Consider the following 141,123-nt stretch of genomic DNA (forward strand, 5'->3'; position numbering starts at 1 on the left):
AGCAAAAGTCATGCAACTTCAGGCGGGGGAGGGAGGTTAAGATCGAGGTTTAGATTCATCAATGTCTTCTCTGAACCGTGCTGATGATCGTAATCGGCAACGCCGGATGATGAATCTGAGTCAAAATGGGCGGAGCGGAGTGTACGGTCGAACCTGCACGAGTCGCGTGAGAACACGTCGAAGACCAAAACCGGACGTCCAACCGCGACGGGGTTGCACGGCACGCCGACACTCATTCGGTTGAATTCTACCGCCTGCGTCGACATTTGAGAAGGCAGAGGGGGAGAGGACGACTTCACGGCGCTGCTCTGGCTAGGGCTGCGCGTGAAGGCGGTCTCGATTGTGTGGGGAAAATTGGTTTTGGCCTTGGCGCCACGGAACTCACGCGCGGCCGCGTCGTAGGCACGCGCTGCCTCCACAGCAGTGTCGAATGTGCCGAGCCAGACGCGGGTTTTCTTCCCTGGATCGCGGATTTCGGCGGCGTAACGACCCCATGGACGCTTTCTCACACCTCTGTATCGAATCTCCATGGAGTTCGATCTCAAATTCGAATTAGTATTCTTGCCAAACCTTTCTCTCGGTGCTACAACCGTCATTCTTGGAAGGAAGAACAATACCAGAGAAGTTAACTCTTGGAGAAGAGACATAGGCTGTGGCTGCTTTTATAGAGAACGAGATAGAGAGATTAACCGACGTCGTTTTGAAGGAGTCAAAACAAGGGACGTAGCTTCTCTTGCGCGAACTGAGTTCAATTGAATCATGTTGATTAATAAGATTATGCCACGTTTCAGTTTTAATGATGTTATTTTTTTAATTCAAATGATTGGTCAAACTTTCATAATTAAAATAAAATTAACTTCTCCTTGATTTACCGTAGATTTAGTAGATATATTTTTATATACATATATATATATATATATATGTGTGTGTGTGTGTGTGTGTGTGTGTGTGTGTGTGTGTGTGTGTGTGTGTGTGTGTGTGAGAGAGAAAGAGGGGGCCCCATAAAGGCAGCTGCTGGCACGCCTCTCACGTGCCGTACATAGCGCCTAACCTAAAACGGGGCTCAGTCAACGAGGAGTTTGACTCAATTGTTAACGTAATTATTATAATAGGCTCTAGACGCCCAGCCGCAGCAGCCGCCGTGGCCCCCAGTAGAAAGATAACCATGAACGCGCTGTACGTGGTCCTTTTAAAAACGTGGCGTCAATCGGCGGCGCTGGATAACGGCGGTTATGACGGCAATTGTTTGTTCATTGGTACGTATAAACGGAAATAACGGCTGTTTTATTTGTGACACCTCCTTTTTTTTTTTTTTTTTTTTAATGTTTTGCTTTTGTAACTAGTTGAAGATTTGTCTGCATTCTCCGCCCTCTGGCCCGCGTTAACAGGACGCGGGCAATGCTGGCCCGCTTTGATGTTAAGTGGTTGAATCGTGATGGTGTGTCTTCGGATGTTGACACGTAACACTCGACATTTTTGACAATAAAGGCATGCGGAATCGTCCGCTAATAAATGAAAAGATTTTGTTAAATTTTATATATTAAATTATTTTTAAAAATTTTAAATTAATATAAGTATGCCTTTTTCACGTAATAAATATTTTATTATTTTTTAATAAGAATGAAAAGAAAAAATTTGAGAAATTTTTTTCACAAGAAAATAAAAGGAAAATTTATCACGTGGGTAGAAGAGGGGGATTTCTCATTATTATTGTATTAACATCAAATCTCTCATCTTCGTCTTTCTTGATAAAGATGAGATTTCTAACCTTTATTTTTTCTAATAAAAAATGAGATCTTTTTTTTTTTGTTAAGAAAGACAAACAGTTTAGAAGTTTTTTCTTACGTCAATAAATATTATCTAAACATTCAAATGAGAGAAGTTTGGTCGTCGGAGAGAGAGAAGGTATCGGGAGATATTCATCTCTAGTGATAGCATTAAATTCGATGTCAGAGATCTGAAAACTAAAACTTTAAGGTTTAGAGAGAAACAAGATTAAATTTTAATTTATTTTTAATATTATAGATAAAATATTGATTTTATCCATAAAATCATAAACTTTCATCGTCTATAGGTGGGTGTTTGAGGTTTTAAAAAATAATATACGAAAACTTATGAAAATAAGATACTTTTGGTGGGAATAAGTTGTGTGGCCTTGATTGTAGTATGGAAAGTATAAACAATAGAAAACCATTTAAAAAAAAAAAACATTGAAGCATAATCCCGCATGTTGTGGAAGGGGTACCATGACCAAATCTTCAATGGCTGACCTACCCTTTCCATGATAAACCCTTTGGCCATATCAATCACAAAGTAACTTTATTGTTATAAATGGTTAAAGACAATGTTTTTTTTTTTTCCCTTATGAGGAACTCTACCTAAGTTACATCGTTACATTAAATCGAAATCAATTACAACGAATAAAATATATTTTAGATCCAGTGGTTAACTCCATAATGACCAAACTAGGTAAATAAAAGTTTAATCTTAATACATCATCAGAAAAAACTTAAATTGATATTATTTTACAATAAAACTATGTGTACCTAATTTTAGTACATAATTTATATACACAAATGAGGTGTTACTATGTGATTGGATGTTTTTTAATCATATGATGACATATGTTTTAAAATCACCTAATTATATGATGACACATCACTGTGTACATGAATTATGTACCAAAATTAGGTACGCATAACATTGCTCATTATTTTATACATGAAACCTCCTATTTTGTCATTCAAATTACTTTGATGGGCTTCATTAAGACAATGTTGGTTATTTAGGTTATGAACTTTAATTATATTGAGAAAATAGTTGTTGTCTCACAGCCGACACCTTATTCCTTTGGGTAGTTTGTAGGAAATGGAACAATAATTGAAAAGAGAAATTTCTGGATTCTAGGTGAAATTTCTTATGTACACATTTTAGCATATTTATCAATCAACATCTCAACATGGTTAGGGAATCTTTCACCATCGGTCACCAACCAAGTCTTCTTTTATAATTGGTTTTTTTTTTTTAAACTAAAAACCCGGTTAGGATTAATTAGATAGATAAATTCCGATGTATAACGCTCTGTAACCACAGTATTATGTAAGTAAAGATCTTGTAAATGTAGTAAAAATTTGAATTCAAATTTTATTTTTAAAAATTTAGTGGTCTATTAGTTTTGTTAGTTTCCGTGTCTAACTTTTATAATTGTTGTGATTGGTTGATATAAGAAATTTTAAGTGAATTACTTGGATGGATTGGTAAAAAATTGTGAAACAAGTTAGGATTTTTTCCTTTATATGTAAAAAATGTATGTTTTCACCATCTTGTAAATAAATAAAGCATAATAGTTTAAGAAAATTTTTTGAGCTGTAATATCATTGCATTATTCAAAAGGCCAAAAGACTTATTCTCGCCGAACCTTTGGTGTATTTTCAAATTCCTACCTATAAGATTTTGAAAAGTTATATATTCATTTGTCATCTAATTTTTGTTCAAACTTGTTATTAACTATAAGGGTGTAAATGTCATTTAACTAATAATATTTAAAAAATAAAATTTATCTTGTTTTCCACTCTCAATTTAAAAAACTAGTAATTTTTTCTATCTAAAAATTTGAAAAATTACATTTTCCTCTCTAGAGTTTCATTTCTTTTTCTTCCTTTGATATTTGTTCTCTAACTAACCTCTCATCTGTCGGGGACCCCTCCTGCCTCCCAAAGGAAAATGTAGCCACAAAACAATCAACAGATCTCAACCTGGGTGAAGCGCAATGGATCTCAGCCTAGATGAAGTCAATGATGGTCTAGACAAACGCAACAAATCTCAGCCTGAACGAAGTGCAATGGATCTTGGCTTAGATGAACGCAACAGATCTCAGCCTGGACGAAGCGTGATGATTCGTCGCTTCGTCAGATGAAGAAGATTCATTGCCTTTGTCTGACGAAAATGACTGTCGGGTGTCAACGTCTGGTAGGAGAAAAAGTTGGTGAAGGCCAGAATAGAGACGGTCACCAAAAAAGGAGAAAAAAAAACCCGGGGGAAAAAGTTAACTTTTAAAACTTTAAGTATAAAAAAATTATTAGTTTTTTAAATTAAGAAAGGGAATGAGATAAAATTTTAGTTTAAAATTGTTTTTTTTTTGTTAAATTATGATTTTACCTTAACTCCAATGAAAAATTTTAATAAAACAGTAGATATTTAAGTTTTTAAAACTTTACAGGTGAGACAACCATAGATAGGAATAAGCCTTTTGGCCTATTTAAATCGTAGTGTGGCAGTATGACATGCACAAACAATTGGAAGCCGCATTGCTGAGAATTTACCATAGTCTCACATGTTTCTAAAAGAGTAACATATCTTTTAATAAAATTGTATCAACACTCTTTTAATATATAATTGATATATCATGATTTTGAATTAAAAATAAAATAATATTTAATCATATGATAATACATTAACAATGTATTTAATTTTGTACTAAAAAAATAGATACATATAGCTTTATTTTTTTTAATGAGAAAATCTTACTTGGCCAAAGAGGGTTTACCATTAACAAGCAATCAACATCTTCACACTGTTGGGTTGACATGGCAATGCTTCGGCGCAGCCCATTATGTCTAAGGGTCAAACTATGCCAAGGTCTAGCGGGCTACACCGGGCTAACCAACATGTTAAGGTCCACTGCATGATCGAAAGTCTTTTAGGTTCTTTCTTTGCGAGTCTTTAGTAGGCCAACGCACAAATGTATATATATTTTTATTATTTTTTGTTGGGCCAACCTGCAGGCCTTGTCCCCAGGCCCTTGGCACAATTTTGCAGGCCCTGCCACAATTGGATGACTTGGGCAGGGCCGCCCGCGAGCCAGCTTGGTCTACCTTCATATTGTTTCTGCTTCATGACATGTAAACTTTCATATTATATTACCGTCAGCCTGTGTTTACACCGAGTTTAATGCATTGTAACAGCCTTATTCATGGAGCTGCAAGTCATTCACACAACGCAACTTTTATTATTTCACTGTATAAAGATCCAGTGGCCCTCAACGTGGGCCTGTAATCAGCCATGGCCATTTTCCCAAGTTAACGAAAGCTACACTTCTACATGCCTTTACAAAAGAGAGCACTGGGAAGAGACTGAACACTTTTTACATAACAAAAATGGCGAGCAGATCACAACTTGTTTCTTTAAAAAAATAAAAAGGGAGACTGAAAAAAAATGACTAATGTTATGTGTATAATTTTTATAAATAAATGTATACATAAACAATAATATATTATCACGTAATTAAATAGATAAAAATTAAGATAAAACAACACTCAGTCATATAGTGATATATCATTATTTATACATAAAAAATATATATATAGAGAGAGAGAGAGTATTATTGAAAAAATTTTACAACTATGTATGACAGATTCCTTTGCTCATCCTTGGTCTCTACTATTTCCTTCAACAATAATGAACATTCATCATCAACCTTATGTTTTTCTTACCATTATCATCCTCTATCACCTTTGATAACACTATCACCACTCTTTACAATTGTCGAAAACACCATTTTTTAATCAGCAACACTAGAATTCTTGACATTAGCAATAACCTTAATCAAATATTTAATCAAACAAACAAACATATCTATAATTATTTTCTTTTATTTTCATAAAATTACAATTTATATTTAAAATAAAATTAAATACGTTTTTGTAATTAGATTTGATAGAAAATTTTAGAGGAATATAAGAATTTATCATTTATTGACTTTAAGAATGACAACTTATTTCTCTAAGATAATTCCCTTGAAAAATAATTATTCTTCTTTAATTTATTTGTACAATCTCATACAACAATTAGATGAAATAAATATTTTTTTTTTGGAGCCAAAAGACTTATTCCTACCCAAGTTTAGTGTATTCCTAGAGTCTCATCTGCAAAGTTTTAAAATTTTAAATATCTATCTGTCATCCAACTTCAATTAGATATTCTTGAAGAGACGAAATCTTCATATCCTTGTTTTGTCGAAGGAGAGAGATGAGGATGATTTGTCTCTTTTCATTGACAAAGAGAGATAAGGACGATTCATCTCTCTTCGTCAACAGATGAAAAGACAAAGACGAAATCATCTTTGTCTCTTCGTCGACGAAGATGAAATTGTCTTCATCTCTTTGTCGACAAAAACAATTTGTTTTTGTTTTCATTTGTCGATAGAGACAGAGAGAGCCAACAAAGCTTTAGGGTGGAAGAAGAGGTCATCAAAGATAGATATAGTGGCCTGAGAGATGAAAAAAAAAAACTCTAGGTTAGGGGGAGGGGGGAATGTCATTTTTCAAAAGTGAAAAAGTTTAGACAGAGTTGTATCTAATATAAAATTTTAATAAAAGTTGGATGACAGATAAAAATGTGAGTTTTTAAAAGGACAAAGGACTAATTCCCACCCAAGTTTTGACATGTTTTCAAAGTTACACCCATGGGGTTAGAAAAACCCAAAGTCTCACCTATAAGCCGATTATTGTTAAAATTTTGGGAGAAGGACTATTTCCCACCTAACTTTTAAAGTGTTTTCAAAATGCCACCGATGACAGATGAAAATCCACTTTTCCCACCCATGAGCTGTTAATTTGGATGATATCTGTTTGCATAAGGATAAAATATCCATTTTACCCTTGTTAGATGAAATGACAAAAATATCCCTCAATTTAATCTCTCAAAATTGATGTAAGGGTTTTACCATTCACCCCCCTTAGGTTTTAAAAACTAACATTTTCACCCCCAAACCTAGGGTTTCCATATTTTTCAAAATATAGTCCCCCCCCATAACTTTCAAAACTAGCATTTCACCCTCATTCTTTAACTTCATCTCCCGACTTCCTCTCCGGCGTCGTCACCGGCCTCCTCCTTTTTCTGGTGCGACAGCGGTGGTTCGACAAAGAGATCTTCATCTCCTCGTCGCATGGTGCGACAAAGAGATGAAGATGTCTTCGTCGCACGATGCGACGAAGAGACCTTTCTTCGTCGCTCGTCGTTTAGATCTGGGAGATTGGTTTCAAACTTGGCTCGTCGTCCAGATTTGGGAGATTGGTTTCAAACTTGGCTCGTCGTCCAGATCTGGGAGATCGGTTTCAAACTTGGCTCGTCGTCCAGATCTGGGAGATTGCTCGACAAAGGTCTCTCTTCTTCTCTCTTCGTCGCTCGTCATGTCTGGACGACGCGACGATGAAGCATTGTCCTTCATCTATTCTTCCAGATCTAGACGACACTTTGTCGTCCAGATCTGGGCGACAAATGGTCGTCCATCGTCGTCCTTTGTAGTCGGAGATGGGAGATCGGTCGAATGCATCGGCCGTCGGTGGTGGCCAGAGAAGGAAGCAAACCCCAGAGGTGACATTTAAACTTTTTAAACTTTGAGGATGGGTTAGTTATTAGTTTTTAAAACCTATTAGGGGGGAAATGGTAAAATTGTAAAGTTTTAAGGTTTTAATAGTAAATAACGATTTTACCCCTGTCCTTAATTGAAAAATTGGACGGCAGTTTGCTCATAGGTGAGAAAATTAAATTTTCATCTGCCGTGGGTGGCAGTTTGAGAACGCATCAAAAGTTGGGGGTGAAATAGTCCTTCTCCCTAAAATTTTTTGTTAAAGATAGAGATAAAATCATCATTTTACAAATAAATTCTAAAAATTTATATTATTTTCCTCCCTTAATTTGAAAAATTAATAATTTCTTTTTCAAAATTAAGTTTTCAAAAAATCACTTTTCCCCCCAGGGTTTCAAAATCCCCTTCCATTTTCCTGTGATCGACTCTGATTCTTCCTCTATTGTTGACAATAGATGATAGCACCCTACCTTCATTGACAACGAGCAACCGAGACGATGAAAGCTTCGTCATCGACAGAGGTAGGATGTTGAAGTGTCATCATCGGTGGTTAGAGATGGTCACCAGAGAGGAGAAAAAATAAACACTAGGTTTTGAGGTGAAAAATATTGCTTTTAAAAGTTAAAAAACTTTCAATAGGATTAAAGTAGTTAATTCTTAAAACTTAGAGAAAAAATATAATAAATTTTATTTTATTTTAATATTATTAATAAAATAATAATTTTATTATTATTTCAAACAAAAATTTTAATGACAGTTAGCTTAAGTTAAAATTTCGAGATTTTCAAATCCTACAAATGTAACTTTTGGAATTAGGTGAGAATAAATTCTGTGGCCTTTTTAAAACTCTTATGGGTAAAAGTGTAGATGTACCCTAAACGTTGGGCGGAAACAAGTCTTTTGGCCATTTTGTTTTGTTTTGTTTTGTTTTTTTGTATTGTTAGGCATTTTTACCAAATGTCAAGAGTTTAGGTCAAATCACCGAATGTTGGACAAATTATTAGAAGCCTATACGTTAGCCAGTCCTTGTAAAACTGGCATAACCATTAAATGAAAACACAACCAATTAATGATGGTAGCCCCTCAAGGGTAATTTGAATAGTCAGAGTCAAGAATTTCATAGCACAAAATTTGAGTTTAAAATTTGTCCAAGTCATATCAAAATCAAATCTTTAATTGTGAAATCAGTCAAAACTGGAATAAAGTTCTTTGTTATAAAAAAATATTTGATGAATAAATAAATAAAGAATATATTCATTCCATTTTTTTAAAAAATAGATAGCATATCTAACAAAGAACAAACCAGTAAAGGATGTAGCCCAAGAAAGAAGATGCTTTTTGTTGAAGCAAATGCAGGAGGACAAACAAGAAACAGAAGATAGCCTACAATCTGCTTTATTAGCCAATCTTTACTTTGGAACTTCATGTTTAAATCCTACCATATCTACCATAAAAAGAAACAGAAAATGTCTAATCATCCATGGCCATGTCTCCTCCAAAATTTGCCTCAAATGGTTGTTTGAATGATAATAGATCGAGCAGTTTATGTATAAAAGCGTATATGTTTAAATCTTCTCTGATAATATTTCATGATTAAACTTTTGGATTATACGATAAAACAGTTATGGGATAGTTACTAAACTCAATGTTTTATCTACTATGTATAGTTAGTTTAATCCAAAAAAAAAAAAATCTAATTCAAGTGGGTTTTCTTATTATAAAAAAAAAAAAACCAAACACCGCAACAGAAAATGTTAGAGAAATAATCAAATCAAAGAGTCTTAAGCCATTAAAAAAAAAAAACTCAAATAACTGTAATTCTCTTTCCCTTTACATAAAATCCAAACTCCAGCTTTTGGTGTTTGGATATTTTATATATTTCAAGAGCAAACATTTCTCCATCTGAAAACTTGCAGGGGGGATTAAAGGCCAAAACTTTCATGAAAATGGTACTTGGCGTGCCATATATGTAGTTTCTATACAGAAGCTAGCTGCATGCAAATGAAGGCACTGGTCCCGGTTCCAGCCAGTCCCAGAAGACCCAAAATGTTACTGTACTGATTGCCTTGCCAATCATCTTCATATCACATGCCAATTTTCCACCTTCATTTGTATTGTATGTGCTGTTAGCAACCTGATCACCCCACCTCATCGTCATCATTTCACTGGGAAGCCATCAGCATTCTGCAGGCAGATACCGCAGTTGTGCAATCTTTGGCACTATGTACAATATAATTTGTTTAAGATTTTGAGCTGAACTCTTGAAGAAATGAAGTGAAATTTAAACGTCAACAAAATGAGTTTGTTGCCCCTGCAAGGTCGCATTACTGAGAAAAACTGTGAAATCCCCCTTAAGTTTTAAGAGGGTATAAATTTGAAACTCGTTGACGTCTAAACAAGATCAAACTTTTGATTTATCCAATTTAATGATTATAAATTTAGTTGTTGAATCTGAGTTTTACCTTCCCAGTATAATCAGTTAGACCCCAATAAAGATTATAGGTAAAAAAACTATTAATGAATATAAATAATTACTATATTTGATAAATGTTAATAAGTATAAATAATTATTATATTTGATTGTAATAAAAAATATTAGTATATTATTTTACTTAAATATCTATGGTATAATTATTTTAAAATATTATTCATATTATTTGTTATATTAATTAAAAATGAGAGTATTTTTGTCTTAAAAATTTAATAAATAAGGATATAATTGTAATAAATTCAATATTATTTTGATAATATTTTAATATTAAAGTGAAATTAATAATCAGATTATTTATTATATTATATCATACATCACCATTGATAATTAAAAAATTATCGTAATTTTTTATTATTTACAAATCAAACAAAATACTTTCAATAATAAAAAGATAATATATTGTTACCTTTAACAAAACAACCTCTAAGGGGGTGTTTGGTTAAAGTTTATAAATATTAATGTAACAAATAATATAAAAACTAATCTGATTATCACCTCTACCTTAAATAATCTTAATTTTATTATAACTATATATTTATTTATTGTTATTTTTGGGTAAAAATAATCTTATTTTTAATTAATATAATAAATAACATAAAAAAATATTTTCAAATAATTAAACTTAAAGGTATTTAAGTAAAATAATATATTAATATATTTTTATTATCTATAACTAAACAAAATAATTATTTATACGTATCAATTTTTATAAAATTTTATCAAATATAATAATAATTTATATTTAATAATTTCTAAAATTATTTATTTTTAAAATTATTTTTCTATTTTAATAATAAAATATATCTCTAACCGGGTCTCCTAAATTTGTGTTAAAAAGCAAAAATGAATTGCTGCATTGTGCACAAAGCTCTGCTGTTATCATGAAGTCTGGATAATTATGGACAACACTGTGGAGAAGAATCTGTACTAATCAGTAAACTGGTATACACATCTCCTACTTCCACAGTACTAAAAACAATAGGTGTGTCAGTTGGGCAAATATTAATTTACATAGCTAACAGCCATAGCCATTGCTTGCCTATACACTAGATTCATTATTATTGCTTCATGGGTGAAAAATAATGCCTCTGGTTGGGTGAAATTTAGATCTGTCTCTTCTGCAAGTGGCAAATGAAGTCCTTATCTTGAAGCTCCAACTTGTTGCAAACCAAACCCCACATGATAATTTCACAAGTTCTTGTGCCTGATGTAGATTTTTAGGCCTATCAGCTATATCTCATAAATGTACCAAATGGGTTCATCCCAACTACCAATTTAATGTTTCATTTGAAGAAGAAATAGTTGCTTAGTATGAAAAGAAAATTGGAAAACCAATTTAATTTTCATCAAATCATAATAATTTTAATAATAAATTAATTCAAATAAGAGTAAACATAATATATTAATCTTTTTTTATTATTTTTAGTCATCGAAAAACATAAAAAAGTCAATAAAAATCTAAAGAAGAAGAATGAATGCTGTGCCATAGGAGACTTATGAATTTTTTTTATTTTCAATAGTATACCAGGGGAAATTTTGGTAGAAATGCTGTAAATTTTTGGTTCATATGAGGGGCATTTTGGTCATTAGAGCTAAATACGGTATTTTTGAACTTTCTAAGTAATTTCACTTGAACCTTTATTATTTTGGCCAATTACTTTAATTTCCCAAAAAGAAACAAGATGAATCCCTTTTAAAAACATTTAAAGATTATTTAAAGATTAAATTTTCATTTTATCTGGTACAACAAATATAAAGTCGATCATTATACTTAAATGGTGTTTGATTGAGAGAGTATTATTACTTTATTTGATTTATAAATAATAAAATATTTTAATAATCTTATATTATTAATAATAATATGATAAATAATATAAGAGATATTATATTTACTATATTCAACTTAAATATTAAAAATTATTAAAATAATCTTAATTTTATTATAATTATATTTTTATTTTTTAATTTTTTAAGATTCAAATAATCTAAATGACAGAAAAAATATCTTGAAATAATTAAACTCAAAATGTTTAAACAAAATAATATAATATTTTTTTATTATTTTTAATCAAACATAATAATTATTTTATATTTTTTAATTTTTATAAATTTTTATTAAATATAATAATAATAATTTATATCTAATAATCTCGACAATAATATATCTCCAAAGTAATCTTTTAATTTGAATAACAAAACATTCTTCAAACTAAATATCTTTTTAAAGTTTTACTTTCAAGATGGTTAATTCAATCCACAAAGTTTTACATGTTTAGTATGATTGAGAAAAAACTGTCCGGCTCCGGCGAGGTAACAACATTAAAAAAAAAAAGAAATTGCACGGGATTGAACAATCAAAAGGGATTTGTTTTTTAACATAACATAAAATCATCAAACATTAATGCATTAAAGTGCCTGATCTTCTGATACAACTGCTGGTACAAACAAGACTAGAACTTTGGTGACAATAATGAAAAATCACATGGAAGGACAGAGATTATCAAAAGTTCAAATCACACCCACTAAAGGAAATCCCTCGATTGCTGGCGACGATTTACTTAGAAAGTCCACATGCAATCAAGTTCAGTAGGCCCCACAGCCATCCTGGTACCGCCACCGCCTCCTCCAGCAGCCATCATGTCTTGCATCGTCGGCCAGTTTGAGACAGCACCACCCTGGAACGGCGGGGGAGGAGGCGGAGGAGGGTAAATGAAATTAGTGAAATGAAGATTCTCTTGCAAAGACCTCAAGCTGGGAAGTTAGAGACGCCAAGGTTCCTTGAGAAACGACCGGCTGGGTCAATTCCATTGAGCGGCGGGGGGGCCAGGTCGAAAGTGGGGTTGAATGTGGAAGCGGCAGCCGAAGCGGCGGCAGCTGCAATGGTGGAGAAACAGGACACGTGCTCAGTGGGAGCGTGACTGCCAAAGGAACAATTTTCAGTAACGGCGGCCGTTGTAGCGGTGTTAGGGTGGTCCAGGAGCGGAGGCAGGGAGACGGAGGAGGGAGAACTGGGCTCTGGGTACGATAGGTTTAGCGTTGAAGTTGTAGTTGAGCAGTTCATTCGAGTTTTCTTGGCATTGTTCGCAGTGGAACCAATGCTCTTCTGAAACACCCTGGAAATCACCCATTCATCCTGGAAAGTACACAAATTAAACAAAAAGTCTTATGGCTTTGCCTAATTATTCTTATCATGAAATAGAGACTTTGGTCGGTAAATGGTATAAAAATTATGTTATCTCGCGATAACGAGGCAATGTGACCATAAAAGACAAGAATAAGAGTACTTCAAATAGCCCTTAAAAGACTTTTTAAGTATAAGAGCATAGTTTAAATCTTCTGACAATCTCCTCTTGCACTTAATTTACCTGATTCATTGGATCCGAAATTTAACCTGTTTGGTGTAAAATCCCTAATTGGTGTGAGCATATTCTCATCTCAACTTGGGAAATGAGAAAGGGGGAACCATTAAAATGGGTGTAAAAACTTGAATATTCTGAGAAGGAAGATGTTTAAAGAGTACTGATAAAGTTTTATTAATGGGGTTTAAGTCTCAATAAAAACAAGAAGTTAATCCATATTCTGCAATGTGCTATTATTTCCCCAATCTTTCCTTTATGAGCCCCTTAAAGAAAGCAACTTTGCACTATCAACTAAGCTAAATGAGTCTTTAGAGGGAAATTGTAAGTGGGAATTTATATACCTTGGAGCTCCTGGAGAGATACTGGTAAGAAAATTTGCCTTCAAGGCGATATTCATGCATAACCCAGTTGCTCTTCTCGCCTTTAGGAGCTCTCCCTTTGTAAAACACAAGAGTCTTCTTCATGCCCACAAGAGCACAAGTTCTTGAGCTGTAAATCTCCCTGTCTTTTCCAGTGGCCTTCCAGTAACCAGCTTCAGTAGCTCTGTTAGTTCTCAGCCCAGTTGGGTACTTCCTATCGCGTAGGCTGAAGAAGTACCACTCTTTCTCCCCCATCTTCGCCTTCTCTGCCAAACGAAATTAACAAAGAAAGGTCAAAACATTGCATCAACTAATAATAACTCAAATTCAGTGATGAAAATCTGATGTCACCTGGAAGCTCCCAGGGCTCACACTTGTTGAGATCAACTTCAGCAATGGCTCGCCCTGTAAAGTTACTGTCAAGCACCTTCTTGAGAAGATAAAACTTGATGAGTTCTTCATCAGTAGGGTGAAACCGAAAGCCAGGAGGCAAATGGGTATCAGAGTTGTCAAAGTGATTATGGAAAGCATCCATGAAGAAGAAACAAAAGCTATAAAGTAAACTCGATACTCAACTAGAACACAAAAAGAAACAAAGAACCAAACTTGATGAAACTTAAAATAAGAACAAAGAGAGAACTTTTCTTATGTTGCTTGTGGAACTTGGTTTGCGTAGTTGAGTTATGTTATATTGGGTTGTTTCGATGGGGATTTGATAAATCGAGTGGCAGGAGAAGAAGGTGAAAACAACAATAAAAATAAAAAGACAAAATACTTTGCCCACCCAAGGTTAGGTGTAAATTCAAACTCACACCATCAAATTTCAAAAACTCAAACTCCCACCTATATGCAAAATTATGTTAAAATTCTCAGTTAAAATTATGAGCAAAACTAATATTTAACAAAAAAATTAAAATTTTATTATATTTTCCTCTCTTAGGTGAAAAATCTAATAATTTTTTTCTATCTAGAGTTTAAAAGTGACAAATTTTCTCTTGTTAGTATTAACTAAAAAACCACTTTTTTTTAGTGATGAAATTCACTTCAACAACCTTCTCCAAGATCAACAACCTTTCTTCAGCATGCCTTGTCACTCGCAGGATGAAGACGAATATCAATTGAATGTATGAGAATCTCGTTCATCTTCAACCACAATCAAGTGACTTCTTAGTTAGACCTCATTCTTCGTCAATTGCCAAAATGAAATGAGTGATGAAGAGGGTTCGTTGTTGAATGACAAAGAGGGACAACATATCAAATCAACGATGAACCCATCTTCAATTTTTTTCAATCTGGTAAGAATCAAATGATAGAGATAAGGATGTCAATGACCGTTGAAGAGAGCACCTAGAGGGAGAGACGGAATCGATCTTCACTAGAGTGACAAAGAATTTGATAGATTTTGATCATCGACAGAGATAAAGATAAAAGAAAAACCCTATAGAGAAATAGATCATTTTTCAAAATTTAAGTTTTTGAAAAAAAATTATTATTTTTTAAAACTAAAGAGGTGAAAAGGAACTGGATTTTATTTTTAATATTATTTATTAAATAACATTTTAACCTATAGAAATATTATCAGAATTTAAATAATAGATTAGTGTTTAAATTTTTGAAACTTATAAGCAATAATAGATGGCCACAAGAACTTGGGTGGCAGAAATTTTCGGCCTTAAAAAAATACGGAAACAAAAAATATTAATAAATAACAGCAATTATAAGGTATGATATCTAGGGTTTGAAAATCTCTCTTTTCTCTTCACTCTTCAGTGTCCTATTGGGTCTTCTCTCTCTTTTTTCAGGGGCTGAGCTTATCGTAACACCATAGATGGATAGGAAGAGAGAGAGAAATGGTGATGTATGTTTCTGCAAAGTGGGTCTGGGGGTACTGTTTTGAGTATGCGTGCGTGCGTGAGGAAGTGTACAGGTTTTCTCTGTTAGTGAGGAAAATAATAATATAAGAGGGAACAGAAAGTAGTTTTTCATGAAATATAAAAACAAAAGAGAAATATATATATATATATATATGTGTGTGTATATATTTCCGAAAGAGAAAGAGAGAGATATCTTGAGACTTCACCATGGATCGATAAAGCTGTTTCATATCTCTCCTGTCAGCACAGTACAAGATTAAATTATCGATTTCACAGAGCCCCCACTCGTTACACGCCACCTTAATATTATTATATTTCTTTCTCTCAAGACTCGGATGTCAAACCAATCTTCTAAAGTGTAATATAGGGTTCACAATTATTAATCCATAAGTTAAAAGATTTGATATATAAATATTATCTTAGCAGACTTAAATTTTTATTTTTTTAATTATTAAATATAATAAATTAAATAATAAAATATAAATAATAAAAAAATAAATTATTAAAATAATATTCTTTTAATACGATCCAGATGATCTTTCAGGGTTCTTTGTCTGGTCTCTCTTTCTACCTTCAAAATTTTCTTCTGCTCAAATTACACCATGCAAATATTCATTTATGCATGGTGTTCTTGTTCATTTGATAGGGTTTTGGTGACACCAAGGAGAAGAGGGTAAGTATATATTCTGCAAGTTTTTGACACAAGAGACAAAGAAATTTCCAACAGATTGAGGCCAAAAGCAAGGTGGCAAAATAGCTTTACCATATTGCAAAGATTTTATGATTTTGTTTTGTTTGTTTGCTGCGTTATTTGTGAAGCTTTTAATAGCTGTTTTTATTTATCTATCTCTTCCATGGTGGATACTGCTTATTAAAGGTTTAACAGCAGTCACTCCATGGCCCCTTGCCCAGCTCTGTATTTATCTCTCATGGGCATTTAGGTGGGAATGAGTTATAATGTTACAAAAAGTAATTGAATTCAGTTTTTTTATTATAAAAAATAAAAATTACAAAAATAGATTATTTACAAAAATAATATGTATAAATTATTATTATTATAATTTATAAAAATCAGTAAATATAGATAAGTATTATATTAGGTTAGATATAATATAAAGATATTAAAATATTATTTTAGTCAAATTTTCTTAGATATAATTATTATAAAATATTTTTTATATTACTCGTTATATTAATTAAAAATAATACTATTTTGTCTAAAAAATTAATAAATATCTAAGGTAAATGTGATAATAAGATTATTTTATATATTACCTCTTACATCACTATTGGTTATAACAGATTATCAAAATATTTTATTACTTATAAACCAAACAAAATAATATAAGTAATAAAAAATAAAGTATTAGTGTAATTTTTATATACTCCCAACTAAATACTTCTTAAAAGGTAGTTTAAGTGATAAATGATAAGGATTCTAAACATGAAAGCAAGTGTTTAAATTTCCTCCTACAATATTTGTTGAGTTGATCTCTAAACGCAGAGTTTCATTTGTTTAATATGATCGATAAGATTTAACCTGTTTAATATGATTTGTTCAACCTTGAAGAGATAATCGACTTAAGTAAAATTTTCTTGCCAAAGAAAATTTGATTTGGCCCATAACAACAAAACTTAGAATAGTTAAGTTAATGTGGTGTGTGACTTTGACAACTTCAAATAAGTATAGGGGTGTATTTTTACTTTTTGATTATTAAGAATCTATAAACTTATTATATAGCTCCAATCAAATGCTCTATAAAAGATAGTTTAAGCGACAAATAATAAAAATTTCAAACATAAAACAAGTGCTTAAATTTCCTCCAGTAATATTTGTTGGGCAAGTCATTAAACTCAGAGCTGGTATGATCGATAAAGTTTAATCTATTTAATATGATTAGTTTAGTCTCGAGAGATGATGCAATGTGTTTTTTTAACTATTTTGATTATTAAGAATCTATAATATTATTAGATAGGGGGACCATCAATTCATCATCTATTGTTTAAATTGATGTTTGAGCAGAGTGAAGATATTGCATGCAAAATGAAGAAAGATTCCAGTATGATTGTTGATTGAGACTGAGCCTGATGAAGTTAAATACCCTTCTGTACTCATCAAAAACCCCTTCCTTATATTACAAACAAAGCATAATTCTCATTACCCATCTCTTTCATATATCATGTCCAAAATAGCAAAATCACTCTGATGACCATCATCATCATCATCATCATCTAGCTTCAACTATTAGTGTTTCATCATATTCTCAGGTAAAAAGTTCTGATAGTAACCTTCCTTCTGTTTTGTTGCCATATTTGCACTGAAAACTTCATTTTCTGAAGCTGGGGACTATTTTTCTGAAGTGGGTATTTGATAAAATAAGGGTTTTAACTGGTTTCAAAATGGGACAAAGACATTAATTAATAAACACTCCTATGTACATAATATATAAAATGATACATATTTATGAATATTATTTTATCGTTAATTTAAAATTATCTAATCATATAATGATATTAGCATTTTTAAAGCCAGACTAGCGCAGTCAATTTAATCCGTTAAACCATAATCAATCTATAATCTGGTTTGATTTTACAATTTGGTTCGATCTATATATAAACCAGTAATATTATGTGTATAACTTTATACACAAATAATAATATATTATCATGTGATTAGATAGTCAAAAAATTAAAAATAAAATAATATTCAATTATATAGTGATATATTGTTTTTTATGCACAAAAATTGCAAGCATAATTTTATTGCATATAAATATTAACTTATTTGAAATTTGGTCAAATTCAATAAACTTATTGAATAAAAAAAACTATTTAAAATCAATAAAACTGGGTTTGCGTATTATTTATTTAAAATTAAATTTTATTTGTTTATATTTGAAAAATGATAAATATTTAATATTATTTAAAAAATACATAAAGATTTAATAATAAAATGAATTAGTTAATACTTTAATTAAACTAATCAAATTATAAACTAATAAAATAATATATTTAATTATCTATTCGATTTTTTAAATATTAAAACACATTTATAATTATATTTTTATTTGTATATCTAAAATAAATATATATAATTTTATATACATAATTTTTATATATAAATTATAATATATTTATATTTAATATTTAATTATATAATAATATATAATTATTTATATATAAAATTATAAATAAAAATTTTATCGGTAATTTTATTGCCAATTAATAATATAATCTAGGGATTGTAAAATCTGAGAAACTGCTATTCGTATGCATTAGTCAAGTGAATCAATCACATCTGTCAATCAATCAAATTGACGCAATGGGATTTTGACGCGTCATGCTCAGATTTTGATATACAACCCATTAACCCTGCACCGCTGACATAGCTGCTATCTTATTTTTCTTCCTCTTTCTTCTATTCCCTTGTTACCCTTTTAACATTCGGGTAAAAAAATTGAGAAAGAAAAATTGATATAAAAGTATTAAATTAAGATTAAATTTTTTAATATATAATTTATTTTAAATCAATTTAATAAAATTTAAAATTAAATTAGATAGTATTAAATTTTATATAAAAATAAACTGATATGATATAAATTGATTCGAATAATTTAAAAAAATATTATTTTAATAAAATTTGCTTCAGCTAAATTATTAAAGTATTAAAACAATATTAATAATCGTTAAAATTTTATAAATTACATATAATTATATTTTTATATAATTAAATTTACTCGCGTTATTATTTATTTTTATTTAAATATTTTATTTATTATTAAGTAGTAAGAATTTAATTCAATTAGTTAGATTATACACATATTTTAAAGGTTTTACTCATATTATAATTACATATTATATCTTTATAGTAAAAATTCAAATAAAGTATTCGAATTCTCTAGGTTGTCATGGGTGATCTCCATCATTTGATGGTACTGTTAAAATATTGTCAGCTCCATCTCCTACCCTTATTTTAGATTTTTGGAAGGGTAATTTTATGTACATAAAAAAATTATACGTACTTATTTATATAACTTAATATGATATTATTTGATTAAGTAATTTTAAAATGATAAAAGGTAAACAATCACAAACTATCACCTTATTTTATATGAATAAATTTATATAATTTATTTATAGATACAATTTATAGTTTTCGGAAACATAGATGGTGCAGGTATCACTAAGATCCAAAAATTCTTAGATTTTTTATTTTTTAATTGAAGTTTAATTATTAATATATAAAATATATTTTAAATAAAAATATGGGTAATTAATTAAAATAAGCAAAATTTTAAGCGTTTATACGTTTTTAGGCCACCATAGAAAAGTTTTACCAAAATAAGCAAACCGTATTTTTTTTACCATTATGTTAAAAAACCAAGTAAAATTTTTTTTTTTGAGAATGTGCATCGGTTTATGGTGGTTACGATGGTGGCTAGGGATTTTACAGTGAAACCCTAAATATGTCGAATTATGTATATGAATGTTTTTGAATATTTTGAATGGTATAAAATGATGTAGTTTCGATGTTAATGGATATCTGGAAGTGTAGCCGTTGAGAGACAAAAGTGCGTAAATTTACAGTGTCGCGCAAACACTGTTCACATCGCGTAAAAGTAGATATCATAGTCTGTAAACAAGATTTTGCAAGCAGTTTGAACAGTATTTGTGCAGTGTAAACAGTGTTGCACAGTGTAAACAGTGTTTATGTGATGTGAACAGTGTTTGCGCAGTTTGCGCAACACTGTAAATTTGCGCGCTTTTGTCTCTCAACGGCTACACTTCCAGACATCCATTAATATCGAAACTACATCATTTTAAGCGTTCAAAACATTCAAAAACATCCATATATATAATTCAACATATTTAGGATTTCACTGTAAAATCCCTAGCCACCATTGTAACCACCATAAACTGACTCATATTCTGAGAAAAAATATTTTTACTTGGTTTTTTAATATAAGGGTAAAAAAAATACGGTTTACTTATTTTAATAAAACTTTTCTAGGATAGTTTAAAAACGTATAAACACTTAAAATTTTACTTATTTTAATTAATTTCCCTAAAAATATTACTATTTTCCATAAGGTTCGACGAAAGGACAAATCCTCACTAATTGAATATTTAAACTACAAAATTTAACAAAAACTTAACTATGCCAACAGAAAAAGAGATTTGACCCAATGTCAATAAGGTAAACGCTCATATTATCAATTCGACAAGAACCAATTAATCGAACAGGTTTGCTACTTTTTTGAATTACACTAAATTTTCTATTTAAAGAAAATCATAAATTTAAATTGAGACTAAATCAAAAACACTAATTAACCAAACTAAACTTCTAATTAACTGATTTTTAACCGAATTAAATAAAATTATTCTATTTTACTTTTTCCCAATTTTTAAAAATATGTTCAATAATTTATTATTTGTTATTTAATTTTTTTAAAATCAATTTGATTCAATCAATCAATTTTAAAAATTAGACAAACTCATAACCAAACAGAAAAATTAATTTTTTTATATTTTAAAACTGATATTCAAATTAATTTTTCAAATAATTAATTTTTTATTTAATTTTTAATTAAAAATTAGTTTGATTCGATTATTAAATAATTTTAAATACTCCTTATCACAATTTTATATTTGCCTCTTTGACATAATAACGCTAGGAAAAGTTTAATCTCACTTATTTGCACCTGTGCGGTGTAATTCCAATTGGGTTACACCTTTCTTTTCTATTTTCTGTAAAATTTTTGAAGTTAAAATGACATTTTTAACATTTGAACTTTAGGTTTTTTTCAGTAGCAATTTTATTTATTTATTTAAAGAGTATTTGATTTAAGTAATATTTTATTATTAAAATTAAAATATTATTTAAAAAAATATTATTTAAAAAGTCATTAAATATAAATGATTATTATACTTAATAAAATTTGATAAATATAAATAATTATTGTGTTTGATTAAAAATAATAAAAGAATATTAATAACTTATTTTACTTAAATATCTTTAAATATAATTATTTTAAAATATTTTTTATACTATTTATTATATTAATTAGAAATAAAATTATTTTTATCATAAAAAATTAATAAATAAAAATATAATTATAATAAAATTAAGATTCTCTTAATAATTTTTTAATTCTTAAGATAAATATAATAATTAAATTATTATCTATATTATTTATCGTATTATTATTAATAATATAAAATTATCATAATTTTATATTAATAATAAATTAAATAAAATAATAAAAAAATAAATTATTAAAATAAACTGCTTCTTAGATTTTAAGTAAAATATTATAAGGATTAAATGTAATGGATAGAAGAGTAATTTCACTCATCCTCACCTGAAAAATAATAAATTACTCTTTATTTTGTTGGATGGTACTATAACTAGTTCAGATTCTACAGGCTTCAACCTTTCTTCCCCCGGGCCCCCTTCCTCGATTCTAGGGATATAGTTTTCTGTATCCCAGCTTTTAAATTTAATGACCATTCACCCCCACTCTCACCTAGCTTTTGTCTTTTTTAATGCCTCGGTCGAACGGCCAATTCTCGAGGATTTTTTTTTTTTTTAACCGAGAAATTCTGTCCGAGATTAATTAAATAAATAAAATTTAAAATATAAAAATTAAAATTAAAATTATTATATTAAGTAAATTAAAATTTTATAAACATAATAAAAATTTAAATTTATATATTTTTTCAAAAAATTTGAATGTTTCATTAATTTTACTAATTTTTAAAAGTTTTTTATATATTCTCTTGTTCAAAATTACTTCTTCATTTTTTATAAATTCAAGAAATAAAATTTTAATTTCCTTAATTGGGTATACCCACTTTTAAAAATAATAAAATTAAAGAATTAATATAATAAATAATCAATAAAAATACATGTATTATTAAAATAATACATATAATCATATAAATAAATATTATCTTATTTTTAATTTAATATTATTTAACCGTATAAAGTTATATATTTAATTATGTATTTAAAAATATAAAAAATATTATTTTAATATAATTTATGAGTAATATTATATACATAAATATAAAATAATATTTAATTATATAATAATATATTATTTATATATTTATATTATATATTAAAAATATATATGTATAATATTATTCTTTCCTAAAATACAAAAAAGGTAGTTTGCTTTAAATAGATTACATAAGTGCGAAGCCATTTCGAGACAACTGATATATTAAATGTAACCAGACATGTTGATGTAAGTTAGGTTATTAAATTCAAGTCCATTTTTTAATTTTCAACGATAATCCTACGTCAAAATTAATAAAGACTGAAAGTTTCTGCCCATCTAAATCATTGGTCGTTACGTATAGTTGTGAAGATGGTTGGTATAAAAATAAAATTCAATATTATTGTATTTACAAATATATTAATTACGGGAAAATTATTTATTTATTAAAAAAATGAGGAATTTGTATTGTTCTTAATATAACTAGTAGTATCTAAAGGATAAGATTCGTTCGTATTGACTGGATTGGTAAATTTGGACATAACAGTTTGATTCATAATTATTATATTTAATAAATCAATATTTTATAAGCATAACAAAAAGTTGAATCTAACTTTTTTCTCTTAAAATTTTAATATTCTATCAATTTTACTAATATTCACAATCAAATATATAAAAATAACTAACAAAATAACTATACTTTTAGAGATAACACCCCTAGCACGTGCGTATGTATGTCTCTCTCTCTCTCTCTCTCTCTCTCTCTCTCTATATATATATATATATATATATATATATATAAAATTTTTAATCAATTGTTCATCGTTTTCAAAATTTAAACTCACTTTTAATTGACTTTACAACCACAAAATTGATCAGTTGTTTTTCTCCACCATTGCACGTGGTCATTGTTACCCTTTGGCATGGTTGTTAAACTTGTTTTCAAAGGGTTAATTTTCACATTTTATTACAATCATTTTACATATTTCTAAAATTATGTTATGCTAATGTCGATTATTTCGGGTTTATCTTTGAAAGTTTGTGTTTTAGGATGAAAGTTATAGTTTTGTGGTTATTTAGATGATTAAGATGTAAATTTGTTTAGGATTCAAGAAATTTTGACTATGTTTTGCGCAGATTGATTTGAATGGATTTTTGGTGGATTAAGTCAAATTTTGGTCTACATATCAAAGTTTAGCTTATACAATAAACTTTGAAAACGAGAGGGTTAGTGATCTAAATATGAGCTAGAGGGTTTTATAGTGATCTTTCACCTAATATATAATGTACAACTTGGGGTGTATGTGAATGTATTATAAGCTAATTGAGATGTCAAACTGAAATTTTAATACTAATATTTAACCCAAAAAACCCAATGATTTAACACTGAACTTAAAAAAACAAAAAGGTTTGGTGTGATCCAGTCTAAAGCTTGAAATTCATGGTTGGCTTGATATTGTAGCATGTCGAGTCTAACTCATAGGTCTTTTGAGTTAGATTGTGAGTTTTAATATTATGCCTATGAGTCGGTCTGATCCGATACTATTTAAAAATTAAAAAGTGAAAATAAAATAAAATAGCAAAAACTTCAGTTGCTTTTGCCACAAGTAAAAGCAAAAGCCTTCAATGAGTATTGCAGCTGTTTTATTTGTTTTATATTTTTTTATATAAATCAATCCAAATCTTTTATGTTTTTAATTTTATTTATAAATTTCTTAATCTCAATTATTTCGTTATATTCTCAATTCTCTCATCAACTTTCTTTCGAAAACTATTTGAATTTATAAATAATAATTTTTTTATTAATAATTTTATTTTCATTTCAATTTTATCATTACAAAATATTACAAATGAATATAATATCAAATGAATTCAGAAATTTAGACATTAAGAATGAGTAGATAAATGATATGATATATATTTTTTATGTTTATAATTATATAATATGTAAATTAATTTATTTATACTATGTTATAAACTTATAATATTTTTCATCATGTGATCACGGTATTCCTCCGTTACAAGTGAAGAATTATAAATAAAATATTTGAGATACTGTAATTGGTTTTAATAGTTGAAAAATAAATTGCGTTTAAAATTTTTAATTAAAAATAAAAAATTTATTTAAATGAGTCGGCTCGTGAGTCGACCCAACCCTATATATAGAACTAGACCTTGGACCTTAAAAATTATATGGTTGACCTATCCGAAGGCCTATCACTGTATAGGTCTAAGGCTTAGCCTGACCTATGAGTCTGATGCGTCGAGTTGAAGTTAACCCACTCTAACCCAACCCATAGACATATTTGGTTCGATGTATACACCAAACTTTGAGAAAAGGGGAAAGGAACTGATTAATATATAAGCTAGGGGATTCTATTAGAATTTCCCTTGACAGGCACAAATACTTAATCGATAAATTTGTTATATTAATGTATAAACCCTAAACCTAAGGTTTGATGTTAAACTTTGAGAAAAGGGGGCATCAAGACAATGGTTTATATGTTAAGGGGGTTTATAATAATTTTCCCTCGTAGCACTAGAAAGTATAATTTGAGGGTGTATGTAAAATTATACGAATTAAAAGAGTCAAAACAAAAATTTCACTGTAAGATACATAAAAACCTCAAGATTTTAAATATGAGATATTATGTGGGTATGAAATCTCAAGTTTTTTGAGAAGTTTATCATAAGGGAGTATATGAAAGATTCTAAGGGTGTACAAATATTTTAAACATTTGGAGGGTTATTGATATTTTATACATATTAGTATAAATTTTTTTATAATAGTGTGATATTGAGGAAAAAACTTTAGTTTTCTTACTTTTTAATAATTACCTAAAAGTTTTAGATAGAATTTAAATTTGTTTATTTTTGAATATTCTAATCAATTTTTTGGAATTTGTTCAAAGAGCGATGCATCCAATTAATTAGAAAATCTAAAGTTTGCCTTCACAACTAAGAAATTCATAAACTATTTGTGTGGCTAGGTTCAGATTTGGTTTGTAATTGTATTAGAATTATGTTAAGTAATTATTAAATAATATTATTTTATTAATAAATCATAAATTCAAATTATAAATTTGAATAACATATTTAAGCTATATATTTAAATTATAAATTCAAATCGAATTATTTTTATTCAAATTAAATTTGAATTATTTTTAATATTGATTTGATAAATTCAAATTAAACTTAAATCAAATTATTTTTTATTCAAATTAAACTTAAATTAAGAGATATCCAAACTTAAATCAATTTGTATCTACTCTTACTTTAAAAACGATGAGGGTGTCTTTAACAGAAAACAAACTATAGGGTTTTAAAACAGACAAAGTTCAAAATAAAGTAACGTTAAAATCTAAAAATGGAAAACTCGGGTAGCGAGGGAGAGAAAGACAGAGATCAGGTGATGACGAAAGATGAAGTAAACGGCGCCGCCCTCCCCCTTCGTCTCTCCGTCCTCTTTGTTTGCTTAGTTGTGCGAGTCCGCTTTTTCAGTATTTAACTTTAACCTCTGCTCAGGTTAGCCACTCCCTCACTTTTACTCACTTTTTTACTTTGTCATTGTCCTTCTCTCTGATCTCCACCCATTATCTGGTCCCGCCGCTCCTCTGTGCTCTTCTGTCAGAAACATATTTTACCGGTGAGAAGTGCCGGATCTGAACAGCACTGATTCTCGTTCAAAAATTGATTCAATTTGAATTTATTTATTTTGAATACAAACTGATTTTAAATTAAAATATTTGATTTGTTTTAAAACCGATTGAACTTAAGCTATAGAGTTTCGCTCGGTTTAACTCGTGAAATAGACAAATAACTTAATTTGGTTCGAATTTAACTCGTTACTTGATTCGAATTATATTAAATAATTGTTAAACGATGTCATTTTGTTAATAAGTTATGAATTCAAACCACGAGTTTGAGCCATAAATTTGTGCTAAACTTGAATCAAACCGAACTATTTTCATTTGAATTGAACTCGAATCACCTTTAATGTTAACTAGACAAATTTAAGTCAAACTCTATCTAAAGGGTGTTTGCGCTTGGCTCGGTTTGTATCCATCCCTACTGGTGAGATTTATGAATATTAGCGTATTTAATTCAATAAAATTTTATTTACAATAAAACTTTATATACAAATAATAATTTGTAATTATATGATTTAATATTGATTTATCTTTAATTTTCAAATATTCAATTACAAAGTGATACAACATTATTTGTACTTAAAATTATATATAAAAGTTATATATATAATATTACTCATTTGTTTAATAATGAATATTATATAGTCAAAACTCGTGTTCGGATTAACCCTTGAAATTTATTTTAAATAACAATAATTCAGTATCTAATGGCTTAAAAGAAACGATTTTAATTTAAAAAAACTAAAATAACATAAAAGATTTGTCGAAACAGATAAGACAACCACTCCAACGATAACTCAATGTAACATATCAGTTTCTTATGATTATGAATTCATTTTCTTAGAATTCAGCAATAAATCGACAAAAGTGTATTTACTCGCCTAATAGAACTTCACCAAGTTTTTGATCATGTTGGATGTTGATGCTTAGCGGTCACACTTGTAGGAGGGGCAAAAAGATGGTTAGAAAAATTACCACACGACTCAATCAGTTTCATGGAAGCAGTTGACTGTTCTATTTTTATTACAGTTCCAAGCGACAAAGCGCTTTGCAGTCCCAATAAGTCATCTAGGAAATATTCCACAAGAGAAGGATCAAACCTTGAAGGTTTATTTAGAACGGTTCAATACCAAACTCTCTAAGGTAGGAATTGCATTAGGAGAGTCTGTTTTAGCATTAATTGCGGAAGTTGTGTGTTCTTACACAAAATTTTGGAAAGAATTACTAGCTAAAGGATGCTTATCCTTAGCCCAAGATCGAGAGAGGAGCCAGAAGGGAGTGAGAATACAGTCGGAGATAGCGAAGTTTATCAGAAAGTGGTGACGGAAAAAATCAAACTTTAAAGAGAAAAGAATAACTTTTTAAAACTATCAATAAAAAAAAAAATTGTTAGCTTTTTGAATTAAAAAAAATAAATGAGATAATTTTTGAAATTTTATGGATAAAAAATTGGGATTGAACCAAACCTAGGGTGGGAATAAGTCTTTTGGCCCAAGAAAATAGCATATTTGATCAGAATGGGCCATTCCGCCCCCATTGACAGTTTCCTCCATAGAGGTTAATATTATGGAGTGAGATAGAATCTTCACAGTGCTTTTGTCATTCTAGTTCATTTCTTTTAACAAGTGGATTTTTTCGAGAACAATAAAACTATTCGTATATTTTGGAGAATACAATTGAAAATGATTTTGAATTAAAGATAAAATAATACATAATCATCTGATTATACTTTATATATATATACTTAATTGTATATTAAAAAATGTGTATAACATTCCGAGAATGGCATTGTTTGATAACTTTCTTGCTGCTTATTGCTTTATATGAATCGGTTGCTTGAAAAGCTCCACGAGAAGTAGGAGTCAGTGGACAAGAAGCTATACCCAGCTATCTATTTATATTCCAGCGTATTTGGTGGAATAATTCTTCATCCTGCTATGATGGTAATCCCCATTGACGATCACATGGTTCATCGAGGACGTGGGGTGTTTTGACACTGCAATAATTCTAGATGGGTAGGCATAATTCTGTTCTATTTAGATTGAACAGCAAATGTTTGCAAGGTCTGTTTGATTGTGATAATGTTTGCTTCTGATCACTGTAGATATCTGTACGAGCTCGGTGGCCATCTACATCGTTTTCTGATATCAGCTGAAAATGCAAGGTTTTTTTTTCTCCCTCCCTTTTCTCCACCAACACTTCGAAGCATTCTTGTGCAATTGGCAGCTGTTTCACAGTGCAAGAAGGGAACTTTTAGGATGTTGGCTGAGTGCTGACCCTGGGGACTTCTTGCTTTCGCCTGCAGGCTGTCCAATGTCGGCATTCTACACTGTAGTCATTGCCGATGACTTTTTACAGTGCAAAGAAGGCGTTAAAGTGATTACATCCACCATCCCCATGAAGCCACAGCTTTTTGCCACAACGAAGAATTTGAATTATCTTCCAAATGTCCTCGCAAAGATGGAGGCCGAAGATGAGGGGGCATTTGCTTCTGTTTGGGTTGATGAAGAGGGTTACATTGCAGAGCGTTCAAATATGAATGTGGGTTTTATCAGCCATGAAAAGGAGCTCGTCTTGCCGAATTTTTATAAGATCCTCATAGGTTGCACTGCAGAAAGACTTTTGGATATGGCGCTCAAGTTGGTCGAGCAAGGGCGGTTGAAATGCATCATGACGGCCAATCTCACCGTCGAAGAAGGTAAAAAAGCAGCTGAAGTGATGTACATTGGAAGCACACTTCCTGTATTGCCGATCATCAAGTGGGATGAACAAGTCGTCGGAGATGGTAACAACAATCCTCAATCACTCTATTCCTTTTAGACAAATTCTACAAGATTTTATTCATATGAACTAATATATAATCATGCAATCATAATACCACAAATCTATATATAAAATATAAAATATAAAATTGAATATTTTATAATTTATAAAAATACTTAAAACATCATATATATTAAATCTAAATTCGTAGACCTATTAAAATTATCTATATTGGAGGACTAGACTTTCGCTTCTGAAACATCTCTTAATGAAAACTTTTAATAAGTAAAATTATATTATATTAGTTTCAGAATAGGGATTTAACCAATACATAGTTGGTTATTAGATCCCAAGAAAGTTGCATATGATGAATATTCTTGCAAAACGAATTTTCTGTGCTGAACTGGTCTGTAGTAAGCTTTTCAATATTATGTTGCCATTTGCAAAAGCATATTTCTGTTTTCAGTTTGTGATTGTATTCGATAAAGTATCAGAAGAGGCAAACGAGAACGCGATTGTTCAACAATGTGGTTGAACTCAAAGAAGAACACCCTTGAACATCGAGCAAACTCTGTTTATGATGGGAAGTCAAATGTTTGAGACAATCATCGGCATCTCGAGTTCAATTGTTTGGAGGGACACTTTTGACTTTTCCTTTATATGTTAATCTATCAAATCAGAGTATCTTTGCAATAATATATAAGAATGAACAACTTTATTTCACTTTTATTTATTCTGTGTTTACATTAAACCGATTTCTTTTTATTTAAGTCTTCGAAAGTAAATTCGTTTCAATCATTTGAATATTTTTTTTGTTTAAAATATTTTCAATATTTTCATTATCAAAGCATTATATAAAAAAAAATATATATAAATAAAATAAAAACTAAGTTGTTAGATATTAATTAAAAGGTGAAATAATATATAAAACAAAAGTAAAAAGTGATACTATCTAATAACCATATGCATGAGTTTCTTGATGTTTACCGAACCTGTTCGAGTTCGAACAAGTGCGAAACGAGCTAATTCTATAAAAGCTTGCTCGAACTTGAGCTACTTGTCAATTTTATCAATTCAAAATTTTGATATAAAATGATATCGTTTAAATTAATATGTATTAAAACGATATTGTTTTAATAATGAAATAGTTAAAAACTTAAATTCGAAAAAAGTCAAATTGAATTCGAACTGAGTTTGAGCTTAACTTCTACGAGTTCGAACTTTAGTATATGTAAACCAAGTTGAGCTCATGCTCGGTTTGACTCAAATCCAACCTTGATGAGTAGAGTGTAATTGTCTTAAATCAACCAACGGGTAAACCAAAAAGACAATTAAATAAAACAAGTTAGAAACATGTTGTCACCAATAAAAATAAATAGTTTAATTATAATATTAATAGAAGTAATAGAAATACATAGATGATTTTATATAATTTAAAAATAAATAAAAAATTATAATTCGAAGGGTCAACCCGCTATTTATGGAGTATTGTCTTCAGTTGTATTAATTCGAAAGTGAATATAAATTAATAAAATTTAATAATTAATTTAAAAAAATTAATTTATTATTAAAAACCGGGCCGACTAACTAAACCCATGTGCTAATCCGATAAAGGGCCTATATGATACGATCCATTACATTACAAGCTGTGCTGAGGGCCCTCATGGGCTGATCGGATAGTTTGATCCGCAAGACTTACTACACTACTGGCCTTGGCCTAGCACAGCCTACAGGCATGGTGGGCTGTGCCAGAGGTGGCCGGCCCACCCACTCTAGCCCAAGCTTTCCCTCTTTACCACACCTAGCTTCATTCCCTCCAAAAAGCCAGACGCTCGCCAATCGGTCTCTCCTTCTCTAATGGCATCTACCTCCGGTTCTCGGCACGACGGTCTAACCGAAAGAATCCGAAACGCCACCACAACTTTATACAGTGAGAACAACTCCCTCCTTGGTGTAGGTTTTCTGTTCTCACAAATTTCAAGTCGTTTCTCTTGCTGCCGATAATTCCTTTTTTTTTTTTTTTACTTTTCGTTTTCAAAACGCCAAAAAATATTGTGATGTACTCAGAATAAAAAACTGAAGCGAATTTAGGGCTCAGTTGCTAGTATTCAGAACCTAAAGGCTGCTATTGGTAAGCGATCAAATTTACAATAGAGGTGTGATATCTATGCCGAAAACTCATATGGTAGCACTTGTACTAAAGTGATTTGAGAATGCATTGCTAATAAGTTTATTGGAAGTGCTCTTTGGTAAAAAATGCATTCTTTTTTTAAAGAAAGAACCATTAAGTGTTTTTTCTAACTCAAAAAAAAAAAAAGCTCTCACATGGAATACTTTTGGCAAAAGACTTTGTTAGAACTTTTATACAAGTGATTGGTTTTGTTAGGAAGAGTTTTTACTGCTGTTTGCCAAAAAAATTTCTCTCTATGATAAAAAAATACCTAAGTGAAGATATATTCATCCAAATTTATAGAAGGGCACGTGGATTGAAAATTCTTGGCAAAGAAGGTGTAGTGTAATGCAGTAGTAATTAAGTTAATGTGATATTGATATTTAGTTGAGTTATGGGAAGTGCTTGTTATTTTTTATTTCTTTTAAAGTTAAATTCCAGTTGGTTATTATTTGTATAAAATTAAGTACAATATGTAGTTTGTGAAAGAAAGATGAAACTGATGCTGAGAAGCTTGCCAAAGAAGCTCATTTCATATGTGTGTTGTTTTATATCTGATGCTATTATAATTTATTTTCAATGTTTATCGCAGGAAATTCGAAAAGCAATGAGTTTGATGAAGGAGGTTGCAGTTGATTTAGAAAGAGATAATCAATCTCAAATGGTATTTTTAATGATTTGTTATGTTTGTTTATTTGTTTATGTACTTGCACGTGCATTCTGTTGTCAGAGAATGTGGAAAATTGAAAGAAACAAAGTACATTAAATTTGGATTTCTGAGTTTTTTTTTGCAATTATGGAAAGAATTATCTCTTCGTTTGCATTAATGTTAAAATATTCTTTTATTTACATATTTTTAGAGCTAATGGGCCATGATTAGTATTATGCTATCTACCAAACCCTGACAACTTTGATGAAGCCAGGATCTGATTTTACTGTTTTAGTAGCCTTTTACAACTTATTGAGAGCTTTAAGTATTTGGCTACTTGTTGCCTGATAAAGAACACATCTATATGCTCTATTTGTTTTCTAAGATATGTGAATGAAGGAGGAAAAGGCACCCTCAGATGAGAAAAATTTAGGGTATTATGTGGTTGTTTAGGTTCTTTCCTTGCTTCCAATACCTCCATTTTAAATTAATTTCTGTGTGTGTGTGTTGTTTTAATTTCTTGACAACAAATCTTTTTTTGGCTTTTGGTCATGGCTCTGTTTTTAATTTTTTGTTCCTATAATTTAGCTTTTACTTGAATCTGAAAACTGGTGTCTTTGTTTCAGTTGCTAAACAACAGTTGAAAATTTGATAGGAACTCTGTGCATCTTTCTGTATATTACTGGAATTGGTAATTGTAAATAATTTCAGGTGAAGAAACTAGAGGATGCTGCTATGCAGCTGTCAGAAGCTTATGGAGACTGTACACATTATTCATCATCCATTGAATCAATTGGAAATTTATATGAGCCTGGGACAGAGGTGACTGGATTATCTTATTATGCATAGGCTTTCTTTGTTCAATGACTGTGTTGGTTTAATTGTACAGACACTTCTTTTAATAAACTTTGTTGGTACAATTTTGAATTGTAGTTAACAGATTTTAAGAAGTTGCTTGAGGGTGAGCTTGTGAAGTCCAAGACTGCTTCATCATCTTTTCCACAAAAGGAATCACTGATGCGTCAATTCAGAGAAGCTGTCTGGGTATTTTTCTAGACATTTAGTACAAAATGTGGAACATTTTTTCTTGAATGTCAGTCAATTGTAAAAGAGACGCCTTTCATTTTCTGGAAAGAAAGCATTTTGGATGGAGCATTTGTGTCTGTTTGAGGGAGAGAAAGTACAATTTAGACACCTCTCAAGCAACCAACAGATACTTTAAATTATATTTGAGCGGTAAAAACTGAAGAAGTTATACAGCAATGTTTAATACTTAAAAATGGGCTGATAATCAAACACTGTAATATAATACCTTCAAGGTAGGAATTGAGTAGTATATATTGCGACAAATTAATACTTCAAAATTAATGTGAAGCATAGCTAATTTAAACCTTTATTCCTTGCCTGACTTACTTTAACACCCTGTGGCAATCAATATAAATGTCTGCATATTTGAAGAGAGTTACAATCACCAAGTTTTTTATCTCCATATTTATTGTTTTGAAATTCTATCAGTTGTTGTGGCTACTTTATCTTTTAATTATCTATTTGGTGGTGTTTTGCTATTTCCCTGCAGAATGTTCATCATGCAGGAGAACCAATGCCAGGGGAAGAGCAGGAGGACGTTATAATGACCAGTACCCAGTGCAACCTTTTGAATTTCACTTGTCCTTTGAGTGGAAAACCCGTTACTGAGTTAGCAGACCCAGTCCGAAGGTACTGTAGGCTCACTTCAAACATATCTTGGTGTTTCTTTAGTCAGTTGGATCTTTTGTATGTTATTTTTCTCTTCTTAGAAACTCGTAAGCTTTTTTTTTTTTTTTTTCTTACCATAACTGGAAATACTATATGCAAAAATTTGCTTAACAGGAACATGCTTTTCCCTTAACATTTCCAAGATAACACTAGGGGGTTTTAAGCAATCATGTCTCAGCCTTTTTTGACTGGCTAATGGCTGTACTTGTTCTTGATTGCTGATCTAATGTCATGTTCGTTTGTCTGTATGGTGGGGGCTTCACTGTTCCTCTTATATCAGTAAAATGACTGAATTTATGTTGGTGGGCACTACCATTAAGGGAAAGGTAATTTTAAGATATTGTTTAAGCACAAAACGGGGTGAACTATTGTTACGATCTTAAGTGCAAGGTATGAGACCTGAATCTCACATTGGAAAGTATAGACAACTAGTGTGAAATTTATATGGTCTTGGATTCTCCTATTTCAATAGCTAATTTTTGAGGTGTGGTTCTTCTAAGGTTTATATAATTTGATATCAAAGTCAACACGAAATCTCCCAGTTGCAATCGTATTGCGTTGATGGTGACGTTGGTATTGCAGTGTTTACTCGAGGTTAACAGGGAGCTAGTGCATAGTTAACCCTATGGGCGTTAGGGCTGCAGAGTGTAGTGGTATGTTAGGATCTCAAGTTCAAGGTATAAGAGTTGGACCCTATAGTAGAAAATATGAACAACTAGTATGAGGTTTAGATGATTTTGGGCTCTTTTATTTCAATAGTTAGCTTTTGAAATGTGATTATCCTGAAGTTCATATCAACTATAAATGAGCAAGCTTCTCTAAACTGGAGTGTTGGAAGCTACCTATCAAACTTGTATTTGGTCTGGCAAGAGCCTACTTGGTAAATATATATGAAAAAAACTAAATTTGTGAAAAAGAATCTCATTCATGGTCAAATAAAACCGTCTTATGTCATTGTGACCTATTATTAGTTATTTTTCAAGTTTTTCTTTGGTTTATGCGAGTCTGCAATTGTTTGGAAAATAGCAAATGAAAGTTATCTTTGACACAAGAACTGATGAATCATTGGTTCCTGGTTTTAATGTTTATGGGAGTCATTGTTTCGGTGCATATGAAAGTAATTGCCTATTCTACGTTTTAAGGTGTTCCTAGCTTGAGGTGAACGATGGTTGGTTTCTTAGTTTTGCCATGGCTGTATTGTAGGATAAGTAATTTTATATATACAAACAAATTGTATAAACTTATCTATACCAATTGATGTGATAACATCTGATTAGGTAATTTTGAAGTAAGAAAAAAAGTTAATAATCATATCATCTAATCACAAAGTTGTCACCTCAGTTTATATGCATAGTTTTATTCATGTAGAATTTAGCCTAGATAAACTTGTTCCATTGTTGGCCAGGCGTTTGAGTTCATCAGCATATTAGTTTAAGAACAGAGTCTGACTTGTTTCCATGTCTGTGGCTTATCATGATGCAGTGTGGAGTGCAAGCATATATATGAAAGGGATGCAATCTTGGCCTATATTAAATCCAAGAATAAAAATGGCCGATGCCCGGTAGCAGGTATATTGTTTGTTTTTAATTGAGCTTTTAATACCCGATGCAAGCTTTTATCACTGAAAATTTCTTCTCCTGTCAGGGTGCCCCAAGATTCTGAAGGCAGCAAAAGTTGTGTGTGACCCTCTGTTACAGGTTGAAATAGAAGAAATGCGGTCAATGAACAATAGAAATGCCAGGCCTAATGTGATTGAAGATTGCACAGGGCTTGATGAAGAAGAAAATGCGTAAGGAAAGTGGTTAATGTGCAAGTGTAATCTTACATTCTGTTTTGGATTCAGAAATTGTATTATGTATTAATCTTTGGTATTTTATAATTTTTTAATTCCTAATGGGATTGGATTTGAGTAAGATTGAATTGAGTTTAAGTTTGTCTTGACTTAAGTGTAGCTCAAGATTGAGTTTGTCGAGTCTGTATCAAAAGTGTTGGAGTTCAGTTTGTTTGAGAAAAATCGAGTTTGAGTTCAAACTCAAATTTGAGTTTTGAGTTTGATTCGGTACTACAGTTGAATAAAAATGATTAAAATAATATCATTTTAATATATATTAATTGAAATAATATCATTTTAATTGATATATATCAACATTTTTCAAATACACAAGCTGCAAATCCAATATACCTAAATCTTGATTGAAAGGGAGGGAAATAAAAAAGGGGAGAGAAAAAGAAAGAAATACAATTGAAATTCCCTGCTTATGAAAAAACCCTCAACCCCAAAAGACGAAGCCGTTTACTTCAAATCTAGAAACGACAATGTCGTTTCTTAAGGTTCTCCACTCTACCGGACTTTCTCCTCTTCGTTTGGCTAGCTTTCTCCCTCTGCCTATAGCCGGTGTCCGTACTCTCAGTTGCGCCAATTACATGTGCTCTTCGGTCCCAACATCATCGTCTCTTCATCTTGTAACTGAGAAGAAGAAAGCAGGCGCCCGATGGAAACCGCTGTGTTTGTACTTCACTCAGGGGAAGTGTACCATGGTAACATCTTCACATTCACACATTTAATAATAACGAAGATAAGGCTAAATTTGGTGGCTTGCTGGTTGCTTTTGTACTGTTCTGGGAATTTTTATTGTGCATGATACGTGTTCGATCAATTGTTTCAATGAAATTTGGGACCTTGTTCCTGCTTTTGTTTCAACTTAGATTCACACTCTTGGATACATGAATTTACAAAAATGTTTTACAGTGAATTTCATATATAGTGAGAGACAGGGCTCCAATCCCTTCGTTCACGTGCTTGGTTTGCTATATTTCCCATAAGTTTTCTGGCTATGAAGGGTATAGTGTCTGGAAGTAACCCCAGTTTAGAACTATAAGCAACCATGTAGGGGAGGATGAGGGATTTTTGGGTATTGAAAAAAAAAATTTAATTTAAATTCTTCATTAGTTTTTTTTTCCCATTAAATTTTTAATTTAATCAAACTAGCCATTTTGTATATGATACAGACTGAACTATGTGGTGGCGAGAAGGATTGATATTTTTAAAAGAAGAAGAAGATGAGCAGTGCAGCTGTGTCATTTAATCCAAAGAACTGCAGAGTTGTGTTGTTCCAATTGAATTATATAAGTAATAAGTTGAATGATGTCATTTTTAATTTCTTTTAATTGTAAAAGATGAGTTGATATGGTGTTGTTTTTTTGGAATAGAATTGTGAAAGTTGAGTGACCGTTATACAGTGTCTAGGTGGCTTAAAAGCAGGGAAGAAGAAATGAAAAGTAGTCTTTGTTGCCTAGTGTATGAATCTCTCTGTGTCTCTCTAATTTGAATTGTTAAAGCAAATCTTTCTCTTTCTTTACTTCAACCTCAGCTCAACTCTTCAACTTCATCAAACCAGACTGTTTTGGCAACCTTCAACGATCACTGGCATCAAGATACTTGACATGCGTAGTGTTCTAATACAATGGGTTATAGAAGTGAAGGATAGTAACTTGCCTTAGTAACTTACAATCATCTGTTTTTCTTTCTATAGTAGTTTTTCAGCTTTGTTTTCCTCTTATTTGATGCTAAATTGTAAAATGTGGTTTATAACTGGAGTTACTTTGCATTTTAGATGGATGATACTACGCACCTTGAGAAGTTTAATCATGATATCTCTAGGGAACTTAAAGTAAAAGCTGCTGCCTCTCAATGCAAGTGCTCTCAGGATTTAGATTATTTCTTGGTGCTTGATTTGGAGGGGAAAATTGAAATTCTTGAATTTCCTGTCCTGATGATAGACGCAAAAACCATGGGCTTTGTAGATTTCTTCCACAGGTTTTTCTCTTTTTCCTCTTGACATGTTTTTGTGGGATGTTGTTATCTTCTGCACTCTCTTGTTGGTTAATTGTGTCAACGCATGTTTCTCTGGCATCTTTTACTTGTATCATTCTGTCTTTCCATTGTTCATTGTCAATGGCCTTAGAGTTATATGGAATTTTCATTTGTGAGAGGATGCATATTCAGGTGCTTCTACCAGGTGAGAATCTATAATAACTTTTTTCAGCTAGGGGATGAGACCAGTTTGGACTATCTATAATCGTAGAACATAAAAATATATCATGACTAGCATAAAGCTTATCTAGCAATCATTGTTTTGATTTTAGAAAGAAATTGACTTGTTTGGACGTCTAGATGTTTATTTTTTCCTTATGTTGCCTGTGTTTTATTATTTGAGATAATCACTTTGATTTGAGTAGGGCTTAAAAATTATTAGAGTTATCTTCCTTAATATTTCTGTCCAAGGAGCATGATCATACGGGCTTGCCATTTTCTGTATGTTCTACCTTTCCCTTTATTCTTTTATTGGCTTTAGATGATTTATGACATTTCATACTTGGAAAATAAATAAATATAAGTTTTGATCAACAGGTTTGTGAGGCCCTCAAAAATGAGTGAGCAACATATAAACAAATACATCGAAGGGAAATATGGAAAATTTGGAGTTGATCGGTATGCATCTAGTTCTTTGTTCTCGATAGGATTTGGATAAATTGAATTTTATAATGCTATATTTAGTATCTCTTGTTCCTGTTATCATGGTTTGTCCTCTATTATCTCAATTTTGGAATACTAAATGGAGTCTAGGCAATGCTGCATTGTCTCTGAATTTTCTGTTGGTATACTCTTCTACCTAAAATTTTTAGGGAAATTGAAATTTTTAGCCTTATTTTAATCCGTGTATATATATATACCACTCATTTCAAAACTTAAGCAAATATACCACAACAGTAATTGACTTTCCCAAAATACTCCTCTTGAAATGATCCATACAGAGATTCTCTCTTTTTCTCTGTAATTTTTTCTCTCTTCTTTCTCACCTTTCAAGTGATAAAGAAATCATGCAGAGAAATTCTCTCTCTTTTTCTCTGCAACTTTGGAACTATACTGTAAAAAATATAATAAATACTTCAGAATAGAGTCAATGCTTCAAAAACAAAAGAAAGAAGGAAGGAAGGAAAAAAACTGAAAAGTGAAACGGATTTCAGATTAAGAATTCTTCGAAGTAAGGATATAAAAAAAAAGAGCAACGCACCAAAATTTAACTACATCCACTTTATACCCGAAAGAAATGACGATTGAAGAAAATCATTTAGTAGGATTTAACTGAAAAAAATAAAGGATTGGTATTTAACTGGAAAAAAAATAATACTGGCGTTATGCCAACCCTTCAATTGAAAAGGTTGGGCTCGACGAACCTTTTAAAAAAAAAAGGTTGGCGTGGGTTGGCCACACGCCAAACCAGTTAAAATTACGCCAACCCGTACTTGCTAAAAAAAGGGTTGGCTAGCGTTGCGTCAACCTTTGGTGTTAATACTAAGCCAACCCTTTTTTTACTATTATGAATAATTTTTTGGACATGAAATATATTATATTATATTTTTATCAGTCTTAAAATTCTCACAAATAACCATAAAATATATTATATTATATCAACATGGAGTACAACATTTTCATAATTCAAAGAGATTCAATACCATAACATATTAATAAATGAACAAATACGCACAAAAATAAATTTGAACATGAAATTCAATGACTATGACCAACTTCTGAACTATCTTTAACTTGAGATTTGTACGATTTAAAACAGGGCATCTTGATAATCAAACGCTCTCCATATTTATAGGGATTCGATCTCCACCAATCAGATTGAGAAAAAATATTTTCTCTATCTCTAACAATATTAGAGAAAAAAGTTATTATAATGCTTGCGATAGCCTACATGCCTCGCAGTTCGTTGATTTGGGAAAATAGAGAGAGATGTTGATTTTTTTTATATTCATTACAATTTTGAGTTCTTCAGCGAGTTGTAATTCATTCACACATTGCTAATAATTCTTGAATTTTTTATCCCGGACAAGATTAGAAATTATTTAAGTCTAATAATCTGGTAATGACCTTAGTAATCAAGATATTCTCTCATTTTTAGTTAATTTTATGCCCTTGTTTTTTAAATAATAATCTCTCATGTATGACACCAAGGTGAATGAAAAGATTGTGCATTAGATTCATCTTATAGTTCAGATAGTAGTCCTTAGTTAACATGTGCACCTTATATATGACCAACAAATAGACAATAATAAATTATACATGTATAACAATAAAAATATTTACTTTAAACAAAATATATATTTATTTAAATATAAATAAATAAAGCCAAAATAAAAAATTTTGGGTTAATGAAAAATAAAGGGGTTGCCGCCAACCCTTTTTTATAAAAGTTAAGGGGTTGGCGTCAACCCTAAATTTTTTAAAAAAAGGGTTGGCTTTTTTTTCTAAACAACCAATCCCCTATATTTTAAAAAACGCTAACCCCTTCAATTTACATTTAGGGATCGAAACCTCCTTTTCAAAATAATTTTTCCAACCAAAATCAGTTTTCTAACATTTTTTTCATTTTTATAATTACAACAATTGGCTAATTAATAATATTATTAAAATTGTAATATTTGACAATATTTTGATTTACTTAATTGAATTTTGATATAATTAAATTAATTTAATTTAAGTAGAATTTAAATTGAATTAATTTTGATACGATACAATACATTTGTGTTTATGTTTTATAAAAAACTCACATGTTGTCTTGCCATTATTTCGCCTCTGCAAACCCAACAAGTTTCGTCCGTCGAGTGTTCACTGAATTTTTTTTCACGCAAAGTATATATCTCTCTCTCTTTTATGGTATGTTTAAGATAGATGTACTATATATATATATATGCGAAAGATGAATCACGTGAATACTATTACACTAATAATTCTCTGCAAGATTTTGTAATAAAAATTATTTCCTCATGCTTTCGTAAATTTTTCCTTGCAAGATTCTGTAATTCATTTTTGTTTTGATTCTTCAATGTATATGTATATATATATTGATGTATTCTTTGCATATTCAACACCAAGTATTTCAGTGTATGCTTTTCATAGGTGATTTTTTGGATTACTTTTTCATGTGCTGTTTTAAAAATTTTTGTATACATTTAATCTAAAAAATTTAAACTCAACAATTTTAAATTCACTTGATCTTATCTAACACATAAATATAAATCTTGTTTTAAATATTGATACTAAATATCTATACATTTTTTCTCTCTACAATGTATTAAAAGTAAGTAATATTGAAAACTTAGTTTTAGTTTCTCAAGGTTGAAGATAAACGCAATTTAGGGATCTTATCCTATAAAGTGGTAAAAATGTTTAGAGTTCACATTTTTTACACTTTAAACATTTTTACCACTTTATAGGATAGGATGCGTAAATTGTCCTTATCTTCAACCTTGAGAAACCAAAACTAAGTTTTCAGTATTACTTACTTTTAATGTACTGTAGAAAGAAAAAATGTATAGATATTTAGTATCAATATTTGAAACAAGATTTATGTGTTAAATAAGATCAAGTGAATTTAAAATTGTTGAGTTTAAATTTTTTAGATTAAATATATAAAAATTGTAAACTCAATTGATCTTACCAGTCGAAATTTTTAAAGCAACACATGAAAAGGTAATCCAAGAAACCACCCATAAAAAGCATGTACTGAAGTACTTGGTGTTGAATATGCAAAATATATATATATATATCAAAACAAAAATGAATTGCAGAATCTTGCAGGGAAAAATTTGTACGAGCATGAGAGAATAATTTTTATTGCAGAATTTTGCAAGGAATAACTTGACTTGCAGGGAATTATTAGTGTAATAGTATTCCCTTGATTCATCTTTAGCATATATATATATATATATATATATATATATATAACACATTTATCTTAAACATACCATAAAAAAGAGAGAGATCTATACTTTGCACGAAAAAAATTCAATGAGCAATCGACGGACGAAACTTGTTGAATTTGTAGAGGCGAAATAATGGCAGAACAACATGTGAGTTTTTTATAAAACAGAAACATAAATGTATTGTATCGTATCAATTTAAATTATGGTTAAATTAATTTAATTTAATTCTATCAGAATTCAATTAAGTAATTCAAAATATTCTCAAATATTACAATTTTAACAATATTGTTAATTAGACAATTGTTGTAATTTTAAAAATGAAAAAAATGTTAAGAAACTGATTTTCGCTGGAAAAATTACTTTGAGAGGGGGGTTTCAATCCCTTAATGTAAATTGAAGGGTTTGGCCTTTCTTAAAAATAAAGGGTTGGCGTCGCCAACCCCTGTTTAAAAAAAAAACGGGTTGACGCCAATCCCATAACTTTTATGAAAATGGGTTGGTGGCAACCCCTTTATTTTTCATTAAGCCAAAATATTTTATTTTGGTTTAATTTATTTATATTTAAATAAATATATATTTTGTTTAGAGTAAATATCTATATTATTATGCATGTATAATTTATTATTTTCTATTTGTTGGTTATATATAAGGTGAATATATTGATTAAAGATTACTATTTGAACTATAAGATAAATCCAATGCACAACCTTTTCACTCACATTGGTGTCATGCATGAGGGATATTATGATTTCAAAGACAAGGGCATAAAATTAACTGAAAATGAGAGGATATCTGGATTACTAAGGGCATTGTCAAATTATTGGAGTTCAATAATTTTTAATCTTGCCTAGGATAAGAAATTCAAGAATTATTGACAATGTGTGAATGAATTACAGCTCGTTGAAGAACGCATAATTGTAATGAATATAAAAAAAATAATATCTCTCTATTTTCCCAAATCAACAAAGTGCGAGACATGTAAGGTATCGCAAACATTATAACAACTTTATTTTGGATAATGTTACTCCTAATATTGTTAGAGATAGAGAAAATGTATTTTCTCAATCTGATTGGTAGAGATCGAATCCTTATAAATATGGAGAGCGTTTGATTATTATGTTGTTTTAAATCGTACAAATCTCAAGCCAAAGATAGTTTAGAAGTTGGTAGTTATTGAATTTCATGTCCAAATTTACTTTCGTGCGTATTTGTTCATTTATTAATATGTTATGGTATTAAACCTCTTTGAATTATGAAAATGTTGAACTCCAAGTTGATATAATATAATATATTTTATGGTTATTTGTGAGAATTCTAAGACTGATGGAAATATAATATATTATATTATATATTATATTTTATGTCCAAAAGATTATTCATAATAGTAAAAAAAGGGTTGGCTTGGCGTTAACCCTTTAATTTTAACTGGGTTGGCGTCTGGCCAAACCACGCTAACCCTTTTTTACTTTTCAGTATTGTTTTTTTTCCAGTTAAATACCAATCCTTTATTTTTTTCAGTTAAATCCTACTAAATGATCTTCTTCAATCGTCATTTTTTTTAGGTATAAAGTGGATGTAGTTGAGTTTTGGTGGGTTGCTCTTTTTTTTTTATATCCTTACTTTGAAGAATTCTTAATCTGAAATCTGTTTCACTTTTCAGTTTTTTCCTTTTTTCTTTTGTTTTTGAAGCATTGACTCTATTCTGAAGGATTTATTCTATTTTTTACAGTACAATTCCAAAGTTGCAGAGAAAAAGAGAGAGGATCTCTCTACATGATTCCTTTATCACTTGAAAGATGAGGAAGAAGAGGGAAAAAGTTGCAGAGAAAAAGAGAAAATCTCTGCATGGGTCATTTCAAGAGGGGTATTTTGGGGAAATAGATTACTGTTGTGGTATATTTGTTTAAATTTTGAAATGAGTGGGATATATGTATACACAGATTAAAATAAGGGTAAAAATTTTAATTTCCTTAATTTTTATCTTACCATGTTATCAACATGCACATATTACTCAAGAACTTCCTAATATTAACAAACAATCCAACAACAGACTCAAACAATTCTGCAACAATTCCATGAATGGCTAGATTCAAATAAATGTGTGTGTGTGTGTGTACATGTATATATTCAATCCACATTGCACTCAACCAAGTGAATAAAAATATAGACAGAGGGAAATAGAATAAGAACAAGGAAAAATAATCTGATTTTTCAGTTCTCCCTGAGGCCAAGGCCTCCCTTTTTCAGTTCCCTCTCAATTCTTTTCTGATTTGTCTTCTTGCCTCCCCTCACTGCTCTCTCACTTTGATGTTCTCGCTTTCTTAACTGCCTGCCCATTTCTTGCCTTGTGTTTGGTGTTGCTCCTTCCCTTGTTTTGCCACCTGTCTTCTCAATTTTTGCTCCTGCAGGTAACAAAAACATCAGTCCTAACAGATTGCACACGCTCTACTGCTTCTAGCCTTTTGAAATTGAAAAATCAGCATGGATTATAATATCCCTTTCCCAATATATCTTTGCTGCATTGGTGGCAAATTTATTTAACAACTTGTATATATCTGCAGCGTTTGGCATGACACAGCTATCCCATTTAATGAAGTTCTTGAGCAATTTGAAGCTTGGTTGACTCAACATCACTTGTGGGGGAAAGAACTAGATGGTTGTCTTCATCGAGCGGCATTTGTGACTTGGTGAGTTTCCTTCCACAAGGAGCTCCATGAGATAGCCTCTACTTGTTGGAAATGTCCGGCTCACTAAATTAATTTTCCTCTGTTGGTTTTTAGTGGAAATTGGGATTTGAAGACAAAGGTCCCTGATCAATGCAAAGTCTCAAATATTAAGCTTCCTCCATATTTCATGGAGTGGATCAACCTGAAGGATGCCTTTTATAACTTTTACAAGACTAAAAAAAGTGAGGTATGCACACACATGTATTGAGCTTTCAGATTTTTGTGAATTTACTCTGTTATTTCCTCCTTTATGTTCAACCATGGACTAAAATTTTATGGCTTAACAATATCTTTTCTTCTTTATTGGGGGAGGGGGGTGGCGGGGGTGGGGGTGGCGGGTGGTGGGGAGTTTACTTTCTCTGGGTGCAACTCAGTTTGGGCTTAGTGATCAATTTGGTTTTGTACGGTTTACATATGGTATTAAACAAGCCGAGAATTTTGAGCATTTATCCAAGATTTAAATAAGTTTGATGTCAAAGAATTGACACTAAACTTTTCAACATGGCCTCGGTCTACTTTTTCAATCTATCCCAAACCCAAACTTAAAGCACTAATGAGCTGATCAATGATGAGGTTGAGTCAGGTTTTTCATCAACACAATTAAAATGTTCTGTAAATTTTTTTCAGCATATTGGCAAAATTATCTTATTATTTCATATGCTTGCTCAATTATGGAGGACAGGCCTCAGGGATGATGGGAATGATGAAAAACCGCCAAATGCCCGTGTTTGGAAGTCATCATCTGGGGATTGATGACACAAAGAACATAGCCAGAGTTTTGCAACGTATGCTTGCTGATGGTGCACTTATGCAGATTACCGCATGGAGGAATCCTGGTTCTCAAGAAGTTGAGTTTTTATACAAGGATCGAATTTGATAGCAAAAAGGAAGTTGCTTAAGCTTAGTCCATTATTTTTGGGATAGACCTGTATTTGCAGATTAAAATATGCAGAAATGATAATTTGTCATTGTATTTATTTGATTTCTACAGTCATGATCCTTCTCTTCCAGGTCAGATCTTGATGCTTTAGTTTTTCGGAAACTCCAAAAATTACTTAGTCAAAGTCTTAAACCATTCCCATTTTGATGAGCTTCTCCTTTTCTGCTCTGCAAATGCAGCTAGGGCAACAGAACATGGCGAAAAGAATAGGTAAAGATTGAAGTTATATTTTACCCCCCATATCCTCAGTCAGGTTTTTCCTTTTTCTGTTGCAATGTTGGTTTACTGTTATTATTTGGTTTTTGTGGCTGCACTAAGTCTTTTCCTATGTTAGATTAGATTTTTAGTTGTGTTTTGTCAATATCCTATTACCCTTGAGAGTGTGTTTGGTTAAGGTAAATAAAATATTATTACAAAAATAACTTACATTATTGGGTATAAATTATTATTTTGTTTAGTTGGATATAATAAAAATAATATTAAAATATTATTTTAATTAAATATTTTTAAATATAATTATTCTAAAATATTTTTACTATTGTTTTATTAATTGAAAATGAAGTTATTTTACTCCTAAAAAATTAATAAGGATAAAACTGTAATAAAATTAAGATTACCTCGATAATATTTAAATACATAATGTGGTAATAAGCATATTACCCTCTATATTACTTGTTAAATATAGTGTTTTGGGGATAAACTAGAACTTCTAAGACACAAAATCCGATCTTCGTATTTATCTATTGTGCAATCTCTTGATTGATGATGAAGAAACTTAGCTTCTATTTCTCTCATCTATGTTCTTTTCATTATTTTTTAATAAACTGTTCTATAAATTTATGCAAAGAAAAAGTTAAGATTGATAAGGAGAAGACTATTTCTTTTTGTGGATTGTGTTGATTTCTTTATGATCTTAAGATTTGATTTTTATTTAATTTTAAAAAAATTAATTATTGAACTCTAGAATTCATCTATAATGGAATTATATAATGAAATACTTCTGTCTTGTGAATAAATTGTGCTAAATATATTTAAATAGCAAATTCAAATTGAAATATAATTCTCCCATTGCTAAATGTATAAATATGTTGATTTCTTGTACATTCAAGTGAGATTATAATTAAGCCAAAATCAAATAATTTTGGAGTTTGAAATTGTATATAATTTAGTATTTCTTCTTCATGATGAGAAGTAGGGCATGACAATTAATCACTTTGAATTTTTATTTGATTTCTGATACCAAGAATAGTGCTATTTTATAATTATGTTATAAAAATAAAAATAAGGAAACTGTAAAATTGAAAAAGAATTCATGGGTTTGTAATTATGGGTAAATTTGAGTTGAATGTAGTTTATATATGGGTTAATTTAAATTCAATTCAAATTTATAATAATTAGTTTAATAGAAGGGTAAATGATTTATTCCTATTCAAAGTTTATTGTATTATTAAATTAGTATTTGTTAATTATTAAAAATTCAAATATTTATTCGTGGGTTGTTAAAATTAACGAAACTAGTTAATGCTATTTATTTTTCCCTTAAATTTAAAAAAATAATAATTTTTTTCAAGATTAAACTTTGAAATATTATATTTTTTCTTTTACAATTTCATTTTTTTTTCTCTTTTTCAGCGTTATCACCAGTCAGTTTCTCTTTCCTTCCTTTCTTTTTTCTAATGTTGGTACCCTGGTGAAGAATGTCCTCGTCATTGGACAAATACAAGTTGTCTTCATCCGATGAGGAGAATATTCTTTGTTTGGTTATCGATACTAGAAAAAGGGAAGGAGAGAGAAGTCGACTAGTGATTACAATAGAAAAGGGAGGGAGAAAAATAAGAAAATCCCAGAGAGGAAAATATAATATTTCAAAATTTAATTCTAAAAAAAATTTATTGTTTTCTAAACCTAAAAGGGAAACAAATAATGTTTTATTATTTTTTAATATATTACTAATGAAATAACGATTTTATTTTTGGAACTTAACTAGTTTTATTAATTTTAATTAGTCATCAATGGATATTCATATTTTTAATAGTTAACAGATATTAATTTAAAAATACAATAAATTTTGAGAGAAAGTAAGTCTTTTAACTTTAATAAAATTATTAAAAAATAATTTACATTGAATTTAAATCGAATTATCGCACGAATTTGACTCAAATCATATCGTAACATGACCAAAACTAGGGGTGTTCAAAACCGATTAACCGAACTGCTTTGCCCATTTTTTGAACCGAACCGAAATTTTGGTTTGAAAAAAATCTTGAATCGAAACCGAACCGATTTAAAGATTAACCGATTTTGAACCAAACCAAAAATATCAATTAACCGAACCGAATTTTAAAAAATTATCATATTTTATTATTTTTTAAAAATTTATTCAATATTCTATTAATATTTTATTAAATTTTTATTCGATTTTTTAAAAATCAGTTCGGTTCGGTTAACTGATTTTGAAAATTAGGTAAATCGATAATCGAACCGAAAATTCAGTTTTTATATATTTTTGAACCAATATTCAAATTGATTTTTTGAATAATCTATTTTTTGATTTGGTTTTTAATTTAAAAATTAATTTAATTCAGTTATCCGATAATTTTGATCACCCCGAACCGAAACAGGGTAGGATTCAGCCACATTTGTAATTAAAGAGCCGTTGGCTTTGGTGTTGATGATACAGAACACATATTTGGCGGCAACGTTTTGGTTGGAAATTCGGAATGGAACTGGGAAAATTTCACAAATTCATTCATATATATTTGCTTTCATTGAAACCCTCCCTCAAATCCTCTGTAGCGCGTGCCTTCACCCGCCTAATTGATATTTATTATTAATATTATTCTTATTATTATCACCAATCAAATCTCAATTCTAAAGCTTTATAAAATGTGAATAGTTAAAGAATGTTTTGAATTCAATAATTATATAAAAGTTGTATTTGTTAATAGTATATTTATATAATAAAATTATGTTTATATATTTTTAATATATAATTTAAATACACATATAATTTATCATTATGTGATTAAATAATTTTTAATTAAAAATAATTTAATATTTAATTATATGATCTTAAGGTTTAGCTTGAGTGATTGAGAGAAATAACCCATTGTGAAAGGTTAGAGTTTGAATAATTTTTTCATTTGAAAAAAATCTTGAAATGATTAATTCAGGATCAAATGGTAAAATTGTATAAAACGAAATTTTGACGTATTCGGTAAAGTAGTTATGAGTTTAATCATTATATCTCAGTGTTTGCTTGTCTAATAAAATTGGGCAAGATTCTCCAATTGATTATAAAAAAAAACCTGTTGTACCTCGAGGTTTGTTTGTCCGATAAAGTTTGATAAAAGTTTTTAATTATAAAAAAAACTCTAATCATATAATGATATATCATTTATATATTTAAATTATATATTAAAAATATATACATATAATATTATTTATATTTATATTCCCGAACAGGTATTTAACTGATTAAAAATTGATTTAAAAAAGTTATTTGAATTTACTGGTCTTCAAATTTTTAAAAAATTAAAACATTTTATTTATAACCTACACTCTCTCTAATGCGCGTGGTGTTAAACCCCGAAAAGAGACGTTTAGGAAAAAAAAAAAAAAAAAGAGGAAACCGAAGCGGATAGTAATAGCCCTAGTTTGGCTAAAACTCTTCAAAGTAAATATTATTCATGAAGACCCAGAAAAAATCTTGGAGCACAAACAAATTCAAAACACAAAACTCAATCGATTTCTAGGGTTTTGTTTTGTTTCGTTTCGTTTGATATTGGTTTTCATGTCACTATCATATAGGTCCACTTCAACTCTGCCAAACAGGTGACTCACCGTGTCAAATCTTCATTTGAATGCTCGTCTGACTAATTTTCAGGTATTGTAATCATCCTCCCATTTGCCCAACAATCGATATCGATCGGTACCCAGTTGCATAGATTTCAAGATTTTAGATAAACTTATTAGTGTATAGATAGAAAAGATATATTTATTGATACTGTTATTGATTTATATAAAGCACAACAATATCTGTATATTTTGTGATGCAATTATCACCGGCGTCTGTTTCGAAGAGAAGGGATAGTAATCTGTCTGGGCCTCGGCTTCGTAAGAAGCACAAGAGGCTGGACGCAATATGTGAAAAGGAGTATAATAGGAATCATATTGAATCAAATGAAGGTGATGATGAAGAGGAGGCGCCTGGAACGTCCGTGCTCAATTTGGAGCCTCGTAGAAGCTCTCGGGTGAGACGGGCTCCAGTATTGCTTGATTTGTCACCCCCACCTGTTAAAAAGAGGCGTAGAGTTGATAGAAATGTTAGTCCAAGTGTTAATAAGAGGTTAGATAGTAGTTTAAGGAGGGGTAAAGAGGAGACTGAGAAATTGGTGATACCAGGGGTTTGGGGGACAAGGTTGAGGTCAAGAGGGAAGAATGTGAGGTTTGGAATGAGGAATAAGGAGAGTGGTGAGCTGAGTGGCCAAAGGGAACACTTTGGGGAAATGGCTGAGGAGGCTGTGGTGAGTGGAGTGAGTATGCATAAAGAACTGGAAAATGAGGACTTGTTGATGGTATATAAGAGGAGAGGCAACTTGGGGGAGAGTAATTTACGGGATGAAGTCGAAATGAGTGAGAAGGAAGAGGAAAAGAGTGAAAAGGAAGAAGAAATGCCTGAGAAGGAAACAGAGACAGAGACAGAGACAAGCGGGATGAAAGAGGAGAGTGGAAGGGATGAGGAAGTGGAAGTGGTGAGCAACAAGGGTGAGGAGAGTATGCCAGCTTCGGAGAGTGGAATGGTTGGTGAAGATGAGATGGAAAGAGTGGAGGGTAATGCTGAAGAAGTTTTTGAGAAAGAGGAGAGGGAAGTATTGAGTGACAAGGAATTAAAAGAGGATTGCATTCATGTTGAACAAGAGGATGTAGTGGAAGCAATGAGGCAGAGTAATAAGGAAGGGAAGCATATGGATGGTGGAGAAGAAGGAGAAGATCAACAAGATGCTGGAGAAGATGTTGGAAATATAAAAAATGACGTGGAAGATGGAAGGAGTGATGATCAAAAGGATGGCTGTCCTGTGAGTCTTGAGGAAAAGCCTTCTGAAGGTGTGAATGCAGCAATGGTGGATAAGATCAACTGTGGTTCAAACGTTACACTTGGCAGGCCACGCATTAAACAGGGGAGACGGTGTGGTTTATGTGGTTGTGGGAATGATGGTAAGCCTCCAAAGAGGTTGATACAAGATGTGGGTGAGAGTGAAAATGAGGCCTACAGTGGGTCTTCAGCTTCAGAGGAGCCTAACTATGATTTATGGGATGGATTTGGTGATGAACCTGGGTGGCTTGGCCGTCTCTTGGGCCCTATAAATGATCGTTATGGTATTGCTGGAATCTGGGTTCATCAACACTGTGCTGTTTGGAGTCCAGAGGTGCAGCCTTTTTGATCAAGTTTATTTTTTATTCTTTTATTCTCTTATGTTTTGCTTGGATGAGTATTATATATATCTGCTTATTTTAGAGATTAATCATTGGCTGTCTGCCCAGCACGCGGAAAAAACTAAATATCTGTGCATTTTTACATTCGTACTTCTCTTTTCTTCTTTTCAATTCTGCTGAGTTCAAGGATATGATTTACATAAATACTTGTTGGAAGTCTTCTCTAATGCATTGTATTACGCAAGCGCCTATTGCTTGTACAGATTAACTATATACTAGTTTTGTTATATCCGTAAAGAATTATGGCGTTTGAGCTTGCTTGACATTGAAAATGTTTTATCTGTTGATGATGGTAATTCTTTCTATTGTTTGTGTATGGAAATGTAGTGTGTGTTTAATATGTAAGAAAGTTCATATCTGAGCACTCATTGGCATCCTAGAAAGATATTTGGACTTAACTCAGTTTGGAACTTTAAGCAACCCTATCAATGTGTTGCACAAATTGCATGATTTCATCATTTTTAACCAGTCATAGGCATTAACCATCTTATTATAAACAATAGAACTTTGGCTTGGTCTTGCAAAAAGAAATTATGAAAGAGCACTGAAATTTCTCAATTAGTTATCTTCCAAATTTCATTTTGATTAAACAAAGCAATTTCAGATCAAAATGCTGAAGTGCAGCCTAAAAGCTTTTGCCTGAATTATCATTCAGGGGTTTGGATTAATGTTTTGTTCATCCCATCTTTTTAGCTTTCATACTTAATCCCATGCCATTTACATCACGGTTATAATGAAAAATCTTTCACTTATACTAGGATCATGGGTAGGAACTGGAGGTTTTCCTTCAACTTCTCAACTGTTTTATTTCTGTACTCCTGTTTGGATGAAGTTGAGGGACATCAAAAGCATTAGCAGGATCATAAAAAGTTGATGGTCGTGGCAGTTTTTGCTTCTGCATAGAAGGGACTAGTCCCATGTACTTTGTTTTCTTTGGATGAACATGTCGTGAACTTGTAACATTGTTTACAATTTAGCTAGTTGTATTTATACAGTTGTCTGCTCTTAATTAATGGAAGTAATATACATTGTCTGGTTTAAAATTGCTAGGTTTCTGCTCTAGGTGATCTCTGTGATTATCTCCTGTGTGTATGTGTACCAATTTTATGTGTTTATAACATCATTAGGGCTCCACATTACACCACTCTAGTCTTGCTGTGTGTTGGAACATATGTGTTGGAAGTAAGCAACAATCTTTAGCACTTGATTGCCAAATAAAATTTATTTTACTCACATGCCAAAATTTTTTCCATTTATTTTGATTTTGCTAAGGTGGCTTTTTAGATTTATTGCCAGAAGTCAACAATCACTTTCACTCAGTAAGTTTCCATGCATGTTGATTCATATTTGCAGGTCTATTTTGCTGGTCTGGGATGCTTAAAAAATGTAAGGGCTGCTCTCTGCAGGGGAAGAGCCCTAAAATGCACCCGCTGTGGGAGGCCTGGTGCAACTATTGGATGTCGTGTTGATCGGTGTCCAAAAACTTACCACTTGGTTGGTGTTTGATTTGCTCTTTTGACTTTTTAGCTTCATTTTCTTGCTTTTGACATTTTATAATTGGACAGCCCTGTGCACGAGCTAATGGTTGCATCTTTGATCATCGGAAATTTCTCATAGCCTGTACAGATCATCGGCATCTCTTTCAACCTCATGGTAATAAATATTTAGCCAGGATAAAAAAATTGAAAGCTAGAAAAATGAAGTTGGAAATAAGGAAGTTGTCAAATGATGCCTGGCGAAAAGATGTTGAAGCGGAAGAAAAATGGTTGGAGAACTGTGGCGAGGATGAAGAGTTCTTAAAGCGTGAGAGCAAGAGACTCCATCGAGATTTGTTAAGAATTGCACCTGTCTATATTGGTGGTCCAGACTCTGACGGTGGAAAACTATATGAGGGTTGGGAATCTGTTGCTGGGCTTCAAGATGTCATTCGTTGTATGAAGGAAGTTGTCATTTTGCCTCTGTTATATCCTGAGTTCTTTGATAATCTGGGGCTTACTCCTCCTAGAGGCATTCTTTTGCATGGTTACCCTGGAACAGGTAAAACCCTGGTGGTACGGGCATTGATTGGCTCATGTGCTCGTGGTGATAAACGGATAGCATATTTTGCCCGGAAGGGTGCAGATTGCTTAGGAAAATATGTTGGTGATGCTGAGCGTCAGCTAAGACTTTTGTTTCAAGTTGCTGAGAAATGTCAGCCTTCTATAATATTCTTTGATGAAATAGATGGATTGGCACCTCAGCGAACAAGGCAGCAGGATCAGACTCATAGTTCGGTTGTGTCCACATTGCTTGCTTTAATGGATGGTTTAAAATCTCGAGGTTCAGTGGTGGTGATAGGTGCAACAAATCGTCCTGAAGCTATTGATCCAGCATTAAGGAGGCCTGGTAGATTTGATAGGGAGATTTATTTTCCGCTGCCATCAATGAAGGACCGTGCTGCTATTCTTGCACTTCACACACAAAGGTGGCCTAAACCAATCGCTGGATCATTGCTTAAGTGGATTGCCAGTAGAACTACTGGCTTTGCTGGTGCAGATTTGCAGGCTCTTTGTACTCAAGCAGCTATTGTTGCTTTGAAAAGGAATTTCCCTCTCCAAGAAATATTGTCTGCTGCCGCAGATAAAGGTTCTGGTGCTAAACGTGTTCCTCTTCCTTCCTTTGCTGTGGAGGAGAGGGATTGGTTGGAAGCTTTGTCATGTTCCCCGCCACCATGCTCACGTAGAGAAGCAGGAATTGCTGCTTATGATTTAGTATCCTCTCCTCTTTCCACCCACCTAATTCCTTGTCTGTTGCAACCATTATCCACCTTGCTTGTTTCACTTTATCTAGATGAGCGGCTGTGGCTGCCTTCTCCTCTTACTAAAGCTGCAACAATGGTTAAAAGTTCGATTGTTTCAGCTTTGGATAAGAAAAATATTCCAAGTGATCATTGGTGGTCGTTTGTTGATGATTTTCTTCAAGAAGCAGATGTAGCAAAGGATGTAGAGAGAAGTCTCTCACAGGCCGGTGTTGTAACTGGAGAGGTTACATTTGCTGGTTTTGATGCTTGTGCTGGTGATACAAGCGATGGCGATGCTAATTACGAACCTGCTATAATGCATGGTTGCGGTAAGCACACAAGTTTTTTTAGAAATATATCTTTTGCGTCAAAGAAGAAATCTGGATTTCGGATCTTGATCTCTGGAAGTCCAAGATCTGGCCAGAGGCACCTTGCTGCTTGTCTTCTTCATTGTTTTGTTGGAAATGTGGAAATTCAGAAGGTTGATTTGGCTACAATTTGTCAAGAAGGACATGATGATTTGGTGCAGGGTTTAACACGGCTATTAAGTATAGTTCCCTTTCTTTAACTTCTGTTTTATCTATCGCTGTTTTGTTGATGATCATGCTTTAGTGTTTCAGAGACATGGTATTCAAGATTATTTACTTTTTGAGGATCGATTACAGTTTTCTTCCTGGTCTTGTGATCACCTCATCAAATCTTTCTATGGTTTTTTCGATCTCAGACCAAGAATCTTTTCTAGAATTTTTCAATACTGGGTAATATATTGTTAACTCTCTGGGTGTCCCTGAGGGTGGGGACTAGGTTACGTTAAGTTACGGTTTTGTGTAGTTATGAATCTTTTAAAGTAATAAAAAAAATGAAAAAAAAGATATGTAATCGTCAGAGGTGGCTGATTTTTTTTTAGGCCACAGATAAACCTAGGTTAGGGTTCACTGACAAGGATAATCGGAGAAATGCATTTATTCAGTTTGCAATCATTAAAGCAAGTACACGCTACACACAATACTTGAGGTTTGCATGTACATGGTTCTCATACTTTGCTAGAGTTCTCATATTACAGACATATATGTGGTATCACCTTTATTCTTCAAGGCCTTGGTTCTAGAATCAAGCTACTATGGTTCATATGATGTATGGGAGGTTTGAAAACTACTGCCAATAGTAGCAAATGTTTCTCAAAATTTATAACAAATAATTGAAAAAATCTATAAAGGTGATGTTTTGGTCTACATTTGAATGAATGCTAGAGATTACCTTTTGCTTTGCTGCCCTTTCCAGACTTGCTTGATTTGTTGATGTTTATGACCTAATGCTATTAGCCTTTTCGATCCTAATTGCTGTTCAATGTATACTTTCTGAAATTTCAACTTGGCTTGAGCAAAGAGTATGGATATTGTAGTTAATCCCTTCAGTACGATATTTTAATTAATCCCGATGTGTGCATAAGCAGTATGTTCTTTGTAAATTACACGTGTTTAAGCTTAAAGCTTCACTACTAATCAAATAATGTGCTGTAAATATAGTGCTCATGTTTGATTGGTTTAAAATTCTCATTTTATGTATTTTTGTGGCAGTGAAATGTTCTAGTGTGGGGTCATGCTTAGTATTCATGCCCAGAATTGATTTGTGGGCTATAGAGACGCTTCAGCAAGTAAATGGGATTGATTCTTCTTTGACAAACAGTCCACCTTCTTCGAGCAATGAATCTACTTTAGCGGAGAGCATGGATTTTCAGGGTCCCTCTCATGCCTGGAGCTCATTTGTTGAGCAGGTGGAATCTTTAAGTGTGACTACGACTGTGATGATTCTGGTACAAGTGCAATTTATTCCTTGTCTATCCTTTATGATATTTTCCCTGTTATTATACATGTATATTTGGGGAACGATTAAGCCTATTGGGTTCTTTCCACCAATTTTTTTGACAATTGCTGGTGCAAATGTAAATATTACGACTAAAATTTAGTTCTTGATGCATCAAATTATGTTAAAAAAGCAATCATTTGGACGCTACGTAATCTGTATGACCATAATTTTTGGTATAATGCATCAACTTTCATATGTTTTTTTTAATCCAATTATCTGTTTCATATAGTTCTATTCACAATAATATATAAGATAACTCTCTTTACAATGGAAATATTGAATTATGAAAATATTTCTGGGTTTGCATGAAAAGAAAGGATTGTTTGGTAGGTTAAATGACCACTATTATTTTGGTTATTTAGCTCTTTTGCAATACTGCTTAGAAATTGAGAAATAAAATGTATTGGGAGCATGTGCATGAAGTGTTCATCTGTCTATTATCTGACTGATTAGAAAGTGTTAACCTGTGGCTTGATTTGACTATTTCTTAGTAAAGCAAAAAGGGAAAAAAGAAACGTGAACTGTTTGGACAATGATACTACCTTATTTGACTATAATCTCATAACCAAGACATAAGTTGCACTATATTGGCAGTACTAAGTCTCCTTTTAGCTATGATCTTATGATTAACATGTTGATTATTTTTCAAACTTTTCCCTCTCTTATCATTGCAGTGTCTTATGTTCTTAACTCTGGTTGCTCAAATTAGAATTCCTTTTTGTATCAACAGGCTACTTCAGAAATTCCATGTACTTCACTCCCACCAAGAGTGAGGCAGTTTTTTGGGAGTCATTCATCAAATCATAATCTTCCAATTCCCTTGGAGCACTCAGTACGCGGGTTTTCTGTAGAGCTTGGTGAGAATTTCAAATCTGATACTGTTATCAATCTATCTGCAACAGAGTTATCAAGGGATATAATTCAACTGGTTGTTCAGTTGGTTCATCAAAGAACTCATACCCATATAAATTATTGCAAAGAGCACAAAACTCATGGTTTCACAGAAGTCTGTACAGATACAGAACTTCACAGTACAGATCATGGTTTAGCCAATGAACACAAGGATAGAACAGAATTTCCTGACAATTCTTCTGTAAAAGTGCCACCACCCAACAATAAAATTTTGAAGGGAAGGTCAAGCTTGCTGGTAGCTATATCTACTTTTGGCTATCAAATTCTGCGGTATCCTCATTTTGCTGAGCTTTGTTGGTTCACATCAAAGTTAAAAGATGGTCCTTGTGCAGACATAAATGGACCTTGGAAGGGATGGCCATTCAATTCCTGTATTATTCGTCCTAATGATTCAGTGGAAACAGTCACTGTTGCTTCTGGCTCCAGCAATATCAATAGGAAAGATAATTCTGGTTTGGTAAGGGGCCTCATGGCTGTTGGTTTAATGGCATATAGAGGAGTGTATGCATCACTTACAGAAGTTTGCTCAGATGTGCGGAGGGTTCTTGAACTCATAGTTGGAGAGATTAATGCAAAAGTTCAAGCTGGGAAAGATAGGTATCGATATGTTCGTCTTTTATCACAAGTGGCTTATCTGGAAGATGTGGTTAATAGCTGGGCATATTCCTTGCAGAGGTATTATTTGCTATTATCATTATATGTTTGTGATTCCATTTTTGTTTGCTAATTCATGTCTCTAACAATAAGCATTTAAAATTTTTCAGTTTAGAATCGGATGCTCAGATAAAAGTGGCAAACCCTAGGCTTGAAATTGGGGGTTGTCCAGATAAAAGTCACGCCCGTGTGGATAATTCTATTCAAAGTGACGAATGTAAGCTAAATGTTTCTAATAAAAGCTCGCATGAACCAGAAGTCACTGAAGTTAGGTCTCTGGGGTTTGAGGTTGAACACATTGATTCTCTTAGCTTGAACAATGGACATAATGATTCTACACATCCTGATCCTGCTGGCAGCACTGGGATTTTGGAACAGGGTTCTGCAGAGCATATTGTTCTTCCTGATACTTCCTTGAATACAAATCTTCATGATTCTGTTGTTGATCAGTCAGTTGATAAAATGTTAAATGAACAGAATGGAAGTAAACTTGGACCATGTGAGTCAGAAGGAACTTTGAATCATGCAGTTATTGATATGGATTCTGAGTCTTTGAGACATTCCAATGGATTTGCTTTCAAAGAACCCGTTATCCTTTCAGAGAATGGTCCCAACTGTTCTGGTGAGTTGGGTGTTACCAATTTATCTTATTCCCAGAAACCTAGTGATCAGGTTAGTGGCTTGTCTGAGACAGAGATCAAAACCACATCTGATGATGGTAAGCCTGGTACTAGTGAACATACCATCAGCGTCGACTTATGTTCCAGTGAAACACCCAGTCTCGCTGAGCACTCTGGGATCATGTGTTCATATCATGTTTGCTTTGAATGCCTACACGCACTACATGATTTGATGCAGAAAATTCTTATTCATACATTGGGATCGAATGGGAGCAAATGGACTGTAGAGGATGTTCATGATGTTGTTGCATCATTATCTGTGGATCTTCTTTCATTAGTTAGAAAAGTTACCGCCAGTAGTGATAACGCTCTCTATGACAACCTGAGACAAGGAAATCCTGAAAATTTTTCGGAATATCCAGCACTGAATAGATGTCATTGTGAGAGTTCAGAAAATAATTTAGTTGCAGCAATGGAATGCAGTTGTCACTCTGGAGGTGGAAGTATAACTGAAGCAAATACCCAACACAGGTTTGATCCAAAATTTGTATTCAGAGAAGGTGTCCTGGTTCCTTCAGATTCTAACCCAGATGTTTCTTTTCACTGCACATTTGAGAAATTGTGCCTTTGTTCACTTATGAAGTCGATAGTAACGATGAGGCAGCTGGGGGATTGATTTTGTTAGTTTTCCGAGATTTTTTCTGGAAGTTTTGACCCTTTCTGGAAAGGCACTAACCTGCACTATGTAAGTATCTTTTTGAGGTTATTGCTTTATAGATGGAGAATTGTTTAATGTTCTTGTTACCTCTGTATATAAGGATCATATTATCAATCTCTATTTCAAATGGCTGAAATGCTTATATTATTCTTTTGGGGTTAAACGTTTAGAAGCAGAATTTCCACTGTTGTTAATCTATCTAAATGGATTTGCTTGTACAAGAGACGATGTTCAAAATAATTCAGAATTTCTGGAATGTATTTCCACTAAGTTCCCCATTCAAGCCCCTTATCAAAGAGTTTATCGAATGCAATGAAATTGCTGACATGTAGACTACTTGAAAGTCTCGTCATACAGTGTGGCGCAAATGGTTCGTTACGTTCATATTTAATGCATCACCTAAGTGGTCAAGATAATTGGAGTTTGATGTTCAAGTCTTAATCGACATCAGGTTGATATCATTCGCCTTTATGCAAAAAGTGTAACCCATGTTAGGAGATTAATGATTGATATTCGGGGTATGAAATTAAAAGATTGGGTGAAAAGAATAGATGTAAAATAAATGTGTCAAAAGAGAAAGAATCAAAATATGTATTTACAAAAGGAAGAAATGGTATGAATTTTATCTATTCTTTTGTCTCTTATATGGATATAAGATAATAAAATGAGTCTCTCACTTACAGGAGTTCCAAAGAAAGTTCATCACCAAGTCAAAAGATCATCCATTGTTCTGAGATAAAGAGAGGGGAGAGAGTTTTACAATTTTAGTAAGAAAATTTTAGTTTAAAATGGATAACTCTTTTTTTGTAATAAACTAACTTCATTCTTTTATAATGGTTGAAAGTTATAGTTCTCTAAAATTTTACTTTTGGCGTACCAAAATGTTGAGATTTGTCACACACACACACACATATATATTTTAACCATATTAATTTCATCTCACTAACACATTAACTTGTAAGATGTCATTTTTACACACATAATATTTTATATTATTCTTATTATCCTTCGAAATGTGCTAACCAACCTTGGATAATTAATTTTTCCTCTCGTAAGCTTGATTTATCGGTATGATCATTTAGGGTGGTTTTCGTAGTATAGTCGTGAGTCCCTTTTTAGACAATTCAAAAGTGTATCTAAAAGCTTAATGATTATGTTAAACATCTAACAATGTATCATAACATTTAAACCATGATAAATAAATATTTCATCGAACCTAAAATCTCCAATCGTATGTTCCATGTAGATAATATCCATTTTGTTATTCAATCTAGATCGATTTTAGACTCATGGATTGTCAAAGTCCTAATTTTAACTTTTTACAAATCATCGATTTAAATATTTAGAATATGTCATAATGAACATCATTTATATAACTTCTATTATACTTTGGCTAAAGATTTGATTTCTAATATTTATCAATGTTCACTTCAAAACTCAGATCCGAATCGAATCAACGAATATTTAGAACCTAATACTTTCCTAGTCAATGGATTTCATCTTGACTATCATTTTTCTCCACATACAACTAACACATGATCAGTATGGTTTGTCTTACGAGGTGTGGTTAATTCTCTCTCTCTCTCTCTCTCTCTCTCTCTCTCTCTCTCTACATATATATATTCGTATAAGATTTGATCATAATGTCTTAAGTTAAAATATTACTTCGTACACTAGTGCGATCTTACGATAAATCATTGACTATGATTTAATGAAAATGTGATTTATCGTTATTAGTCATATTCGAAAAATGATTCTCTAACTGTTAATCTATACTAATACCCTAATGACATGAGTATCATGATCATCCGCACTAATATCATCTCATGACATTCAATGAAAATATTTAATATGTCTACTATGTGATATAATTATCCTAGTTATATCATATCCACAGGGAATAATTCGATGATTCAATTTATATTAAATGAATCATTCAGACAATTCATACATATACTTTATATTATTGCAAAATAAAGAAAACAGTTTATATATATATATAAATAATAATTATTTTTTATTAATAAATTATTCAAATAAAATACCTACAACTAACAACGCAAATAATTTCTAGGACATACACTAACAGAAACACTCCTCACCGCAAGTATGTTAGGCATTTTGAAACCCCATCTATGTCTTAAGGGTGTAGCATCCCTATGTACTAATGAGTCTAGATTGGCTCCAGGGACAAGATAATTCTTATGTATTTACAATATCCGGTGATAACCCATACTCGTAATATTCTAACCATAACGTGTAAAATATTTTCGAAAAGGCCAAAGGACTATTTTCCACCCAAAGTATGTTGTAATCTCAACTTTTCACCTGTTAATTATGAAAATCTCATTTACCCACCCATGAGCTATTAAAATTAACGGTTTAAAAAGGCAAAATCTTCATTTTATCTATAATATTAAAAATAAATTAAAATTTAATCTAGTTTTCCCCTCCAACCCCTAAAAACTAACAATTTCCCCATAGGCCAAGTTTTAAAAAATAACATTTCCCCCACCTTAAGGTTTAGCTTTCAATCCCCGGCGCCAAATCCAACGCCATCGCAGATGATGAAGCTTTCCAAAGGCATCACCATGCTCTGACGGTCTTTATTTTCTCCTTTGGAATACTGATAGATCAAAATCTGGCCTAGAAAGTCAAAGAGCTTCGTCGGGAGATGAAGCTTTTCATCTTCCCAGACGAAAACGATGGCCTTGTCTTCTCAGACATCTTCTTATGGGATTTGGCATCGAAGATTGAAAGCTAAACCCTAAGGGGGGAATGCTATTTTTTAAAACTTGGCTAAGGGAAAAATGATTAGTTTTAAGGGTTGAGGGGGGGAGAAAGAGATAAAATTTTAAAGGGTTACGATTTCGTTAATTTTAACCATACATGAGTAGGTAAATAAGATTTTCAAAGTTAACGGAGAAAACTTTAAGATAATAACATATTTTGGGTGGGAAATAGTCCTTTGACCTTTCGAAAATGTGGCATGTGGTGTTCAACAATGCGCATATATACACGAGGCAAACAAAGAGGCCTATTTCGCAACTTGACAAAGCAAAACTTAAGCAATCACATTTTGAAAATTGCACTACCATTGTTATTCTTTCCCAAGGAGGGGAATGATCCAAAATATCATTAATTTCAAATTACCCTGTGCAATTTATTCCTATTCAAGTGTTTTTTATCTCCTAAATCCTTCATTCATCACATAAAAAGTATAAAGGTAAAGTCTCAAGAGGTGTTTGATTTAAAAAATATTTTATTATTAAAATTAAAAGATTATTTTCAAGATAAATTATTTTAATAATTATTTGATATAAATTATTATTATATTTGATAAAATTATATAAATATAAATAATTATTGTATTTAGTTAAATATAATAAAAAATATTTATATATTATTTTATTTAAATATCTTTAGATATAATTATTTTAAAATATTTTTAAAATATTTTTATATAATTTGTTATATTAATTGAAAATGTTATTATTTTGGTCTTAAAAAAATTAATAAATAAAAATTACTTTAATAATTTTTAATATCTAAAATGAAAATAATAATCAGATTATTTTTTATATTACTTATCATATCACAATTAATAAATATTTTATTATTTATAAATTAAATAAAATAATATAAAAACTAAAAAATAGCTTTTATTCTTATTGAATCAAACGTTTCTTGCAGGCGTGACAACAAAAACAAAACAAGATAATAAACAGAGTATTATTTCATTACTTCGTCCTTTCCTTTCTTGCCCAGTCGCCTTCCTCAAAAGCCAGACTGTCTCTTCAAACCCACCATTTTTCTTCTTAGTGCTGCCCAAACCCAGACCCAGAATCGGATCATGTCCTCCTCTGTCGCTCTCTTAGACGCCAAGCTAAGCGTGCTAAAGAACTGGTTTTGCTCATTAACTTTGTAAACTTCAGTTATTTCTGCCTTAATTTCTTTTTAGCATTCAGTTGTTGTCATAATTTGATTACAATGTGATGAATTTATTTAGTGTTACTCTGAATTATAAATATGCTCTGTAATGATAGTTGATGAATTGATTTCTGTTTATTAGTTTAGGATATTTTGTGTATTATATGCTTTATATGAGAAACTTTGTTTTGTTTAATCGGGTGCGGAGATTGTCGGATTGATGAATTCATAACATTTGTTCTTTTCTCCATATTTAAATATTCTTGCCAAATTTTACATTTTTATCTGTTGTTTTGCTACAGCGTAGTGAATCATTTTCTGGTGTTTTATGTTTATTGATTTTACTTCTTTGTTGAATGCTACATGCATCAATCATCATGTTCGATCATAACTTAATTCATAGTTTGACTGAAAAGTTTCAATTGCTCTTTTTCACTACTCATTATGTGTTAGTATTACTTGATTTGGATTTTGACAGAAGGGATTTTCTGGTCTAGAAATTGAGGTCTTCTGGGGCAAAGAAATCATTGAAGGAGGAGGCATTAGATAACTTGAAAGTATTGGGATCAGCTTCAGTTGAAGCTAAGTCCCCACCTTCACCTGCCCAGGCATTGTTGGGTGGATTAACAGCTGGTGTTATTTCCCTCATTCTTTATGAGTACACCACAATTATTGAGGCAGCTCTCAATCACCAGACAATTTCAGATAATATCTCGGTTTGTCCTTCAAAATTCTCTTTCATGCTTCTTTGGAATAATTTCTTCAACCATTAGTGGTGTTTGTTTTCAGCTTGTTTTGTTGCCTTCCTGTTTTATCAAAACTTTGAGCTTGATGCATCATCAGAAGTCTTTCAGATAGCATCATCGATTTCACTAAATTTGTATTTTTTCTTTTCAGGTGTGGCAGATAACAATAACCATAAGGTAACTTTTATTACTAGTATCCTTCTAAACACCTAACTATAATCGCATCTAATGAAGTCATGAATCCTTTTCTTCATACAATTACTAATCTTGTATCATAATTTTAGGACAATCATAAATGGATTGTGCTACCTTTTGACATTTGTTTTCAGCATCAACTCTATTGGTGTACTCCTTTGTAGCCTCCAGCTTACCATTAATTCCTTCACAGAAGATTCTGGTGGCAAAGATACTGAGAATAAAGGTGAACATATATCAGGCTCTCTGAATTCGACAGCTGAGAGTCCCACAGAATTAAATAGCAGCAAGGAGAATCAAAGTTCAGATAATACACAATAAAGGATGGTAAAACCAAAAGCAGTGTGGAGGAAAGATTTTTATGTGCTCATTTGTACAGAAGAAAAAATGAATGAAATTATTTTTTTTTGTTGTATTGCATTTCATATATGAACTTTTCTGTCGATCTCATTGCACTTCATCCTTTATGCAGTTGTTAGCATATAATTGTAGAAAATGGGTTGGTTTATAGCATGATATGACCTGGAGACAACTTTGAATAATATTGGCTTGGCTAAAACTGCTTAACCTGGAAAAATATTTAAAAAAAATTGAGATACATCTTCCAGATATCATGTAATTGACTGGGTGCTCAAGGAGTTTAGTTTATACATTCCTAGCATGGTTCATTTAGACACATTGTCAACTGATAACCTGTTGGCTGCAAAATTGTATATGAAGGACCAGGGAATTTGCAGAGAGGAATCTGAGCAGAAAACTGGTGAGTGCATCTGAATTTTAACCCATTTCTGGGAATTAGCTATTTTCTACATGCTTTTTTTTCTCTTGTCTAGTTTTCTTGCTTTTGGAACTCTCAAGATGTTAAAATTCCAACTCTTTGTATCTTTGGTCATTCTTGAAGGTGATTATTATTGCTGATCATATCCGGAGTGTTGCTTCCATTACCTGGCACCATCTCATGGAGTTCAAGAACCCTTGCAACTGTAGTAACTTCCTCACCAATCCTCTTGAATGGGTTAGGATTCTTGGCAGGTTCAAACGGGTGCAATGGATTAGAATTTGAGTCAAGAATGTGCAGAACAATCACCATAATTACAGAAGCTGCCAACATTGGTATTGGACCAAAAATCCACATTAGCAAAGTAGTGGCAAAGTAGATTGCTCGCAATCCAATTGACCAGAAAATGCTTCCTCTTATCACTGCCTTCTGTGCATACGTCACAGGAATATCTGTGTTTGGCATGCTGATAAGGAAATTTGCATGGACAAAGCATCTTACACATTGAAGAAAACAAACGAAAGCCAACAAGAAGCAAATATTAAGGCTGATATATTTGATAGTAACAATGGATGAGCTTGTGTCGCCATAGATAAGAATATTTGTGAAGATGTTATTTGAAGAGCTGCCGTTCCATGCTCCAATCAGAGAGCTCAGAGCGAGAGATGTCGAGGCCAGGAAAGTTGATGCTGAAATTGTACCATTGATGACTCCTAGTGCAAAACCTCTATCCGTAGCCTCAATCTGCGAAAAAACAGATTTGATTGTATAGAATGGTTAAGCCAAATTTTATATATGATTTTAGTAAAGTTATGTGAAAAGGGGGAATTTCTACCTGTACCATTTTTTCAACCCAAGCTTTTCTGCAGTGATTCTCATAACCAATAACTGTCTTCTCAGGAAATTTCAGGCATCTGTAGAGAAGGTAGAGATGATAACAAACCATGATCAGTAATCCACTTGGGACTAAGGCTACATCCAGGTATTCCTTCCTCCAAACCATTCTATTTCTATTTCTCACCACACAAGATTGTAGGTCAGTCTAATCTTTGATCAAGATGTCAATAATAATAAAAGTCTGAACAAAGAATGAACTTCAAAGTGGACTTGGCAAAAGTAAAAGAGATAACATTATCTTTTGTGGGAGTAGTTGATGATGACATAGAAGGCAAATTTGAGGTTGGTATGCATCAATTTCTCATTCCCAACAACTGTTAACTAAGACCATGCATTCAACCCATTTGCCAATATATATATATGTTTATATATTTGCTGTTGCGTATGGGGCAGCGATAAAAAATCAAAGTTATGATCTGGAGTTCCAATTGCTTTTAGAAAATGTCTTGTAGCTCAATAAAATAGTCATAGACGGCACTGATTCACTATAGGTAGTCTTCTAAAGCATTTCCTATAAAATGTTCCAAATTGCATTATAAGAAGCCAACATATGGTTTCACTTGAGCTAACTATTCCTTACATTTCAACTTCAACTTACAAATATATCAAGATCTTCGGTATTTTTGTATTCTTTGTGTACAATGTAGCATGGTAAACTCAGATGAGACGGGCCAATTGAACTTGTTCGATAAAGATCCGAGGCCTTTGGCAATTCTATATCAGCAAAAAATTGTCTTTAGTGTTTGAATAGTTTTGATCTATGCTTGAACCGGCCGAGTTGTGTCAGTTCCCTATTCAAACACAAGTCAAAGCGATTGAATTGACCGACACAACACATTTTTAACTTTGACTACTATCAAAAATTTGAATCCATTGTGACAAATTTTTGATTCCTCGTTGGAATCTCGACACTAAACAATAGCCACTACACTCCCGTGTTCCTAGAGTTCAAATTACTCAATGGTTCTCTCCTTTGTTCCACAACCATTTGATAACACACATGAATTCTAACTCCATCTCCTTTTGACTTATTCAACATTTACCTTTTACCTCTTCTTTTCTTCCAAAAATCAACTTCACACGATTGCAATCATCAGAGAAGAAAGAGTAAAACTCAAGATAATGAAATTTGAGAGGAAGCGGTGATAGCAAAGATGCATCATTGAATTGGAGGACTTTGCAGCTATGACTAGAAGAAACTTGTTGAAGAGGAAACCATAATCATGGGTGTTGTTAATGAAGGAGTTAGGGTTAGGTTTTGTTGAGTGTGGAGATGAGAGTTTGGTTGTGAAGAATTGGGGATCAGATTGAAAAGATGAAGATTTGGGTTTTTCACTTTTTGATATGATTTCACTGGTTTAACCGTTGATTGGACTGGTTGGACTGACACTAACTAGAGCAGGACCTTGATTGGGGTAAGGCCTGATTTGGTCATTAAAACATTACAATATCGTAGTGAACAGTTCAGTTTCTGCAATCACATGTTAATAATAAGCCTCCATTTTCATCAGTCACATGATTTTTAATTCTTCTTCAAGACAGATTTTATAATGTCCAGTCAAAATTGTAGTTGTGATGAACTTTCACATTCTAGTACATATATGGAAACATTTGGTTCCCTCATTGTAGCTTTCATTAAAAACATACCAACTTTAAAGGAATTCCCATTGGAAAAATCTGTTTGGACATTTTGAGTCTTCAAACTAGAGCCTAGCCCCAAAACAATCTGACATAAAACTAGAGAGCCATCTTAAATTCTCTTCCCCACTTGTGTGGTGTTCAATGAAAGTACCCTATGCCAAAAGCTACCTTCCATTCTAACCAAAAACTTACCTTTTCTTTATTCAAACACCTGTTCTTCAATGTAGCTCAGTACCATATGTTAAAGGCTTTGGAAAAATGAAAGTACTGTGGTTTTGGTTTTTGATATGAACCTTCAAATCCTTGGAAAGAATTTGTTTTGTTTCATTTTCAATTTTCATGTTAGATGTGTTTTTTTTATCGCATTCATACATGAAATGTTTTAGTTGTTTTCATTTCAAAAGATTGCTTCAAGAAAACACTTCAAAGTCCCTTTGTTGCATCTTTTAAACAGCAGATTTACTCTCTACTTTTCATTTTGCAGAAACAGAAAAAGAAAAAAAAAGATCTTAATTTTCATATGCTAAAAGATGATACGAAAGAATGGATGAAATCATTCTATAGTTTTAAGCATCTACCTCCAAGAACAAAGATTATTCCATGATGATCTCTTCAAGCTATAGCTTCATAAGCCAGATTGTCCATTAGAAGGTAAATCGATCATACCAAATAAATAAAATTTTAAATTCAATGATTAATCTTATAACGACTACATCAGATAAGTCAATAATTATGCTTGAAATCTCACTCTTTGGGCTCATGAATCAAGATTGTTCAATAAATCAACCGAAGTCTTAGGGCTAAGCTGTCATCCTCAAACACCAGGCACATGTAAAAGAGGACAAAGCACAGTTGTTGCTTTTTGCTTCTTTTTGTTTTAACCTTTTTCCTTTGTCATTCTCCCTCTCCTCACAAGTAATTAAAGATACAGCAGTTTGAGCAAATGGATGAACACAAACAGAAAGTCACGGCCTTTAAAGAGCTCTGAGTTTATGTGTAAATTAAAAATCTCTGCAACTGCAAAAGTACATATTGGCCTTGAAATTTTGTGAGCATTGGTATTGTTCTGCAAAAGGGCATATTCGAATTTTCAGATTGAAAATAATTTTACAATTCTCTACTCATTGGTGGGCTTCACAGTCAGAAACTACCTTTCATCAATAAATGTTGTATTTAAGCAACCGCTTCGGCTTTCAATTGATTATTGATTGATGAAAATGACCAAACCCAGTAGGGCAAATGGTAGCCATAATTGAAAAGATCACTTTCTCCTCAGACAGAACAATTATTTCCTACCCAAATTTTTTCTTTTGACAACATTCTTTTCATCTAGGCAAATTAAAAAAAAAATAATTTCCTTTGGCATGTTATAGTTGTTGTAAAAACAGACAGTAATACTATATATATTTATTTTAAGTACATATATAAATACACATTTATATGTGTCGTCACATTATTGAATATTAATTTATCTTTAATTTAAAATTACTCAATTACATAATGATATATATCAAATATATATTTATTTATATATTCAAAATAAATAAATATAATTTTATAGTAAAAAATAAAATGTCCTTGTTGACTTTATAATATGTATAATATCAATTGAAGTTAATAACAATTTCCCTCAAAACTTTCTAAAATTTATATTTCACATTTGATTTATTTTAATTTCAGGCTCAATAATTATAAAAATATCTTTGATAACATTTGCTACCCACTAAGAGTGAATTTAAGTAAATTAAAGTTAAGATAACATGTTATCATATAATTAAATGATTTTGAATTAAAGATAAAATAACATTCAATCATATAATAATACATTATTTGTATACTTAAATTATATAAAAAAATATGTACGCGTAACATTATTCAACTCCAAATTAGAACCCCTTTAATAATTCGATGTATCAACCCTAACCTTTCTATTCTTCCCAAATTATATTATCAAATTTCTAATAATTTCTCACAAAACTTGAAATAAAATCTAAAATTAAAGAGTAAAAGAAGAGATCAAAAGATTTACAAACAACCAAGCCCTAACAATTACCCATTACGATACAAACTTACCCGTAATTTTTGACACTTTTTCATTTATTAACCCGGCTTAAAACCCGATTCCACCCGCACCGACTCCGACTGCGCCTGGCACATGCGGCTCGAGCTCTCTATTCTTCCAAAAGCAATTCTCAGGAGCAAACTTAGCCGACGACCTCAACGGCTCCGACTTGCAGCGTGTAAGAACAAACGGCTCGTAAGGCTGCTTGGCTTCCCCCAGCTTCTTCTCTATCTGAGAATTTATTGACGCCGCACCGTGGATCGGGGGCAAGGGAGGAGCCGCCGGGAAAGAGCAGGAAGACCTGGGCGGCTGCATTAACGGTTGGTTGTTGTGATGCAGCTGTGGAGGTTTAGAGTCGATGCTGATTCTTCTCTTGGTCTCATCACAGCCGTCGGTTTTGTTGACTTTCTGAATCGGCGGTTTTCTTTCCCATCTGATGAAGTCCGTATCGCAGACCCAAGTCTCCTTGGATACCTCCATGGATAGCTTCGGTTCACACATCATCAACAGCAAACAATCTGGCAACAAATTCTGTTGCGGCTTTTGACCTTCTTTCTCCTTTGACTCTTGACCCGCTTCTGGTCTTTGGGTCATTTTCGGGTCTTCGGGTTCCACTGTTTCTTCTGGCAGGATCTTCTCTAATGGCTCTTTCTCTTCCAACTCTTCACCTACTTCGTGTTCTTGTTGTGTGTGCTGTGACGCCACAGAGGAACAAGAAAGACGGGATCTTGATTCTTCAATGGCATCAAAAACTTCCTCTTTTACTTCATCTTCTAGAGCTGGTTCGGCTTCATATTCTTCAAGAACACAATCATTTTCTTTTTCTTCATTCTCTGGATCTGAAATTTCAACACTTTGCTCATCTTCTTCGGATATTACTGGCTGGTTGGATACTTGTTTCTCTTCTTCTTGTTCTTGCCACTGTAAATCTCCTTCAACTTGACAAATTTCTCGGCTCTGTTGTTCCTTTTCTTCTGTATCCAAAACCAAGTCAGCTTCTTTCACTATTTTTGCATCCGGGATTTGATTTTGTATCATTTGATCCTCTTCAATAACTTCCTTTCTTTGCAACGTTGCTTCTTCCTCCACTTTTATTCTAGAATTTTTATCATCATCTTGGCGACTCTCTTTGACGCCTTCATTTTCTTCATCTTCAGCTTCATCTTGAGGTGGGCACTCCCAAAACCGATTAGCGAGAGCCGCCACTTTAATAGGATCTGATCTACACCTCATCAACAACAAAGCATTCTTTGGCGGTACAGTCTCCAAGATCTCATTTTTATCCTCAAACTTCTCGTCTTCTATCACAATATCTTCAAACACATGCCTTCTTCGACTTCTCCGCGGCGTATCATGCTCTTCGTCTTCTTCATCATCTTCCTGATGCCTATGATGATGATGATGATGATCTTCTTCTTCCTCTCCAACCACCAACTCTATCTTCTCCGCCACAAGCCACCGAGCAAATACCGCCCCACAAGAGCTAGTACTCCCAACTACATTATCACTTCTCTGTCTCTCAACCTTCTCTCTCGCCAAGCATGAAGATCTGCACGGTAAAAAGCAGTTAAATTCAGCCCCAAATGTCCTCAACGCCTCGCATATCGTCGTAGGCAAATGAACCCATTTTTGGTTCCTATGAGGCAAGCATTCTTGCTGGTGAAAAGCGTGGGAGTGGCTCATTTCTCCATGATCACAACCAAGATCTTGAAAATGACCTCCATCAATATTAACAGAAGCCGTTTGGTCTGGTTTTCTAAAACTGACTTCTCTCAAACTCTTGGATCTAGCTCTTATTTTCTTGCCTTGTTTCTTGGTTTTGACTCTCACCTGACCGATGCAAGTGACTTTCGGAGACGAAGGTTCAGCGTTCTCAAAAGAACAGCCACGCTTCTTGCCATTGGAAGCGGGGAACATGGGTGAAGCTTGACCGCCTTTGATACTCGCACTGTTTCTCAATCTCCGACTGAGAGATGTAGACAGGGAGATTTGTGAAGAATCTCTAGCGCGACCAGGACTCAAGATTGATTTAGAAGTGATTTTCATGGAGGAAGAAGAGGAAAGGTGTGAATTAAAACAAATGAAGAGCTCACTTGTTGTAGCTGTAGGTGCTGCAGTTGTTGTACTAGAGATGTTGTTGCGGTGCTGGGAGTCCATTATTTCTAGGATATTTTGATTTTATCAAAGAGAGGGTTTGGCCATGAATAGAGAGACAGAGTAGGGAGAGTTTGCGTTGTTGAACTACAGAGAAGGGATCGATGAAGAAAGAGAGGGAGAGGACAGAAATGGAGTTTGTCTTACGCAAATTGTAAGTGACTGAGGACAGTGTGCTTCTTGTTTCATCGGAGTCATATCCGTTTTATACATGGAGACTTGTTGGCGTCTCAATTTTTGGGGTTTTGATTTTTATTACCCTTTTCAAACCCAACCTTCTTTTTTAAGTTCTCTTTATCATGGGTGTCAATATCTTATTATATATAATATGTATTTTATAATATAATATAATATAAATTTAAAATATTATATATTATAAAATATATTATAATTAATATAATACAATAAGTATATCATATGATATAATATAATATATATTATCGATATAATATAATACATATTATCGATATAAATAGATATATTTTTTAGAGAAAATAATGTTGTAATAGAGATGTATGTGAAAATTTTTAAATTTTCAAAAATATTTGTGATATTTTTCAAAATAATGATGTATTAATTATATTTTATTATTTATTTCTAAAAAATTATATCATATAATATGATACGATATTCAATATTCAATATATAAAATTAAGTTTTTGATACATGATTCAACTATCATGACCTTGATTACACTGAGTATATTAAATTTCAAATTCAATAATCAATTTCACAATCACTAATCCAAGTAAAAAGGGTATCTTACTCTCCATGAAACTTTTTTTTTTCCCTTATAAATCTATTTAATTTCTTTACCTTTTCAGTTAAAAGGTATATTTCCAAGTTGTTATTGATGCTTAATTTCTTTGTTTTGAGTTGAAAAATTGTATTGGGAAGGGATGAATGAGTTAGTTTAGGGATTCAAAGAGAGGTTTATGGATTTTTATTGTTAAGATTTATGATAAATGACAAAATTAACAAGACCAAGATGCCTTTTTATAAGGAAGAAACGTATTAACACATTTTATAATTACATGTATTGTCACAAATTGAGTCTTAAATAGAGTTAGTAAAGGGGCGCATTAGATCGAATACTTTAATCTCGGATTTTGTTTCGATAAATTTAGTTTCCATTTTTGTAGGGCAAACCTTTTTCCATTGTTATCTCGTTCCCAACATAGAAATGACGGAGAATTTTCATCCTCTTCTTAAGAAGAAATTTTTCCTCCCCTTTCCTCTTTTCATCTCTATTAGAAAAATAATAAAATATTTATCATATGTTAAAATATCTATTTAATAATTTAAAAATTTTAAGGATAATTTAATATGTAAAAGTTTAGAAAATATATATGGTAGGGGACGAACTAGCAATAAGGCAAGTCAAAGATATATTTATTTCTGCCTTTGACTTATTTTCGATTGTAAAAATTTTAGTTATTCTCTCTTTGTTCGAAAAAAAGGGGGTTGAAGATTCAATCTTTAGGACTAAATTTTCATCTTTAGTAGGCCAAAAGACTTATTCCCACCCAAGGTTTATTACAAACCTAACTGGTGTCTGCTAAGTTTTACAAAGTCAAACTTCCACCCGTTGATAGTTACAATTAATGGAAAATGTTAGTTTCATGAGTAAAATAATAATTTAATCAGTAATATATTAAAAATAACAAAACATTATCTATTTTTTTTCCTAGGTTTAAAAAACTAACAATTTTCTTTTAGGATTAAACTTTAAAAAACTTATTTTTCTTTGTTAGGTTTTCATTTTTCAGTGAATTTTCTCTTACCCTTTCTCCTTCCAATAACCTTCTTTCCCTTTCCTTCTTCTTTGGAGTCTTCGTGTCTATGGCAAAAATAATTAAATAATAATTTTATCTTTAAAACTAACTTTTTCTATTAATTTTATCTGTTTATAATTAAACATTTAGATTTTTAATATTTGATAGGTACTAATTTATGCTTGCAACAATCTTTGGGTGGGAATATGTCTTTTGGCCTCTCTAGTACTAATAGAAAATCCAAGGTTCTTTAAGTCTTCACATGACATGTGGACCAAACCAGTTACAAGTATTGCCAAAGAGGAGTTGGGCTTGAAGAGGGAAAGAGGATTGGTTGTAGTAGAGCTCAGTCACACATGACATGATACTTTATTTAGTTACTAGTCAATATTCTTGACTTTGATAAGAGCACTCTAAAGTCAAAGAAAAGCAATAGAAGAAAGAAATGAAGGGAATTTTCATCCTACATTTTCTGGCTTTGCTTGCCTTCTCTACTAGGATATGGGCTCCAATTATCATTTCAATAATTTTATTCGCCCTTCTTTAAAATATACATTAATTTTAACTTTTTTTTGCCAAATGACTTATTCCACCCAAAAGTTATTCTTTTTCCAAGTTTTCATCTTTTTAATTTTGAAAAACTCTTTTTATCTACTTTTGAACTATTAAAATTAACCAAATTCGTTAGTTATAAAATTTTATATTTTTTTTCTTTAAATTTTAAAAACTAATGATTTTTCCCATAAGCTAATTTTTTTTTAATAACATTTATCCCATAAGGTTTATTTTTCAATTTTTGACATTATCATCGGTGATCCGTCTCTCTCGATGTTTCCTTTCCTTTGACGATCTCTCTCTCATCATCTCTCTCTTAGACCAATCATTTAAGTTGAAAAGACGAAAAACTTCATCTTGAAAAATAAACCCATTGAACCGTATCTTTCCAACCCATGTGTCCATTCTATCATGTCTTTCTAACTCATTACACAATTTACATTTGTTCATTCCAACATGACATTTCAATTATTGTATATATGCCCACCAAGACCATAACTTATACACATATACAATTTAATATGATAAAATAAAACAATTAATATAATACATTGAATCAATTCATATACTAGTCTATACTCATCAATTTCTCCTTTAGTATCAAGTTCTTTAAACGCTCTTTTCACTCTTTTATTCGAACTCTTTTCATCTTTTTCTTCTCATATGAATCTCATTCAAATTGAATTATTTTTTTAGAGTCAAACCATTCATATTAAACAAGTAAAAATTCAGAATTTACTAACCGATCCCACAATCATTAAATCAGATAATTCAAAAGTTTTATTTTCAATTAGTGTTAATAGATCTTAAACTCAAACTCTCTTATAATTCTAACTAGAAATTCCACACTTCAACTAATAAAGTTACCCTTCAAAGGCTTTTCCTTGCCATACTTATTGGTTCATATTCAGGTGAATGGATGGATTAGCTCATCATCATTCCTCCCATGATTGAAACATAATCCTAACCGTCTTTTACTTGTGTCTTCATGGTTTAAACAACCTTTGATTTAGGTTTATTGATAAAGTTAAAAACATATAATTTACAATTTTAATGAAATAATTCAACATAATATATCATGAAAATGAAAGGGCCAAAGGAGTTATTTTCTCCTCAAGTTTACTATTTTCCTAAGTTTTCACTCATTATTTTATTTAAATTTAAATATTTATATATAAACTATTAAAATTAATTAAATTAATTAGTTTTATGAGTAAAATTATTATTTAATCAGTTATATTAAACAAAATAAAACTTTATCTTATCTTTTTCTCTAAACCCTGAAAACTAACAATTTTCTCTTATACTAAAATTTTATAAAATTATATTTTTCTCTTCTAGAGTTTTAATTTTTCAATGAGTTTTTTCAGTAAACAACCATCTTCTTTGACGCTCTTCTGACAAAATCTTTCTCTCTCTAATGTCGTTTTTTTTTTTTCGATCATCTCCTAATATTTACTCATTGTCGTTTAGATGAATGATTTGTTTATATAAATTATTTTTATTTAAATGATCCATCATTGTTTAAACAAAAAAAAACTTGAAAAAAAGAATAAACCTGATGGGAATAAATCCTTTGGCCAAATGAAAAGGACGAACACGTTGAGGGTCGAAGAGGAACGTGGCGAGGTCATGAAACAAAAGGCTCTCCTCCTTGGCAATATCAAAGTCAATCACCATCAGTGTGGGCTGGGTTAGGCCGTGCCGTGACGTTTTCTTTATGGCAATAGTTTATACGTTCAATAATGATACAATACAAGGTCACCGTTTTTTGGTGAGTGGTCTTCTCGAAATTAAATGTGAAAACGATGGCCTTTTTTCGAAAGCGAAATCACGCGCGGAAGGATCCAAAGGTGCACGTGACCGCAGTCCCGGGGCAAGGGATAGATAGCTTTCTCATCGAATGATGAATTTCGCACGCTCCTTTGTGTTGCGTGCTTTACACTCTCTATCCAATGATGGCATTGGCTTCCCAAAAAGAAAAAAAAAGTTAATTTAAAAATAATAAATAAATATTAGCTAATGGAAATATGAAATTATATTGGATTTTTTTAATCTTGTAAAACCACGATTAAATAATAAAAAAATAAAATTCTGTATTTTATCTTAATTATAATATAATCCTAATCTGATTAATTGGTTGATTATTCAATACTTACTTAAAATATATTATTTCTTCTTACTTAAGCTTTATATTTAAATTGCAACATATAGATTATTTAATACACATCATAAAAGGGCCGAAGGACATATTTTCTATCCAAAGATCTTTTGTTAAGTTCTCACATTTTATTTTTTCAAAAACTCGTATACTTACTCATAAATTATTAAAATTAATCAAATTATTGTTATTTAGAAACAAAAATGGTTAGTCTTCGTCAGAGATGAAGACAAATCATCTTTATTCTTTGACGATTTCTTCATTGACGGCGTTGAGAAGACTCTTCGTCAATAGTGTCAAAAGAAGAGACATATTAAAAAGGAAGAGATGTCGTCTGAAGATCACCAAAGAAGTCAACCACTGTTAGAAAAAATGGAAACCTTAAGAAAAAAATGTTACTTTTTAAAACTTGGTTTAAGGAAAAATTATCAGTTTTTAAAAGTTAGAAAGAAAAAAGAGATAAAATTTTATTTTTTTAAATATTACTAGTTAAATGATGATTTTATTCTTAAAACTAGCAAACTTAACAGTTGATAGATGGGTATATAGATTTTTGAAAGATAAAAAAGTGAAAACTTAAGAAAAGAGTTAACTTTGGGTGAAAATAAGTCCTTAGGCCCCATAAAAATTATAAAATTTCATAAATCAATTGAAATAATGTGGCGTATGGTGGTTCCAATAGCCCAAGTGCTAGATTTTCTTGTCGAATTATGTTGGGTTAGGCTTGTCTCCATAGAAAAAGGTCATTGCCACAATTTGAAACCCATGTATATCATAAATGACCAATAATATAATATGGGTTCTTTATCGGCCGAAAGACTTATTTCTAGCCAAGGTTTTTTGTATTCCTAAATTAATATCTATTAACTATTAAAAATACAAAAATCTATCTATGGACTAATAAAATTAATAGATCCAATGTCGGTGATGACGTCAGAAAAAGAAAAAAGAAAAGAAATAAACCTTAGGAGGGAAATATAATTTTTCAAAGTTTAATTATAAGAAAAAAATTGTTAGTTTTTAAAATTAGAGGGAAAATGAATAATATTTTATTATTTTTAATATATTACTAATAAAATGATTATTTTACCTTTGGAACTTGATTGACTCTATTAATTTTAACAACTTATGAATAAATATTTAAATTTTTGATAATTAATAGAAACTAATTTGAAAATACAGGAAACCTTGGGTGGGATTAAGTCCTTTAGGCTGGTATTTATATTATAATGTATCTTGTATGTATATTTTACAATTTATACATTTTAAATTAATTATCACAAAAACTTGTATAATTTATGTACACATTGCAAACAAATAATTATTTCCAAAAAACATTATCCTAATTTTGACTTATATACTTCATATAAATAGTATTATTTGCATAAATAATAAGTATACATTAATATATAAGTAATGATATAATATGTGATTAATTATTATTTTATTTTTAATTTAAAATCATATGATAATATGTCATTATTTATACATAGAGATGTGCATAATTCAATTCAAATAGTAAAACCAAAGTAAACCACTTAAAAATTATAATTCAGTTTTATTTGGTTTGTAAAACGGTTAGGTTTGGGTTAAAAATTTTTTCGGAAATTTTTTTAATTTGGGTTGCAGTTTGAATGATTTTCAAACTGAACCAAACTGTAAACCATATTTTGTTAAAATACATATATATATATAATTATATTTGATATAATTTTTGAATAAACAATTAGATGTATAATTTATTTTTTTCATAATTATTTTATCATTTTCTTCAGATGTATATTGGTGTATATATATTTCATATATTGATATTATAATCTAGAAAACCATAATTCAATTAATGTTATTAAATAATATATATTTTTAAGTGAATAATTTTAATCGACAAACTGTAATCCAAATCAAACTAAATTATATATTTTTAGTTGGGTTTGGTTTTGTTTGAAATTTGTTTAAACCGTTTTTCAATTGGTTTGAAAAAGTTCTCAAACCAGATCGTGCATATCTCTATTTGTACACAAACTTGAATTTATTATTTTTATACAAACTTATATTTATTATTTGTATATATAATTTTATTGAATTCATTTCATGAATATTATTTTTGTTAGAAAAATATAAAGATTTTATTTATTTTAATTGATTATTAGGGCTTTTTTTATTTATAATAAAGAATCATATCTAAATTGAATTATTTCTTTAGAATTGAACCAACTATATACTAAACAAGTAAAAATATAAACCTAATGATCAATTCCACAATAGAACCTGGGTATGTCAAGTGTAGCTTGAACATGCAAAATATAACGGTCAACCGTGAATACGCACGCCTGAAGTGAGATGAAGTGTAAAATATTAGATATAATAATTTTAATCCAAATTTAGGGTTTTCGACCCTAACGAAGAGAAAATTCCTCAATAGAAATAGAGATGAAGACGAAAAATATTCTTAAAATTTGGGACAATAATACATATGTCTTGTCTCTACCTCGCCCTCTTCTTCACCCTTGCGCTCACTTTTGTCTTCATCCTCACCATTTTATATTAATATATTTGTTTAAAAGACTAACATTTTCTTATAATTTTAAATTATTAATGTTTTTTAATTTTATTTATATTTTTATTATGTATATTAAAACAGTTAATATATGATATTTATAATAATTAAAATAATAATTTTGGTTTTTTTACAAGGGTTAGAATGAAAAAAAGATAAATATGAGATTTTTCTTCGGAACAAAAAATGGATAAAGAATCATTATTATTTATTTCCATAACGGAGATGGGCGGAGATGGGGAGGAAGTCGGGGACTGACATCCCTCCCCGGCTATCCGGTCTGAGTTGCCATCCCAAGTTCCCAATGAAATATTGAAGGAACCGAATGCCTCGTTGGCAGAGACCTGTGCCATGCACTACCAACATTACTATTTTCCCATACATCGCAGAGAGTTTAAAAAACATTAAACAAACTCTGATACTCTGTACACAAGCTCACCACAAGTAACCTATTCCCCAATAGAAACTCGCCACGTCATCCAATCATATTACTGTAAAGGCTGTGATTAGGGGTGCACAGTACGTGCTCACCATGATGTCCATTTAGCTTTAAATTAATGTAGCCAAGCTGCCAAAAAGGTTCACACAAAGAAGAAATGATGAAGAAAGGGAAAAATAAATAAATTAATAATAATAAATGGGTCATGGTAAGTCGAAAGGGAGGGATTTGAATTTTGACCAGACAATTTGATTTTGATTTGAGGCAGAAGGAGACAAATTAATTAATAATAAAAGCTGCTTAATTATGCTTTAAACAATGAGATTAAGGAATATTTTGGCATTCTAATTGGGGCACAAAGCCAACTGTAATGTCACAAAGCATAAGTGGGTTTTGAGGCTTTTCATTGAACCTTAATAATTCGACATCATATGCTAAAATAATAATATGTTATCGCTTAATTATTACTGAGCAAGCAATAATTAATTGAAGGCCAACGGACTTATTCCCATCGAAGGTAAAGATTATTGCCAAACTTTTATACCTTAAGTTTTAAAAATTCAATTACTCACCTATCAACCGTTAGAGTTAATAAAATTTATTAAATTTAAAAGTAAAAATATCATTTAACTAATAATGATAAACATGAAGATAAATACAAAATGTGTGAATCAACCATCGAAAACGAAAGAACTGACAAACCATTCATCTTCTTTGTTTTTGATAGACAATTTGTTTGATTAGGGCCAAGAGAGAGATTGGGCATAGGTTGTCGACCAAACATGGAAAAGGTGGCTAAAAAACGGGAGAAAGAAAAAGTAAACCTTAGGAAGGAGAAAAATGTAACTTTTTAAACTTTTGGATGAGGGGAATTATTAGTATTTTAAACTAAAAAGGAAAAATGAAATAAAATTTTATTTTTTTAATATTATTGGTTAAATAACATACCTACTTTAAATTTAACGAATTTTATTAACTTTAATAGCTGGCAGACGATAGATATTTGAATTTTCAAAATTTAACAGATAGAAGCTAGGGAATGTACTAAACCTTGGGTGGGGGAAAATTGTTAAATTTTTAAATTAAGGGGAGGGAGAAAATGTGATTTTTTTTTAGTTTTTTAAATATTTTTATCTAAATGACAATTTTAACTTTAACTCTACCGGTGAATTTTAACATATGAATGAATATTTGAGTTTTTGAAAATTAAATAATTTGTCTTTTCACTTAACCTTGAGTGGAAAATAGTCTTTTGATGTAAATTAAAAAGCATAATGTAAAGGCCAAATGACTATTTCCCCACTAGGGTTGGATGAAATCACAAATTTTCATCCTTTATAATTCAAAAACCAAATTTTCATTCATATGCCGCTTTATTAATGAATTTTATTTTATTTTTTATAAATAACTATTTTATCATTTTATTAAAATTATAAAATTATCATTATTACTCAATATAAATATCAACTTACTAATATATATTTACTAGGTAAAATTTTGTTACTTGGATTTATACCAAAACCCTAACAACACCTTAAAATGTTTCGTTTTATTCAAATTTTTTTTGAAGTGAACTATTATTTTTTAAACTACCAATGAGTATATTGAAATTTTAAATTTAAAAAACACTTCAAACTTTTCTTAAATTTTCAAACCTCCATAACAAATTTTATTAATACCTTTAATATTTTTAAAATTAAATTCACCCCAAGTCAAGGATGATAACATGCAAGGTAGATGATAAATCCCCTAATCTTTGTCCTTATCCTTGTAAAGAAAACATTTTCTTATCCTTGATATGAGGATAACAAGGAATTCTCATCCCTTCCTATGGGAAAATTTTCTCTTCTTCTCCCCATCATTGTGGGAAAAATTCCTTATTTTTTCTCCTTTCCCTACCCATCCTCGCTAGAAAATTAATAGAATATTTATCAAGTGTTAGAGTATGTTTATAATAATTTAAAATTTCTAAGGGTTTAAAGGATATGTAAGGGAAGAGACGGGTCAGAGATATATATTCCCGTCTCTAATTAGAGAGATTTTAGTTGTCTCTGTCTCTATCAGGGAATTCTCTCCTTGTTTGGGGAGGGGCAGACCAAAAACCGGTTAGGAGGGTTGAATTATCATCCCTACACCAAACATACATCATTTTGTAAAAATAAATAAATAAATAAATTTTATGTAAAATAATTTTTTTATCTTTTTACTAGAAGAAATTCACTAACAAAAACAGATGACGCGTGAGAATCTGGCTTTTTGAAGGGTGGAAAATTGTCATTGTAACAAACCTTGGGTGGAAAATAGACTGTTGGCCTAACGTAAATCAAAACCATTCAAATTCCTAATATTTGCTAGGTAGGAAATCAGTATCATCTTCTCCCAGAATGCATGTGACATAACTTATAAGATGAAAATGAGTGAAGGGCATTGCTTGGACCACTAGTTAAGTTTCTGAAATACTACAGCCTCTTGGAATTTAAATAGGCTTGTCAAATAGCCATTTTGGGCTGGGCTATTTTGGCCCATTTGGTCTTAGTCATTGGACTAAAATCAATAAGAGTATATGTACAGACAATGAACACAAATTTGTATATAAATAATGACATATTATTATGTAATTGAGTGGTTTTGAATTAGAGATAAAACAACATCTAATCATATAATAATAGATTATCATTAGTATACAAATTTATGTTCATTGTTTGTGTACATAATGCTACTTTTGAAATTAATTCATCAGGCTTACAAAGCAAAAGCACACAAACAACAATTAACTGTTTTCTATTTGCATCTAACTTATGATTCATTCCAATTGTTCAACTACACATAAAAAGATTTATTCTAAAAGCATTTTGTATAATGTAAATAAGTTCTCAACCAAAGATCTATCCCGTCACAACTACCTCATCACCACTTGAGATTAACCTAAGGCTACCTCTCAAACATTTAGAGTTTCCTAACCTGATTTCTATCATTTACCACTCGCAAAATTCTCTTTCCTATACAAGCTGTTAGTAGAGCTGATGCTTCCACAAGTAGTAGCAACAAGGCACCCTGCAGCTACTGAAAGTTGAATTGCAGAAAAACCTACGGCTCCTCCACTGCCTATAACTAACAACCTTTGCCTGGGGAGAAAAGAAAAGGATTCAATAACAAGAAATATATGAAATAAAGAAAAAAAATATAAAGAATATACCTTAAGCGTATAGGAACCTTAAAAATGGGGTATTTTTATATTAAAAAACTAACAGCCTTGATATCCAACACATAGATGAAATGAAACAATCCATTCATATATCCATGATAATAAAGACTTGTATGAAGTGTGCACCATACAACAATTAGATAGATCCTGAAAAGTTGCTAACTTGTTTTATCATAAACAGCCCTGAAAAGTTTATGAATGACCACTAAGGGTTTGAGATATTTCACAATGAAAAAGGGCATAGATTGGAAGAGAACCATTAATCACAAAAGGACCAAAAACACAAGGGAAAGGAAAAAGGGATTTATAAAATAATTGATAAGCCAAACAAATTTCAGTTGACATGCCGACAAAAGTTAGAACTTAAACTTCCCAACACAGAGAAAACTATAACTTTTTATTCTACTTCATTATAGTACTTAGATATTAACAAAACAAAAGGAAAGAATTTATCAGAGAAAAAAAAATGTGTCTCAGCAAAATCAGCATACCCCTCTGTTATCCTAGCAGTGCCTCTTAAAGCACGCCATGCGGTCAACGCAGCAAAAGGAATTGCACTTGCTTCCTATAGGAGCATGAAACTATTTAAACTCATGTTTTGTAGTCAAAAGGAATTTAACAGGAAGGCGTAAGTAAAATTGTGAATCACTCAACTAACCAGAAGAAAAAATAGGATTTAGGGTGAATAAAGCCAATACTAATTTATGAAAAATTAAAACCACATGTAATATGTTTTCAGTTATATATTACAAAAGAAAAGAGAAAGAAATTCTCACTACATGGGTAATTGATACAGGTTTTAGAGTGAGTTCATCCTCTGAAAGAACTGCATAGTCGGCATAAGTACCTCTTACAGCAGTTGATGCAATGCACCAAAAACTTCTTGTCCTAAACTTAGAGACCGTACCGAGGATCCAGTTGCTGCTACTTCACCACTAACATCACGACCCAAAATGAGTGGTAGAAGAGGTTTGAATAGGGAACGACCATAGCCTGACAGCATCTAAAAGCGCAAATCTCAGAACATTCAATATATTATGATTCCAGTACTTCACTATATGTGTCTAGCATAGATAATCTTTATCTTTTTATTAATTCCAAGGGTGTCCTAGATTTGCCACTGAATTATTCTGAAACTTAAAAGTGATGGCTATTTCTGATAATGTTCTTGTGATATTCATCCAAAAAATTGAACTCAGTATATGCTTTCTCAATGGTAATTACATAATAGATTTTGAACTCACTGCAAGCCAGAAAACACCTTCTTCACTAAGTTAAAATGGCCAAGTTTAGAACACACAGCAAATATGGTCATGGAACAAGCACATGTACAAGTGAAGAAGACAAAGATAAGCACTTCAGTTATATTTATAAAAAGCACATAAAACCTTTGGTTGATAGCGTACTATTACGTTATTTTGTCGACAAGAGAACACTTAAAAATTCACTGGTTGAATAATGAAAATATTCAAATGAAAAAAGAAAAAGAAAAAACCCTCATAAGCCTGAACAACCTGTGAAGAATAAAGCTAATATATGTAATTGCAGTTTATAGTTATCTTGAAAGCAACACCAATACCGGCAAGCTTCAAATCAAAGCAGCTTTCCCAGAAAGTGACTTTTTTCTTCAGGTTCAAGTTAATGGTAGATCTTTTAAAGCGGACTAAATCCTATGACCATCTCTCTCTCCCTTTCTCATTCATAAATGAAGCCCTTCCAAGCTTCTATCTTGTACTGGGAATAAAGATACAAATGATAAAATTGATATTCAAAGAAGAATATAAAAAACAAGAAAATAGAGAATTTGCGAATTTAGATAAGCAAATTTATTGGCGGGATTTGAGTAAATCTCTCACAACAACTGGGCAGTAAACTTTAAAGTTGATCTAGCAACAGCTGCTCAGGCAATTCAAGATAATGGGTACTAATTAATTTTCACACCTTCCCTTGGTACATGCAGCCTCACACAAAAATACCAAAACACCATTTTGTGCAGAATATACACTGAGGTCAAGAATCACAGCGATTCAATTACCAGATGATATAGTTTAATCAACATTAAAAATTTCTTTCAAATGAGATACAACCTCTTTTGCATTAAGTTTGTCGTAGTCAGCAGAAGTGCAATTTGAGATTAAAAAAACACTTGATAGTTTGATATAGGTAATACACTTAGGGGCGTTAATAATCTACTTTTTATTATTTACCTTACCTATAAAAGATTATAATAATCTTATTACTAAGGTACCCTTACTTTTTATCATAATTAAATCTTTTTTCATATTATATCAAGATTATTTAAATAAAATAATATTTTAATATATTTTATTATTTTCAATGAAATTTAATAATTATTTATAAATATAATAATAATTTATATTCAGTAATATTATAGCTAACATTTATTTATGATAATTTATATGCAATATTTTATTATCCAGACCAAACACACATTTAAGTTACTATTTTATAATCAATTCATATGTACTTTCCAGAAAAGTGTAGGCATTTTTTGAAAAATGAATAACTTAAAAGAACTCAAAATTGCTTCATATGAAAACACTTCCATACACAACAGTATCAATAGCAGCGAAAACTTTTCATTTTTATAGCAGTACTGAGACTCTACCAAAACAAAATCAGCTATTTCATTCTATCGAACTCAATTGTTCTCTTGACCAAAAATAAATAGAAATATTTAAAAATTTAAATTCATCCATAAAAAGAACCAAATTCTATTCCATTACCAACATTTCCTCAGTAACCAAACAGGCGCTGAACTTAAAAACTCAAATAACTCACTTTCGTATCGAGTGGATTGATAGAGACAGCTCTGGTTCTAACAAGAACCTCATTAGGCTTGAGATCGGGAACCTCCACATCTGGCCGGAGATCCAGGACGTCTGGCCCACCGAACCGCGGCAGCACCACCGCCCTGCAGCGCGTCACCATGGAACGAACATTCTGAAACGACATAACCGAATTATTTATATAAACAGTCCTGTGAGCTTTCAAGACTTGCACTCTTGTACTTGTTCGTGTAGAAATTTGGAAGAAACTTTGTAAGCAATGAATGAGGAGTGAAATATTTACTCAGAGATGAGGACGTGCTAGTTTCTTGCCCGCCCGCGGAGCAGAGCAGGTGGTTTGCCACGTGGCGCAATGATACAAATTCTAACGGTCTAATTTTTTTTTCTGCTTTTAAGATTGATTGCGAAATTATTCATTTTGTCCTAAAATAACAGACAAATAACATTGTTTTGTTGAAATGACAAATTTAACCATCAACTTCAATGTCCGATATCAACAAATAAAGGACAAATTTGGAATAGGAAAGGTAAACCCGTATAAAATATTTGACAAGTACTAATTAAGCGCTTGAAAAGAAGATGCCTAGAGGTGTCAAATATATCATACCGACCTGTAACGGGGTCCGTCTCAGTTCGTTAGGAAAAAAATAGTCATACCTCAAACCATGAGATAAAACCGTTTCAACACAATCTAATGATATAAGACTAATTTTTTTTTTTGTTTGAATAGACCAACTCATCCGGTACGACTTGCTATTATAGCAAATCAAAAATTTTTTAAAATTAATTTGACATAATTAAAAAATAAAAAAATTGATTTTATAAATGGATCTATTAAAAACTTATAAAAACACACTTCAAAGGCCTCAAACCGTGCCCCAAGCCTTGAGTTTTTGTTAAATCAACCCAGCACAAAAGCCCGCCAAGTAGTCGGCTTTGGCATAGCCCAGGAAGCCATGCCGAGATTGACCCGGCATGGCTTATACATTCCTAACACTCAACAGGATCACACAAGTATGGATTCGCTATTTAATTATGGTACTGCTCCAGTATAAGATTTCTGGTCATCTGAAATATGAAACTTGCAACAACATTTCATGATGGCCATCAGAGAAAAAAAGAAAAGCAATACAAAAAAAAAAATACATTTCATGAATCATAATGTAAGTTCAGCAATCCAGGTTGCAACTCTTACATTCCAAATTGCAGAAATTACAAGGCCAAATACTGTCCTTCAAAACCGGCAAACCCCAGAATCACAAATATCCATTTGTCATGTGTTGAGAGAAATGAATGGTATAAGTTGAACAAAAGGCTAACCTAACCAGAATCTTACTCATCTGAAAATGAAAATCCTGTGTAATCACTAAAAAGAAGAAATCACAGAACTGTCGAATAAACCTACATGGAATCTTACATTTTTCCACCAGGGCCACCAGGAGCAGCAGTTGTAATGGCGGCACTAACAGCACTAGATGGAAAAGCAGGGTTGCTGACATTAATACTGCTGCTACCTCCAGTGCTTTTGGGTTCCATTGTTGTACTTTGGATGGCCACAGATACTGGGGTAGCCACCGGGGCTATATTTGCCTCGCCCTGCTTCTGTACAATTTCAGCAGATGAACTTACAACTCTAGGAGCACTGGCTGTGGAAAGATTTACACAACTTTTCTGCTGGTCGGCAGAGCCTGAGTCATTCATAGCGTGAAGTTGCTGCAACCTATAATCAGTTTCAGGCCGACGGCAAACTTTTCTGAGAGGCACAATTTCCTGGGAATGAAATTCAAAGAAAAAAAAAAACCCCAAACTGTTATATTTTCATGTCACAGGCAAAATATTATATACTGTCTAAACATACAAGGGAAAAGAGCAAAAGAGAGAGAAAGAACTTATACCTCAGACTGATCGTGATCATAGCGCACCAAAAACCTACAGCGGCAGCCTCTTACATCATGCCTTCGTCGTTGTGCATCAAGTACATGGGCGTCAAAGTAAAGAGCCTGATCTTTTCCTTCCTGAAAATCATTAGACCATTTGCTAAAAAAGTTAACAAGCAGACCCCAATATATGTAACTTCTCTCAGAGGATGCACAAGCAAATTTCCAACCTGAAAACAGAGTATGAGATCTCCAGGGAGAACAGCAACACATTCAGATGCTTCACATGGGAGAGAACGTTGTCTGACATGCTTTTTTATGTTAACCCATTCATCCTCCTCTGGTCCAAAACCAGCAAACCTAACCTGTACCTCCTGAAATGACCAGTAATATTTTGACATAACATCAGAAGAATTAGATAGGCAGAATGCTATATCTGCAGTTTGAAACTGCTTTTATTACCATGTCATGGAAAGAAGTTAGAAAAAGTCCACCACTTTCCAAATTTTTACAAAATTCAGAGCAGTGTATGGGGCATGACTTAAGTCAGAAAAGGTTTTCTAACTCAAGATTTCATGTTCATACCAATTTTATTTTTGGAAATCTCAGTGATAATTATTTGATGGTTCATTCTATACCTTAATAACAGCAGAAAAGAACCAAGAAATATATGCATCCTTATCTAGAGTCTACCAATCTTTCTCACATAAAAAGAGATCTATAATTGAGATGATAGATTTTGGGACAATTTCAAGTCTTGCAAACTACAATCACATAACAAAATTTTATTTAAAAAAAATTATCATAACAATAAAATTACAAAAAGAAAAAGCATCTAATCAACATTTCAACAACAAAACAGAGAATGTGAACAGATAAAATGGACATATAAGAAAAAAAAAATAGTGAAAGTAAGAATCTATGAAAAACAGGTACAAGGTCAAAAATTTACCGGTTCAATTGACTCTAACTTTCTATGGGCTAGAAAGGCTGCAACATCGTACCTGAATACAGAAGCAAGTAATTAGACAGATTACAGAAGACACGTTCCTTCAAAAGTTTGATAACTACCAAATTGGATGAGAGAATACACAAAACACAACTAACACCATTCCCACCCAGAATGGCAGGATAGATTATTTTTTCTTTTCTTTCGACAAGCGTCAGTCAGGATATACTTACCATGCACCATCCCTTGCAGATTTAGCTTCAAATTCCATAGAAGTATTTTCTGATGCAACTCTCCCTGCATTAGAAACTGGCACAGAAGCAGGCATCGAAGCAGGCACTAAAGCAGGAATTGGAGCAGCTACAGGTTGAGGAACATTCCTTAATGGAGTAGGATCCTCATGTGGCACAGGTGTTGCATTTAACTTTCCGGGAGCTTTACCTGTTTTTGCCCTTACTGCATACCGCCTATTTTGGAACCAATTCCAAACCTATAATAAACCGCCCACATTAATAATTGATTCTAGATTGTTCCTTGCTGTTCATAACTGCAATAAAATAATCTTACCTGCTTCATTTGCACTATGATCTTTCCCTTCCTTTCTGGGGACTCACTACAGTATAAATTTAACAATGTCAATTCCAATCGAATAGAGAGAACAACTCAACAATATGTTACGCTCTAGACAGAAATAAGGTACACCTGAACTTCTCTGAAAGAGCTACAAGAATTTCACGAGATGGCATTGTATTGTGGTGTTCTTGCAAAATACCTTCCATCTCCATGACCTATATAAAGAGACAATTATACAGCTTATTATTGAGAGAAATAGGCTTATTAAAAGCCTTAAAGGAAACAAAATTAGTTTCTATTTATGTCTCAAAAGATAGTTCTCAAATTGATAAATGTTCAAATAATAAAATCTCAGATGAAATATGGAACATATACATTCTGCAACTTAAACAAAGAAAACTTTCCTTATCATGAATTTGCATTGCATACTAGCAACCACAGGTGATCCGTTGATGAGCACAATAAATTTGTTGTTTGGGAAGAAAGACATATCTAAATAAACTTCTAAAGATTCTGACTTAAATAATGAATAAATTAGTAATTATACGTAAATGAAATAGAAACCATGGAAGGTTCTCAAAGCATGGAGGAAATCCACATGATTCATCGATCCACAATTAAGGCATATGCAACAAACGTAGTTGTCAAAGACGCACCTAGGTGAGGTTTTACTGAAGGCAATGTGGCCATTGCCTTGAGTATGTCAAGGCAACCGGTGGTCCAAAGGCGATCACCTTTAATGCTTTTTTGATGCTTTGGAGAAGCTTTAGGCATTATAAAATGCACTTTATCAGCACAAAAGACTTCGGTGATGTCTAAATCAATTTTGAGGGTTATCGGCGAGTTTCAAGGTCGTCATAGAGGTCAACAAGGATTTCTAAGGTTGCCAAAGAGGTCATCGGTCAGTTTTAAGGTCATTAGAGAGGTTGGAGAGATTTAAGGTTTTCGAAAAATCACCGACGATTTTTGAGGTTGTTGGCGAGATGGTGACCAAATAATAATATTTAATTTATAATTGTTTCCTTTATTAAAATTTTACACTTGCCACATTAAATGCAACCACCTACCAACTTTTTATTTACCAATTTTTCTTCTTTTTCACTTAACCCTCTCCTCCATTTTCTTATTCACTCATTGTCCCTTTTAAATTTTTTTATCACCTTCAGTCCAAAGTAGGCAGCTTCGCCTTGCTTTTTTCACCTAGGCAATAGGATCCCTCATCACCTTTAAGCACTTTTTGCTTATAACAACCATGCAACAAAGGATGAAGTCATGGACAAAAAAGAATTAAGCCATTAATGTCAAGAATCTCAATAATCATCTAAAGTTAAGAAGACAAAGGAACTAAAAGTTAAACCGAACCAATCAAAACGATTCAGTTTATTAACAAATAGGATCCCTGCTAGACCTTACATGCACTATACAACAAAAAAGAAAACAACAATGGCGCTAAATCTTTGTTTAAAAATTTGTTCCTAACAAAGGCTTTCCCAAGTCAGTACCTATCTTTGGAAAAACTACAATCATCAAATAAGTGTTTCTAGCTTCATTTTACAATTTATGTTCAAAAGGAAAAAAAAAAAAAACAACGAAGGTGTATTCTCATTTTCATCTACAACTTTTACTACATGACTTTAGAACAGGGATATAAAGCACAATAAACTTTTTAAACCAAGAAATCAAAATTAAACAACAAAAAAGGCCAGCATTAAACACTGATCACAAATCAAGATTCCCCAAGTAAGAACTAATCCATTGAAGCATCATCTAAGCTATTTTAAACAACATAAACCCTTTACACAAACAACTTACTTGAAATATAATTTTCAATATAAACCACACAAAACAAAATCGAAATCCAGAAAATCACTCAAACAAAACCCAAAATCTCACTAGAACGGCTAATACTTTCAACAATAAATCATAAATTCACATTTCCTCTCTTTTTTCACAAGACAAAACAAATAGACATTCATACATCACATATACCCAAAAAAAAATTTGAATTAAATTAAAACCCAGAAACAGAAACGGATAAAACATAATATATAAGCGACCCCAGATTACATTACAAACTCTAAATTTAAATTTCAAAGCAATTCCACACATTCAACGGATTGAAATACAAACAAAAATATATGGAGGAAAAATTTGAAGAAGAAGAAAATACCTCAGTCTGAGTGAAGCGGAAGGCGGGGCCTCCATTGCTGGGGGGTCGACCCATGTATGAAGATGAAAAATGAAGGAGAAGCAGAATGTCAAAGTAAATAGAAACGTAAACAAGTTTGAGTTATTAGTGAAGGGAGTTTAATATGTTAAAGAAAGCCAAGTGGGTGGGTTTGTGTTTGTGGGGTTTTCATATTTGTCTTTGAAAAGGCGAATCAGACAGACTCAGACTCAGACTCAACTCAACCGTCTCTCTTTTTCTCAGGTGATACGAAAAAAGGACGCTCTCACCATATTTATATGCCTTCCAGGATTTATTGTTTCCCGATTTATCTTTTGTTATATTGTAATATTACATTTACCTCTTTAATTATTTTATTTCGAGAATTTATAACTTTATAACCAAATAACGTATTATATTATATATTAAAATTTTAATTTTTTATATTATATATTAATAACATATTATTTAATATAATTTTTAAAAAATAAAAAGATATAATTAACATATTATTATATTAAAAAAATCAAAAAAATCTATAAAATTTTAAAAATTTTTTTTATATATATTTTTTAAAAATATATATCGATTCATATTAATAATATATATTATATCATAAAATACATATAGTATGATATATTATTATATTATATTAATTCGATATATTTTATAATATATATTTAAAATATTTAAAAAAAAATATTGATAAGATATTATTATTAATTAACAATTTCAATTTTATAATAATTATAATTCCAATACCATTACCATCAGATACAAATGCAACAAAAGAACGGAGGAGAATTATCTTACGAATTTTTTGCTTCGCTGTAACAGTGTCTCCATACGATCTCTTCTTTCGTCTATTGGTTGATGACAACTTTTCTGCGATTCACTACATCGACGGAGCTGATTTAGCTGGCCGGAAAAGTAGCTTCCAGAACTTTAATAAAAAACTTTGGCAAAGGTAAGAAACTAGGATGCCGTTGCAGCATGGTAAACAGTTGGAGCTTCTTTCTTCTTTTGTTTCCTTTTGGGCCTGCGTTTCATCTGCTTCTGTTTTAGCCTTATTTAATCCTATGCGATCTTCTCCCGGTGTTTTCTGGCTTTCAAATAAAGCATCATCGCAATACAAGCTCCCAAGGAGTACAAGAGGATATTCTAAATTAAATTTTTTATTTACATGTAATGATGGTGAGGTGAGACCGATTATTGGACTAAGAATTTTATTGACCGGTGTGATTGATTTCATCTTAGAAGATCAGTTTGGATTAAGTGAGATTCCTCGCCACAAGAAAAAAAAAAAAATCATCGCAGCAAGAGCATCTCCTACCTGAAAATAAAACCTTCAAATTCACAAAGAGAGTGTAACATCCCTAGTTCAATAACTCGGTCCACTGTCAAGATATTGTTCACTTTGGATACACAATCGATCATGAATTTACTTTTGGGTTTTACAACCCAAAACACGTCTTAACAGTTAAGGAGCTCACAGGCTATTTAACCAATCAAATTGTCCCACCACTAACCAATGTGGGATAGATAGACAGACCCAGCATCTCTCCCGTATTTTGTCGATGTAGGATTCACCTAAGGGTATCATAGAGAGATCTAGTTCTCTTGCCTGTATCATCTTGACGACAAAATTTTATCAGTAATTACAATCACTGTGTGTTCGGTCTCTTCTTCAAGTAACTAACTGCTTTAGGCAGTAAATGGGGCAGCCCTTCTGAAGCTGAAAATGTCTGTAACTCCCATCTTTACCCTCCACTTCTTCAGTTATCATCCTTAATGGTGGGATGTTTTCTAGGTTTCACGAGAGGGGTCCGACTGAACAGATTTTCGATCCATACCTACACCATTTTACTGTGAAATCAGGATCCCTGAAAGCTTTTTCATTCAAGAACGGTTCCGCAACAAATCAACATTAGCAAAAGGAGGTTAGTTTTATATTCCACAAATTTATGGTTTTAGTCCCTATTTTGTATATTATGTGTTTGTGTATAGGCAGAAATATAATTTTATGCCCAATATCAATATACTCATAGTTATCAATATTCTACGATATATGATATGTATTCTATGATATAAGACGATATAAATAAAAAATGATATTTATCATAAGATGTATGAAATTAATATGATATAGTGAACATCTCATATAACACGATATATATTCTACGATACAATGTCTATAACAAATATGGAGCAATACATTTAAAAAAAAAAAAAATATAATAGGGGGTATATATGAGAAATTTAAATTTTTTAAAGTATTTGTGATATTTTTTAAAATGATAACGTGTTAATTAAATTTTTTTATTATTTTATTTTTTAAAAAACTGTATTATACGATATAATTCAATATTTGATATATAATATAAAAATTAAATTTTTGATACATAATATGATATGCAATTTGACTATCATGAATATGATGCTAACATTTGAGAAAATGTTATATAATCTTTCACTAACGAACCTTATCAAATATTGAATATCATAATTATTTTAGTTGTCGTATATATATGGATATAATTACATATTCAATTGATTTTTAAATGAAAGCTCAAAACTTTACCTAATTTTTTGTAATTAGTTTGTTGTTTAATTTAAAATTATTTAATCATATAATAATATGTTATTTATATATCTATTATATATATAAATATAAATATATAAATATGTATATACTTTTATTGCTTACCTATGTCATACTATTCATGATACCTTGGCTATCTTTATTCTATACTTTTTGAAACATATATTCAGGATTCTGCATTCATGGAAAGCTGAAGCTTGGTCCATAATTTGGAGCTTCTGATGATCTTATGTTACCCTACAGACTCTACTTATCAAGAACAAGTGGTAAATAAATTATATGGAAAGCAAATAATAATAGCAATTAGAGAATGGAGATCACTAATACGAATATGGGGAGAATCACACCTTAAAAGTTATCTCTTGAGATTGGAAAACCTGAGATTATATAAACTTCATACTAAAAATTCATACTTTTTAATATGAGATTTAAGTCACATATCTTAAATTTGAGATCCTAACGTATCATCACACTTTGTAGTCTTAGCATTCATATGAACTAACTATGTGTTAACTCTATACGAATCTCAGATGAACCCTACAATGCCAACATCATCACCCATATTGTATGATTACAACTAAGAGACATGATGATGACTCTAATATCAAATGATATGAATCTTAAAAGAATCACACCTCAAAAGCTAGCTATTAAGAATGAAGAGTTAAAAACTATATAACTCATATGCTAAAAACACATGTTTTTTAACATGTGATCAAAGTTTTAAAATGATAATATATCAATTAGATTTTTTTATTATTTTATTTTTTAAAAAATTGTATTATATGATATGATTCAATACTCGATATATAATACAAAAAAATAAATTTTTGATATATAATATGATATACGATTCGATATGATGCCAACATTTGAGAAAATAAATCCTAGATCAATGTTGAACAAAAGGTTATAACAACCAGAATCAAATATCTTTCTATTTATTTTTAGGCCAAACGACTATTTCCCACCCAAGGTTTGATGTTTTCTCAAAAGTCCCCCCTTTAATTATGGAAACACCAAACACCCACCCATGACCGGTTAGATTTAACCAAACCCTAACAGTGGTAGGGGTAAAATCGTTATTTTTGCTATAATATTAAAAATAAACTTAAATAGAATCTATTTTGCCCCCTTAAACTTTAAAAACTAAAACTTTCCCCCAGCCTAAGTTTTAAAAAATGACAGTTTCCTTTTGAAATCTCCGGCAACATTTTCGGCTCCATTGCCGACAGTCTCTCCCTCCCGAAGCATCCTCTCCTTCCGACGATCTCTTTCCTTCCATTTGGACCCCCCATCGGAGTCAGAGAAGCTGTGGAAGACGAAGAACTTCGTCGGGGAAGACGAAGCCCAGTCGTCGTCGTCATCTTCATCTTCCAACTGCGATCGTCGTCGTCAGATAAGTCGTCTGGGAAGACGATCGTCTTCCCAGACGACGAAGACGAGCTCTCATCTTCGTCGTCTGGGAAGACGATTTCTCTTCCCAGACGACTTATCTCGACGTCGGATGAGTAGTGCAAGAGTTTAGGGAGGCCGTCGGTGGAAGAGAAACCGTCGGGAGGGGAAGACGGCCAGTGATGGCGCCGGAGAGATAAACCCTAGGGGAGAAATGTGATATTTTCAAACCCTAAGAGGGGGGGAAATGAGATATTTTCAAACTTAGCTTAGGGAAAAAATGTTAGTTTTTAAACTTTTAGGGGGGAAAATGAGATTAAATTTACCACCGTTAGGGTTTGGTTAAATCTAACCGGCCATAGGTGGGTGTTTGGTGTTTCCATAGTTAAAGGGGGGACTTTTGAGAAATCATCAAACCTTGGGTGGGAAATAGTCGTTTGGCCTTATTTTTATATAATTTCAGATGAACCCAAACATCCCATGTCTATCATGCCACCTCGATTACCACACATCCCGTTCTCATAAATACTTACAACTATGTTTTGGTCGGATATTTTTATAAATTATAATTTAATATTGAATTAATTTTTTATTACAACGTAGATTTAAAGTGGATAAATAATTTTTATAATAAAATTAGTTAGAAAATAACAAGAATTTTCAAAATGATAAGATATGATTGATCATTAAACATAATAAAATTTTAAAGTTTTAGTTTCAATTATTTAAACAAAATAACCATTTACATAAAAAAATATTATTTAATTATTTTTAAATAAAAATATGGATGAAAAATGTTTGAAACGGCAAAGTTTGAAAAGACAGAAATAACAGTAAAAAGAGTATTAATAGAAGGTGATTAACTATAGTCAAATTATTGTATATATTATAATTGAATTTTATATAAAAAATTAAATTTTTTATATAATATATTATATAATAATTTTTTTAAAAATAAAATAAAATAAAATAATTAATAAAATTATAAAAATTAAATTCATTTTCCATTATTTTTAAAAATATTATACATATTTTTAAAATTTTGAAATTTTTTAAATATTTTTTATTATATATTATTTTTCTACAAAAAAAATATAATATCAATAATATATATTTTATAATAAAATATATATTATATTATATTATATTATATATTTATTATATTTTATTAATATAATATAATTTATAATATATATTATTTTTTTATATTATGCATAATTCCACATCAGGAACATATGATTAATATCGTTTAGTTCACGAAAAAATATGTTATTCTAATTATGGCGGAATAACTCGCTTAATAATCGCGTGAGCGTAACGCAGTGATACTTCTGTCAACTGGATAAGCCCGCCCCCGAATACAGCGAAACACAGTAACACACACAGAGAGATTAAAGAACAAAGAAGTAAGGAGACGCGGACCACCCTTGAGTCCAAGCCACGCCAATCTTCTCTTTTCTTCTCATCTTCACCGTCGTCGTTTTCCATCAGAAAATGGGAAGAGGAAAGTTCAAGGGAAAGCCCACCGGCCACCGCCACTTCTCAACTCCCGAAGAGCTACGTACTGCCACTTTCTCTTTCTATATGTTTGTTTTTGGTGTAATATTAAATCTAGAGGAGAATTCAAGTTCTGGGCCGTTTCGTTTTCTCTGGATTCGGTTGTTAGAATCTGTTCTTAATAGATCTACTTGTGTCGTTGGAAACTTTTTCATTTGTTTTAATATTATTCTGATGGAAATATTAAGAATTTTTTTATCGTTAAATTTAGCTAAAAGATTTATGGGAAGTAGTTATTAGTTTTTTTTTTTTTTTTAAGGAATTTAGTTTGTTTTGGTGCTTGTTCAATTGTTTTTTTGGGGTAACCGGGAAATGCTTGTTCAATCTTGCTTTTCGAAAGGAAGCTCATGTTAGATATTATTTTTTGCTATATGAATCATGAATATAATGAAATTATGTACAAACTTTGGAATATACAGTACAAATGATGTTTTTTCATGCGATTTGATGATTTTGATTTAAGGATGAAAGGACGTACGGTCACATAACAGTGCATTATCTATATACTTAATTGTGTATTCAAAAGTGTATATAAATAACATTACTTATCATGAATATGCTTCATTATTTCCCCAGAAAAAAGCTTACTTTCTTTGCTTGTGTATTGAATTGAATGGTTGCAGTTGCTGGTACTTCTGCTCGTCCTCGTACTTTTAAACAGGTTTGTGTTTTTTCTTTGTTCTTTTATCCTTCTTGCCTCCTGTATTATAATCTTCAATTTTGTTTGAATGTGCTTTTTTTGGTAAGTCAATTGAATGTGCTTATTGTTTCTGTTGACATTTGTATTTCTAGTTTGCTTAGAGGTTTTTTAATTTGGCTGCTATATTGGTTTGTACTGATCATTTCTGGCTGGTGTTAATAGTTTGAACATGTTTGATGAGGTTTTCATGCATGAAGCAATATCATGATTGATGATGGTCCCAAGTAAATTAGTTGAAAATTTTCTTTCATTCAGATTTTGTAGTTGCTGATAATCTAATCCTCTAGATGGCCAACCATTAATGTGGTCAGTATACATTATGCTAATTTTATAAGGAACTTATCCATCTGTTGGAAATTTCAGACTCTGAAATGGACTTTGAATTTGAAAGATTCAGGTTATTGGTTGAAGTTGTGGCCCTCTGGCGACTTGTGTTTTATAAGTGAATATGATTAGACTCGGTATTGTAATTATAAATAAATTGCCGTGAAAGGGAAAAAGTAATTTTGTTAGAGTTAGTTGCTATGACATGGATTTGGAAAAGTATTTGGGTGATTATGTTTATTTGTTAGTTTGAAATCAAATAATGATATGATATCATATTTCCTTTGGTCTCTTGTAATAAAAGACTGGAATAGGAGCTGATGAAGGTGATTAAATTTTTTCTTAAATATACTTTTTTGAATTATAAAAAACCAATTTTGGGCCATATATTTTGGGACAATCTATTACTTGGGCATTTTGGTGGTTTTATTCTTCAACCTCTAGTCTGTTAATTTTATTATCGTTATGCCTTACCCCATACACCCAAAAAATCTAAATGATAGAAAGAAAAAAAGGAAAGGGAAAGGAAAATTTGATTGTATGCATATGCATATGTTTCTCATATTTGAATACGTGAGGAAGGACATTTTTCTTCTGTTATATCAGGAAAAGGCTGAAGTAGAGGAGGAGGAAGAGTCTGAAGAGGAGGTGGAAGATGAGCAAGAGGTTAGCATTTTAATTTGCAAGGACATTTTTCTTTTGGTGAATAAATTGATTCTGGTTGGTATCTTTCATTTGAAAATTGTATTCCCTAATCCTCATGGTTGAATTCTATTCTTAATGTTGGCAGAAGAAGAAAGGCACTCAGGGAATTATTGAGATTGAGAATCCCAATTTGGAAAGATCAAAGAATGTGAAGGCTAAAGATGCTGATGTAAGTTTCGATGTTTAATCTTATCCTATAGTGTTCAATCTTATTTTCTTAGACATTGATTTGCTTTGAGTAACCAAAATTATGTGTCCAGATGGGGAGAACAACTGAACTCTCGAGGCGTGAAAGGTTTGTACTTGTTCACACTAGGTCAAATCACAATATGACCAGTTTTTTAACTACATCCATAAACATAAACTACGTCGATTGTGACACACTAATTGACAGTGGGAAAGCTTGCTAGGCCATTAGAGCTTTTGAAAATACATCTAGTCCCTATTGTTAGGCTTTTATCAGCATGACATGGTTCAGAAATTTGTTCAGGGCTGTTGTTGTAGTGCGAAAAGATTTTTCATGTTTGCTTTTGATTGATACTACTCATAGAAAATGCATGTTTGAAGTTCTAAAGATTCATGCTTTAATTTATGCAATTTGATCCCTTAGCCATGATTTTATAATTATGATGTTTTGTCTGAGAAAAAATAAAACAGAGTGTGGCTTAAATGAAGAATCAGAGCTAGTTTTACATTTTAAAATGTTTGCCTTGTTAGAGTAGGATGTAGTTCGAGTAAACAGAATTTTTTGAGTTGTCAATGATGCTTATGAACAATAGTAGATCATCAATCAAGGATGAAAGTGGCTAGTTCCTACTTTATAGGAACAACTGTAAGTTGTACTGTTTTGTGTATGGTAATAATCTGACTCAATTTTGATGCAATTGATTTTTATTGTATTTGATGTTACTGAATTGCAGTTATTACTATTCTTTTTCTAAGGATTAAAAAAATTGAATGTTTTGGATGATATTCTAGTTTAAACTTGTTGCTAACACCCATAAATTTTGTGTCAAAATACTTAAGGATCTTAAGCAACTTATGTATTGAAGATGATCCTACTATTTCCAATTTATATGTTGTATGAAGCAAGTGGGTTTTTAGGTGAGGGTTTCCTTTTTTTTTTTTTTTCATTCTCAGTATATCTGTGTGCAGAGAAGAGATAGAGAAGCAAAAAGCGCATGAGCGATATATGAGGTTACAAGAACAAGGGAAAACTGAACAAGCAAGAAAAGATTTGGGTAATTGGATCTTGTCAATGCATTACTTTTCTTTTCAAATTGTTCATTGAAATTTAAGTTGCAAGGGGTAATTATAGAATGAGATTGTGCTTGAAAATATCTTAATATTGCATGACTTTTCCTTTCTTGTTGATATGTTATTTTGCCTTTTATCAATGGTTAGCCTACCTTAACACACTCCTTTGCTAAGATTAAAGTTGAATCTCTATGATTTCGTATTTGTTGAAACTGGAAAATGATTAGTGCATTATTGATTGTTGTTGTTAGTTATTCAGAAACATGAGTGTACACAAGTTGAAACCAGTTAGTTTTCATTTTATTGTGGTTTGGATGGGTAGTATTTTGTGCCTTGTTGAAGCACGATCAAGCTTTGTCCGTCATCATCGTTCTTCTAATTGTAAATTGTCTACAAAACTGCAAGTTTGAGTTTTCTAATTATCATTTCTTATAGTTTTTTGGTACTATTGATAGAGCATTTACTTCTATCAGTTGGATGGTGTTGCCTATGTAATTCTTGATTTTGTTCACAATTTGTTCTTCCTTTTTGAGAGATGAAACCAATGTATGATGATGTGGTGACATTGGTAACTTAACAAACCCCTTAACAAAGATATTAAGTCAAACTATAACCTGTTGCCTTTCATCACTATGGTCTTGGTTGCCTCTATTCATCTTGACGTTTTTTGCTTCCACGAAGGGTGCATGTCTACCATGTGAAAAATCAAGTGCCCATTGGAGTTTTCCTTAATAGTGATGGGTTCGATTTTAACTAGTACACGATGCTTGTTCACCTTTGCGAAGATGGAGTGTATTAGATGCATAGTAAATATCACAACTCCAAACTCTCAAAAAGTCATTAAGGTTTCTGCTCGGTTCATAACTCGTATGGTGTCTAATCTATAAACTCGGAATGCACACAGTTCAATGTATGAGTCTTAGTCTGCAGGCATAACCTTATAATGGTGTGGGTGGATCAATAAAACTCATTATAGACCAAATCATATCCAACAAGATCCTATTCCTTCGATCAAATACATCATTAAATTGAGGTGTATTAGGAAAGGTGAATTGTGATACTATCTTACATTTCTTTAGGTATTTCCTGAACTCTTGCTAAAGTATTATTCACTTTTTTAATCTAATTGAAGCAATTTAATACTCGTGCAAAACTAATGATGTGCTTATAATTAAAATTGATTACACTGATAGGCCAATCACCTTATGTACAACTCTTGAATTGGTAGAGTAGATACTGCATATAATTACGTGCATCAACAAATTTACTTCTCTGTTTTGCTTCTAACATACTCCACTTTTGCTTTGGGGAACAAACATCATAGTTAGTTAAGTCAGACTCATTATTTTTAAAGCAATCTTCAGGACACTTGATTTTCCACTTGGTAAAAGTGTACCCTCTTCACTTTGACAAACAAAGTTACGATGAACAAGGGATTAACCAAGGTCATAATGATGGAAGGCAGCAAGAATTGACTCAATAACAATTGTTGAGTGGTTTGTTAAGTTATCAGTCTAATCATATCATGCATACGTTGATTTAATTAAAATTAAATACATAAAGTAAATGTGCCTGGTACATGACTTAAATACAAGGTTTTCTTAATCTTAGAGGGAACTGCAGGTCAACCTGGGGGTCCTACTTTTCAATATTTTTGAGACTTTGAGAATGCTTCATGTTCTTTTGCTCTATCAAGTAAATTACAACTTTTCATAAGACATATTGTTTTATTGCAACAATAATAAAACAATATTCTAATTTTTTATCAATAATTTTAGAAACTTCAAGTAATGATTGGAGGGAGTAAGGTGAGAAAAGAATCTACATCCAGAATAATAGAGGAGGACATGACACACAAACTTTATTTTACATAAACAAATACAAGCATTCATTCCCAACTAAAATAAAAAACCACAAACCACAAGTCAAAGGCTTATGTACCAGGCACTATGCCTAATCAACCAATAGACATACAACATACAATCAATCAAAATTAATTAATTGATTAATAATTTAACCATTTGTTCAAATTACATTTTAACCCTTTAAATTTGCAGAATTTACAAAACAGTCACTTAGGTTCCAAACTTGAGAGTTTGGTCCCTTTGTTATATGACAACATGAATTCAGACTTAGGAACATGCATTCCAAAGCATTGGAATAGGCATTCTATGTGTCTGAATACAAGACCGGGCCTTCTTATCATTGGAACGGGGGTTCCATATTTTATTTGAAAATTGGATGAAATTAGGTTTTTCCTTGTAGACCGACCAATTTCGAAGAATGGAACAATTGTTCCCTCTTTAGAACATGTGTTTAGTGTTTCTTGTGAAACTTTACATAAGGGGGAACAACCACATTGTGTTGGATTGTTGCATGTAGAACAACCTTTTGTCTACTATGAACAAGCATTCATTGCGACAGAATGGGAGTTCCATAAACGGAACAGCTGTTTAGCCTGCAATTCTAGAATACCTCAGTGATGCAAAATCTATCTTTTCGACCAATTTCCTTTGCCAAAATGGGTTAATATGGTATGAAATGCCCAACCTTTCCTAGCTTGGTTAACCACCACTTGGTTTCAACGCATGAAGGCACTAACTCTTGCATCAATGTAAGTTTGCCAAAATTTCTCTGCCGTAAAATCCACATTTTAGTGATTCAACACTTATCATCCCCACGAAGACAGACAACGCAACAATCTTATCGAATTAGAGCATCCCACTCATGTTTCATGGTTGTGAACATAATTTCAAGCTACTATAAAATTCCATATCTCTCATATATGGCTATTTTGTATAAATGTTGGTATTATCTATATACAATAGCTCCAAAACATTGATCATTGATGTAAATGTATGTGTATACGTATTATAAACTGGATTACTATGGTAATAAAGCACAATTATATGTGAAATAATTGCTTACATTATTTTAGAAATTGACTGTACCCTTAGGGCATACTCCTACTGTAAGACACTTTGGTGATATCAAATCTAAAGATCTCATATACCATCGTCCTTTAGAGGTTTTATAGATACTGGGTTTACCATCTATATGGAATACTATAACAGGTTAGTCTGATGATCTTGCAAACAACAAGCACTTGTGTTGCTCTAGGGTGTTAACAAATAATCTTGACATAAGAGATTTGTCATTATATTTCAGTATGATTATTCAACATTATGATAGACTTATGTTAGAAAATACTAAGGTTATAGACAATTTTAGAATGATCATTTAATGTGCTCATAGTTTTCTTACAATCAAAACAAACTTGATCCCCTGGACACAATTTTACTTTACTAAGGGCATTCATCTTAAACAAAAATAAATATTGAAAACAAAGATGAAAATCGCCATCATATTTATATATAAACATGATATAATGTGAATACATACAACCAAAATACTTGGCTCTTGAGTACCAACTCCAACAGTTCACAATATGTTTTTCCTTTTTGAGAGATGAATGTTCATTAAAACATAAGAGGTGCATTGTAGAAAACAGTTTAAAGGGGTGTGTACATTGGCAAATTTCTTAGATTGGCTGAATTCCTTTGCATTATCAGTTGAGTAAAAGCAAACGTTTTTGAAAATGCAACTCAAACTCATTGCATCTTTATTAATGAAACCATTTCATTCTTAGAACACTACCTCTTGGCTCTTTCTCACTGTAAGATCACTTTTTCTCTGTATATTTGTCAATTAGTTTCCCTGTGGGTTACTGTCTACTGTATACATTTCCTAACTTTTCTGCCTCTTTAGTCAGTTCACCTAATATTTTTCCTCTTCATCACTCCACATAAAGTTTTCTGTTGATATCTAGGATTTTATTTCCTGTATTTGCAGTTATCTTTTGATTGTTTTGATTATTTAATATTATTCTTGTAGAGCGCTTAGCCCTTATACGTCAACAGAGAGCAGAGGCTGCAAAAAAGCGAGAGGAAGAGAAGGCTGGTATGATATCCAATTGCGCAATTTATCAACCCTTAATGTTTGCCTCTTTTTGCTTCACTTTGTGATGCTTCCTCTGCCTTCTGGTCATCCTTTGTAACTCCTTTAGAGGGGAAGCTTCAGAATGTGGAGCAGAAATTGGAGACTGTTAATTTAAGAATCTATAAATTTTTTTATGTGAAGCTAACATGAAATCATTTGTTCTGTCAGCCAAAGAGCAGAAAAAAGTTGAAGCTCGCAAGTGAAGTGACTTCCAGAAAGGCTAGTATTTCATATTTCCTTAGATTTCACTCCCTTCAGAAATTAATTATTTTCTCTTGGGGGCATCTAAAATTTTTATGCTAGCATACTTTTTGTACCAACATATGAACATTAGTCTTAATCTTGCAAACTTGGAACATTATCTAAGTAGAAAATTGAGGTTCTGTTTGATTTAATAGACTAAGAAAGATCCTTTCTTGGGCTTATACGTTTCTTGTTCATTTCATTATTCTGATATGTGTCTTTTGCCTTTGCAAATAGTGCCATTTGGTAACAATGATTGTCTTGGGTTCCTTCCTGGGAAACTCTCCTAATAATTTTGATTTGTACTTTGTACTATTTCGGATGCCAACAATGTAGTGATGTGTTTGCCGTGCCAGCTTAGTAATAATTTTACCAAGTCAGTATCCATCTTTAGATTTGAGATGTAAAAGTATGGTGTACTAGTTAGATAGAAAATCAGTTATCAACCATGTTTATTAAGCTAACAACTTAGCAGTTATAGTCGTCAAGAGATAGTTTGATTGACAAAAAAGTAAGATTTTAAATGTGAGAGCAAATGTTTAAATTTTCTTTAACGATATTTTAAGATTAAATTCTTAATTTATTTGATACAATGATTGTAAGATTGGATATTAGATTTAGGATTTCATCTGTTTGGTTTAGTTGATTCAGTTTTGAAGGAATTATCTAAATTAAATAAGGTTTCTTCGTTATAAAAATTAAAATTAAAAAAAGAAAAAAACCTTAGCGGTTCCTTGTCCCTAGAGTTTTTGTATTGCTTCTGTGGTAATGATTGCTGAGCCAGTAAGGTTCCTTCTTGTATAGAAATAGATAAATAGAGAATCACTTATGAAAGTTGTATTCATTGAACCTTTCTCTAAAGAAATATAAAACAAACAAGTTTAGAGGAAGTTGAGGGTGATGGTACAGGTAGCTAGCTTAGCTTCCCTGGAAGACAAAAGCCAGCACATTCTTTTCTTTCTGGCATCAAGAACCAATTAACAAGGTGGAAAATGAAGAATAATGATTCTCAACCATTGGACTTTTCTATTTCAAATAGGTGCCAAATTACATAAAACTCCTTGAAACCGGTATGCTATTGCATATGCCTGAAGATGACAACAGGATAGATAGGGGTTAAATATCTTAATAATTGTCTTCACAGGAAAACTTTTTTCAATCCTCGTCGTCTTTGATATAGGGATGATGTAGGAAAGATTTCCCTCCCTATCATCGTAGGAAAATTTTCCATAGTTTCTCCTCTCCATCCCATCTTCAATTGTAGAAATTTTAGCTATTCTCGTCTCTCTTTCTACCTTTATAGGAAATTTTTTTTGTTTTGAGAAGAGGTAGGTCAAAGATCTAATTTTACGAACCAAATTGTCATTTCTATTTATGCCAATCTAGTTTATTGGATGATAATATTTGACTCTTGAAATGCAACATTTTAGCCAAAAAAAAAACTATTTATACATACTTTTGTACATAATTTTGACATATAGATGATGTGTCATTATGTAATTGGATAATATTGAATTAAAAATAAAATAATAATTAATTACGGAATGACATATCAAATATTTATTTAAAATATATATTAATTAGTTTCAAACTTTCTGAAATTTACATCATTAATATGGGTAAACCAAAACATGCCCACTTCTATATTTTTGCGCTAATTTAGTTTTGGAGTTAAACCCAACTATACCAAATAAACTGTATTAGTGAACTCTAATCCAAATTAATTAAGTATTAATAAATAATAATACAAAATAAAATCGTCATCGTGGGAACGTGGTGAAGGAAGGCATAATACGAAAGACTGGGAGAAAGCGGGGCCATCTTGATAGATGACGTGCCAAGAAAGGGTGGGATCCACCTCAATCCAGTGTTTGCCGCTAGAATTTTTTTTAATTATTTTTATAATAAACTAAGAGAAAAATAATAAAGAATATGCTTTATTTATTTAATTGGAATTAATCTTTTAGCACTATCTTTGTGTGTCACCTTCCTGTAGGCCCACTTCTTGTATTTTATCTAAGCCGTTTGATTTATCTAAAAAAAAATTATTTTAATAATTTATTTTTTATTATTAATATTATTTTATTTAATTTATTAATAATAAAAAATATTAATAATTTTTTATTATTAATAATGATACAATAGATTTATAATCTTAATTTAATTATAATTATATTATTATTTATAAATTTTTAAAATAAAAATATTTTTATTTTTAATTAATATAATAAATAACTAAAATAATATTTTAAAATAATTATAACTAAAAATATTTAAGTAAAATAATATTTTAATATTTTTTATTATCTTTAACTAAATAAAATAATTATTTATATTTATTAATATTTATCAAATATAATAATAATATATATCTAATAATTATTATATATTTAAAGATTTTTAAAGTAAAAAAAAATTATTCAAATCAAACATATTTTCATTATTTTTTTTGTTTTAGGGGTGTTTTTATTTTAAATAAAATAAAATTATTTTTTTTGAAAAATTACCTAAAAATAATTTTTTAATTTTTTAATAAATTGTAGTTAGCATAATTTATTATTTTCAAAAAGTGAAAGGTGACGTTGCAAGAAAAAGAAAAGCATTTTACTTGTTGCCCCTCTGGTCAACAACAATATTATTTTGATTTTGATTATGGTGGGATCATATAATTAATTAATCTTCAACTCTTAATAATCAACAATTATTGCCACCTGCCATGTTTAAATTTAATTAATTGCTTGCTCCAACCAACAAAAATCAATCTGTCATATTGTATTATATGATTGAGTATTATTTTATCATTAATTAGATTTAATATAAATTAATTAGTTTTATGCAATATGAATTTTGATTTCTATACTTATAGGTCTAATATATATATTTTTGATATGATAACAAATCACGAGCCAAATAACGAGTATAAGAGTCTAAAATATTCTATGATACAAGTGATAACACAACCATTGAAAAATAGACTTAGTGAAATAACAGACCTAACAATTTACGGTGATTATATTTAAGGGATAATGTTGTAGACTAAAATCTTACATATAATAAATACAATATAAATGAATGGTATATAAGTGTGAAAGATTAGACCTTAACACAAGCGAATTGAGTTGATGTAATATGAGTTTCGATCTCTACACTTATTTATTGCTTAAAAAAATATTTTAGAAAAAGCAATATTATGCGTATTATTCACTTTAAAAATATAAATAAATGCAAATTTATATGTGTCATTAGTGATTGAGTATTATTTTATGTCAATTCAAAATCACCCAAGAGTAATATTATATGTACTCATTTTAAATATACAAATGAGCATTTACTTTTATATATTATCACATAATTAAACATTATTTTATTTTAATTTAAAATAATTTAATTATATAATAATATATATCAAATATATATTTATTTATATATTTAAAATAGATATTCTTATTTTTTATTTTCTAAACCTGGAAATACAAGTAAAATTTACGAAAAACAAAATTTACAGCATTTCTTTGTCATTAACAAATTATTTCATTTAACTGTCAACCAATAAACTAACATGCTCACTTAAAAACCCTTTTTCATAACAAAATATTAATTATTTTATAAAATAAAAATTCAATTAATAATATTTTTAATTTAATTTTTACAAATTAAAACCAAATAGTTTTCAATACACAATGAAAGAGAAGTTTTATTGATATAATAATGATATACTTGAATTTCAGTTTTTCCATAAATATAAGATATAAAATATTCATAAATATAACATAAATGATGTAATAATTAAAATAATTATTAAATAAACTTGAAAAAGATATCTAAAGGATATACTAATAATTTTTTTTTACATATTATAAAATTATAATTTAAATACTTATAATATTTATTTATATATTTAAAATTATAAATAATCACAACTAGTTATTAATTTCCTTATTAAAATATTAAGTAAAATTAAAAATTAAAAATTTAATTTTCTGTGGAAGGGCAATTTTGTCATTAAAGTCAAACTTACACACAAAAAATGACCGGCGATAAAAATAAAAAAAATAAATGAGGCTAAAAACCCATGAAGCTTTTTCTATATATATAAATAATCTCTATCTGTCTCTCCGATCTATCGATCTCTCGACTAATTCTTCAATCGGGTCAGTTAATTTTCTTCTTAGTTTGTCAATATTTTTGTGTCAAATTTAATAAAAATTTTGATGTCAAAGTTTCAAGTTCTAGGGTTGTTTTAATCACCATATCTGAATAATATTGTTATGATTTTTTAATCTGTTGGTTTGCAGTGAATTTCTAGATACATTCATAAGCTCCGGAATTTGTTCATGATAACAAGGTAATAATTTTTTTGATTGATTGTTAGCGACTTTGTCTTGAGTTTTTGTTAATTTGTGATGGGCCAGGCTTATGTTCTGTTGGTCTGCTCTCCAAAATTTGTTAAATTTCATGACTTTTGAAGTTTTCCTTCAGTTTTGAAGTATATTTTTTCTCGGACTTAGTGGGTTTTTGTTTTTAGAAGAGGAAATTGCGTTTTAGCATCATCTGTATGAGTTTTGATCGGGCTAAGTTTGTTAGGAAGATTCTTGCTTTTGTGGTTCTAAATGATATTTGGGGTTGTGGGTTGTAAGAATTTTTTTTTTTTTAAATTTTGTTTTAAAGCCTGATAGCTAGAAGTTTTAGATTGTATTTTGCGAGGATAAAGTTCGGTTTGATCAGTTACCTGATCGGGGTTCTGCTGCGGAATGTAATTTAGGCCGTTTTATTTTGCAAATTTGGTTGCTTTTATAAGGTGAAGATGTGGATGGACGATCCAAATTATCTTCAGATGCAAATTCATATAAATGTTAAATGATAGTGGGTTCTGTTTCTGCATTGAGTAATTATACCTGGTAGAATGTCGAATGAAAGTATAAATGAGAAATAGAAGAGTGAAAATAGATTAAAATTGGCGGAGTCTCTAATTGTATTATAATTATGTAAGGTATGCTTATCGGGATCTTTCGTCATATTAGAATATATACGCGCTAGGTTGGAATGACAATATTACGAAAAGGATGACTGTTTTTCTGCACTCATAGATGAGATTCTTGTTGAACATGCAATGGGAACTTTGATATCATATCTGGCTTTTATTAAAGTGGAGCACGCAGAGAACTGAGAAGTACTCAGTGTCTGACAACTTTGTTTTTTCAGAAATTTCATTATACCATGTTGCATCATATAATGGCTGAAATGCTTTTGGGAAGCCGTTGTTACAGAATGTTATTTACTGAGTGAGGTCATTATCTGCTCTAGTTTAGTGTTCTTTTGGGCTTTAGATTTAAGTTTAAGTTAAACATGTGATAATCTCATTTTTTATCTTGATAGAACATGTTCAGTGTTTGAAATGTATGCTATTTGTCTTTTATCTCACTAGTGGATGTTTATTATATTGATTTGCATGGTGAATTACACATACGTTTGTTGTTTGTTAGTGGATGAATTGATGAAACAATTTCATGCTTTGGGCTTTTGCATGCCAATTAATGTTATGGTTTTTCATTCTCAACTCACTCAGCTGATATAAATGAATTTATATTTTGAAAGTCAGAAGGGAGGAGTATGGGCCAAAGAAATATGCCATGCACTAGTCAGATGATTGATTTAGAAATGGATCAGCAAAACCAAGGCTACATGCTTCGTGAGCCATGTGTCGTTATGGGTGGTGTCCCAAGCTTCCCACAGCCTATGCAAACTATGGTAAGAGCTTCAGGGAACACATCTAGTCTTGATGCTCATCAGCGCTATGATGGCACTATGCTCTATGGAATGCCACATTACCCTGGTGTTCATCATCATCATGCTGCAAATTTTGATCTTGTTGCGTCTACTGCATCCAACTTATATGTACCTTATATGCCAAACCCTTCATCTGGCATGCCAATAAATCATGGGTCCTCAGATCATTTGCCATCTTCGAGCAATTTTGGAGTCATTGGATTTTCTGCAGATGAATATGGAAGGAACAGTCACTATATGGATCATGTCAGAGGTTCATACAAGAGAAAGAACACTGAAGTTATTCCTGGGAGTTTCCAGTATATTAATGCCCCAGCTAGCTCTAGTTTGCCAGTTGCTCCATCAAATACTAGACTTCCTGATGGAGTAGCTCCAGTGGATGCTGCATCTTTTCCTGTACCTCAGTTCAGAGGGAGTGGCAATCCACCGATCAGGGATATAGAATCTCAAAGAAGTGTGAGAAACAGATCAGGGGCAACTGCAATGGATCCTGTTCTGGCACATAGCCATAACCACTTTTTTCAAGGGAACTATATTGGTCAGCCCTTTCAACCGAATGGCTCTCTCTGGTTGGACCAACACAGTGATGGTGGTGCTTCAGCCTGGACTCAGGCTCCTAATGTACCTTATATGCATGGTAATTTCTCCATTTGCTGCTGCTCCCTGCTTTTGGTCCTTTTATCTTGATGGATCCGTTTCCCTATCTAGAAAATAATGTTTGGTTACTTTTCCAGCGATCTAACTTTTTGTTCTTTGTTTTCTTCTTGGTCCCAAAGACTCCTTATTTCCTGCCTTTATCCTTAGGAAGCAGATTTTTAAGAGACGAAGTGTTAAGCGGTATTTGTATGTGACATGTACTGATTAACTTGGGTAGTTTGAATCAAGAGAGGATATCTCATGTATGTTTTACAGGTGGCAATCTCAGCAGCACTTCTATGGAATCTGGGAACATGGTTTTACAACGATTTCCTGAGACAGCTGGCAGCAGAAGTTCCTCGACTTTCCTGCATACTCCACCTGTCAACATCCAACATCACAGTTTTCATAGCCTATCACCACCTATTCAAGGTGCCAGAAGCCACAATATAAATGTTCACCCTCAAGTAGCAGCAGCAGCAGCTTCATATAGAGGTCCATCAAATTATGTTGCACACAATGGAATGAATCCTTCCCCACAGGATGGTTTGGAGATGATGCCAAGGCCTGTTGGACCTGTTCCACCTACTGGAATTAGGCTTTACTGGTCTCAACGAGGACCCATGCCTGAGGCAACTTTAAGACAACGCAACCTACCTCACCTGAGAGTTTTGCCATCTGATGTAATATTTCTACTTTGCCATTAGTCGTGCTTTACCTGAAAGAAGTACTTTTGTCTTTTATAGTCAATTATTTGCTTCTGTATGATGTTATTAGTTGACTACTATATTTTCTGTTTATATTTTGATTAAGGTCTTTTTGCTCATGTGATGTATAGGGAGTAGCTATGCTGGAGATGCCAGATTTTTATGAAGTAGGGAATTTAATTGACCATCATAGAGATATGCGCCTGGATATAGAAGACATGTCTTATGAAGTAAGTTGAGCTACTTGTTCATTTAGAATAACCTTCAGATGCTTGATTGTCATCATAAATGTGGTTACTGGTATTTAGTGGGAGTGTCTGACCAGATTAGTGTTGAGCCATCATGTCAATGGGTATCATTGATATTTTGTTCTTAATAAAATTTGCATATCTATATAACATATAACTAACTTCCTATTCTTGATTGTCTATGATGTGGAATGAAAGAAATGCAGTTGCTTTATGGATTATTCAACTGTTAACATCCTGACAACTAGTGTGATTGTGTAATAAAAAATCAGTTCTGCATATCTTAGCATAAATGTAGCAGAAAGTCTCAATTTTCTTTTCTTAGGAGCTTCTTGCATTGGGAGAACGGATAGGCAATGTAAATACTGGGTTGTCAGAGGAAGCTGTCACAAGTAAATTAAAGATAAGAACTTATATATCAACTAAAACTGATATCAACCTGGAAGCGCCAGCATCGATGGATCAGGAATCTGATTCTTGCATCATATGCCAGGTAACATGAGCTTTGAAATTTTCGGTTAATTTTTTTGAATTGGATACTTACTATTGTTTTCATTTAAAAAAAAAGAAAGTCAAACATATGGGCATTATTTCAATCTACTTGTAAGGTCAAGTAACAACTTATAATTTCGGTTGATTCAGAAGTCAGAATTCCACTTTATAGCATTATTTGAGTAACAGCATATATTTAGACTATATGCCTTAAATTAATTTGATTCATTCATAACTAACAGTTACCATATGTTATACTCATTTGGTGTATAACAGGAAGGGTATAAGAGTCAAGAAAAGATTGGAACTCTTGATTGTGGACATGAGTACCATGAAGAATGCTTGAAGAAGTGGCTATATCTGAAGAATGTTTGTCCCATCTGTAAATCGGAGGCATTGGCCACTAAAACAAAGGTTGCATAAAAATGGGACAAGTAAAAGGGTATACAAAGGGCGGAAATCCTGAGGCAAAAGTTTGAGAAATGGTGTGTTTGTCTTTTCTACTGATCTTATTTATATAACAAAGTGTATTTTGTGATGTAATTTGTACATGTACTTGCATATATCTGGCTAACAGTCACAATGACTTAATCATTTATTTGTTGCTCCTGTATTTATGAAAAAAAACTGTATATACTTTCTTGTTTTGCATTTGCCTTAACTTTACTCTGAATTATTATCAAGCGGCAGTTAACTGTTTTAAATTTTTTGTTATTGTGGTGTAACTATTCATTCTGCTGAACTTGTTGAAATATTATAACCTTGATGAGAATAAAATTGGAGGTTTATGTGTTTGCATTTTCCTACTTGCTCTTCTGTGCATGGATGCTGGGTGATGAAGCAGCGGGTCAGAGTTTTGTTCTTGTAATTGGATGATGTTATGGAAGTATACTGTCCAACACCTCATTACCTGACGACTCACACACACACTTCCCAACTGCTTTAGGACAGATCCAAATCCAAAGGAAGGTGGTAAATATTTGTAAAGCATGTGGGAAAAGCTTGTAAAAAGCTAAAACCTGAGGGAGGTGTTTGTTTGATCAGGTCTGCCGACTGCTTTGACCGAACGGAACCATTACTAATGTCAAAGTCAGTGCCTACCCATCTTTCAGTTTGCCTACTCTCCAATTGCCACCACTATTTAATTTGTCTGTTTCACCATACGTTACTCTCCCTTGCAAATTTTGTTCTCATCATCTTTGTCCTTGTCGTCACTTCAAAGCTTTTATCTTATTTGCCTATCAAATTTGACATGGAATTAGTCGCTAATAGATAAGCTTTTTCCAACAACGCATATCAACACATCTTAGGCACGCTGCATTTCAAAAATGTTTTCCTTTCTAAGATGTTTCGATCTTGGTATATAACATTTTAAGGGTATTTCAGAAATATAAAACAAATTTGAAGCACGTTTTAGAAAGAGAATTATATTTCTTTTCCTTATTTTTTAATCAATTTTATGTTTTACTCTTTTTCATAATTTCAAGTTTTAACTCTGATTTCATCTCGTCTTCTTTGGTATCTAAGGCTTCTCTCCCCTCTAGTGCGTTAAAACTCATCTCCTCCCCATCTTTAAGTTTTTCAACTGTAGGCAAACACTTGAAAAATTGGTTTTATTAGATTTGATATATATTAATGATTTAATTATTAGTTGATTAATCAATTTGATTGAGTACATATCTTATTATTACTGAAAAGTTGATGTATTTTTTTTAAAGAAATATAAGTTGTATTATTTTTTATATAATTTGGTATTTATAAAAAATCATTTATATTTTTCATATTTATACATTTTTCCATATTTATGTTTCTTATATTTTTAAGAAAATATGTTTCAGTATTTTCAATTTTGCATTTCCATGTTTCTTTGTTTTCGTTTCTGTACTACATAGCCACACATCATTAGCTAATATTCCAAGGGCAGTTCCTCTTAATCATTATTAAATATGCAATTCAGCTGTATCTTGATCAAAGCTTCAACATTTTCATATTTCTCTCTAAAATGAAAAGAAAAAGTTTTTGAAAAACTTATCAAATATGCACCTGGATTATTATCAAAATAGTTCATTAATTGCCTTTTATTACGTGATAATGGTAGAAAATATTATGATATGGGTTAGCATTAATTATGGTTTTGATTTACAAGCAATTGAATACTCTAATTACAGGTTGTAAATGGACTTGAGTAATTTATAAAAATAAGTTAAATTCATTGAACGGTTATTCTCTGAGTGAACAGTATTAATGTACGCATAAGGTTTATTAGAACTTTGATGGAAGGGTCAATTAACCTATTAAATATTTGCTAGCTACACACTCTGACATCACATATAGTACAACTTATCCTATTGATAGCTATTATTCAAGAAGGTTTCTGGAGTGAAAGATCAGTGATGTCAAGAGGTAATCTCGACAGTTGTATGAAGTCAAATTATCTGACATTTAAGATATTCCTAGAATGCTAATGAATTTAATTTAACATTCCTATAACTCTAAAAAATTTAATTTAGTATTTTATAACATATGCATAGATCCTGTGAAATTATGCTAATATAATTTTATCTAGTTTATACAAAAATAAATCTTACTGATAAAACTTATAATATGTCACAATAATTTGCAGTTCCCCTTGTCTCCGGAAATCGTGTACATATTTAGCACTAAACTAAGAGGAAGTGTCAATTGCATACAAAAATGCAAACTCAGATGGTGAAAACGAATAGGCAAATGCAAAGCCTTCCATGGGAAGACTTAGAGCCCTCCGTGTTGCCTATGATATTCAGATGATTAAGTCTCAAACAATGTTATATGTATATATTTTTGAGTATATAATTGAGTACGTAATTAATGTATACTAATATTTAATTCAAAATAATCCAACTATATGATGACATATTAGTTATGTATACGATTGTGTATTCAAAAAGGTGTCTAGGACCTGTTGTTTTGCCGTCATTGTGTTTGCTGGGTGTGACTTTCAACAACCATATACACCCTTTTCCGGAATTCAATACTAGACCTTCGACTGATCAATTATCTCGACAATGAAAGGGTTGGTGGGTTGCAATCTGCTTTCCCAGTAAATATATCTTTGGATACTTTGCAACTGTTTACATAGCTGAAAGAACTCATAATATTTCTTCTGTCTTCTGGCCTTCTGATGTTACTTCCAAGGCCTTGCCTATATACATATCTTTGCTTTATTGGAAGAAATTTAGTGTTTTTCATGCAAGATTGAATCTCGAAGAGGGGTTCGCTGTTTTATCGCAACTCACTGAGTTCTGTGAGAGTCTTGTGGAGCCTGGTGTTCATGAAGAAGTCACACAAGGAGAAGTGTTATGTACTGCAGAAGGCTTCCCAGGACTTAAAAACTGTTAGATTTATCTGAGTCCACTTTGTCTAGCAAAGGTCTGGAAATCTGTTAGATCAGAGATCAAAGAACCTGAAAGAGCTCAAAAAATTACACTGTTTGATCCTGGAAATGATGGTTAAGATATAAGGGAAACAGATTGTTGTTTACGGAAAGCTTGGAGGAAACAATTGCCTGAAAAAGCTTCTAAGCTTAAGAATCTGAAGAAGTTTATTCACTGTTTAGAAAGATCCTGTCAGGAATGCAAAAATGTTATGCTGAAAGATAATAATCGTCTCAAAAACTGAACACTTAATCATGAGAGCATTTCTATGAATGTAATTTTTGTTGATTTCATTTTTCATCTTACAGATATGATAAAATTCTGCAAAATGAATGAATGACTGAAAAAAAATCATTTAGTTGCAGTCAAATACAATGACAAATAGATTGAAAAAGACTTTCTATTCTAAAGCAAAGGAACTGCAATTAGGACTACAGTAGCCAAAAATAAAAAACCAATGCACGACGTTGAAGAGGTTGAAGTAGCTAGATGCAAAATTGATATCAAGATGGAGTGATGCAGCAATTTCTTGACTCCGAACCATAAATCAAGCTCACAGAAGCTTAAGCATGGTGGTACAGCCAGAAATTCGTTATTTAATAATAATATTAAAAAAATATATTTTTATCTCCTTTTTTTCTCTCAAGTTCTTAAAATTAACATTTCACCCTATATCCGAACTTTGAAAAGTGACTCTCCCCCCCTCCCAAATCCCAAAGTTTTTTCTTCACCCCTCTCTCTAGCCATTAGGGATTGACAAGGTGCATTGATGGATGGTGAGGTCTGGGCGACGCTAGTTGTCCAGATATCTGGATGACGGTGGTCACATAGAGGTTGCCCTCTAGATGACTCTGTCTTGTCCTTTAGTAGTTAGGTCATTGTTTATTAGAGAAAATGACCAGATTTTCAGGTTTGGTATTCTAGGGATGAAAAGTAAATTTTTCAAAATTTAATATAAGAGAAATTGTTAGTTTTCCAAACTAAGGGGGAGGCAATAAGATAATTTTAATTATTTTAATATTACTAGTAAAATGAAGATTTTACTCCTTTACCTTAATAGAAAATTTGTGGGCTATATCATAACAAACTAAAACTTAGGTAGGTATTTAGGTTTTTTATCTCCCACAGGTATATGTTTTGTCATTTCACCAAAACTTGGGTGGGACATAGTCCTTTGGCCTAAAAAAAAAAATATAATTCATTATTTTTCTTTTCTAGGTTTTAAACTAACAATTTCACCATTCTCTAAAGTTTTTTAACTTTGAAAAATAATATTTTTCCCCTCAAACCTAAGGTTTCTATATTTTTCCCATTTCAACCGTCGACCCAAACTTTAAAAAACTTCAATTTAACTCCTCTTCAACTTCATTTTACTCAAATCTGGTGACCTCTCCCTTTGTTGACCTTGGCTTCTCTCTTACGATGATGCAATGAATTTCTCCTATGTCGAGTTTGTCACATGATGTCTTGAAGATCTCTTCGTTTTAACGAAGAGAACTTTGCTTGTGCCTCTATGTCACACTCTGTGCATTGGCTAACCATTTTGACGGAGAGAGATGGTAGCTGAACAGGAGAAAAGGAGGAGTCTCTAGAGACAGGTAGTGGCCGAAATGGGAAAAAAAAAACTAAAAGTGAAGAAAAATAGATACTTTTTAAAACTGAAAATATTTATGTATGAATGAAATTGTTAGTATGTAAAATCTAAAAAAAAAAGATAAAATTTAATTTTTTTAATAATATTATTAAAATAATAATTTTATCTTTAATTATAATAAATTTTTTTAATAAAAATTAACTGATAAATAAATATTTAAATTTTGAAAATCTCGAAAATATGTTTTCATCTTTATATTTTAAGTTGGATAGAAAGTAGTCCTTTGACCCAAGTTTTAAGGGAATAAGATAACGTCTGTCTCACATGGAAAACTTCCAAAAATTGCCATGCCATGCCATGCCTATGGGCTATGACACATCAGAGCCGTACAATCCATAGCCGTAACGTCGCCCTCAAGTCCGAGATACTCAACTGGTACACGTCTCTCATTCAATCTTACTGCCATGTCATCTTCATCATCATCATCTTTCCTCGTATTTCTATATATACTCAGACTTGAGCTTTAGCTGGAGCTCACATTTATCATGGAGAAGAAGCAATCATCCTCATCCGTTGGCAAAATCAACGGCGGAGATTTTTCTGATCTCGCCTACGAATCAGGATTCGGTAACTCGTTCTCCTCCGAGGCCATTGACGGTGCTCTGCCACGTGGACAAAATAATCCTCTTGTTTGCCCCTACGGTCTCTACGCCGAACAGCTTTCCGGCTCCTCCTTTACTTGTCCTCGCAAGCTCAATCAACGCAGGTTCCTATATTTTTGGAAATTAATTTTCTTAATGCACTCAGAAATAGGTTAAAAATTACTTAATTTTGAGAAAGAGTTAAACATCAGAACAGCTTTCCGTCTCCTCCTTTACTTGTCCTCGCAAGCTAAATCAACGCAGGTTACTATATTTTTAGGAATAAATTTTTTTAATTCACTCAGAAGTAGGTTAAAAAATACTTAATTTTGAGAAAGAGTTTCTATATTTTTCTTTGTGATATTTAAGTGATTGAGATTTGTGATATTAAATTTTGACATCCCTTTGTTACATATAGGGTCACTATCTGGTGTCTGCGTTTGAAATTTTATTTGTCTATTTTTAATTCTATCTGCCCGATATATTCTAATTGTTCTGTGGAATTGTTATTGTTCTGTTGTTGATTTATATATATATATATTTTTGTGGGTTCTTTTGTGCAGTTGGTTATACAGGATAAAGCCATCAGTAACACACGAACCATTCAAGCCTCGAGTGCCTGCTCATGGAAGGCTTGTGAGTGAATTTGACAAATCTAACAGTTCTACTACACCGACTCAGTTACGTTGGAGGCCTGAGGATATTCCAGATTCACCCACTGATTTCATTGATGGCTTATACACAATATGTGGGACTGGAAGCTCACTTCTTCGCCATGGATATGCTATTCACATGTAATTGATATTCCATAATCATTTTTATGTAGTCAAGTTAATATTATTCATTTTTTCAGTCCTGAAGTTTCGATAAAAATCAGAAAAATTAAAATGTTGGATAAGATTATAGGTCTTATAATTTGTAAACCATCTTAATTTCTCTTAAAACTGAAATTTGAAGTGGTAGTTGTTGAATACATGTATGCTATTTGTGCGTTTTGATAAGATGAAAATTTATTTACTTATAGGTACGCTGCCAACACATCAATGGAAAACTCTGCCTTCTGCAATGCAGATGGTGACTTTTTGTTTGTTCCCCAAAAAGGAAGTAAGTTAATTGCAATCTTTTCCAGAATTGAGTGTTAGTGACATCTTGTTTGGAACCTGGTTGCTGGTGCTTGTTTCCCTGTATATGGGAGACACCTTTTCTCTTTGTATTGCCCCTTTTGAAACTTTTTTACGTGACTAAGATTTTAGATCATCTTTGTTTTCACAACTTTTTCTTACCTGCCTGCATTGTTTGGTGCTTATACATTTGACTGCATCATTCCGGTCTTTGGCTAACAAAATTTTCTAATCTCTTTGTTCTGCTTGGTCATTTGGGAGTCTGTTCTGGAGTGTATTCATCTTTGGCAGTTTTTTTTTTCTTTTTTTTTGGTGATACTTTGTATTGGTTGTGTAGGGCTGTGGATCACCACTGAATGTGGAAGATTACAAGTCTCACCTGGTGAAATCGCTGTTTTACCCCAAGGCTTTCGTTTTGATGTAAGTTTGCCAGATGGCCCATCACGTGGTTATGTTGCAGAGATTTTTGGTACCCATTTTCAGCTTCCAGATCTTGGTCCAATAGGTATGTGATCTCTTTTTCATTAGTTTTATAATGCAAATGATTTTTCACAATTGTAAAACTAATATAGTTATTGTATCATTCCACTTAACTTACATTATTGGGCATCTTGAAAGTGTAACAATGTGGAAAACATAATTTTAATTGCATGCAGGAGCTAATGGTCTGGCAGCACCAAGAGATTTCCTTGTTCCAAAAGCCTGGTTTGAAGACAAATCCTGTCCAGGATATACAATAGTGCAAAAGTTTGGTGGGGATCTTTTTACTGCAAAACAAGATTTTTCTCCTTTCAATGTAGTTGCTTGGCATGGTAATTATGTGCCATATAAGGTAAGTTAATCCACTCATTTGAGTATTTAGGATGAAGGGAGGCATTTTATTGGCTTTCTTGGTTTATTTCAAGTGTTAAATGATCAGATGAAATTAAAATTAGCTCATTATCATAATCAGCCTTATTTCAGTTAAATTTAACTGAAACATCTTTTTCTTGCAGTATGATCTTAGTAAGTTCTGCCCCTATAATACTGTTTTAGTTGATCATGGTGATCCATCTATAAATACAGGTAGGTGAATATGTATTCTCATATTTCTTTTCTCCAGAATTTTGGTCTTGTTTCATCATTTAAAACTTATTTTTAATTTCACTTAGTGAATTTGCGCTTTGTTTTGCAGTTCTGACAGCGCCAACTGATAAACCTGGTGTGGCATTGCTTGACTTTGTCATTTTCCCTCCTAGATGGTTGGTGGCTGAGCATACATTCCGACCTCCATATTACCATCGTAATTGCATGAGTGAGTTTATGGGCCTGATATATGGTGGATATGAGGTATATATTCATCCAAACTCTAGTTTAATTCTTATGTGGTCTTAGTTTTACAATTTTGAGTGATGACACACAATTTCTTACTTTTGAAGTTAGCAATGAATGGGATAAATTGGTTATTGTTATGTCTTTTTATTGTGGAAAGATTGAATATACCTATTGCTGTATTTTGGAATATCCAATTCTTGTTTTTAGTGTTGTTAAATCTAAATCAAATATCAGTTGTTGTGTGGTTCTGCCCCCCAGTGTTTTAATTTACTTAGTAAGATGTTGGTGATAGCTAGTTGGATCACTTGAGTTGAATAAGAGGTTTTGGGAATTAATGAAACTCACATGAGGATTGACTTGGTTTTGTTGGAAATCAAAGGCTTTTTAAAGAAAAGAAAGAAAAAGCCATTTTGACTTCTGCTGGGCAAACAGAATGGGAAGTTAAGAATGTTTACTATTTCATGCCCTGGTACAATTACCTATGGGTGTAATTGAGCCAAGTTGTGCTTGGTTTGATTAACTTTGGGAAAGCATGAAATAAACTTTTAGGGGTGTAAGTGTAATATTTAAAAATTTAGGGGCTTATTAATTTTACTTAAACCAAGTTGTGAGCTCGTGAGCTCATTGAGCAGACCACCCTAAAGCTCAAGCTCAGCTTTGTTCGATTTACACCTCTACAATTACCTTAATTATGCGGGAGTTTTACTGTTTAAGCACATGACTTAGCGTTTATTCGTTCAATTAACTACTTTTATTTTTGTTTTATTCAAGGCAAAAGCAGATGGCTTTCTCCCAGGCGGTGCAAGCCTTCATAGTTGTATGACTCCCCACGGTCCTGATACTAAGACATTTGAGGTATAACTCTGGTACACATTTTTGTATGTGGTCTGCTCATATCCCTTGGGCCTTTTATTTCCTTTTTCAAAGCCATATATGGAGTCTGTTGACCAGATTACGTACTCATTCTAAGGTTTCTGAGTGAAAAAATTTGAACAAAGTGGATGAATTGTTTTTCTTTTAGATCTTTCTTCGGTTCATAACCATATGTTGTCACAGCTCAATTGTTCTATGGGCTGTATAGGTGTTTTGAGCTGTTCCAATGCATGACAAGCAATCCCGGTCTAATAACCCTTTTCGACGCAGGCCACCATTGCACGTGGAAACGAGGCAGCACCATATAAAATCACCGATACCATGGCCTTCATGTTTGAATCATGTTTAATTCCCAGAATCTGCCCATGGGCTCTTGAATCTCCCTTTATGGATCATGATTATTACCAGTGCTGGACTGGGTTAAGATCCCATTTCTCTTGCGAAGTAACTGATAATGGAGGCGTCGAGGAGCGCCGGAATGGACACTCTTGAGCCTTGCTCTAGGCTACCATGTAAGTGATCTGATCAATCTTCAGGCATTTGTTCTACGTATAATAATTGCATAGAAATGATAGAATGTATACAGATATAAAATAACAAAGCTGGAATGAATCAACACATGGGAATCGTTTTAGGGGTTGCCTAATTAGTGTTTATGATCGCCCTGTTTTCAGCTTTGATCAATAATATGAGTGTACAAACAGTAATCGATATGTAAGCTTCAGAAATGTGTCTATTTAAAGCTTATCTTCTAAGTTTATTCACTCTACCTTTTTGTCTTGTGAGCTTAATAATAACGGCTTATTACCGTGCTACCCCGGAGGTTTGGCACTAAAACTCTTCCTTTAATTTTGGGAATCTAAAGTGTTTCCCCTATATGATTATTTTTTTGTTAATAAAATATAATGTTAGATTTGAGTCAAGTTTATTCGAATTCGAGCTTAATTCAAATGAACTTAGCTTAAATGAGTTTGAGTCTAAAAGTAAAATATTTTCACGATTGAGTTTGAGTTTTAGGGTGTCCTACCTAGTTAGTAAATGTGGAAATGACAAAAAAATTGCATGTGAATTATATGGGTATAATATAACGAATAATGAAAATATGTTTGTTAAAAAAGGCCTTTGAAATTTGCGTATGGGAAAAGTACAAAACATGTATATATAGGTTTAATACGACACATCATCAATAATACGTTTACAAAAATACAGCGATATCATAATAATTTTAGTACTTTTTATGAATCTTCTATTGAAAATCAATATAACAATTTAAATAACAATTTAAATGTAAAATATTTAATTAATTATTAAACACAATATAACATAATACATAATCAAAATTTTTTGTACAATAAATAACATATCAGTCAATTATAAAAATCAAATAAATTAATTAACTTGGATTTCAGACTTTAAATTATAGTGAATTTTTGTACAGGTCACATGAAAGGAAAATGTAAAATTACGGCTAAGAATTAAGAAAGAAATGTTGTTGGTTTTTTATTAAATGGTAATGGTATTTTCGTAAATATTTGAAAATAAAAAGAACAATTGTATACTTTAAGTTTAGCCAAATTTTCAAAAATACAATTAACATAAAATACGGCGTATAATTCGAATTTAATATAGGAAGGACATAAAATATGTGTATAATACATTTAGGTTCAAAAATTATTTTGAACATGATTAATATGCTAAGGGGTCTAATTTGTCGAACTTGTAAGCTTAAAAAAATTGATATGAATTAATAAAATATGATATCGATTTGATCAATATACATCAAATTGAGATGTCATCATTTAAAAAATATATCATGAAAACTTCTAAAAGTTTAAAATTTTTTATATACCTCCTTACTATATATTCATTTAATCTAAAAAAGTATATCAATCTAAATCTGTAATATATATTGTATCATAGGAGTGTACCATATTATAAAATATATCTATTGTATCGTATTAATTTTATATTTTTTAAAATATGTATTATTTTTTATCTGTATTATATCATATTATATTATAAAATACATATTATATATTATAGGATACTGATAATTATAATTATAAAAATAATTGATTATATGATAATCAATTCTTATATGTTTGATATTGATACAACTTATGATAATTGAATCAGGAGTAACCATATGTCAATTGTGATTATTTGTGTTAAAATATCGGACATGCAACGATAAATTTTTATATAATAATTTTGAAAATTTCAAATATCTATTATTAAATTATTATTGGCAATGAATTCTGTCGTCAAAATAGGGGTATAATAGTTATTTTATGCGATAATTAAAAAATGAACAAATAATAAAGATGAAAGATTAAATTGAAACGAATAATGATAGAAGCAATGAAGATATAAACAGATTTTGGTGGTGAATCCAGAGTGGGAGCAGTTGAAAATGGCAACCGAAGACCCAGAGGTCGACCACTTGGATCAAAAAACAAGCCCAAACCCAGGCCATAAAGGGCCACAACTACTGCTACTTGCACACATTCAAACTCAAGCTGCTTTGAGCTTTTTCTTCTTCAATCCAAACTCTTTTTATTTTCTGTGTTTCTCTTGGTTTTGTCACTGACGATTTCCATGGACTGTTGCCGGAATGCCTCCGTCTCCAATGAGTACTACCAGCCCGAGCAAGTCCTTTCTCCTCCTTGCTCAAAGCTTGACTCTTTTGATGACCTTTTCCCTGCTCAAAACATGGTCTGTTCTTCCTCTTTCTTTCTTGCTTTCATCTCAGTTTTGTTGCTTGGTGTGTGTGTGTGTGTGCTTCATCTCAAAGCCATTTTACTTTCATCTTGATCTCCTCGTCTTGCGCTGACCGGTAAGGGAGAAGACAACTAACAACGGTTAATAGCAAATTATTGTCGGAGAGAAAAGAAAAAAACTCTACGAAGGAAATTGTTGTTTTTCAAACTTTGGGAGAGGAGGGAGAGGGAATTGTGAGATTTTTAAATCCGAAAAAAAAAATATTATAAAACTTTAACTTTTTTGATAAATAACAGTTTCACCCTAACCCTAACTGAGATTTTTAATAAAAATTTACTCATAGGTAAATATTTAAATTTTTGAAATTTTTGTGTATTTGTCTTTACATTAAAACTTGGGTAATAAATAATCTTTTGACCTATTAATTAATATAAAAAGGGGAAATTAGCCATTTAAATTTAAACTAACCAAGACAACAAACGGAATTAGATGATAGGTGGATATTTAACTTTTTCAAAATTAATGGGTAGAAATTTGTCATTTCACTAAACCTTGGGTGGCAAACAGTGTTTTAGCCTTTAATAAACTATCATATTGAGGAGGTAGCATCGGATCTACATCTATGTCATTTATCACGAAAAAAGGGAATAAATAAAAAAAATCAATTAATTGTAAAATTCAAGAAAAATATAATACTAATATAACAATTCGATAAAATTATATATATCTACTTTAAGTATACAAATATATATATACATATGATTAAAAATTTTTGAATTAAAGATAAAATAATACTCAATCATATAATAACACTTATGAGTGTGTGTATATTTATGTATTTAAAATGGATACGTAAAATATTGCTAAACAATTTTCATTATAGCATTATTGTATAATACTTTTAAAATCTAAAAACTGACTGGAGTTGAGTATTTATTTATTTTTTTTTAAGTTTTCAAATTTTATATTGAAAGATTTATTGTTATTTAGTTAATTATTAAAATATTTCAATAATATGCGATTTTACGTAATTATAATTTTTATTCAAATAATCAATTACATATTTAATTCAATGTTACACTCAATATGTGAGAATATTAATTTAATTCACTCCACTTTTATCCAATTCAATATTAAATATTGAATCCTAAATAATGCCTACAATAATATACACCATAAAAAGAAAAGAATATTATTTACTTGTAAAAAGAGAAATAACATGTGATCAAGTAAAATAAAATTGCATTAGCATGTATATTAAGGTTGGATTTGATTCGAATTAAACTCGAGTTCACCTATAATCGAACTCAAGTTGGCTGAAGTGAAACCAAACTCAAGTTTGTCGACTTCATCTTAAAGGTGTTTAAGTTTAATTCATTTATAAAGAGTTGAACTTGAGTTTGAGTTTAAACTGATATTTGAACTCAGTTTAGTATTGTATTCGAACAAAAAACGACTAAAACAACATCGTTTTGATGTATATTGGTTAAAATGACATTATTTTAGTCAATTTGTGTAAAAAAATTTCAAACTCACAAACTAAACACCCTAAAAGCTCAAACCAGAGCTCGAATTTAAAAATTTTTAACTCTCAAATTTGAGCTAGCTTGAATCGAGCTCGTTTCAGATATCAACTATGAAAAGTAGATAATCTGGGTTTGATAATAAATTATTGTCTATAAAGATGTGTTTAATTTCGATTATTTTTTGTCATTATTAAGAAAATTCTATCACACAAATAGATTATATGAAAAATTACTAAATACAAATAATTATTGAATTAATTAAATTAATAAGTATAAATAATTATTATGTTTGGTTAACAATAATAAATAATTATTGAGATAACATTTTACTAAAATATACTAACCATTGCATAATTCTTTCCTTTCATTAAATCAAAGTGGCAGGCAAGCAAAGGCCTTTTTTGGAGGTTGCTCGTGTCCTCCGCAGAAAGGTTTATGTGAATGCTGCGAAGCACCGTCTCTTAAAATGTTTGGAGTTTTCCGAGGAAGATATGCGATGGTTTACCATGAATGAACAGGAAAGCCACATTCATGTTGTGCCTATGTGGACCCTTGCAAGCATCAAACGACTTAAACATGTATCCGATCAATATAAGGTGAGAAACATAATTTTCAACAATAAATGTGAAACTCAAATCTGTGCTTGTGTTATTTAGGGACAAAAATAAAAGGAATGATGAAGAGGATAAATTAGAAGCATTGAATGTACAAGTGTTTCCAGATTCTTGCTTGGTGAATGGCTGCCTATATGTGCTAGGGCCACGAACAGCTAGGTTGTTTGTCAAGGTTCGGGCTAGAGCAGTAATGCATATTATGTTATGATGTTCTTCTTCTTCTTCTCTCTCTCTCTTTTGGGATTGATAAGAAACATAAATGTTATTAACTGAAATAATTACAACAGAATGAACAAGATGTCCACAAAAGTTGAAGATATATTTGAAAGATCACAAAACTATATGCTTTCAAGAAGGCCAATATAAAAACTTAACATGTTTTCACCAATGCCACTAGTATGTCGGTAAAACCAAAACTCCTTCGCAGGCTAAGTGAATGAAGAAAAAAAAGATATCCACTCGTACACTCTTCTTGTTAAAGGCACTGTTCCAGCTTTATCTGTTGCGGAGAACTAGACCAGCAGTGATTGCTTGGAAATCTTTATAAAAAAAATATATATATCTTATTGTTTTAAGTTAAAAGTGAATATAGCATAAAACAAAACAAAAATGAGTGAACGAAATCCGTATTGATATTGAAGGATGATAAGCATTTTAATTCTCTCATATACTGACTTTGTGATGTATCTGGGAAAGACTGGCCTATAGTCTCCTTTTAGTGAAGTATATCAATGCCAATGGCATCCCAGACACAGGAAGTTGATGTGATTGTGTTGCAGTTTGACTGGAGCATTGTTAGTAAATCTGGAGTTTGCACAACAGTTCTGTCAAGCTTGAATTTATGTATATGTATTTTTAATTTCTATTTCTCTTCCCATTTTATATTCATGTATTGAAAGTGAACTATCATTTGATAAAAAAATTCTAGTCCTAAGATTCCCTTGGATGATTCTTATATGCATGGTTATGCTTAATATTTGATTTTAACAATAGATAGTCCATAGAATTATGTTCAGTTTATTTAAAATCATTAAATATTTTGAATGGTTATTCAAGTTTATTTGTTTGCTGCTTGTCAGAATCGATTTAGTCTTATAGTTGCTTTCTCTCCTACTGGCTGGACATTTAGTGAAGGGAAGAAGAAGTCTATAGGGAGAAGATGGCAGTAGGGCACAATTATAAGGTTTGCCTTCTACTTTTAAGAAAAATGTAAATTCCTATATATCTGCAATTCTTGCCATGTCCCTTGTGATATGCAACCAGCTATGGTGTACATTGAGCTTATTATGATTTGCTCCAAAGTAAAGCTGTTTACCGAACTGGCATCCTTAATAAAATCCTACTTGGACTGATTAGATTACAATATTAGTCAGCAAGTATCAAATAAGTGATATTTTGGTAGTTGCCTAGCCTATTATGGCAAAATATTGTTAGCCCTTGAGGCATGTGAACAACTAAACAAGTAACAGCCTAATGTACTGTCCCCTATTCTGCTTAAAATTTCATATAAAATGATAGAAGATTTTGAAGTCCTGTTGATTAGTCTTGATTCCAATTATAAAATTATTTTCTTCCTTCTTGATGAAGTCCTTTGCCAAACACTAGTTGGGTAAAAAAAATTTTTTTCTGTGGTATAAATATTTTCTTCTTTACTAATCCTTTGCAAGTTTGATCTGTCACAGTGGATGCAAATGTTCCATCATATGCTTTTATTGCAGATACGAAGTGCCATATAGTGAGCATTGCAGCTTTACAGAGCTGAGAGAATCTGTGAAGCTTGTATCTCCGGAAAGCATGATACCAAGTGTGAATAATGATGGACCAGATTCTGCAAATAGCATGGTTTCCCTTCTGTTGTCTTGAAGGGTTCACTGGTAGCATCAAATGCAGTCCCTTGTTGTATTTTCATGTGAATCTGCAGTTGAAGTGCTATCAAGGAGATTGGTGCACCTCCAGTGCATGCCTTTAATGCCTTTATTCCCATTAGCATGATGAGACCATGAAGTGCATGTGTATTTTGTGGAACATAATATTATAATAATTGATGTTTAAGGATTTTTCAAGTAAAGTTGGTATATGGAAAGATTAATCCTACAAGTATATATTTTTTAGTATATAATTAATTATATAATTGATATATAAGTTTAGGTAATTTTAACAAATAATATTATGTGTACTCATTTTAGGTATATAATTATGTATACATTTATATGTGTCATTATATGATTGAGTGTTATTTTATTTTTAATTTAAAATTATTCAATTATATGATGATATATATAATTATGTATATATTTATGTATTTAAAGTGAGTATATATATTTTTATTAAATTTAAAATTAATAATAAAATATTATTTAATTATACGATAAATCAAGGTCTCTCTCCTTTTACGGCTTTCCATGCAAAATAAGACTGCACAAGTTACTGCACAAGTTACGTGGATTAATCACACTTGAGATAATTAATATTGTATGTTAATGTTGTTTTCATTTTTATCCATACTAGTTTACTTTACCCTAGGGTTGGATTTGAATCCGAAGTTGATTTGATATAGTTCAAATTTGTTTACTTTAAATATGAATCGAATTTGTATAAAAATATTTTGCTCATTTTAAAATTGAGTTGAACTCAAGCTATAAACAATTTTGCTTGGTTTAGCTCTCGAATTGAATAGATAAGTCGATTCGATTCGGACTTATCTTGTGGTATAATTTGAATTATGTTAAATAATTATTAAATGATGTTTTTTTATCAATACACCACAAATTCAAATAACAAATTTAAGCCACATATCTGAGTTATAAATTTGAGTCATAAATTTGAGCTAAATTCAAATTAAACTTGAATTACCTTTAATATTGACTCGATGAATTAAAACTTAATTATTTTTTATTCTAATTAAACTCAAGCCAAAGGGTATTCAGACTTGGTTAAGTTCATATCCATCTCTACTTTATTCAATTAACAATCAGAGATAAAAATATCATTATCATATCTGATTGAGTACGAAGGTCACACCCATTCAATTTAAGAGCAAAATAAAGTCTTAAGGAATTACATATCGTTAGAAATCCTAGGCTTGGAAAAAGCACAAATAAATACCTGCAGATTTAGGGATCAATGGAGGGACGATATTTGACATTCACTCAACTGCTTAAGAACATAGTCTCTCCTAAAATCAACCGGAAAGGAAAAGAAAAAATCTATCCTGTAAGCTTCCTTGCAAATGTGTGCTCCAGCATCAAGCATATCCCATCGGCTGAAGCCATCCAACTGCATTAGTTCCTTAAACAACATCATTCTTCTGTCGTTTCCTTCAGCCTCTTTTCTGAAGAAAGAAGCAATCACTCTAGTGTCTTCCCTTACTCCTTGATGTGCAACACGAAACTTTCTAATCTCTTTAACCAATTCAGAGAAGCCATCAACACTTCTCTTCTTCTTACTAGTGACTGCCTTTTGTCTTGGAGCAGCAATAGTGGACTGACATGTTGATCCAACAACATCTTCTTTAGTTTCAGGATGCTCAAAATCAATTTCTTCCATGGCATCAGCACTGTGGACAATCTAAGCAAAATCTGAGGTTACTATCTTTGGAGCTACATAAATTGGCTTATTTTTATTTTTCTTCCGAACTCTAGTAGTTCCTATTGAATCCATATTCAGTGTGATGGCAACTTATACACAGCCACAGATTTCAGGACATCTACTTCACATAAGGAAATGAGAACTACAGGTTCGTAAGCAGACACCATATGGAAGATTCAAGAGAAGTAAGCCCGAAGCAATAAGGCCAAAGGATTTATTTTCACCCAAAGTATGTCGTTTTCTCAAGTTTTTCACCCTACTTAACTTTGAAAATATCATTTACCCATCTATAAGTAATTAAGTCTGTTTGTTTTAATAGCAAAATCGTCATTTTATATTTAATATTAAAAATAAACTTAAATTTGATTTTATTTTTTCTCCTAAATTTTAAAAACTAATAATTTCTATCCAATCCAAGTTTTTAAAAACAATATTTTCCCTTTAAAGTGTCTAATTTTTCACATTCAATTTTTCTAACGATAAAGTAATTTCTCCGATAATTTTTAGATAATATCTTTTTCTTTTTGACATATTTTCCTTTCAACCGTCCTTCTTTTGATGCTATGCGTTGTCATTATCATCAAAGAACAAAGATGACTCATCTTTATTGATGATGATGAAAATTCTTTGTTAGCAAAGAGTCTTTGGCATGTACTAACAGTTGTTTTATTAATATCTCTAAAATATTAATATTTTAATTTATTTATTTTCTTAGCAAAAGAAAAGATTTTTATAGTCAATAATAATAATAATAATAATAAACAATACTACATGCAGAGTGGAGGGAACTGGTAGGGCTGGATTCGAATCGAGCTTGAGCTGGTTCGGTAGATTTTTTTTAAATTTTTTATATAAAATGGCATCATTTTGATTAATATATATTAAAAACGAGGTCGTTTTGATAAGAAAAAACGAGTCAAGTCGAGATGAAACGAGCCAAGCCGAACGTGAGTCCAAAACGAGCCGAACTGAGCCAAACTCGAACCAAACTCGAGCCGTTCATATATGAACCGAGTCAAGCTCGAACTGGCTACGAATCAAGCTCGGTTCGGCTCAAATCCAGCCCTAGGAACTGGATTCAAGGAGGGTTAGGCCTTCCTCGACTTAACAAACCAAAAAACCAAAAATTTATATATATTTATAATAATAATGCCATTATTACAGATCCAGGTGGCTTCCCACCAAAGCAAGTCAAAAAAGGCAATGGGAAATCATTTATAGCAAGGAGAAAATGTTGAGGGTGATGCAGGAGAAGCAAATAAAATGGGTTTTCGTCAATGTATTAGGTAAAAAGGGAGGCGGCAAACTGCTATATAAACCCCCCCCCTTCTCTATTATTTTACCCCCCCCCCCTTTCTCTATTATTTTACACACAATTTTTCTCTTATCTTCTCTGCATCCGGTTCATATATAAAAGCATTCTCTCAATACTTTCTTACTTCCTTCCATCAATTATTCTTTAATTTTTTCATCTGTCATATTGATTAAATTAATTTTATAACACGTTATCAAAACGATCAGCTCAAGTATATTATATCTTTATATTATACCGTTATACTGCTTAAATATTATAAATACGGATATCCTTGTTGTGATATCCCAATTGACTTTTAATTTCTGTTATATTTCTACTTAATTTTTCTTTATAATTATACAATATTTATAATCCGAAGTTTACAAAATTATAAATCTAGACCTGAAGTCCTGAAACTCTTGAATTTGGACCTGAAGTCCTGCATATTATTTATAACATGAAGTTTACAAAATTATGAATTTAGACCTGAAGTCTGAAATATCATAAATCTGGACCCGAAGTTCTGAATCCTATTTGTAACTTGAAGTTTACAAAAGGCCAAACGACTATTTCCCACCCAAGGTTTAGCGTTTTCTCAAAAGTCCCCCCTTTAACTATGGAAACACCAAATACCCACCCATGGCCGGTTAGATTTAACCAAACCCTAACGGTGGTAGGGGTAAAATCGTCATTTTTGCTATAATATTAAAAATAAACTAAAATAGAACCTAATTTTGCCCCCCTAAACTTTAAAAACTAAAATTTTCCCCCACCCTAAGTTTTAAAAAATGGCAGTTTCACCCTAGAGTTTGGTTTTGAAATCTCCGGCGACCTCTCCGGCTCCGTTACCGACGACCGCTCCCTCCCGAAGCAACCTCTCCTTCCGGCGATCTCTTTCCTCCTATTTGGAGGTCCGATCGGCACCCGGAGACGCCGTGGGAGACGAAGAACTTCGTCGTCTTCGTCTGGAAAGACGATCGTCTTCCCAGAGGCTTCTTTTGGGAAGACGATCGTCTTTCTAGACAAAGACGACGGCGTCGGCTTCGTCTGGGAAGACGAAGAACTTATTCTTCCCGACGAAGTTCTTCGTCTCCCACGGCGTCTCCGGGCACCGATCGGACCTCCAAATGGGAGGAAAGAGATCGTCGGAAGGAGAGGTTGCTTCGGGAGGGAGCGGCCGTCGGCAACGGAGCCGGAGAGGTCGTCGGAGATTTCAAAACCAAACCCTAGGGTGAAACTACCATTTTTTAAAACTTAGGCGGGGCAAAAATTTCAGTTTTTAAAGTTTAGGGGGGCAAAAGATGATAAAATTTTCAGCCGTTAGGGTTTGGTTAAATCTAACTGGCCATGGGTGGATGTTTGGTGTTTCCATAGTTAAAGGGGGGACTTTTGAGAAAACGCTAAACCTTGGGTGGGAAATAGTCGTTTGGCCTTTACAAAATTATGAATCTGGACCTGCAGTCTTGAATATCATGAATCTGGATTTGATATCCTGAATAACATTCGTAACCCGAAGTTTACGAAATTATAAATTTGTGACCTGAAGTCATAAATATTATTTGTAACCTGAAGCTTACAAAACCAAGAATCTGGACCAGAAGTCATGATATTATTTAAATATTTATTTTTATTGTATTCAATTTATTTGAATATTTATTTATTCGCATATTTATTTATTTGAATCTTTATTTTTATCCGATTTATAACTTGAAGTTTGTAAAATCGTGAGAAAATCATATGTATGGGCCCGAAGTCTCGAATTTTACAATTTACAATTTGAAGTTTGTAAAATCAAGAGAATACATATATATGGGCCAGAAGTCCCAAGTTTCATCAAAGTCTTTATTTTAGAACAATAATATCACCTTTGCAACTTGAAGTTTGCATAAAGTGTGAAAAATATGGACTTGAAGTCCAAAACATAATCAGAATACGTATTATAATATTCTAAAAACTAATTACAAAATCAGAAGTTTTGTATATATGAGATAATATATGGTCTTGAAGCTTCCAAAATTAATCCCAATATTTCTCTTACAAAATCAGCTATTTTGTAAATGTGACAATAATTGAACCTGAAGTTCCTAAAATTGGATGGATAATATTAAATAGGCTTTTTGCATGAGTCTCCACCTAGAATCTATGAGTCTTGAAAAACTAACTAAATAAAATGTCCCAAAAGGGTAAATACAAGACTATTATCTTTCGGCAGTATATCCCTGAAGGATTGCAAGCCGAAATATGGATATAATGATAAATCCATTAAATTTGTGAAAAAATTTGAAAGATAGATTTGAACATCAGATTCAAGAATACTCCCAATGACTCTATATTTAGTATAACTCTGTAATATTCAGAATCTTTTCTTGAATGTGGAAAATAAAATATTTTTCATATTTTATTTTATGCTCCTGTAGTAACAATATCGGAAAAGAAAATTCTGAATTAATATTTTCTCGTTATATATCGTTCCCTGAAGTGAACGCAACTACCAGAAGTAGTTATTATGAGTATGAAATGCCCAAAAATTTTTATAATTAAATCCATCATATATATTTATTTTGGAGTCATGCATATTATTTTGTATTTTATTGTCATGTTCTTTTCCTTTCAATATTTTGTGTATGTTATAACTAACGTAATTTTTAAATGAAAAGAAATGGACTCCAAAATTGAAGCGTTGACTTCAAAAGCTGATATCGGAGACATATGTTTGGTGGATAGTGCAACAACACACACAATTCTTAAGGAAAAGAAAATTTTCTTATCTTTAGCATTAATTGAAGCTAAAGTAACTACCATATCAGGATCAATTGATCTGATAGAAGGCTCCGGAAGAGCCACAATTATGTTAAATAATGGGACCAAATTAAGCATCAATGATGCATTATATTCAAGTAGATCCAGAAGAAATCTACTGAGTTTTAAAGATATAAAAAAAATGGTTATCATCTTGAAACCATGAATGAAAATGGTGCAGAATTCATCTGTATAACTAGTAATGCCTCCGGAAGAAGGCTTATACTAGAAAAGTTGTCTACTTTATCATCTGGATTATATTATATAATCATAAAGGCAATTGAAACCTATGCAGTATCGAACCAGAAGTTCGTTGATCGAAAAGCATTTATGCTTTGGCATGATCGTTTAGGCCACCCAGGAGCTACAATAATGCGTAGGATTATTGAAAATTCATATGGACATACATTATAGAATCATAAAATTTTATTGTCCAGTGAACAATTCTGCATCGCCTATTCTCAAGGCAAATTAGTAATAAGACCATCTTCCTCCAAAATTGGAGGAGAATCCCCATCGTTATTGCAAAGGATTCAAGGGGATATATGTAGACCCATTCACCCACCAAGTGGGCCATTTCGTTATTTTATGGTCTTAATTGATGCATCTGCATGATGGTCTCATGTTTGTTTATTGCCTATTCGAAATGTTGCATTTGCTAAACTGTTAGCACAAATTATCAAATTAAAGACACATTTCGCAGATTATTCGATCAAGTCAATACAGCTAGATAATGCTGGTGAATTTACATCCAAAACGTTTGATGATTATTGCATGTCTATGGGGATTGAGGTTGAACATCCAGTCCCGCATATCCACACACAGAATGGATTAGCTGAGTCTCTTATCAAACGACTCCAGGTAATTGCACGCACTTTATTATTAAAAATTCAATTACCTACTTCTATGTGGGGACATGCTATATTACATGCTGCAGCGTTAATTCGCTTGCGACCTTCTTCTTATCATCAATATTCTCTCATACAATTAGTTTTTTGTTACCAACCTACTGTATCTCATTTGAGAATATTTGGTTGTGCTGTATATGTCCCTATTGCGTCCCCTCAACGCACAAAAATGGGACCCCAATGTCGTTTAAGAATATATGTTGGATATAATTCACTATCCATTATCAGGTATTTGAAACCATTAACAGGTGATCTTTTTACTGCACGATTTACAGATTGTCACTTTGATGAGACAACTTTCCCATCTTTAGGAGAAAAGAAAATACCTCCTGAAGTTAGACATGAACTTACTTGGTATGTACCTACCATGTCTCATTTAGATCCTTGTACATTCCAAACTGAAACTGAAGTACAGAGAATAGTGTATTTACAAATTATTGCCAACCAAATGCCTGATGCATTTGTTGATACGGCAAAAGTGACAAGATCACATGTTCCAGCTGCTAATACACCAATAAGAATCAATGTGACTACTGAACAGTCCATTCAAGCTGTGACTGATCCATCTACCTCACGCCAAAAGCGTGGTAGACCTGTTGGATCGAAGGACACTGTTCTTCGAAAAAGAAAGCAAATAATCAAACAAATATTTCTCCAGAAGAGGTTATAGTCCCTGAAGAGACTCAAGCCTCTGAAGTGGCACAAGCCCCTGAAGTGGCACAAGCCCCTGAAGTGGCACAAACCCCTGAAGTGGTACAAAATCCTGAAGAACAAGAAAATGAGAATATTGAAATATCTTTAAATTATGTTCATACACGAGAAGTGTGGAATCGTGAAACATTTATAATTGATGACATATTCTCATTTGCAGTAGCTACTGAAATTCTGAATGATGATGATTTTGAACCACGTACTGTGGCTGAGTGCAAACAAAGACATGATTGGCCTAAATGGGAAGAAACAATTCAAACAGAATTAGCTTCTCTAGCAAAACGTCAAGTGTTTGGGCCTGTAGTTCCAACACTTCAAGACGTACAACCCGTTGGATATAAATGGGTATTTGTGAGAAAAAGAAATGAGAAAAATGAAATTGCTAGATATAAAGTCATGCTTGTAGCCCAAGGTTTTTCCCAAAGACCCGGTATAGACTTTGATGAAACATATGCACCTGTAATGGATATAATCACATTCAGATATTTAATCAGTTTAACAGTCTCTGAAAGACTGGATATGCGTCTAATGAACGTAGTTACTGCTTATTTGTATGGAAATTTGGATACTGAAATTTATATGAAACTCCCTGAAGAATACAAATTGCCTGAAGCAAAAAGGGTCAATTCAAGAGACTTGTACTCAATTAAATTACAACGATCATTGTACGGATTAAAACAATCTGGACGTATGCGATACAATCGCCTCAGTGAAAATTTGAAAAAAGAAGGTTATATGAATGACCCTATATGCCCATGTGTCTTTGTCAGAAGGTCAGAATCGGGATTTGCTATTGTAGTAATTTATGTTGATCACATGAATTTAATTGGGACTCCTGAAGAGCTCTCAAAAACTGTTGAATATCTGAAAAATGAATTTGAAATGAAGGATTTGGAGAAAACAAAATATTGTCTCGGCCTACAGATCGAGCACAATTCAAGTGGAATACTTATCCATCAATCAGCGTATATTGAAAAATTATTAAAATGCTTTAATATGGATAAGACTTATCCTTTGAGCACCCCAATGGTTGTTTAGTCTCTTGATCAAAAAAAGGACTCATTTCGTCATAAAGAAGAATATGAAAAGATACTTGATCTTGAAGTACCATATTTTAATGTCATTGGAGCCTTATTATATTTGGCCCAATGCACGAGACCGGATATATCCTTCGCAGTTAATTTATTGGCCTGATTTAGCTCTGCACCAACCCGTCGCCATTGGAACGGAATCAAACATATTCTCCGTTACCTTTGTGGTACTAGAGATTTAAGATTATTCTATTCTGTCAAATCCCCTAAAAATCCTAGTTTGATTGGATATGCAGATGCCGGTTATTTTTCTGACCCCCATAAGGCCCGTTTACAAACAGGATATATTTTCACTTATAATGACACAGCTATATCATGACGCTCCACCAAGCAGCCTTGGTTGCAACTTCTTCAAATCATTCAGAAATTCTAACTTTCTATGAAGCCAACCGAGAATGCATATGGTTGCGGTTTGTCATCCATCATATCCGACAAACATGTAGTCTTCCATCGACAACAGATATTTCTTCCATATTATATGAAGACAATGCAACATGTATTGCCCAAATTAGAGGAGGATACATCAAAAGAGATAGAACCAAACATATCTCACCGAAGTTCTTTTACACTCATGAGCTCCAGCAGAGTAAAAAGATTGATGTCAAGCAAATTAGATCCAGTGAGAATCTTGCAGATTTGTTCACTAAGACACTACTGACATCAACATTTGAGAAGTTAGTGTATAACATTGGTATGCAGCGGCTCAACAAGCAACCAAGTTAATCCTACTACAAAGAGGGGAAGCGTTCATCAAGGGGAGCATTCATTAGGCAAAATTTTGAAGTATTAGGCAAAAAGTGCACTGTACTCTTTTTCCCTTCACTAGGTTTTGTCCCACTGAGTTTTCCTAGTAAGGTTTTTAATGAGGTAGTTTAAACACGTCCAACGCCAACTTACAGACATTTAATAATTATGTTCCTTTGCTTTGGTTTTTATCCCACTGGGTTTTTCTTTAACAACGTTATTATAATTATCTGTAAGTGGTGGAAATCCAAGGGGGAGTATTACAAATCCAGGTGGCTTCCCACCAAAGCAAGTCAAAAAAGGCAATGGGAAATCATTTATAGCAAGGACAAAATGTTGAGGGTGACGCAGGAGAAGCAAATAAAATGGGTTTTAGTCAATGTATTAGGTAAAGAGGGAGACGGCAAACTGCTATATAAACCCCCCCTTTCTCTATTATTTTACACACAATTTTTCTCTTATCTTCTCTGCATCCGATTCATATATAAAAGCATTCTCTCAATACTTTCTTACTTCCTTCCATCAATTATTCTTTAATTTCTTCATTTGTCATATTGATTAAGTTAATTTTATAACAGCCATTACTTTATATAATTAATTTAATATTTAATCAATCAAATTCATTTTTTATTTTCACATGTGCTGATATTATGGGAAATTATCAAAAATGGCCAAAATACCCTCCTACTAAGCAAAAATGCCTAAAGTCACTATTTTCAAGCAAAAATACCCAAATTTACTATTCCTAAGCAAAAATACCCATGACTTTTTCTAAAATACCAAAATTACCCTTCTCTTCATTTATATAAACCTCCTCACTCACTAGAAGGGGTTAAATGAAATTTTATTAAAATTAGGGGGGTATTATGATATTAAACATTATAAGAGCATTATAAATTTCTCAATGAAATTTTAGGAATAGATAATTGAGGGGTCAAACAAAATGTTATTTAAATTTGGGGGGCATTTTGATATATCAACTCATATTTTTCAGATTTCCGAAAAATTTTTCGATTATTGCCATTCTAGGGTTTTTCAACTTTTAGAATTCGAATTTTAGTTTCGTTTTTTTGAATTTCACTTTTTACGAGATATCAACTCGTATTTTTCAGATTTCCGAAGAATTTTTTGATTGTTGCTATTCTAGGGTTTTTCAAATTTTAGAATTCGAATTTCAGTTCTGTTCTTTCGAATTTCACCGTTTTACGATAGATCGACTCGTATTTTTCAGATTTTCGAAGAATTTTTCGATTGTTGCCATTCTAGGGTATTTCCACTTTTAGAATTCGAATTTCAGTTCCGTTTTTTCAAATTTCACCATTTTACGATAGATCGACTCATATTTTTCAGATTTTTGAAGAATTTTTCGATTGTTGCCATTCTAGGGTATTTCCACTTTTAGAATTCGAATTTCAGTTTCATTTTTTTGAATTTCACCATTTTACGAGATATCAACTCGTATTTTTCAGATTTCTGAAGAATTTTTTGATTGTTGCCATTCTAGGGTTTTTCAAATTTTAGAATTCGAATTTCAGTTCCGTTCTTTCTAATTTCACCATTTTACAATAGATCGACTCGTATTTTTCAAATTTTCGAAGAATTTTTTGATTATTGTCATTCTAAGGTTTTTCAACTTTTAGAATTCGAATTTCAGTTCCGTTTTTTCAAATTTCACCATTTTACGATAGATCGACTAGTATTTTTTAGATTTTCGAAGAATTTTTTTATTGTTGCCATTTTAGGGTATTTCAACTTTTAGAATTCGAATTTCAGTTTCATTTTTTTGAATTTCACTGTTTTATGATATATCAACTCGTATTTTTCAGATTTCTAAAGAATTTTTCGATTATTACCATTCTAGGGTATTTCAATTTTTAGAATTCGAATTTCACCATTTTACGGTACATCACTCAAATCATAGATAGAATGAAATCAAATACATATCTATATATAATGATAAATAAAGTACATCATACACATATGTACATACAATAAATATATACATACGAACATATGAAGAAAGATAAACAAACAACGAGGTAACTAAATATACATCAGTAAGCTACTCGATACAGTGAAAATACAACTGCGAAGCTAAACATTGACGCATAGAGGTAGACGACTCTCGGGGAAAATCGTAACTCCGTGACAACGCCAAACACTCAAAAAAGGTAACATAAACACGCCACAGTCATCAGAGCCCAATCTCTGCTGAGGGACATCCGTCGCTCGATACAAAGCGAGGGAATCACATCTAATAACGCGGGAATGAATGTCATATACGGTCGCATGCGCTGCTCAAGAGACCCCATATTCTCCGAATATGATACCTCTGAATCGTATACCGTAATCGACCACTCACGAAAATCTATAACTCCAACAACCCAATGTGCGTTGTCGAAGTTTATAGGGATGTAAACCTATAAACAGTGACAAATTTTAGTTAATTATCGTTGTCGTCAACCAATTCAATGTAATAGAAATATATATACACTATACCTGATCGATCATCTCCTATGGTTTGTACAACAATCCTGGGGTGTACGCTGCCTCAACCATCCTCGTGAAAAGCCCCGAAAACTCAAACTCGTCAATCGGTGTGGTCTGCCAACTCTTCCAAGCCATCTCAATATGGCCTCCGAAGAATGTGTGGGTAGTCATCCAACGCTGGGAAACAGTCACATGGTACTCGTCCTAGTGCCAACGTAATAAAGCCAAAAGAGAATCCACATGCTAAAATGGTATAAATAAGTTCACGTGTTAGTTATTGATAAATATATCAAACTTTTTACCAAATTATATAGTATAGACAACTTACAGCGTCGGTCAGTCACTCGCGTAACTCTACAATAAGCCACCAAAAGCTGTCCTTCGACTTCGATCCGATGAAGTAGACATCATGTGTGTCAGAAGCCACAACTCTGATATACCATGTGAGGAAAGATTCCTCACGCTCTGACACAGAGGATGGAATGGTCAGGAGTTACCGTTTCACCCTCCTTCTGAGTGGATTTGTATACGGGGTGCGAACCAGCGGACCCTTCCAGACGTTCCGACCACGTGCTGTACGAACCAGCTGCATGATACAAAAAACTATTAATTCATTATTTCATTCTACATTACAATTAATATTAATCAATTTATTTTACCTTCTTTTGTGAGAATTATCCTGCACAAATTTTTAAAATTCGTTAGACATTCAAAAAAACAAATATGTAAACAAATGTATTGGTGGAAAAACATAAAAAGAAAAAAAAACGAAATAATAAAAAAAGAAATGACAAAACTTAACAAATAAGATTGTTCGAATTCTAGATGTTGAAATACCTTAAAATGTCAATAATCGAAAAATTGATTGAAATCTAGAAAATACGAGTCGATATAGCCAAAAACGGTGAACTACGAAAAAACTGCAATGAAATGTGATTTCTATAAGTTAAAATACCATAGAATGTTAACAATAAAAAAATCGATCGAAAATAAAAAAATATGAGTTGACATATCCTGAAACGGTAAATTTTGAAAAAACGAAACTGAAATTCGAATTCTAAAAGTTGAAATACCCTAAAATGACAACAATCGAAAAATTCTTCGAAAATCTGAAAAATACAAGTCGATATATCGTAAAATGGTGAAATTCGAAAAAACGAAACTGAAATTCGAATTCTAAAAGTTGAAAAACCCTAAAATGACAACAATAAAAAAATTCTTCAGAAATCTGAAAAATACGAGTCGATATATCGTAAAACGATGAAATTCGAAAAAAACAGAACTAAAATTCGAATTCTAAAAGTTGAAAAACCCTAGAATGCAACAATCGAAAAATTCTTCGAAAATCTGAAAAATACGAGTTGATATATCGTAAAACGGTGAAATTCAAAAAAACGAAACTGAAATTCGAATTCTAAAAGTTGAAAAACTCTAGAATGGTAACAATAAAAAAATTCTTCATAAATCTGAAAAATACGAGTCGATATATCGTAAAACGATAAAATTCAAAAAAAGGGAACTGAAATTTGAATTCTAAAAGTTGAAAAACCCTAGAATGACAACAATTGAAAAATTCTTCGGAAATCTGAAAAATACGAGTAGATCTATCGTAAAACCGTGAAATTCAAAAAAACGGAACTGAAATTCGAATTCTAAAAGTTCAAAAACCCTAAAATGGCAACAATCGAAAAATTCTTTGGAAATTTGAAAAATACGAGTCGATCTATTGTAAAACGGTGAAATTCGAAAACGGAACTGAAATTCAAAAACACGAATCAATATATCCTATAAATGAAAAAAATTGAAATATTGAGATGCAAGTACGTCATTACATTGTAAGTTGTGCCAAAAAGCTCCAAAATTCAAAAAATCGAATCTCAAATTTGAAAATTACATATGGAAAAACCCTAAAACAGAAAAAACGGATATAAAATTGGAAAACTACACGATCAGAAACCCTAGATAACAAAATTTTCAATTTACCCCCTTATGAAAATTCCTTTTTAAAACAAGTCAACTGTTATATGACAAATTTCAGAAAAACCCGCTGTGTTCTAAGGAATCTCCCCGGGCTCTCCAATATTTTAACAAAGCTATTTTACCCCCCTAACCCACGGTCAATGTCTGCTGACCGTGGGAGAAATCGTTTGACCGTGGGAAATACTGTTCCCACGATTAGATTGCCGATCCTTCGGCAGCCATTTTCGACCAAAATTTGGTTATTTTGGCCTCCGATTTTTTCATAAATCAAATCTACACGTTGTATAACACAAAACCCCTCAATCAATTCAACGAAAACAACCAAGAATCAAAACATTTTAAGCATTGTTCAAATAGAAACCCTAAAATTTTAAATCTCAAAATCTCAATCAAATCTCAATAATATGAGCAATAACTTGATTCAAACAAGATTACGGGAGATATACTAACCTCTTTGCCATTTGCGGTTGTCGGAAAACAAGAAAATCGACTAAAATCTGGTCGACCGTGGGAAAGTGGGAAATTTTGAATTTTCTTTGAATTTGCACAGTGAAATGACCGTGGGAAGTAAGGAAATTTACTGTGTTTATATATGGGGGCAGTTTATCATTTCACAAAACCTGGGTATTTTTGTTTAAACCTGAATATTTTGGACAATGTTTTTGGACCCCCTAAATTTGGACTATTTTTTGTAATTTCCCTGATATTTATCAACTTTACTTTTTCTTCTCGTCGGTCCGTCGGTACTTTCTCTCTTGTTCTTTGCTCAGTTTTTTCTTTCTTCCCCTGTTCATCAAATGAACAAGTCTTCCCCAGGGGGCCCTGGGGATCTGTGTTGTATCATTCAATGGATCTGTGTTGTATCATTCAATAATTGACTTATTTTATTTTTAAATTTAAAATTATTTAATTATATAATAATATATATAAATGTTCTATAAGTACCCAAAATTTTATTAATGTATAAATCTACCCTTTGTTACAAAATAATAGGGAAAAGTACTATTTCTCACCAAAGTTTAACCCAATCTCAAATTCATACCTACAAGAGATATAAAATTTAAACTTCTACCTATGACCAAATTGTTATCTAAATTTTTAGTTAAAAACATAGATAAAATCAATATTTTATCTATAAACTTTAAAACTTTAAAATTTTTAACATTTCTCTCATCTAGATTTTAAAAATTAACACCTTAACCCATCCTCAAAGTTTGAAAAATTTAGATTTTACCCTTAAGGTTTGCTTCCTTCTCCGGCCACCACCGACGACCAATGTTTTTCTCCAATCTCTTATCTCTGACTATAAAGAATGACTCTTTATCGTTCAGATCTGGAAGAACAGACAAAAGACAACGCTTCATTATTGCGTTTGAACGACATGAAGAGCAATGAAGGACTCGTAGCACCACCACTGTTGCACCAGGAGAAAGAGGAGGTCGGTGACGATGTCGAAAGATGAAGTTGAAGAGTAGAGGTGAAACTACTATTTTTGAAAGTTACGGGGGCAGCTAAGTTTGAAAAAATATGAAAACCTTAAGTTTTGGGATGAAAATGTTACTTTTCAAAGTTTAAAAACTTTAAGTAAAGATGAAATATTAATTTCTAAAACCTGGAGGGGGAGTAATAAATTTTATAAATTTTTAAT

General features: G+C 31.7%; 13 protein-coding genes, 1 non-coding gene and 1 pseudogene across 18 annotated transcripts in view; 8 read left to right on the forward strand and 7 right to left on the reverse strand.

Moving 5' to 3' along the window:
* The window catches only part of LOC123206160 (ethylene-responsive transcription factor 4-like), an 890-nt gene extending 191 nt beyond the window's left edge, over window positions 1–699 (reverse strand). The window contains exon 1 of the mRNA XM_044623289.1: window positions 1–699. This exon is cut by the window's left edge and continues 191 nt beyond it. Within this exon, the coding sequence (XP_044479224.1) occupies window positions 9–647 (639 nt within the window). The 5' untranslated portion in view covers window positions 648–699 and the 3' untranslated portion in view covers window positions 1–8.
* Window positions 700–12,251: 11,552 nt separating this feature from the next.
* On the reverse strand, window positions 12,252–14,234 carry LOC123206177 (protein CUP-SHAPED COTYLEDON 2-like). The gene is given in 4 exon segments (XM_044623315.1): window positions 12,252–12,621; window positions 12,624–12,993; window positions 13,561–13,844; window positions 13,930–14,234. Coding segments are annotated over 4 exon segments (1,041 nt in total). The 5' UTR covers window positions 14,114–14,234; the 3' UTR covers window positions 12,252–12,418.
* Window positions 14,235–27,929: 13,695 nt separating this feature from the next.
* On the forward strand, window positions 27,930–28,926 carry LOC123206170 (annotated as a pseudogene).
* Window positions 28,927–30,661: 1,735 nt separating this feature from the next.
* On the forward strand, window positions 30,662–35,489 carry LOC123206162 (E3 SUMO-protein ligase MMS21-like). Of its 2 annotated transcripts, none has more exons than XM_044623291.1 (7): window positions 30,662–30,822; window positions 31,632–31,703; window positions 32,400–32,510; window positions 32,622–32,732; window positions 33,265–33,404; window positions 34,926–35,011; window positions 35,088–35,489. In XM_044623291.1, exons 1-7 carry the CDS (start codon window positions 30,727–30,729, stop codon window positions 35,234–35,236), a joined length of 765 nt encoding a protein of 254 aa, XP_044479226.1. In that variant the 5' UTR covers window positions 30,662–30,726; the 3' UTR covers window positions 35,237–35,489. The 2 variants fall into 2 exon arrangements, with proteins under 2 accessions (XP_044479226.1, XP_044479227.1); XM_044623292.1 differs by having other exon boundaries at window positions 30,695–30,799.
* A 148-nt stretch (window positions 35,490–35,637) lies between these two features.
* On the forward strand, window positions 35,638–44,960 carry LOC123206145 (uncharacterized exonuclease domain-containing protein At3g15140-like). Its single transcript, XM_044623278.1, has 6 exons — window positions 35,638–35,981; window positions 37,058–37,260; window positions 37,855–37,935; window positions 43,781–43,906; window positions 44,000–44,132; window positions 44,628–44,960. The coding sequence occupies exons 1-6, from the start codon at window positions 35,760–35,762 to the stop codon at window positions 44,820–44,822; spliced, it is 960 nt and encodes a 319-aa protein (XP_044479213.1). The 5' UTR covers window positions 35,638–35,759; the 3' UTR covers window positions 44,823–44,960.
* Window positions 44,961–48,536: 3,576 nt separating this feature from the next.
* On the forward strand, window positions 48,537–58,077 carry LOC123206164. The gene is made up of 6 exons (XM_044623296.1): window positions 48,537–50,314; window positions 51,735–51,875; window positions 51,947–53,708; window positions 54,738–54,973; window positions 55,757–56,613; window positions 56,703–58,077. Exons 1-6 carry the CDS (start codon window positions 48,938–48,940, stop codon window positions 57,886–57,888), a joined length of 5,559 nt encoding a protein of 1,852 aa, XP_044479231.1. The 5' UTR covers window positions 48,537–48,937; the 3' UTR covers window positions 57,889–58,077.
* A 2,835-nt stretch (window positions 58,078–60,912) lies between these two features.
* On the forward strand, window positions 60,913–63,314 carry LOC123206148. The gene is made up of 6 exons (XM_044623280.1): window positions 60,913–60,924; window positions 61,753–61,836; window positions 62,358–62,576; window positions 62,758–62,783; window positions 62,891–63,108; window positions 63,274–63,314. The coding sequence occupies exons 1-6, from the start codon at window positions 60,913–60,915 to the stop codon at window positions 63,285–63,287; spliced, it is 573 nt and encodes a 190-aa protein (XP_044479215.1). The 3' UTR covers window positions 63,288–63,314.
* Window positions 63,315–63,675: 361 nt separating this feature from the next.
* On the reverse strand, window positions 63,676–64,582 carry LOC123206149. The gene is made up of 2 exons (XM_044623282.1): window positions 64,415–64,582; window positions 63,676–64,323 (listed from the first exon to the last, which is right to left on the reverse strand). Exons 1-2 carry the CDS (start codon window positions 64,580–64,582, stop codon window positions 63,691–63,693), a joined length of 801 nt encoding a protein of 266 aa, XP_044479217.1. The 3' UTR covers window positions 63,676–63,690.
* Window positions 64,583–67,988: 3,406 nt separating this feature from the next.
* LOC123206140 (stress response protein NST1-like) lies at window positions 67,989–70,492 on the reverse strand. Its single transcript, XM_044623270.1, has one exon. It carries the CDS (start codon window positions 70,334–70,336, stop codon window positions 68,228–68,230), a length of 2,109 nt encoding a protein of 702 aa, XP_044479205.1. The 5' UTR covers window positions 70,337–70,492; the 3' UTR covers window positions 67,989–68,227.
* A 10,299-nt stretch (window positions 70,493–80,791) lies between these two features.
* LOC123206150 (reticulon-4-interacting protein 1, mitochondrial-like) lies at window positions 80,792–84,038 on the reverse strand. Its single transcript, XM_044623283.1, is given in 5 exon segments — window positions 80,792–80,945; window positions 81,517–81,590; window positions 81,802–81,887; window positions 81,890–82,028; window positions 83,828–84,038. Coding segments are annotated over 5 exon segments (627 nt in total). The 5' UTR covers window positions 84,002–84,038.
* On the reverse strand, window positions 82,826–82,924 carry LOC123206180. Its single transcript, XR_006499953.1, has one exon. It is a non-coding gene; the product is annotated as a small nucleolar RNA snoR109 (small nucleolar RNA).
* A 926-nt stretch (window positions 84,039–84,964) lies between the features above and the next one.
* LOC123206159 (protein SAWADEE HOMEODOMAIN HOMOLOG 2-like) lies at window positions 84,965–89,680 on the reverse strand. The gene is made up of 9 exons (XM_044623287.1): window positions 89,405–89,680; window positions 87,364–87,449; window positions 87,229–87,274; window positions 86,895–87,151; window positions 86,665–86,716; window positions 85,943–86,086; window positions 85,731–85,850; window positions 85,253–85,605; window positions 84,965–85,175 (listed from the first exon to the last, which is right to left on the reverse strand). The coding sequence occupies exons 1-9, from the start codon at window positions 89,456–89,458 to the stop codon at window positions 85,172–85,174; spliced, it is 1,116 nt and encodes a 371-aa protein (XP_044479222.1). The 5' UTR covers window positions 89,459–89,680; the 3' UTR covers window positions 84,965–85,171.
* A 4,984-nt stretch (window positions 89,681–94,664) lies between these two features.
* On the forward strand, window positions 94,665–102,365 carry LOC123206171 (28 kDa heat- and acid-stable phosphoprotein-like). Of its 3 annotated transcripts, XR_006499951.1 has the most exons (9): window positions 94,665–94,959; window positions 95,579–95,616; window positions 96,586–96,645; window positions 96,770–96,853; window positions 96,945–96,979; window positions 97,825–97,925; window positions 101,836–101,901; window positions 102,109–102,242; window positions 102,285–102,365. XR_006499951.1 is itself a non-coding variant. In XM_044623304.1 (8 exons), the coding sequence occupies exons 1-8, from the start codon at window positions 94,893–94,895 to the stop codon at window positions 102,141–102,143; spliced, it is 486 nt and encodes a 161-aa protein (XP_044479239.1). In that variant the 5' UTR covers window positions 94,665–94,892; the 3' UTR covers window positions 102,144–102,365. The 3 variants fall into 3 exon arrangements, 2 of the variants coding, with proteins under 2 accessions (XP_044479239.1, XP_044479240.1); XM_044623304.1 differs by having other exon boundaries at window positions 102,109–102,365; XM_044623305.1 differs by having other exon boundaries at window positions 94,666–94,959; window positions 97,840–97,925; window positions 102,109–102,365.
* Window positions 102,366–106,246: 3,881 nt separating this feature from the next.
* Window positions 106,247–110,704, forward strand: LOC123206174 (probable E3 ubiquitin-protein ligase ZFP1). 2 transcript variants are annotated; one of them, XM_044623312.1, is made up of 7 exons: window positions 106,247–106,334; window positions 106,479–106,528; window positions 107,783–108,607; window positions 108,883–109,289; window positions 109,445–109,543; window positions 109,887–110,054; window positions 110,330–110,704. In XM_044623312.1, the coding sequence occupies exons 3-7, from the start codon at window positions 107,794–107,796 to the stop codon at window positions 110,474–110,476; spliced, it is 1,635 nt and encodes a 544-aa protein (XP_044479247.1). In that variant the 5' UTR covers window positions 106,247–106,334; window positions 106,479–106,528; window positions 107,783–107,793; the 3' UTR covers window positions 110,477–110,704. The 2 variants fall into 2 exon arrangements, with proteins under 2 accessions (XP_044479247.1, XP_044479246.1); XM_044623311.1 differs by having other exon boundaries at window positions 106,248–106,334; window positions 107,779–108,607.
* Window positions 110,705–115,586: 4,882 nt separating this feature from the next.
* Window positions 115,587–119,778, forward strand: LOC123206139 (homogentisate 1,2-dioxygenase-like). The gene is made up of 9 exons (XM_044623269.1): window positions 115,587–115,826; window positions 116,265–116,495; window positions 116,726–116,805; window positions 117,160–117,327; window positions 117,479–117,654; window positions 117,818–117,887; window positions 117,997–118,151; window positions 118,908–118,991; window positions 119,280–119,778. Exons 1-9 carry the CDS (start codon window positions 115,606–115,608, stop codon window positions 119,499–119,501), a joined length of 1,407 nt encoding a protein of 468 aa, XP_044479204.1. The 5' UTR covers window positions 115,587–115,605; the 3' UTR covers window positions 119,502–119,778.
* Window positions 119,779–141,123: the final 21,345 nt, after the last annotated feature.

This window comes from Mangifera indica, unplaced genomic scaffold (assembly GCF_011075055.1).
Source record: "Mangifera indica cultivar Alphonso unplaced genomic scaffold, CATAS_Mindica_2.1 Un_0026, whole genome shotgun sequence".
Classification (NCBI taxonomy): Eukaryota; Viridiplantae; Streptophyta; class Magnoliopsida; order Sapindales; family Anacardiaceae; genus Mangifera; species Mangifera indica.

Bases quoted from the DNA above. Each gene is read 5' to 3' on its own strand.
- LOC123206148 (XM_044623280.1), top strand. The intron at 61,837-62,357 runs GTTTTGCTCATT...TTTCTGGTCTAG, and splicing joins CTAAGCGTGCTAAAGAACTG to AAATTGAGGTCTTCTGGGGC. The intron at 62,784-62,890 runs GTAACTTTTATT...TCATAATTTTAG, and splicing joins CAGATAACAATAACCATAAG to GACAATCATAAATGGATTGT.
- LOC123206164 (XM_044623296.1), top strand. From the start codon at position 48,938: ATGCAATTATCACCGGCGTCTGTTTCGAAGAGAAGGGATAGTAATCTG. The intron at 53,709-54,737 runs GTATAGTTCCCT...TTTTTGTGGCAG, and splicing joins GGGTTTAACACGGCTATTAA to TGAAATGTTCTAGTGTGGGG. The intron at 54,974-55,756 runs GTACAAGTGCAA...TTGTATCAACAG, and splicing joins CTACGACTGTGATGATTCTG to GCTACTTCAGAAATTCCATG.
- LOC123206174 (XM_044623312.1), top strand. From the start codon at position 107,794: ATGGGCCAAAGAAATATGCCATGCACTAGTCAGATGATTGATTTAGAA. The intron at 108,608-108,882 runs GTAATTTCTCCA...TATGTTTTACAG, and splicing joins TAATGTACCTTATATGCATG to GTGGCAATCTCAGCAGCACT. The intron at 109,290-109,444 runs GTAATATTTCTA...TGTGATGTATAG, and splicing joins TGAGAGTTTTGCCATCTGAT to GGAGTAGCTATGCTGGAGAT.
- LOC123206159 (XM_044623287.1), bottom strand. From the start codon at position 89,458: ATGGGTCGACCCCCCAGCAATGGAGGCCCCGCCTTCCGCTTCACTCAG. The intron at 87,450-89,404 runs GTATTTTCTTCT...CTCTTTATATAG, and splicing joins TCCGCTTCACTCAGACTGAG to GTCATGGAGATGGAAGGTAT. The intron at 86,087-86,664 runs GTAAATTTTTGA...TGGTCATTTCAG, and splicing joins AGTTAGAGTCAATTGAACCG to GAGGTACAGGTTAGGTTTGC.
- LOC123206139 (XM_044623269.1), top strand. From the start codon at position 115,606: ATGGAGAAGAAGCAATCATCCTCATCCGTTGGCAAAATCAACGGCGGA. The intron at 117,655-117,817 runs GTAAGTTAATCC...TTTTTCTTGCAG, and splicing joins GTAATTATGTGCCATATAAG to TATGATCTTAGTAAGTTCTG. The intron at 117,888-117,996 runs GTAGGTGAATAT...TTTGTTTTGCAG, and splicing joins TGATCCATCTATAAATACAG to TTCTGACAGCGCCAACTGAT.
- LOC123206162 (XM_044623291.1), top strand. From the start codon at position 30,727: ATGGCATCTACCTCCGGTTCTCGGCACGACGGTCTAACCGAAAGAATC. The intron at 31,704-32,399 runs GTATTTTTAATG...AAATAATTTCAG, and splicing joins GAGATAATCAATCTCAAATG to GTGAAGAAACTAGAGGATGC. The intron at 33,405-34,925 runs GTACTGTAGGCT...ATCATGATGCAG, and splicing joins TTAGCAGACCCAGTCCGAAG to TGTGGAGTGCAAGCATATAT.
- LOC123206145 (XM_044623278.1), top strand. From the start codon at position 35,760: ATGTCGTTTCTTAAGGTTCTCCACTCTACCGGACTTTCTCCTCTTCGT. The intron at 35,982-37,057 runs GTAACATCTTCA...TTTGCATTTTAG, and splicing joins CTCAGGGGAAGTGTACCATG to ATGGATGATACTACGCACCT. The intron at 37,936-43,780 runs GTATGCATCTAG...ATATATCTGCAG, and splicing joins GGAAAATTTGGAGTTGATCG to CGTTTGGCATGACACAGCTA.
- LOC123206140 (XM_044623270.1), bottom strand. From the start codon at position 70,336: ATGGACTCCCAGCACCGCAACAACATCTCTAGTACAACAACTGCAGCA.
- LOC123206149 (XM_044623282.1), bottom strand. From the start codon at position 64,582: ATGGTTTGGAGGAAGGAATACCTGGATGTAGCCTTAGTCCCAAGTGGA. The intron at 64,324-64,414 runs GTAGAAATTCCC...GTTTTTTCGCAG, and splicing joins GGGTTGAAAAAATGGTACAG to ATTGAGGCTACGGATAGAGG.
- LOC123206171 (XM_044623304.1), top strand. From the start codon at position 94,893: ATGGGAAGAGGAAAGTTCAAGGGAAAGCCCACCGGCCACCGCCACTTC. The intron at 95,617-96,585 runs GTTTGTGTTTTT...CTGTTATATCAG, and splicing joins GTCCTCGTACTTTTAAACAG to GAAAAGGCTGAAGTAGAGGA. The intron at 101,902-102,108 runs GTATGATATCCA...TTGTTCTGTCAG, and splicing joins GCGAGAGGAAGAGAAGGCTG to CCAAAGAGCAGAAAAAAGTT.